The sequence below is a fragment of the Megascapheus bottae genome, chromosome 2 (genome assembly GCF_031878675.1).
Source record: "Megascapheus bottae isolate mThoBot1 chromosome 2, mThoBot2.hap1, whole genome shotgun sequence".
NCBI classification, from domain to species: domain Eukaryota; kingdom Metazoa; phylum Chordata; class Mammalia; order Rodentia; family Geomyidae; genus Megascapheus; species Megascapheus bottae.
Window position 1 is genome coordinate 85,314,630 of NC_143510.1, and position 122,551 is coordinate 85,437,180.

General features: G+C 41.5%; 2 protein-coding genes across 3 annotated transcripts in view; both read left to right on the top strand.

Annotated features, from left to right (window-relative positions):
* Nucleotides 1-4,395: 4,395 nt before the first annotated feature.
* Nucleotides 4,396-97,566, top strand: Polr3b (RNA polymerase III subunit B). 2 transcript variants are annotated; one of them, XM_090328563.1, is made up of 28 exons: nucleotides 4,396-4,612; nucleotides 7,536-7,568; nucleotides 9,679-9,735; nucleotides 9,820-9,884; nucleotides 10,705-10,780; nucleotides 15,064-15,164; nucleotides 15,510-15,601; nucleotides 16,897-17,014; nucleotides 19,103-19,211; nucleotides 27,325-27,447; nucleotides 31,784-31,903; nucleotides 32,990-33,124; nucleotides 41,917-42,078; nucleotides 47,134-47,334; nucleotides 49,106-49,268; nucleotides 50,499-50,652; nucleotides 54,281-54,355; nucleotides 55,227-55,325; nucleotides 57,767-57,894; nucleotides 67,354-67,563; nucleotides 70,151-70,309; nucleotides 71,536-71,653; nucleotides 75,016-75,158; nucleotides 87,091-87,194; nucleotides 87,972-88,138; nucleotides 91,678-91,791; nucleotides 93,099-93,272; nucleotides 96,746-97,566. In XM_090328563.1, exons 1-28 carry the CDS (start codon nucleotides 4,541-4,543, stop codon nucleotides 96,873-96,875), a joined length of 3,402 nt encoding a protein of 1,133 aa, XP_090184689.1. In that variant the 5' UTR covers nucleotides 4,396-4,540; the 3' UTR covers nucleotides 96,876-97,566. The 2 variants fall into 2 exon arrangements, with proteins under 2 accessions (XP_090184689.1, XP_090184690.1); XM_090328564.1 differs by lacking the exon at nucleotides 4,396-4,612 and adding an exon at nucleotides 4,951-5,203.
* Nucleotides 97,567-120,501: 22,935 nt separating this feature from the next.
* The window catches only part of Rfx4 (regulatory factor X4), a 129,692-nt gene continuing 127,642 nt past the window's right edge, over nucleotides 120,502-122,551 (top strand). Inside the window, exon 1 of the mRNA XM_090328565.1 lies at nucleotides 120,502-120,712. Within this exon, the coding sequence (XP_090184691.1) occupies nucleotides 120,670-120,712 (43 nt within the window). The 5' untranslated portion in view covers nucleotides 120,502-120,669. The remainder of the gene's footprint in view (nucleotides 120,713-122,551) is intronic.

The window sequence follows — 122,551 nt, forward strand, 5'->3', positions numbered from 1 at the left end:
ACATGCAAAAACTACTTTTTTATGACCAGCTTGTGCCCTCTTGTTCTCTAAGCATTAGGTTTTTTTATTTCTGAGATTTCTGTTTGCCTTTCAGATTTCAAGGGGAAGGAATATAGGGACTTTATATAAGGCTTTATTTATGAGAAAGAAAGGAAACATGGGAATCTACGCAGCTGAGCATACAGGTGTTCTGGAGAAGCTGTATAATTGCTTTTTTTTTTTTTTTGCCAGTCCTGGGCTTGAGCTCAGGTTCTGAGCACTGTCCTTGGACTTTCTCAAGGCTAGAGCTCTACCACTTGGGCCTCAGCACCACTTCCGGCTTTTTTCTATGTATGTGGTACTGAGGAATCGAACCCGGGTCTTCGTGCATGTTAGCCAAGCACTTTAACCACTAGGCCAAACTCCCGGCCCCTAGTTGCTTTTTGCTTTAAGGAATAATAGCCATTAAGTGCCTCCTATGTGATGCTAAGAAGTTTATATATGGAAAGAGAACTTCATATAAAGTTATATATTTATAAAGTATATGTAATACATTATACATACATATATATTCTCATAGAACCACTGTGGGCAGATTCTATCATTATTTCTGTGTGCAAAGAAGTTTCAAGAAGCTTAAAGAACTTGCCAAAGGCTGGGTACCAGTTATTCATGCCTAACTACTTTAAATGCTAAGATCTGAAATTTGCAGTTTGAAACCTGTCAGTCTCTTTATCGCCAAGTGACCATCAAAAAGCTGGAAGTGGAACTCATAGATTGTCAGCTTTGAGCAAAAAATGCTGAAGGACAGTGCCTGGGCCCGTCCTTATGTCCCGCTTTCATGGCTGTTGTTGGAGGATACCCAGCCTTGCTTTTGACAGGATAATAAGTCACATGACACAAAGCAAGACTTTTCAGAGAAAGGGCTGAAAGCATGGCAGGCAGCAGAAGGTTTTTGGACTGTTCATTCTTCCTCAGAATGCAGACTATTCCCTGATTAGAATATTTAGAAATTTTGGTTCCTCTCCTATTTGTGAGATGACAGACACCAAAGATTTCCCCTCTGTCCTCACCTTTTCACATTAAAGAATAGTTTTCCTCTAGCCCTTCTCATCTTTTAAAACAACATTTGTCCAGAAATCATTATCAGAATTCTTCCAGACTGAGTGCACCTGTTTTTTTGTTTGTTTTTGTTTTTGATTTTTTTTTTTCTTTTTTGCCAGTCCTGGGCTTGGGCTCAGGGCCTGAGCACTGTCCCTGGATTTTCTCAAGGCTAGGACTCTACCACTTGAGAAACAACACCACTTCTGGCTTTTTTGCTACATATGTGGTACCGAGGAATCGAACCCGGGTCTTCGTGCATGCTAGGCAAGCACTCTACCATTAGGCCAAACTCCCAGCCCGCACCTGGGTTTTAAGAAGAGACAATTCTGGTTTTCATTTCTTGATGCTGAGCCTCCCCAGAACACAGCATGAAGGCTGCAAATGGCACACGGGTACTGGATATTTCTCATGTCATCCTCAGATATGTCCTTCAACAAAAACCCAGTGTAGGAGTACTCTCTGTTGACTCTCTTCTGCCTCCCCACGCTGCTGGTGTGGTATTAAGATCAAGTGGTTAAAAGTATGGATCCTGGGGTCAAGTAATTATGGATATAAATTCCAACTTGGCCTGAGCAAATTTCTTAGCAGTGTGAATTGTCATCTCTCCACTGTCAAGTGGTGATAATCATTCTTATCCCCCAGGGGATGATCATTCAATTAGAGAATGCATTTAAGAATTAACACTCGGTGGGCGGGGAGCAAAGCCTAGTGGTAGTGCTTGCCTAGCATGCATGAAGCCCTGGGTTGGATTCCTCAGTACCACATATACAGAAAAAAGCTGGAAGTGGTGCTGTGGCTCAAGTGGCAGAGCACTAGCCTTGAGCAAAAAGTGTCCAAAGACAGTGCCCAGGGTCTGAGTTCAAGCCCCTGCACTGGAAAAAAAAAATGGTAACACTTGGCCAATGAAAACTCTCCCTAACTTTCTAGGGCCCAGCTCTTTTATCAATGTCCTCTGACTCTCCCACCTCTGTTTCATGGCATTGGTCAGTTTCTTATCTATGACAGTACATTTATGGAAGTGTTGGTAACTATTTTTCCTCTTAGTCCTCTATTCAAACCAACAATCTTTTTGTACTAATAATTCAGGAAAAGCATATAACAAATTGCAAGACTCACCTTGGCTGTACGTATGTGTATATGTATGTATATATGTATTTCTACAAGGGGTTTGAACTCAGGGATTTATGCATGTTGAACACCTGAGTTATACTTTCAAGCCAGTTTTTGGCTGGTTATTTTGAAGGTGGAGTCTCAAAAGACTTTAATGCCTGCCCTGGCTTTGAACTGTGATCCTCTGGATTTCATCCTTCCGACTTGCTAGGATTACAAGTGTAAGCCACTAATACCTTGCTCTCTCTGGCTTTTGGGCTTCAACAATCCAGCCTCCTAGGGAATCACAGAGGAAGCCATGGATTTAACCCAGAGTACAAGTGTAATGCAGGGAGGACTCAAGGAGCTGTGGTCACTGTGGTGTAGTGATCAATAGACATCACTCTGTAAATGTCAGCCAACTGCCACCATGCAGAACTTTTGGAACTGCTGCTAGCAGAGCTTCCTATTTTTCTAGGGAAAAAAAAAATTCAGAATATAACATCAAATTTATTATTACCCATTGCATTTTTGTCTTTCAAATTATGCAGCAATAATTTACCCCAAAAACTCTGAGTCAGAGCTAGGGAATACAAACAAAAATAAGACAGTTCCTGTTTTGGAGCTCTCAGTCTGAAGAGCTAAAACACAGGATTGTAGTGTTTGTGTGATAGACAACAGCAACAGTTACAGCTGGGAACTTGATAGAAATGCGAAGTTGTAGGCCCAGCCTGCCTAATCAGAGAGCTGAGATTGTTTGAACACGCTCCAGGATCCATGCTACCCTTGGATAGTCATCTAGATAATGGAAAGCTAAAAGGACGGTGCAGCCGTCCTTTTATTGGCTGCACCGAGAGCCAATACACACCTGAGCCGCATCTGTCCTCCTCTAACATTTATAAATCACTCATATTTCCCTCCAGGCTGGACTCTAAATACAGTACTCTTTAGTAATTCACAAGGGCCAAATAAAAGGATAGTTCATCTCTGTGAGTCAATTATAAGAACTTCAAGGGAAGAGGGTGGTTTGTCATTTTGTTTTTTTCTTTCTCCACCTATTTTCAGGTTTTCATCAGTTCAACACTAAGAATATAAGCAGTAAAGTCAAGCACCTAATTTTAAAATTAGACTAATGTGACATAAGGGCCACATATATACAGAAAAAAATTCAGAAAACGTATTAATGAATTGTCATAACTTCCTTTTTTTTTTAAGATAGGATTTTACTACATAATGTAGGCTGGCCTTAAACTTAAAATTCTCCTTCTTTCGCTGCTGGAGTGCTGGTTCTACAGGCATGGATCACCATGTGGCTTTTCATATTTTTTTTGTGCATAGTAAAATATACCTAAAATTCCCACTTTAGCCGTTAAAAATTGTGTATAGTTCAGCAGCATTGCTATTCAGGTTGTTTCATAAACATTACCGCTATCAATCTCCAGAACTTTTCTATAATTACAAGCTGAAATTCTAATAAATAATTGTTGGGATCATTTTTTTCCCCCATGAGATTTTATTTCTATTAACTTGCATGAACTCATTTTAAATTAGGGAGACCAATCCTTTATCTACTACCAACTTGTTTATTAAGTTGCATACCCAGGATTGGGCCTGATGAGTCATCCTTGAAATCCCAGTTTCTAGGGAAGTAGAGGTTGGGAGGATCTTGGTTTTAGGTCCTATACAGGCAAAAATAACCCAGGTAGGAGGGATTAGGAGTGTGTGTGTATAATATATATTAATATATATAAATATATATTTTATAGATATATAAAACCAAACCCTATTCAGGGTGATTTGCATCACAAAACTGAAAGTCTTTCATGGAATCATAAATCATATTTGTTTAGGATTCTGTGATCAAATCTCTTACGATCTCTGTGTTGCATCCTTGCAGTCCCCTCATCGATTCACTGTGGATAATAGTCCTACATTTTCTGCTACGACTTTAACACTGAAATAGTTCATCTCTAGAGTTGTGCAAATGCTGTTTGTACTTCTTTTGAAATCACTGTAAAAGTCAGAGCCCACGCCGTGCTGATCCTTCCTGGAGCTCGAACTGGCAAAGAAGGCAGTGTGGGGTTTGGGATCACCAGGACAAGGCCTCCGGCCCACACTAGGGGGCGCGGTTTCCGGGCTCCGCCTCCACCACATCCGGTTTCCACCTCAGGTTCCGGCTCGGGGTGGGGTTGGGGGGGCAGGCGGAACCTTTCTAACGCGTCTCCAAATCCACAAGTGCGGCGGGGACAGCTTAAGCCGCCGCGCCATCGCTCTGCAGGCGCGCTGCCGTTTGCTTGGGGCAGGCAAACCGAGCTTCGGGGCCCTGTCTTTCTCCCTTTGTGGTGACGTGGAACGACAGAGCGTCCCCATGGACGTCCTGGCGGAAGAGTTTGGGAACCTGACCCCAGAGCAGCTGGCGGCGCCGATCCCAACGGTGGAGGTAAGCGCTGTGAGGCGGAGAGGAGCGGAAGAGGCCGCCGGCCGCTGAAGGAGGCGTTGTCCGGAGAGTCGTGGGCCGTGGTGAGGGGCGGGGCGGCGGCCTCCACGCATGCGTGCGGCGGCCTCCGCGCATGCGTGTCTAGCCTGCGCGCCGGCGCCCGGCTCCTGCTCCGGCGTCCGCGTGCTGGTGGGGAGCGAGTCCGTACGAGCTGTCAGGTCGCTTCCCCGGCGGTGATGGCTCTTTCCGGCCTGATAGGGAAGGAGCCCCGAAGCACTTATTCAGAATTTCGCCGCCGTGTCTCCTGGAGAGGAAGCCCTTGTGACTTTGATGAGATTTTTTTTTTCCCGGAGATTTTAGCATAGCTGCCCCCACAGCGAACTTTGCGATTAGATGCGATCGTTTGATGTAGTTTGTGTTCTGGAAAGGAGCCGTGGGATGGAGAAATGGGAAAGTTGAACTGTCAAAAGAGATCAGATTTGGCGTAGAGGGAACTCTCATAAATAAAGACCATCAGATGCTTTCTGATGGAATTGAGAATAATACCGTAGGGTGAAACTAAGGAGGGAAAGGGTAACGGATAGGTGGATAAAGGTACTGATTACCAATTTTTTGTGTGTGTTTGTTAAACATCTGAAGAAGTCGTACTTTATCCCTGTGGGATACAAGGTGCTTTAGAAGGGTTGAAAGAAGAGTGATGGGACCGACGACTCTGGGATTATAAGAATCCTATTTTTGTCCGGCTCAGTGGTTTACACTGGGGAGATTGAGATCAAGACAACAGTGGTTTAAGAATAGTCTAGGCAAGCCGGGCGCGTTCTGTAATCCTAGCTACTCAGGAACCTGAGATCTGAGGATCAAGGTTCAACGCCAGCCCGGGCACAAAAGGACCTGAGACTCTTATCTCCAATTAACCTCTAGAAAACGGGAAGTGGGGCTTGGCTTGAGGGTAGGGGGCGTAGACTTGAGCTGAAGAGCTCAGGGACAGCTCCCAGGCCAAGTTCAAGCCCCGTGACCCACAAAAAAAAAAAAAATAGTCTGGGCAAAAAGTTATCTAGATTCCATTTTCAGCCTGTCATCCTAGCACCGCAGTGGGGGAAAGCATAGATGTCATTATCCAGGTCAGTCCTGGCAAAAAGCCAAACTGCAACCCAAAAGTAACTAAAGCAAAATGGACTAAAAGTCTGGCTCAAAGGATAGAACACCTGCCTAACAAGTAAAAGATTCAAGTTCAAACCCCAGATCTGCTGAAAAAACAAATGCACTTCATTATTGTTACTTTGCAGCTTATTGAGGTTGAGTCATACCTGAGCTGGCTTTGAATCTTGATCCTCAGATCTCAGCGCAAGGAGTTAGCATACAGATGTGAACCATCAGCACCAGACTTCAGTCTTTTGTGGCTTTTAGCTATTTTTTCAGGCAGGGTTTCATTTTTGCCTGATGCTATCTAGGATTACAGATGTGCATCTCCACAATGGGCCTAGATTCCAGTTTCTTGATTCTGGAAAAAAAAAAAGTTCCTTTTCCCCTTGAATCATATCACATCTTGCTTTTTAACTACATACAAATGGGAAACTTCATTTCTACTGCTCTCTCACCAGGAACAATTCCCATCTCTTTAACTTTACCTGTCTTACCTGGTGCCCGACTTGCCCCACTCCTATCTGTTCCGTTTCCTATAGTTAGATATCAGCTGAAACACACAAATATATTTATCTTACTCTGCTGGTTAAAAGTCCTCTGTTTCACCAGACACAGGTTGCTTATGCTTGTAATCTCAGCTACTTAAGAGGCTGAGATCTGAGGATGACAGTTTGAAGTCAGCCGGTGCAAGAAAGTCTGTGAGACACTCATTTCCAGTTAAGCACTAAAAAAGTTGGAAGTGGGGCCAGGAGTTTGGCCTAGCAGTAGAGTGCTTTCCTAGCATGCATGAAGACCCGGGTTTGATTCCTTGGTACAACATATATAGAAAAAAGCCAGAAGTGGTGCTGAGGCTCAAATGGTAGAGCTCTAGCCTTGAGAAAGTCCAAGGACAGTGCTCAGGCCCTGAGCTCAAGCCAGGACTGGCCAAAAAAAAAAAAAAAAAAAAAAGCTAGAAGTGGAGCTGTTGCTCAAGTGATAAGAGGTGCTACCCTTTGACACAAACGCTCAGGGACAGTGCCCAGGCCTTAGGAAGTATCATGAAGATATAATAAAATACAAGTAGCTGGGCATGAGTGGCTCATGCTTGTAATCCTAGCTACTCAGGAGGCTGAGCTCTAAGAATCACAGTTCAAAGCCAGCCTGGGCAAAAATGTCTTCGTGAGACTCATATCTCCAATTAACCACTCAAAACTTGGAAGTGGTGCTGTGGCACAAGTGGTAGAGTTCTAGCCTTGAGCACAGAGAGGCTCAGGGACCGCACCCAGGCCCCAAAACTGACACCAAAAAATAATTATACAATATAAAATGAACTATCAATATTTGTGATATTAAGATGTATATTTGTAAGCATGTACATCATGCATATTTACATATACTTTCCACTTCGAATTTATGAGTTATTCTTTTTTTGTGGGGGTGGTGCTGGTCCTAGGGCTTCAACTCAGACTCTGACTCTGAGCTTCTTTTCTTTTTCCTTCAAGGATGGCATGCTACCACTTGAACCATGCTCCACTTCCAGGTGGAGCTTCTTTTTTTTTTTTTTTTTTTTTTTCTGGCTAATTGGAACTAAGTGGCCCATTGACTTTCCTACCTGGGCTGGCTTTAAATCTTGATCCTCAGATCTCAGTCTCCTGAGTAATTAAGATTACAGGCATGTAATCCACTAGTGGCCAGCTCTTTTTGTTTTAATTACTTTCTTTGGTCACTATGATATAATCATTCTAAATACACTGAAATAATTTGTAAAGGTATTTTGCTAATGTTTTTATTATTTGATTCACAGGAAAAATGGAGGCTGCTTCCAGCATTTTTAAAGGTAATTGTTTATCATTTAATAACAGTTATTTTTTACAAGATAAAAGTCAGCAAGTAACATTTGACAATAAAAAGAAATCAAATGCTGATATATGTTAATAACATGAATGAATCTTATAGCCAAGAAAAAAATGAAACTTGAAATATGTGTAGAGTTTTGTTCGGTTCACTTGGGCATCCAGGCCACAGGGAGAAAAAGTGCTTGGAAATGCAGCTAGGAGCACTGATGGGTGTGAAAGTTATGTGAAGGATTTGGCTTTTGTCCTAACGGCTGTAAGGAGCTGAAGAAGTTTTAAGTGAGTGACTAGGGATAGAAGGAAGCAGTAGAGGGGATGAGTTTGATGAGAGTACACTGTGGAAATTTAACAATGACACCCCCATTTCCTGTGTAACTAATGTTTAAAACAACAACAACAACCAGACAAGTTGTGCTCCTGGCACTGTGGTTTGTATCTCTCTCTAATCCTAGCTACTGAGGAGGTAGAGACCAGGAGGGTGGAGGCCATCCCCATCAAAGAGTTAATGCGACACTATCTCAACAACAACAAAAATCTGGGTATTGTGGTGCCCTGGTGTATTCTCAACTCCACAGGAAGTTTAAGTTGGAGGACTGAGGTTCAGACCAGCCTAGGCAAAAGCAAGACTACCCAAAAAATAAGCCAGAAAAGGGCTGGGAGCATGGCTCAAGAAGTAGAGCACCTATCTGGCAAGCAAGTTGAAATTCAAGTATCCTTGCCTCTGCCCTCTAAGTTATAATTCTAAAGAAAGAATTGACTTTAATTTGAAATCATAGAATCAGGCAAAACCTCATCCTATATAATGTTGGGTGTTCTGATGATTCAAGCAAAGGAGCTGAGCTTTATAGGCAGAAATAGGTAGAAGAAAATAGTAAGAAGGAATTGAGAATTGGTCCAGTGACAGAGGACTTTTTGCTTGGCAGCCACTTAAACTAGTCCCCTTCTGACTGGTTGCTGTGGATTTCTTCCTGTGGCATGCCAATCGGTTTTATGTTGAGATTGATTTGGTGACACTTAGCACAAGTAACTGTGCTGTTTGGTCTAATCTGTGGGTGTGTAGTGCCAAGAGGCAAGTGATTAAACAGTAGCCTGTTTGCTTAACAAGAGGGAGAGGGAGAAACAGAGGGAGAGGGAGAGGGAGAAAGAGAGACAGAGGGGGGAGGGAGAGAGAGAGAGAGAGAGAGAGAGAGAGAGAGAGAGAGAGAGAGAGAGAGAGAGAGACAGACAGACAGACAGACAGACTGACTGACTGGTCAGGTGCTGCTGGCTCATGCCTGTAATCCTAACTACCCAGGGGGTTGAGATCTGAAGATTGTGGTTCAAAGCCAGCCCTGCACAAAAATCATGAGACTTTTATCTTTAATTAACCACCAGAAAACCAGAAGTGACACTATGGTTCAAAGTGGGTAGGGCACTAGCCTTTTGTTAAAGAGCTCAGAGACATTGCCCCGGCCCTGAGTTCAAGCCTCATAACTGACCAAAAAAAAAAAAAAAAAGTGGGGGGAAAGGGAGAAACTTTGTATAGGGTTGAAAAGTTGGTGCCCAATTTCTCCATCCAATCTATAAATTTAGTATTCTATGTGGAATCAGTGGTTAGATTCATATTCAGATTCTGGCATTGTGAATTACAAAGGCTAGAAAGTTTTGGGTAGGGTGTGCCTTGATAAGATGGTAGAGAAATGGAATGAGATTAATGAAAAATTAATGTGGAATTAATCCACATTAATGAAGCAGATCGCTGAATTTAAAAAATTCATGGTTGTTTTATCATATTTTGAGGAAAATCTCATTGTTTCTTTTGAATGAGTTGTATAATCTGTTACTTCCTTTTCTTTTTTTTTTTTTTTTTTTGTGGGTCATGGGGCTTGAACTTTGGGCCTGGCCGCTGTTCCTGACCTCTTCAGCTCAAGGCTACTACCCTACCCTTGAGCCACAGCTCCACTTCCCATTTTCTAGTGATTAATTGGAGATAGGAGTCTCAAGGCTTTGGCGGTGAACCATGATCCTCAGATCTCAGCCTCCTAAGTAACTAGGATTACAGCACCCAGCTTATTTTCTTGGTATAATCTGCTATGTACTTTGTGTTCGTTGTAGGTGAAAGGCCTCGTGAAACAGCATATAGACTCATTCAACTATTTTATTAACGTAGAGGTAAGCATCTCAGAAGTGGACATAGCTGAGAAATCATTGGAAGCCAGAGTCTCATTCCTAATGTTGTTCTTCCCCCCACTGCAGATAAAGAAGATAATGAAAGCTAATGAAAAGGTTACGAGTGATGCTGACCCAATGTGGTACTTAAAGTAAGAAACCAACTACCCTTCTATGCTGCTTGGTTATATAGAGCCCCTCCCTCTCTTCCCTTCCCCTTCCTCTCTCTTCCTTTCTTTTTCCTTCTTCTCCCCTCCACTTCTCTAACCAGTAAGTTTGCACTGATGCCATGCCATTAGCTACTCTGTCAACCTATCTTCACGTTTTCCCACCAGTGTCCTGTTTCTCATGCTCAGTGGGAACTATATTATGTCCTTTGCCTTCCTAGTGTCTGCAGTCTGTTGATGGTTGGTCTCTACTGCTCTCCATGACTTTTGACAGTTTTGAATCGTTTGACCCATGTTTGTAGAAGGCCCTTCAGTTTGAGTGTGATTGATGTTTGCTCGGGATTATACTTGGTTATGCATTTGAGGCAGAAATACCAGAGAGAGCAATTTTCACAGATTCTTATTGGGAATATGGATGTCAGTATCTTGTTTCTGATGATTTTAACTAGGGTCAGTTGGTCAAGGTGCTATCTTCCAGCTTTCTTTATTGTAACTATTTTCCCTTTTGTTGTTATTCTGTGTTTACAGAGATCCTTTGAAAGACCATCGTAGTTCTCCATTGACTTTACTGTACATCAGCAGCCTTACTGTGCTGGTTATTACTGTAGTGTACTACTAACTCTGTTTCCATCTGAGCTTCTGTGCTAATGAGGGGCTGTCCTTTGCTCTTATTTATCCTATCTTTATATCAATTTGGGCCACAAATATTTAATTTTATTGGTTATAATCTAGTCCTATCTTTCCATTGCTTGATTGTGTATTATCTGAGGAAGCATAATTGGTAATAAAATATTTTGCTCTTCAGATACCTTAATATCTACGTTGGGCTTCCTGATGTTGAAGAAAGCTTCAATGTAACAAGACCAGTGTCCCCTCATGAGGTAATTATCCTTTGCTTTAATGCAGATGATACTTTTTTTTTCAACCAGTCCTAGGCTTTCAGCTCAGGGCCTGAGCACTGTCCTTGGGCTTTCTCAAGGCTAGAGCTCTACCACTTGAGCCACAGCACTATTTCTGGCTTTTACTATGTTTATGTGGTATCGAGGAATCAAACCCGGGTCTTGTGCATGCTAGGCAAGCACTCTTACCACTAGGCCAAACTCCTGGCCCTGTAATAGTCCTGGGCCTTGAGTTCAGTGTCTGAGCACTGTCCTTGGACTTTCTCAAGGCTAGAGCTTTTTTTTTTTTTTTTTTTTTTTTTTTTTGCCAGTCCTGGGCTTGAGCTCAGGGCCTAAGCACTGTCCTTGGACTTTCTCAAGGCTAGAGCTCTACCACTTGAGCCTCAGCACCACTTCCAGCTTTTTTTTTTCTATGTATGTGGTACCAAGGAATCGAACCCGGGTCTTCGTGCATGCTAGGCAAGCACTCTACCACTAGGCCAAACTCCCGGCCCCTCAAGGCTAGAGCTTTATCACTTGGGTCTCAGCTCCACTTCTGGCTTTTTTCTATGTATGTGGTAACAAGCAATCGAACCTGGGTCTTTGTGTATGTTAGGAAAGCACTCTACCACTAGGCTAAACTCCCAGCCCTGTAATAGATATTTTAAAAGATTGTTTCAAAACAAATTTTAAAAATCTCTTCTGAAACAAAAGTAACCACAATAATAAGCATTAACATACAGGTTAGGAACTCCCTACCCCAAACTGAACGCAGTGATGGTGAGTGACCCAAGTCTCCACAAATGGGCGATATCTCAACATCTCAAACTCTTCTCACCCTGGCGTTTTGGAAGGAGATTCTCAACCTGGGCTGCAGGGAAGCAATTTGGCACTGTTTATTTTGTTATGTAATCAGAACTAGCATGGACTGTTTCTGTGGCCCTGTTTTTGTCCCATTTCCGAGCTCCTAGCAGTCTGGGCTAAGCTCCAAGCTGCCGGGCCTCACACAGTGTGCTTTCATTGAAGTCACTCACCCAGCACACTTCAAGGGTCAGCCAGGCATTGTGTTAGTCACAAGAGACCAAGGTCCAGGAGCTCTTCTTTATTTTTTATTTTATTTTATTTTTGTCAGTCCTGGGGACTGAACTCAGGGCCTGAGCACTCTCCTTGGGCTTTCTCAAGGCTAGTGCTCTACCACTTGGGCCACAGTACCATCCTACCTCTGGCTTTTCTGTGTATGTGGTACTGAAGAATTGAACCTGGGTCTTCATGCATGCTAGGCAAGCACTCTACCACTAGGCCAAACTCCCTGTCCCCCATCCCCAGGAGCTCTTTAATAGGAGAGATAGAAGAGAAGAAAATAGAAAAACAAGGTTTTAACAGAGCACAGATAAAGGATTACATGCCCACTTACTGGCTTCTAACTGTTCTTGGATTTCTCTTCACATTCTTCCATTTAACGTTCACCCTGGGAATTGATTCCAGAAAGAACATGGATTGTAGCTTCATCTGGTTTGTGTTCAAGCAAAACTAAAACAGTAATTAGGGATTGAAGCATGGGAGTCTTTACTAAAGAACAAGAGAGATGTTTGGTATTAGGGTTGTTGTATAAGCAAATTTCAATAGGCAGTAAGATCAAGAAACCAGACACTCTGTAGAAAAGCATTAGTATTATTTAGACATCAAATGTTTATTAAACATTTATTTTGTGACTCAGCATTGACAAAATAATAGATGCAGTATTCTTCCTGCTGAAATAACAGTGAGACAGTGGCCCTGGGGTGCAAACCTAAAGTGTCAGGATGGGGACCAGGTTCTGAGGAACCTGTGTAGCCATTCGGCTTCCCCATTCCATTTTGAGAGCCCCTTCCAGTTTTTCAACAATTAGGCAGTCAGCTGGCCATCTCCAAATTATCTTCCATATGATATCACTGAGTTCAGAGAAGGGAACAAAATATTTGAAGTAGTTTAGAAGTGTGGAAGCCACACTGGTCATAATTCTCTTTCTGATATTGATGAAAGCATGATTATATGGCTCTTGGAGAGCTAGGGAGAGTGAGAGCAGGTAGAGGCAGACCTAAGCCACAGCAGGGCTGAGGGAGGTAGGAACACACCCTGGGCTCTGCCGGCCCAGCACAACCCATCCTGTGGGAGGAGAGTGGGCAGTGAGGGGAGGGGAGGAGGGGGAAAATGACAGATGGAGTGGGTTCCCAGTTACATTTTGGTGTTTTCTTATGTTGTTGTTGTTATTTTTGGTGGCGTGAGAGTTTGAACCCAGGGTTTTGTACTTGCCTGCTAGGCCAGCTCACATACCACTTGAGCCACATCTCCAGCTTATTTTGTTTTTTGAATCATACCTGTGGAATTTTATTTACCTTTGGGCTAATTTTGTTAATGTTCTTTCTGTCATGGGCATTACATTAACTTTATCAATAATATTTATATACTATGTATGCCAGGCATGATTCTAAAACTGTATTTTTACTACTTTGGAAGTGGAGAACAGGAGGATCATAGTTTGAGGCCAGCTGGCACAAGAGTTAGCATGACCCTATCTCAGCAAATATACCAGCTTAGTTACATCATCTCAGCTATGTTACAGTCCGAGGCTAACCTTTGTGATAACTTGAGACTATCAAAAAAAAAAAAAAAATGAAAAGGAAGCCGACCATGGTGGCTCACACCTGTAACCCTAGCTACTCAGGAGGCTGAGATCTGAGGATCACGGTTCAAAACCAGCCCAGGCACCAAAGACCATGAGACTCTTACCTCCAATTAACCATTAGAAAGCTAGAAGTGGCGCTATGGCTCAAGGGGTAGGGCGGTAGCCTTGTGCTGAAGAGCTCAGGGATAGTGCCAGGCCCAGAGTTGTAGACTCATGGCTGACCAAAAAAAAAAAAAAAAAGACCAAAGAAAAGGGTGAGCAGCCTGGTTGAAGTGGTAAAGTGCCTGCCTACCAAGCCTTGAGTTGAGACCCCACTACCACCAAAAAAAAAAAAAATTAAAAAAAGGAAATTATACTTTGGCCAGGATTCTCACTCATGTTTCATATGTAAGAGGAGACTGAGATGCAGAAGAAGACTTTAACGTAAGTTACAGGATCAGAATTAGAATCTAGGCAATAGTCTACATTCTGTCATGCCACACTACTGTTGGTCCCCTTGATAATATACTCCACATAAATAATTTTTATTGCTCAGTATGTTGATTACTTTTGCATTGCTGTGACCAAGTACTTGAGTGAAACAACTTAAACAGAGAAATTATGGTGATTTTGGCTCACCATTTCAGAAGTTCCTGCCCATACTCTTTGGTCTCTTGATTCTGGGCCTGTGTTGAGGCAGAGCATCGTGGTGGTAGGAGTATGTGGAAGAGACTGCTCACCTCATGGCAAACAGGGAGCAGAGAGTGGAAGTTATTGGGCACCAGTTATAACCATCAAAAGCACTCTCACCCCCATCCTCAATCCTCCATGTAGGCCCTGTCTCCTAAAACTTTTACCTCTTCCCAAAATGTGTTCAATGCATAAGACTGTGGGGACTTTCCTATTCAGTTGTAGAAACAGTACTATGTCAAAATCTCAGGCACTCTGTAAGGGTAGAAGTTTAAATCTAACTGCCTTTAGTTCAGTTAAACCAGAGAGAGAATGTCGCACCATGGCCCTAAGTTGTATGATTGACGTTCAGAGAATTTCTGTTTGAACTTGCATGCCACCTGATGAGAGATTCGGATGTTGTTTCCTGGATCAGGCCTGGATCAGGTGACATCTGTCTTGTCATTGCCATGTCATGCTTTAGTTTGCTAAAGCATACATCATCAATTTTTAAAATACTGTAAAAGGCTCAGAAACAGTTTGAGTGATATGTTGAGTGATTTGTGATAGCCATTGATGAGGGGTTTTGTGATGATTTTGGCTTTAGTGTTCCTCTATACATTCATTGCTTTTACATTGCTACTAACTCTGGAATAACAAGCCCAGCCACACCAATTACTTTCCATGGATTCCCTTGGCATCTGCCTTACAACTAGGCAGCAGGCCGGGATGGAATCAGATCAGTGAGAAGGGAGTCAGTCCTGGTTTGTTCTACTTCCTGACTTGCTGGGCAAGGAATAGTGTGGGGCTTTCTGGGACAATATAGAGAAGGGAGGCTGATAACTTCCAGTTCCCAGCGGGATGCAAGAGCCACATTCAGCATGGAACATACTTCTACTAGGGTTAGTGATCCCAGGGATTAGGATCCTTTCCTTCTCAGAGGAGGAGCGTTCACCATCTGCTTCTGTTCCAGTGCCGTTTGAGGGACATGACATACTCTGCCCCCATTACCGTGGACATTGAGTACACCCGAGGCAGCCAGAGGATCATTCGAAACGCCCTACCCATAGGCAGGTGAGAAATGAAGCTTGCTTTGGAGCCAAAAGCCCTACCCTGATGTGATGCACCTTGAGCAAGTCGCCCTTGTTTTTATGCCTTATGTCTGTATCTGAACTCTGAGGGAAAAGATGCCCATCAGGGATTACTTGGTGGATCTGAGTGAGTCTTGTGAGGCACAGAGAGCAGTGTGTGTTGCAGAGGCGTCATTGCTCACTGTCTGTCCCTGAGAAGCATTGTGCCTTAGTAATCACTTGGTCCTGGGTCCTTCCCAAAGTTATTATCCCTGCCTTTCTTTACAAGCTGTGCAGAGATACAGATCCCCCCTCCCACAGCTTTGGCCACGGATTTTTTTTTTAACAGGATGCCCATTATGCTGCGAAGTTCCAACTGCGTTCTGACAGGGAAGACACCAGCAGAATTTGCAAAACTGAACGAATGTCCTTTAGACCCAGGTATGACATATCTTGGATTTACTCCTCATTTTTCCCCTTTTGCTTGGAGGTGGCTGTTTTCCTCAAAACAGTGCCTTTCTGCCTTCTGATGAACTTGCTGGATAAAATTGTTCACAAAACATCTGAAAATTAGGCTTCAACTTTATTCTGTTCATCTGGATTTCTTAATCTATGCCATTTCCTCTTTTGTGGACCTAAGATTTTTAATACCCCAAGTTCTGATTTTATTGCCATGGTTCCTCAGCCTTTTCTTTGTACCTTTGTTCAGTGGTTTTTGTTGATTTGCTTAAAATTCAAGAATAATCTTCCAAATATACTTGTCTAGGCTTGTCTGAAAAGATTCTAGTAGCTTACTCACTTTATGCTGGTTTTTTTTTTGTTGTTTTATTTTTTTTTATTTATTTTTATTTTTTTTTTTTGCCAGTTGGGGCTTGGACTCAGGGGCTGAGCACTCTCCGTGGGCTTTCTCAAGGCTAGAGCTCTACCACTTGAGCCTCAGCACCACTTCCGGCTTTTTTCCTATGTATGTGGTACCGAGGAATTGAACCTGGGTCTTCGTGCATGCTAGGCAAGCACTCTACCACTAGGCCAAACTCCTGGCCCCACTTTATGCTGTTTTAAATGCAGTGAATCAGGGAAATGGAATTCTGAGTTGGTTATTGTTAATTTTTTTTTTGTCATGAAACTTGAACTCTGGGCCTGGGCGCTGTCCCTAAGCTCTTCAGCTCAAGGCCTTACTGCCCTACCCCTTGAGCCAAAGCACCATTTCATCATGTGAGCTTTATTGAATAGGGGGTATTGTTTTGGAAACTATCTCAGACTACTGTTATCACCAGTTTGTTAGAAAACTTGGGGCAAATTTCAGTTTCTATTGGCAATCGTTAATTTCTGTTCTTTTTTTTCTAAATTTCATTTCTATTATAAGTAGTTGCACAAAGTACTCACCATTCAGCAAAGCATTTATGATTACAATTTGTCTTGATCAGTGTTACCCCTTTCATCACTCTCCCCCATTTTGCTCAACCTTCCCTCCTCAATTTTGTAGTTATATACTGAACTTTATGTTCTGAGGAGATCTGGACTTCCATATTTTTTTGTTCATGTGTCTGTCATGTGTGTATAGACCAATGAGATGAAGTCTGTGTGCTCACTCTATTTATCATTGGTTGACCATTCTCAGCCTGCTGTAGAGTGGTACTGGAGCCCCTTCAAGTGAAGTGGCAGCCTGAGCCATAGGCATGGGAGAGCCTGTGCTGGCTAAAGAAGAGGTGACTTTCCTTGTTTCCTCTGGGCAGGTGGTTACTTCATCGTGAAAGGAGTTGAAAAAGTGATTCTCATCCAGGAGCAGCTCTCTAAGAACAGGATCATTGTGGAGGCAGATAGAAAGGGGGCCGTTGGAGCATCCGTTACCAGGTATGGGAGGCAGAGAAGGGTTCATAGGAAGCCCATTGGCTTTCTTGGATGCACAGTCGGGCAGTATTCTTTTCAGTAACAGTGTGATTTTTAAAAAAAAATTATTTGCATCGGATGTTTGTATAAATGTGTAACTATTGAGTATTTGATTTTATTATTTTGTTGATGCTGGTATAGGGACATCATTTGAAAAGGTCACTAATTATTTTAATTAAGCTGGGCTTTTTTTTTTTTGCCAGTCCTGGGCTTGAGCTCAGGGACTGAGCTCTGTCCTTGGGATTTCTCAAGGCTAGAGCTCTACCACTTGAGCCTCTCAGCACCACTTCTGGCTTTTTCTGTGTATGTGGTACCGAGGAATCAACCTGGGTCTTCGTGAATGCTAGGCAGGCACTCTACCACTAGGCCAAACTCCCGGCCCCAGAGCTGGGCTTTTAATTATATCATTAACTATAGTATTGTTTTTTCCTTGTGACAGGATTTGACAATGTAGCTCCAGCTGATCTTGAAGTTTTCATCCTTTTGCTTTAGCTTCCTGGGTGCTAAAACTATAGACATGCACCCATCACATCCAGCTGCTTTAAAAAATTTGTAGGGAAAAAAATGCAAAAAACACCCCTAAGCTTTTCCTGCTCCCTCTCCTTCTGGCTGTTTACATGTATGTTCCTACATGCATTGAAATGGAGACTATGTTACATGTGATACTCAGTGAATCCTATCATGGATTGAACATCATGTTCTTAGCTTTTCACAGTTAACCTAATTATCTACAACAACTTCTTTTGAATACTTTTGTAACTTTTTCCCCTAGTTTATTTTTGTACATAACTTGAAATTTGGGGGTTGATGAGTTCTAGAATTAGACATATTGGGCATAGTCGTCTGTACAGTGCAGTTTTTCTTCTGACAGTGTATTAGGAACAGAATGTAGCCTCAACTCTCTCTCTGGTGGAGAAGCAGATAACAGCCCTGGCTAATTATTATTAAGCACATATGCAGAGCAGGTTGGGTCCTAGGTCCTTTATACATGTTTATTTCATCATCATCATCATCATCATCTCCATCTTCAAGATGAATAGTGCTGTCTACATTTGATGAATGAGCTCAGAATCACCTTGACTATGATAGGTAATCAGCCTTTGGATCCAAGTGTAAGAACTCTAGCATCCATGCCCTTCCCTTGTACACAATTTTGCAACCAATGAATCTGAATTCAGATTCTAAAGTTACAGTTTCTGGCTATGATACTGCATATAGGTACCTTAGTCTCTTTGAGTAGGTAACATGCATAGTATGTAGTCAGCAACCAGTGTGTATTACTATTGTGTTTAATACAGCCTTTCCATGCTCATTAATACATTAGGAATGTTAAAACAAATAGAGGTTATCAATTGAAGGAGATTCTTAGGTTACTTTTTTCTTAGCTTCACTTCAATTTATTAATCTTTAAACACATTTCTTCGTATAGTATTGCTTAGGCTGTTTTGAGGTTTTTCTCTTCAAGTAGACTATCTGTCACGAATATATACCCTATAGTTAGTCAGAGAAAGTCCCAGGTGGAATCAAAGTAGAATAGGTCAAAGGACACTGTCACTTATCTCCCACAAATTTCTACCATGATCTCAAAGTTAAAGAAATATTTGTAAGTTTGGAAATGTTTATTGAAGTGGCTACAGGCAGGAAAGAGGTTATATATCTTTTTGTCAGGTTTGTTGCTGTTTTTCTATTTTTGTTTTTGTTGGTCATGGGGCTTGAACTCAGGGTCTGGGCACCGTCCCTGAGCTTTTCACTCAAGGCTAGCACTCTACTACTTTGAACCACAGTGCCACTTCTGGTTTTCTGGAGATAAGATTTCTTAGACTTTCCTACTCAGCCTGACTTCCAACTGAGATCCTTCTTAATAGCTAGAACTACAAATGTGAACCACCAGTGTGGACAGTTAAGTATGTTTCAAAAATACATATCAGAAAGGCCTTTATTGATGGTTGTTGAATCTTACTGATTGATGATTGACTCTTAGTAATTAACAGCCATGATCCTGATGTGTTAATGAGTGAGGACACCATTTACCTAAGTTGTGTTTCCTTATAGCTCCACCCATGAAAAGAAAAGCAGAACCAACATGGCGGTGAAGCAAGGACGGTTCTATTTGAGGCACAACACATTATCTGAAGACATACCCATTGTGATCATATTTAAGGTAAGCTCATCTGAAAATTAAAATGCTTTCTCTGGTTTATTCCCATACATAATTAGAAATATGGAAAGTTATGAATAGAAAGTTCTGTGGCATAGATGTATTTTAGACTGATAGTTCATAAATCGTACTTTTTCTATCTTACGAAGTAGATACCCAGAAGTACAGGAAGATCTCCAATGATGAATAAGTCTCCAGTTTATGTTGCTAACCACATACTTCTACCAGAACTCCCTATCACTAGGTGATTGTGTATCTTTCAGGAGATAGTTTAAAATATACAAGAACATGGATAGTTCAGTTTTGAGTGATAACATCCATGCATACTCTTTTGTGCTTAGCTTTTTTACTTGTTTTGTCTGACACCTTGGGATACAGTGTTATATTAGCCAATGCACACTTAACTACATTTGTGTTTGTGTGTGTGTGTGTATGTGTGTGTGTGTGTGTGTGTGTGTGTGTGATAATAGGGTAGAAGCTAAGGCCTCACACTTGTAGGCATTTTTTCTACCCCTGGCTACACTCCCAGCCCCAGTGTATTCTTCTGGACAGGCTGTCCACTTGTGGGTGTTAACCAGCTCCCAGTTCTCCATGAACCTGCACATCTCTCTCTTGCCATTACAAAACGGCTGCAATGTCATGTCACACAGAAGGATGATTCCCAGCTGTCCTTACCCTTGTAGGTGAAGGGTCTGTATAACTCAGTTATTTTTCAGCTTGTCTGTGAATTAATGGCAAAGAACCCAACGGACACTTCCTGTAAAACATTTAAATGGTGTATTCTTCTCATTTCATCTGCCCTGAGCTGTCAGTACTTATGCATCCTATCAATAGTTACTTCATTAGTTATTAAGCAAAACAGAGGAAAAAGTCAGAGTTAGGTAGCACAGTTGATCCTCAGGGTTTACAAATCCCATATTTGTGAATTTGCTTCTTTGTTAAAATACATTTGTACCTCCAAAAGTAATACTTGTATAACTGGGATGATAGTTGTATACCACTATGCCTGACTCAAATAAATTTTGTATTTTAACATAGAAGCTTACATAAATTAAGGTTCTGTATTGATCAGTTAAGAAAAATGTGACTACAGGTTCACAGAAACCTACTACTGTATTTCTATTAGGAGTAATGATTCAGTATTTACTAATTATATGTAATTGAACTGAGTTAATGTAACTCCTATGAATAATGGTTTGGCTGCATGTTAGTACCAAGTGAGTCTTAGCGACTAGTTTAGAATATTTGAAGATGTACTGACTCTGTCAGATAATTTTAGAGATTCATAATTCATTCTCATTGGTCAACATTGTTTCTCTCTTGGGTTAAATGTTTCTATCTAGTAGTTTTTGTGATCATGGAAATAGTTTTAAGTTATACTGGGAAAACACATGGTTATAATCTCCAAAGGAGGAATGAAGAAGGGGATGAGGCTCTACCATGGAAGGTTTCACTGAGTGGCCAAGTGTAAGGGTCATGGAGGAAGTTAGGCTCTTTGAACTCAGGCTGAGAGTTGGAGTTAGGGAGTGTGGTGACGTGGTTCTAGGTATCCAGTGCATGTTGACTAGTCAAGTTAAGTTGGGAGACATCCAAATTCCAAATAAAACTGTGTGAAACATTTTGTTTCGTATACCTTACTGTATGTTTGAGTTCAATGTGAGGAAGCCATTTATTGAATTTCTTCCATGAAAGATTTTAACAGGTGCATTACATTGTGAGTCCAGAGGAAATTCTTAAAGACATGAGACATTTACTTCCTTTCTTGGAAGTTTGTATTTTCAAAGCACAGAAGAAATTGGGGATTTTCTTGAAGCAATTCCCACAGTGCACAAGTGCCTGTACATTTTCATAAGGAAAATTTTTCCTAAGGAATATTTTATCTAGCAGAGTTGAATTATATCTCCAACAGAGGGCAGTACATTCACAGGTATCTAAAAGGCATTTTTGTAAGTTTGGAACACTTGAGGATGAATAGTACTTCATTCTCTAGACTAGTAATTTTAATTGTCACGCCTTTATTTTATTTTATTTTGCCAGTCCTGGGGCTTGAACTCAGGGCCTGAGCAGGGTCCTTGGACTTTTTCAAGGCCAGAGCGCTACCACTTGAGCCACAGCATCATTTGTGGCTTTTTCTATGTACTTGGTATTGAGGAATGGAACCCAGGTCTTCGTGCATGCTAGGCAAGCACTCTACCACTAGGCCAGACTCCCAGTCAATTGTCATGCCTTTTTTCAGGCATTGTAATTATGCGTGATGAGATACACCTGTGCATAAAAATCTGAACAGTTTATTCTCTTTTATGAGGTTAACAAAGGTTTAATAAAAATTTCTTGTCATATTCATTTAATATTTATGTTGTGGTACTTATAATGTTTAAATAAAAACATAGCTGACTTGAGTCCTTAGGATAGGGCTATAAATTTACACTCTGAATGTTTATATAACCATTTAGGTGTGATTTCAAACTTTTCCCTTTAGTTATAAATGAGTCATTCTGTTGCATAAATTCAGAAAGCTGCTCTGAAATATAGCTACATTGTCAATATATTTTCCAGATCTTTTCCTTTTGATTTTTGTAACAAACTATTTTTTTTATATAACAGTGAATTTCAAATAGCTTTCTATGTATATAAATGGATGTCTGCTTCATTTTTAGTGAGTATTGGTTAGAAGTTGAGTGCTATGGTACAGCAATTATGTATCATTTATCTTACTTGTTTTCATTCCTGCACATACCTTAGGGTGCATGTCGTTACAATAAATGTTTGTATGAATTGATGGTTTTCTGTGACAGTTTAGTTCTGGGAGTGAACGTATATCTTTAAACAAAACAAAACAAAACCGGGTCCATGCTGCCAAGCTTTTTCCAGAAATGTATCTGTTAATCATCTGATAGTATATATAAATTAAAATTAGCATTTGAAAATTGGTTCAGATAAGTGGGCTAAATATTTTGGTCACGTACTGTCTGGATCTTCAGTTTCAGGATTCTGAGTATACTGATGGGAATTTGTTTGATACCTGTGGTTTAGACTTTTCCAGCTGGGGGCAGCAAAGACTATAGGCTAGTTTGGAGTCAACCAGATCTAGGTTAAAAATCAACTTCTCCACTCATTAGCTATGCCACCTAGGGCAGATTTCCTAATCTCTCTAAGTCCTGGGTAACTCATCTGGGAGAGCCTGGGGAAACCCCAGGAAGGATGTGGTGTGCTGCTCACTGGAATATGTAAAAGAGGAGTGCTTGAAAGGGGGCGCCGTTCTTCTTTCCTTCACTCTCCTCACCCACTTACTGTCAGAACTGGGGAAAATAAACTGGGATACTAGAAAAAGGCCCATCATTTCTCTTGTTGTGTTGTGTGGCACTTATACAGACCTTGACAGTCATTAGGACTTGATGGTTGTTGATTGTAACCAACAATTGGCCAAAAGTGACAGAATCAGCAGGGTTTCCAGACTCCATGCTGAGTCTGAGGATGACAGATAAAACCTTGGAGGCCTACATCTGCCTTATTTATGGACTTGAGTCACCACCGAGGCTCTCCTGCCCATGAATCTTCCCCCTTTCCTCCCGGTGTCCCCAGGCATTCAGCAGCTGCACTGTGGTGGCCTCTGTAGCTGCAAAGATTTGTGGAAAACACGACCCAATTTCAGTGGTACTGACATTGTTTCTTAGAAACCAACATATGGGGACACAGGAATGGAGGGAGGAAGGGTAACAGATGCAGTCATGGCGCTCAGTGTATACTATATAAAAAATGAACTATGCAGTTTGGGGCAGGGATGGGAGGAAAAGTGCAGGGGAAAGTGAAGGAGGGCGTGGTATTGTCCAAGAATTGTACTCATTACCTGACTTATAGAATTGTAACCCCTTTTTACAACTGCTTCATAACGATAAAGAAGACAACAACTTATATAAAAATTTCAATTAATTTATTTTTATTTTTGTGCTAGTACTGGGGCTTTTACTCAGAACCTGGGCACTGTCGGTTAGCTTTTTCACTCAAGGCTGATATCCTACTTCTTGAGCTACACCTATACTTCTGGCTTTTGGCTGGCTAATTGTAGATAAGAGTCTCACAGGCTTTCCTGCAGGCTGGCATCAAAGGGTGATCCTCAGGTCTAGAAGTACAGGCATGAGCCACCACTGCCTGGCTAAAGTTTATTTATTTATTTGTTTATTCTTGTGGGTCATGGGGCTTGAACTTGGCCTGGGCACTGTCCCTGAGCTCTTTAGCTCAAGGCTACCACCCTATCCTTGAGCCAAGCCCCACTTCCCATTTTTCTAGAGGCTTATTGGAGATAAGAGTCTCAGGTCCCAGCTGGCTTTGTACCTTGATCCTCAGATCTCAGCCTCCTAAGTAGCCAGGATTCTAGGCATGAGCCACCACACCCAGCTGCAGGTTTTTTAATTTTTAAAGAGGGCCTTACAGCTCTCATATTACCTGCTAGAATTGCTGTTATTAATAACTGGTAAATATTGCTTGAGAGAAAATTAGAGGTTTCCGAGTAGAGATACTTGAAAAAGTTATCTCTGTTGTGATCTCTATACAGTGTATTTCAACAGTCACCATTAGTATGCAACCATTCTGTCCTGTTCTTTAAAAGTCATACTGTGGATATCCAAGAAGACTGTGTGGCCATTTTTTAAAAAAAATGCTTCCTGCTAATTTTTTTGACAATTATTGCCCGAACATAATGCCCAAACATACTATCTATGTTTTTTCATAGGGCCATTAGATAGCATTTCATTAGACATATTAATGGGAAGGAGTTCCATATATCGCTAAGTTTTAAGATGTCTAAATTATGTCTGTAAAGTGAATGGTTGGGCATTTTATTTGTTTCCATAGCAATATGTCTTTTATCTGTAGCTGCAACTACTGAAGGCTAACCACCCAGAAAGTCATTGCAGTCTTTGGAGCTGGACCCCTTTTGATGGTAACTTAACTGAGTTATAGCTCCTGGGTTTCAGTGATTCCAGTAGAAAGAGTTCAACTCTTTTGCTGGAAAGCTTTGGCAATTATCATTCTTTCTGGACATATGGCGTCATTTAACATGTGCTTGGCGTGTCTTTTGTTTCACAACTTAGACATATTTGGAGGGCTTAATCAGTCCATTTAGATCCATTGTTGGCTATTTGAGAATGTTAGGCAAGTAAAAATATTTAGATTCAGCATCAGGACAACAAGAAGTGACAGCCCATATATCAAATAGGGAGCTTTAACACAAGTTGTTAGTTCTGACGTAGGCAGTCAAATTTGTTGTCTTTTTCACTTGAAGTTACTAAAACAAACATTGCCAAAATAATTTAGGTAGCCCTTACTCCATGAGACTTAGAGGTCAGCATGCCTGAAGAAAGGGGGTTCCTACAGAACATGACTGCCATGCCAACTCTGGCCTCATTTCCTCTGCTCCCCCTGCCCTTCTGTGCCATTTGGTTTGCCTGTTACCCATCCTTAGTGTCCGTCCCTCACAGGTGTCTGAATTTGGCTTTCACTTTTCTGGATTGGTGAAAAGTCCTATATCAAAAATTCTAGAGACATGTGATTGGGCTCCACTTCAAATTAGTTACTGGAGTCTTAGTTTTACTTTAGTCTTGGGTTTTTTTTTTTTTTTTGTATTTTGGTTTTCTTGAAGACCACATTTTTTTTTGTTTGTTTTTTTAATTTTGTAAGTCTTAGGACTAAACTCTGGGCCTGGACCTGGATGATATCCCTGAACTTTTTGCTTAAGGATAGCTCTGTATCACTTGAGCCACAGTACCACTTCCATCTTTTTCTGTGTAGTTTATTGGTGATGAGTCCTATGGCCTTACCTTCCTGAACTTATTTTCCTGTCCCAGCTGGCTTTGAAAGATCTGTTTTCTAAGTAGCTAGGATTATAGACGTGAGCCATCAGCTCCCAGCATGCTGTAGTATTTCTGACTGGCTATGTGCAGCCAAGGAGGAAGTGTGGGTGAAGGCTTTACATTTATGCAGTTACCATGAAAATAGTGCAGTGCAGTGTGCTCTTGCTAAGAATAACCTACTTTACATTTTATTTAAAACATTGGAACAGACCATTTTATTTTTTAGAGTTATTGTCCCTTCATCCATGAAAGGCTGACTTGATGAATTTATTTAATTTTTAAGTAGTACAATTTCTAGTATCCATTTTACTAACTTTCATTTAGAGGTAAAATAATCCTGCAAGGCATGCACTAGTAGGTAGCTCATATCTGTACTTGTAGCTACTCCAAAGATTGAAGTCTATAGGATCAAAGGGCAATGGCAGCTCTGGCAGAAAAAACCTGAGAAACTCCATTCCCAGACTAACTGGCAAAAAGCTGGGCTAGAGGCGTGACTCAGACAGTAAAGTGCCAGTCAAGCAAGCTAGACAAGTGAGTGCAAATCCTAAGTGCAAACTCTGGTACTATTAAATAAATACCAACTAACTAACTAAATACCAACTAATTGCAAAAGGTAGAATAGTACAAAATAACTTGTACCTGAGCATTACTTTGTAAACAAGTTATTTCAACCAATCTAATTGTATAGTTTGAAAGTAATTTCTTAAAAGACAGGTATGGTGGCATAAGCCTATTACCCCAAAATGCAGGAGACTGAGATAGAAAGATTGAAAGTTTGAAACCTGCTATAGAGCCTGGACTCACTAGCAAGACCCTTTCCTTCAAAAAAGAAAAGAAAAGAAAAAAAATTAAATACAAAATTTGATTTAAAAAATTGTTACCTTTGTTATCTGTGCATGTAAAAAATCATTGCCCAGGTTCTGTGGGTCCATATTTGGGGTTTGTATGGCTGGGAGCTTCTGGCTTGGTTTTCTTTTCTTTTTTTTTTTTTTTTTTTTTCTCCCAAAGTAACAGTGCTTTCATAATGGAGTTTCCAAAGTTGTACACATCGCTTCCCTTCTCTACAGAAGATGGTCACTAAAATCAGTCTCTGTCTTTTCAAGTGAGTGCCAAAGAATTTGTGAACACTTTTCAAACTACCACAAAGGTGGCCTGAAAAGGCCACACCATCAACTTGGCATCCTTCTAAGTCTGGAAACCTTTCAGTGAGTTTATCCAATGGGTCAAATGTGGACTCATACAACTTTGAACTGGAAAGGTTCTGGGCCTTCTGCCTCGCTACCCATGAGGCAGAAGAGGGTATGTCAAGGTACTAGGTAGCATTACATTGGGATGAGCACCTGCCCTTTCAATCATGCTCAGGGCAGTTCCTTTCCTGTTCTGCATTGAGCCTTGACTTCCTTCTACTGTCTCTGTCTCCTGTGGAGGAGACCTGAGGACAAGACAGTCAGAACTTGACAGTTACCCTTTGGTTCTGTCTTCCTTGGAACATGAAAGGAAGAACTGAATGCAAACATAACTTTCTCCTAACTTCTGAGGAGCAGATTATTACCATGCTGGTAGAGGTTTAGTGGGATTATGCTCTGTTTCTCTTCATGGCAGAGTTCCAGGCAAACTTGTGAAGGAGTGAGTTTTAGGACCATATGTCATCTACAAAGCCCTGCTCTGCTGCTTCCACCTTGAAACACTTAAGCGAGTTGCTTAAACTTGTTAAGTGTGTTCTTAATTTTTAAACATCTTTTTTAAAGCCCCACAGAAAGCCCTGATCTCTCTAGAATAGTGAGGTAAAACATCAGCTAGGAAAATTCTTTTTGCATGAATACCAACGATTTGACAAGCCCAGAAAAATTAATGTTGTGACAAAACTAATTGGGGTTCTGCTCATTTTCAGCACCGTGTGTTTTGATTCCATGCCCTTTGGCTCTTTTTTTCCTTATAAGTTTGCCTTTGTAATTGTGACTAGTCTTCCTCACTATCCCTCTGGCCTCCTTTCTTCACAATGAAACTCCTAGAATATGCAAAAATTTTAGAAGTAGTGCACATGCACAAAATGTTTAAGAATGTTTGTTTTCCCCCTAATGAAAATTTCTGTTTCAGGTTCTTCTGCAGCTTGGGCTGGTGCTGCCAATGCCAGATGGCACCGTTTCTGAGCGAAGAGTTAGCTTTTGCTTAGAAGTAATACCACAAACAATGCCAAATTAGCATAAGCAAATGTCAGTGAGTGAGCACAAAGCCAACACTCTTTCGGTCTTTTCTTCCCTCTCTAGGCCATGGGTGTTGAGAGTGACCAGGAAATTGTGCAGATGATTGGGACAGAGGAGCACGTGATGGCTGCCTTCGGGCCCAGTCTGGAGGAGTGCCAGAAAGCTCAGATTTTCACACAGATGCAGGTGTGTCTTTCCTTGGTGTCCTGGGCTCTGAATTGGAATTGAGCTTTCATGTGGCTCAGCGATAAGGTGTCAGGTGGCTTTTGGGGTGGTGGATTGGGGAGGGGTACTAGGGAGATGGGAGCCATTGGAGGAAGCTCCTTTGGCTCATTGATTTAGATTGGATGGGGAAAATTAGGAGCCTGTGGTGTCTAGTTTAGAAGAGGACTATATGGCCAAGAGGGTTCTGTTCCTATGTAAGGACAAAATCCTCAATTTAGAAAATTGGTAGCAGTTCCAGTGTCGAAGGTTGATTGGGGGAAGGAGTCATGCATTTTCTCTTGTCATCTTGTTTTTCTTCTTGTATTGGAGACCAAACACTTGGCCTGTATGTGCTCAGCTGGAACTCTACCACTGAGCTCTATCCTCTATCCCTAATGTCTCAAGGATTTTTTTCCAGCTGCTTTGGGCATCCAGTTGTTTGTGGCCTCTGCTCTGTTTCCTAAATGCCACTTACTTCAGGTAGCTAGAAAGGCCCAGGAATTATCCTACCGCCCTTCCTACCCTGCAGGTCTTCACTGACCTCCTCAGCTATTCCTGGACAGAATCTGGGAATTTTAGAAGACTAAAAGATGACAGTATTATTCAGGCACTGGTGGCTCATGCCTGCAATCCTAGCTACTCGTGAGGTGAGATCTGAGGATCATGGTTCAAAGCCATCCTGGGCACAAAAGAGTTCAAGACCCACAACCAAAAACAAAAAAAAAAATGACAGTATTTCATTATGCTAAACCATAAAAATAATTGTACTTCCCTTCCTACACGCGCAAACCTTAGCAGCCATCCTCAGGATGTCTAGTCCCAGCTCTGTAAAGTGTAAATCATCACAATGTTCATCATAGCCCTGCAGTGTGTAGAAATTCCCTACTGCACAGCCACAGTAGACAGTTCTTTTTTGTCTTTTTCACTCCTGGGCTTGGACTCAGGGCCTGAGCACTGTCCTTAGATTTTCTCAAGGCTAGAGCTCTACCACTTGAGCCTCAGCACCACTTCTGGCTTTTTTTCTATGTATGTGATACCAAGAAATCGAAGCCGGGTCTTTGTGCATCCTAGGCAAGCACTCTACCACGAGGCCAAACTCCTGGCCCTAGACAGTTCTGATTTGTTCATTTGTATGTACGCTGTCTGTTCTCTGGGTTCTTAGGACAAGATGGGACTTCCAGGCTGTATTTTTTTTTTCTTGTTACTCAGGAGATGTGTGGCAATATCATTCCCACTGGTATCTGTTGGTATGTGCTATAAAATCAAGGCGAGGTGTTGGTGTCTCACACCTGTAACTCAAAGCTACGTGGGAGGTTGAGAATAGGAGGATCACAGTTTGAAGCCTGCTCAGCCAGAAAAGTGTGCATATTGAGTGTAGTAGCGTGCATTTACCTGTCATCCTAAGTTAAATGTCAAGCTGAGATTTTTAAGGATTGGGAAAAGTCTGGGAAACTTCCATCCCAGCAGAGGGAAGCCGATTGCAGTGCCACACACCTATCATCCTAGCAATGATGAGAAGCTTCAAGTAGGTGGACTACAGTTCAGGTGCTCACAGAGACAGGAAAGCAGACTTTTACCTCAAAAATAATCCTGTTAGGGAGAGATTGGGAAAGAGTAAGTGAACAGAAGGCACTGTATAAAAGGAAATATACTCATTACCTGACTCAAGTAATTGTAATCCCTCTATACATCTCCTTTATAGTAACAATAAAGTAAATTTTTTAAAAATAACAATCAAAAAACGCAACTAGAGATATCACTCAGTGATACAGAACCTTCCTAAGCAAGCTTGAGACCCTAAGTTCAAAACTTAATGCCATTCAAAATAAAATAAGTTAATATTTTGTACACTAAATCACACATATAATATTATATGTAAGTACATAGAATTCTTTTATTATTTGTTATTAAAGAATTTATTAACATTGCTTTTTACATATTTCAAATGATGTATTTAACAAACAAGTATTTAAGAAGGGAATCTATATATACAATCACTGGCACTTAGATTTTAGAACATAATTAAAATTAGGCTGAGGCTTTGTATGTCATAGATACATATTAATCTTTGTAATAAAACATGTCTATAAAGTCAGATTTTTATGTCTATGTAGTTGTATTTATATTTCCATTACCATGTCCATAGCATTGGATACGCAAACATTGAGTCTTCGCTCTTGTACTGTTTGGATCTACTAGCCACATATTAAGGATACCATGTGCCTTTTTACCTTTGGTCTTGACTTCTCTCACTCAACATGATTCACTCTAGATTCATCCACTTCCCTGCAAATGTCATTATTTTATCTTGTCTGTTGGCTATGTAGAATTCCATTGTGTGTGTGTGTGTGTGTGTGTGTGTGTGTGTATGCGTGTATGCACCACATTTTTAGTACATAGAATTCTAAAGCACAGATAGGTTAAAATTGTATTTATCATGTTCTTCCTTTTTCTCTTTTTTTCTTGTCAGTAGTGGGTCTTGAACTTTGGGCTTGAGCACTGTCCCTAAGCTCTTCAGCTCAAGGCTAGCACTCTACCATTTGAGCCACAGGTTTTCTGATGGTTAATTGGAGATAAGAGTCTCATGGACTTTTGTGCCCAGTCTTTCCTGCCCAGGCTGGCTTTGAACAGTAATCCTCAGATCTCAGCCTCCTTTAGTATCTAGGATTAGGCGTTAGTCATCAATGCCCGGCTCCTCTTTTTTTCTTCAGTTAATTAATAGCTGACTTGTATTTGGGCAAAGAAAATTCTTGGGATTAGATTCTTTGGATAGATGTTGATCTTTACTAAAAGTGAAATAATAGGCATAAGTTTTTTTTATTACAAACTGAATTAATAACCCTACAGGAATCTAAGAACATGAAGAGAAATTATTAAGACCCAGTAAGTAGAAAATACAAAAAATCTACCCCATGGTAATTGCTTCTGTTTTGGGAGACTGTTCTTTTACACTTTGGAGTGCCCTGGATTTACCTTGTTGATATTCTAGTGGCTTTATAAGATCCATTATACGTCTTATTACAGAGATCATCATTACTGATCATATAATTTGAAGCATTGTGGAATTGTTTGGGTAACAGTGGTTTAGAAATTCATATATTAGGTTTGTTAAATAGGTACTCACAAAAGATATTTAGTTAATTGAATTAGATCAGGTCAGTGGAAAGATGGAAAGAAGATATAAGAAAGATAGACATAGCTGGGTGCTGGTGGCTCACATTTGAAACCCTAGCTACTCAGGAGGCTGAGATCTGAGGACCACAGTTCAAAGCCAGCCCGGGCACTAAAGTCCGTGAGACTCTTATTTCCAGTTAACCACTAGAAAACTGGAAGTGGCACTGTGGCTCAAGTGGTAGAGCACTATTCTTTAGCTGAAGAGCTCAGGGACAGCACTCAGGCCCAGAGTTTAAACCCCACGGCCCTCCTCCCCCACCCAAAAAAAAGATATATATTCTACTTCCCCAACAAGAAGTATAATTTTAAAGTGCTTTCTCTGTGCATGCTGGAGTAAGGCAGTTAATAAAAGGGAGCAGAGACACGAGAGGCTGTACTATGAGCATGTGCTCATTGAGGGAAACATGAATGTTCTGTGCTATTCTAAATCCGAATCTATCCAAGTGCCTTTTATTACGGAATTGCATGCATGAAATACAGTACTTAAGTGGACTGGTGAAAATGTATGGATTGGTTTTGTTTATTTAATCCTCCCTGTAGCTTGCCACCATTTCTTCTGTTCCCCAAGCCTTTGTTCTCTATTGCTTATATAGTATGGTTTGCATCATCATTGCCAAAACCTCTAGTTTATAGACAAGAAATTATTTATTGCCTGTCGGGGTAGAGGATAAGATTACAAGGTGTATCATCCTGCCTCCCTCATCAAAGATAGTTTCTGATGCCTCCTTTACACACTAAGCGACTGGGGCATCACTTGTTTTCTAGGAAAAGCTGACTTTCTGATATGTCAAAAGGGATTCCCTTCTCTCCCAAGTTCCTCCAGTTCTTCCTCAGAGAAAAATCTTTAGACATTTTTCCTAAAGAAACACACACACACACACACCACACACACACTTTTAAAATTCCTATAACATTCATATGTTAATCTTGTAGAAAGAAAACAATCTAAAGGGAACCAGACAAGGTGTTTTATGTCATTGGTTCATAGGAAATGTTGAGTCTTGACTATTCCTAGTATACTTTGTAACTGGCATCTTTATCTTTGGTGCTTACAGTGTGGACAGTGGACATTGTGTATGTGGGAAAGTACTTAACAAAAGATTACCAGTGATGTCATTCAAACATTATTGTCTGGTTTTTATAGGCACTAAAATATATAGGGAATAAAGTAAGAAGGCAGAGAATGTGGGGAGGTGGACCAAAGAAAACCAAAATAGAAGAAGCAAGAGAGCTCCTGGCTTCCACTATTCTGACCCATGTACCGGTAAGTGACACTTTTGCAAAAATGATTGTGGAACCATGAATTTCTGCTAAAGAATTGTGAATGATAGCCCTGTTGAAGTCTATTTTTAAAAAAGAATCTTAAAAAAAAGAGGACTATGCTTTCTCCCTGGAAGTAATTTTCCCTTAGCTACATATTATTTGTGTTTAGAATGTTAGTATAATCTTTCTAAGTATGAAGTTTACTCTGTCATGCTATTTTATTACTCTGTCATGTTATTTTATACTCATATGAAAGAGTACTGCCACTAGAAATTGTGGTCTTTAGCAGAGCTAAAGACGTGGCTTAAACAGCACCTGTATTACAAGTGCAAAGCACTGAGTTCAAGTGCCCCAGTACTTCCCCCACCAAAAAAATACCCAATTCACAGTACCTCTTCAATATCCTTTTTTTTTTTTTATTATGGTAAAATATGTGTAAGTTTAATGTTGTAAATACACATCTCTCTGACATTAAGTACATTCACATTTTTGGATAGCTGTTTCTACAATAGATATTTTTGAAAATGTTTATTGGATCAGTTCCTTGTGAGTTCTAAAATTTACACTGTTCAGACTTTATCCCTCATAAGGAAGATTCTGTCATCAGAACAAGCTGGATCACCTGTCCTGTCACCTATTTGTCAGTTATCTGTTACATGGCAGACAGTATTACAGCTTTGTTCCTGGTATCACTGCATAGTAACACTCCAAAAGCTCAGTGGCCAAACATGACTGTATATTATACTATAGTTTGCTGGGTTTAAACTAAAGTCAATAGGGATTCTCATTCCCCATCACATAGGAGATTGTAAGTACACAGCAGCTGAGGCAAGAGTCATCAGAAGACTCGGCCAAGGTGGCTTTCTCCATATCAGAGTGTAAGTCCAGAAAGGAAGTGAGAGTATGGGTGTCCTTAAGGGGTAGGCCTAGAATTGGCTTGGTCACACTCACCCAAGACTAATCCCAAGGCTGAGGAAGTGTACAAAAGGAAGGAATTTCAGTAGTTCCTTTGAAGGACAGCTACCACAGGTAGTAAGGAGCTAGTGCGTGTTGTCTCAAACTTTTTTTTATGATTTGTGAATTACAGGTTAAAGAATTTAATTTCCGAGCTAAATGTATTTATACTGCAGTGATGGTGCGCAGAGTAATCCTGGCTCAAGGTGATAACAAAGTTGATGACAGAGACTACTACGGTAACAAGCGATTGGAATTAGCAGGACAGGTGATTTAAATATTCTATTACAACCAATCTTACTTTTTTTTTCATCTATAAGAATTAGTTTAATATTCATTTCAGATTGTAAGAACAGACATTTTAATAAAATAGGGTTTGCAGATAGTTTGAAGTATATGTTATTTTTCACACATGTAGTAGACTTAAGAATTTCTTTAACTGTGAAAAATAATAATTCTTTAAATATGCTGATAGTATGTTATCTCTCTCTCTCTCTCTCTCTCTCTTTCTTTCTTTCTTTCTTTCTTTCTTTCTTTCTTTCTTTCTTTCTTTCTTTCTGCCCATCCTGAGGCTTAAACTCAGGACCTGGACACTGTCCTTGGATACTTTTTGCCCTGCTACTTGAACCACTTCTGGCTTTTTCTGAATATGTGGTACTGAGGAATTGAACCCAGGGCTTCATGCATGCTAGATGAGCACTCTACCACTAGGCTACATTCCCAGCCCTCAAATACTTTTTTTTTTACTTGTATAATTTCTTTTTTAAATTATTTATTTTTTATTATTGAGGTAATGTATTAGAGGGATTAGTTACATTCGCCAGATAGTAGGTGTGTTACTTCTCACACATTGATACCCCTTCATATGTTTTTGTCCCCATTTCCCTCGCCTCACCCCCTCCCAATCATCTTGTTTTCCCCCTTCCCTTTCATATTTCAAATAGACAAATAAACATACATACAATATACCAGGTAACAAAGTCAGATACAGTAACAATATGAGATTAGCCAAAGGGCAACAGAGGAAAAAAGAAATAACATCGTATATTAAGAACAACAATCACTCAAGACAAACCTATTGTTTCCATATCCTAGCGATCCTTTCATTTAGTCTCATCCTATATGACCTCTTGTATCTAGGTTTTTCGCTATTGTAATCCTCTGCTAGGAGAGTCCTAGATGTGTACCAATTATTACAAATGAGGGAAACCATTGAGCTTGTGTTCCTCTGGGTCTGGCTTGCTTCACTTAATATGATTTTTTCCAAGTCTTTCCATTTCCTTCCAAATGGGCCAGCCTTCAAATATCTTGGATTTTTTTTTCTTTTTAATTTTTTCCTGCTGCTCCTGGAACATAAACATTGGGCCTTAATATTGCCCCTGAGCTTCTTTTGCCCAAGGCAAGTGCTTTACCACTTGAGTCACAGTGTACTTTTGGCTTTTTTGAGTAGTTAGTTTATTAGAGGTAAGAGTCTCACAGACTTTCCTGCTGGCTTCTGTGATCCTCAGATCTTAGCCTCCTGTGTAGGTAAGATTATAGGCATGACCACTGGTGCTGGCTTAAATATCCTTTTTTGTACTATTCTTTCTCTTCTTTCCTTCTGATTCTAATTTTATTGTTAGACTCTTTGATACTTAAGAGTCTGCTAATTAAATTTTCTTCCCTTATGACTGGATGATTCTATCAATCTATTTTCATACAATTTATTCTTATATTCACCTGGTAATTATGTAGTCTATTATTTTATCTTTCAGTTCTAGACATTTCATTTGGTATTTTTTCATGACTTCTTTATCTCTGTTTATATTCCTTGTTCATCACAACTGTACTTTTATTTACATCTTTGAAATTTAGTAGCTGTTTGAAAAATCTTTGTCTGCTACTCTTATCATCTCAGTCACTTTGAGGCAGTCTTTTGATTAACTTTTTTCTTGAATATAGGTCATTTAAAAATTTTTTTGCATATTTATAAATTTGGATTCCATCTTGATAAAATCAAATTTTGGGATGTTAGGGGAAGGAGTCCCCTGGTTAGGATGATCAGAGTAGATCTCCAAAAACGTTGTATTTTAAATCAAGGCCTCCCATACTCAAAGTGGTAACCTGAATGAAGAAAAGGCAATCTCAGACAATGTGGGGAACCGATTTCCAGCAAGAATACAAGCAGAAGCACGGGACCCTGACCTTAGGAGGTGGAGCTGGAAATCTGTTACTAGTGGGGTGTGGTACCCCATGAACTGACATAGGATTAGCCGAAAGCTGGATTTAGCTAAAGCACTCTAGGCTAGCGATTTGGATTTAACTTTACAGTAGAGTAGAAAACCATTGATTTATGCTCATCAGGGAGTGACAGATCTGAGTTTAGTTTGAGAAGCTCTGATTAAGAGATGAGCAGGCCAAGAGGCAGTGGCACTGTTCCAGGTGAACAGGATGGTGGCTGTGATGATGCCACCACTTCTGAATTCCAGGCTAGAAGTTACTAGTGTCTAGACTATTGGAAGTTCTGTTGGGTTACATGTTGGCAGGTCAACTTTGACCACATTCAGATTGACTGTTGTGTTTCTGATATCCCCACCACTAACAATCCGAATCTTTGCTGAATTGTAATTGGGGGAAAAAAAATCATGTTGTTGAATTAGTCTACTAGAAAAGGAAGTTGATTGCTTAGAGGACTAAGGAATGGAGTAGGGAGGGTGGGAAAGGAGAGACTATCCTGTTGCTTAAGAAATTAGAATTAAAAAGAAGGCTCCCATGTGCCAGAAAACATAGCTTTATAAACAATGTAAAGACATAAAAGGTATTGTGTGAGCAAAAATGTGGGGAAACAATAGCTGCTAATTTCACATCCCCTGGGATGAAGAAGTATAAATGTGCTTCAGCTAGAGATAACAGAGTTGTCTCCACCGGTCCAGCCGGTTCACGGAGCTTTGCCTCAGTCTTGCTGCCACCAGAGGGTTGGCAGGCCAGCCGCCAGTAGAGGTGTTAGCAAAACCTACCGATTTCAGGCTTAATCTTTTCACCTACCTTTTCTTTTTCGGTAATGTGTTCATTATTTGCTGCACATTACTCTATTCTTTGTCTGCAGTTTTTTTTGTTGTTTCTAATGCAGCTTGCTTTGTATGGGTGAGATATGGAATGGCACCAAAATCCGGCACCTTGGAAAGCCTGGGATTTCCACCCTGTGACAAAAGAATGCCGTCTTGACTTCAGAGATTGCCTAATCCCAGCTGTTCTGATAATGTAATTAAGGCTGCCTAATGTCTTTAATTTTGCAACCAGTTTGTGTGAAAAGGAGAATTTGGCACTCTGAAGGCTTAAATACTAAATAGCAATCTCAAGACGCCTAATTAGAATTCTCTGACATTAAGCTAATTGGTGAAACTGTATTTCAGCAGCTTAACTTCTTTATTAATTTTTTTTGGCATTTTCATGGAAAATCAATTGATGAGCTGTCAGCAATTTTTTCCTTAAATATGATTTGCTCAGTAGTGGTCCTGTCCTTGCTCCTCAAACTAGCAGTGGATGGGTATTGAATATTATCATTGGCATTGATTTCTTTTAATCATTTTACTTTTGACCTAAATAGTAGGGCTTCTTGTGTGACTTGGCCTTTCAGTTTCTCACTGCTGTGGTAACTGGACAGCACTGTTTCTCTTAGCTTGAAATTTAGGAGTGGAGAATTTATTAATGAGGCAGTTTTTCTGTTGAGTATGTGCTTACTTTTTACTTGTTTAGTACCAAGGACATTTCCTTGTATTTGAATCCGAGGCTACAAACTCAACTGGGATCCAAAAAACAAAACACACATACACAAAAAAACCCAACTTTGTCATAATTTGAGACACAGTGCCTAAGTGTGAAGGACTAATTAAAACAGAGCTGAGCTTTTGTGGTGTAGGTTAAGGGCATTTGATTCTGCTCAGGATGCTTATTCAAGTTCCTTTTGCCAGTTTCCACAGGAAGTGGCTGAAATGGGCCTCTCATACCCTCTCCCCCTCTGCACCTGCTCCCATTCCCATGTTCTTTCTTGCCATGAGTGAAACTGCTGGGCTGACTAAGAAAGGATTAAGCTCTCAGGGAGGAAGTTTTCTTTTTAGACCACTTCTGACAGTCAACTCAAGTCCAAGTTCCGTCACTTTCCTATCTGCAAGTTGATTTTAGTAGAATAGTGGAGCATGTATCTAACTTAAGGGGGAAAAAAACCCCATAGAATCTAGTCCCACTTAGGAAATTCTTTTTTTTCAGAGCTAGCTAACGAAGACTCAGTTGGTTTGAATGCCTTCTTCATTCAGAGCCAAAAACTGCCTGTATATTAGAAACATTCAGGAATATCATCATAGGCTCGGAATTTGGTGATTTTTTTTTTTTTTTGCCAGTCCTGGGGCTTGAACTCAGGGTCTAAACACTGTCCTTGGGCTTTCCCAAGGCTAGGGATCTGCCACTTGAGCCACAGCACCACGTCTGGCTTTTTCTATTAGGTATATGGTACCGAGGAATCAAACCCAGGTCTTCATGCATGCTAGGCAAGCGCTTTAACCACCGGCCCAATTTGTTAGATTTTTTTAGCCTAAAGACTCTCACAGAATCTCAGCATTCCTCTGTAAGCCAATAGTTTAAAGATAGTGTTGCGAATTATTTTTTCAGTTAATTCAGATCACAAATACATTGAGCTCTTTTCTTCTTTACACAGAAAAAGAATGCTTTCAAAAGGAGGAAAAAGCAGATGCTGTTAGTCATGCAAGTGTTAGTATTAATTTATTATTGCCAACATATGCCTGCTCTTGTAGTAAACCTCCTGCTTAGTTTTTCCTTTGTGGACTTTCTGTTCAGATTGTCTGTTGCTGTGTCACATGCTTTCCCAGAATAGTAACTTAAAACAGAAAGTATTTTCTTAGCCCTTACCATTTTGTGGGTCAGGAATTCAGGCCTGACTTGGCTTTTTGGTTCTTTTGTTTCACATATGCTGTTAGAGGTCAGTTGCAGGTGTTCTGCAAGGAGATGGTTGGAAGGGCTGGAAGGCAAGGCTCCATGAGGAACCAGTCTGTCCAGTGTTGTGGGGCACCCCAAGTGTTTCCCATGCTTAGCACAGCAGTGGCATGACCAAATACCTGGATTTGAAAGCCATGGCCCTTATTCTTGCTCTGTGGTTTCAGTCACAGCTCCTGCCCAGATTTGAGAAGTGAGAGGACATGGGCCACTTCTCACATTGTATTTGTAGGCCAGAGATATAGGCAAAGTTTATATAGAGAACTTGAGGGTTCTCCCTTTGGTCCTTTCTACTTGGTGTGGCATTCCCCTACACTTTCTACCTACTTCCATCCAATAGCTCTGATCTTTTTCTTCTAGTTCTTCATCTTCAGGTTTTAGCTTATATGGCTTGGACTCTCCATAATATGTAGGAAGGCAGCTAGCTAGTGCCAGTCACCCCCAGTGTTTGCCGGCTCTGCCCAGACTTGGTTGGGAACTGCACACTCCACCATTTCTGGAAACAACTGTCTTTGACAGTTTTCACAACTTCCTCTCCTATCCCATTGACTTGGCTTCCATGACAGCACTGCTTTAAGTATGTCACTCTTGTTTAATAATATTTACATTTTATCACAAAATTGGAAGAAGTTCTGCATAAATGTAAGCTATGACGGGAACAAATAAAGTAAGGGCCCTTGTAGCCATTACCCAGCTTAAGAATTAGAGTATTATCATCATTCCCTTTACCTCTTACTCAGTCGTTTTCGCTTCCTCCTGCTGTTTTAAAAATTGTTTCCTTGATTTACTACATTAGTTAAGTTTTCATTTAAAAGTTTCAAATGGCAAATGCCATTAAGGAGAAAAATAATCTTTGAGCTGTATTGGTGTCCTTTCTTGCTTCTAAATTTCATGTAAACAAGAGTTTAATCTACATGCTAGATGATACTGAAGGTGCTTCTGTTTTATTCACTAGAATACTTCATAACACTTCACTATAATTCTTTATAGTATATAACACTTGATGGGGTTATATCCTGCTAGGAGGGGATGTTCAGTAATATGTACTTTTGTGTGCTGATGGAATTGGCCACTGAGCTAAGGTGCTTGGGTCCTGATTCATTCATTTCAAGTTCTCCATACATTTTTCACTTGATGATTATATTTAGCAGCTGAAGATGAGCATTTATTTTGTTAAGGATTTCAATGGGATGTGCAAAATAGTGATAATCTAGATATTCTAATACTTCCATAGTAATGAATGACCTGGAATTTAAAAAATAATTCTTATTATCTCTTTGGTTATCCTGAGATATAATTTATGTGGGAACTAATCCTTTTTTTCTTTTTCTTCTGAGTACTGCGGATTGAATTTACAGATACGCTAGGTGATCACTCTGCCAGGGAACTACATCCTCAGATTTTATGTGTTTTTATTTTTAATTTTTTTTGAGAATAATGTTAACATTTAGGGTTTCCGCCACAGATAAATAGTAAAAGAAAAAGAAAGAAAATTGTTGTTGTTTCCTTGAGAATCATTATAAATGGGATTTTTTTAAACATGTTTACTTAGAATTAGTTTTTGCAAATGAATAAATGGATAGATAAATCCTAAACTGTGTTTTCTGGCTTTTGATTGAGAATGCTCTTGAATTGCTAGATCTTTTTGGAGAGAATTGCGACTAAATAGTACTTCTACTGAGATTCTGATAAATTTCTCTCAATAATGCTTTACAGATACTTGATTTTTTCTCATTGGCCTTGTGTCTTGTATTCTTATTAAATTCATTTCTTGTTTCTAATAGAGTTCCTTTTAGGAAATTCCAAAAGGAATAGATAGACATGTTATCCTGAAGTAAATACAGTTTTGTGCCTTTTATTCCTTTTTCTTGCTGTCTCTCCTACAGTGTTTAATGAAAGTGAAAGTAGTAAGGATGGGCATTTTTCCCTGTTCCCTCAGTTTTTCAAAGGACAGCTTCTGGGGTGTCTGCCTCTTCCCTGTGGGCTCCAGCCCCTGTGGTGTATCAGAACAGGATCCTTGGCCCAAGTAGGTTTCCTGTTCCTCCCTCCAGGAAAAGATGGTTTTGCTCCCCACCTCTTCCCTCTGGCTTTGTAATGGAATTACTGGCCAAAGGGTTTGCTGGCCCTTTTCCAACCATACACTGTTGTTTCTTAGGAGCCTGCAGAACTTCGCTAGGAGGAGGGTTTTCTGACCCTTCGGCAGCCCCTTAAAGGTTTTGCTTGGTGTCTGAGAAAGTCCAGGAAGTAGATAAGAGTTTAGATTGCTTTTGTCCCTACAAAGGAGTCTTGCTTGCTCGGGTCTCTGCACTGCTCCAGCCTTGTATGAGCATTCTTCAGAAAAGGACTTGGGAGTCAGGGAAGACTCCCTTGTAGCTAGGCTCTCTTTATATACCTATCACAGCTTACCTTTAAGAAGTCCTTGGAGTTTTAATTCGTTTCTTCATTCATGGCATTTGTATCCTTGCTTCTTCTTGTCTAATTGTGCCTTCCTAAACCAAATATATTTAGTTGTGCTGAGAATCTTATGTGAAAGGAGTGATGTCATATAATTCACTTGTGTCTGATTTCTTTCACTCCGTATCATGTTGTTAAGATCTGGTGATGGCTTTGTGATTATTTTTGTTGTTGTTGTTCATTTCATTTGGTCATTAGTATCTCATTATGTGTGTACCAGTTGGCCAAAATATTGTTTATGTAGTTTATAGTTCTTAGCAGCTACAGATAATGCAAATTTCCATGGCAAACTGATTCTCTCTTTTTTTTAATTGGATTTTTTCATTTTTTATTGTAATTAATAAAAGGGTTACATAATATTTGCCAGATAGAAGGTGCATTAATTCACATACATTGATACCCTTTCACATGTCTTGGTACCCATTACCCTCCCCTCCACCCCCCCCACCTGTCTTGGTGGCAAACTGATTCTCTAATTCTCTAATGCCTCTTTCCTACCAGCAGTTCTGCCTTCTCTTCTCCTTTTATTGTTGTTGTTGTTGTTGTATCCTAGAGTTGGCTGGGATCAGCAAGTGTGTTTTACTAGTCTTCAGGGTACAACTACCTGCTAAAGACTGGTAGCCACTGGGAGATGCGTAGGAGAGGAGCCCCTGGCACATAAGGGATAGATAGACAATGCAAACTGGTTTCTAAGTGGTTGTACTACTCAGATGGCATCTTGGACTATTCCTTGGTAATTCCCTTTTTTATTGTTATTATAAAGGTAATGTACAATAAGGCTATAGTCGTAAAGTCAGGTAAAGAGTACATTTCTTGGGCCGAGAGTTTGGCCTAGTGGTTAAAGTGCTTGCCTAGCATGCATGAAGACCCGGGTTCGATTCCTTGGTACCACATACATAGAAAAAAGCTGGAAGTAGTGCTGAGGCTCAAGTGGTAGAGCTCTAGCCTTGAGAAAGTCCAAGGACAGTGCTCAGGCCCTGAGCTCAAGCCCAGGACTGGCCAAAAAAAAAAAAGAGTACATTTCTTTTTGGATAATCTCTTGGTTTTTCCCTCCCACCCCGACCCCAAATTTTATAGATTATTTTCAGCATAGTGTCTCATGAGTACCACTGCTGCATAGTTCCCTTTTACATTATTTTCACCATATTTTAATTTTTTCACCATATTTTAGTTATTAATTAGTTGTACAAAAGAGTTTCATTTTGATACCACATATGTATGTGTGCATATATATACACATACATGTACAGTGGTACCTTCATCAGATGCACCCCCTTATCACTCTCCCCTCTCTCTCTCCTTTTTTTCTTACTTTAGCATATTTATTTGTAAAACTAAAAATTAAGTTACTAGCCCGTAAAATGTGAAAATCTGATTTAAATGCTTTAATGCATCATCACATTTGCTGTTGGTCCCAGGACCCAGCACCCAGGTACAGTGAAAATACTACATACATTTATCAACCTGACTTTTTCCAATACATTTTCTTCAATTTGAAGTGTTTACTTTCTTGTTTTTATTTTTATTTGTTAAACAAAGCTGTAGTCAAGAGTAAGAGGTATCAAAATAATCTGTAAGGCCACTGGAAAGATCACATACTTTTTCTGTTTCGTTTTTCAGCTTTTATCTCTTCTTTTTGAAGATTTGTTCAAAAAATTTAACTCTGAGATGAAGAAGATTGCGGACCAGGTGATTCCTAAACAAAGAGCAGCCCAGTTTGATGTGGTGAAGCACATGCGCCAGGACCAGATCACCAATGGCATGGTGAACGCCATCTCCACCGTGAGTCCCCAGCCTCCCTTTTCAGAACTCTGTTCAGTGAAATGGAAATGGAAAAGATGTCAAGAATCCAGGTTGTTTTTTTAACTGTAAAACAGTATATACATACCGCAAATTTTCTACTATGAAAACCAGTAATTTTCCTATTATATTATTAGTTATGGTTATTAGCCTCTTACTGTGTCTAATTTTCAGACTAAATCTTTTTTCGTAGCTATGTAGTTTAGGCAAAACATGTAAGATGTACCAGGTACTCTGCTTTCTGTGGCTTCAGACATCCCCTGGGGGCCCTGGAAGGTATTTTCCATGGGAAAGGAAGGAAGGAGTACTGTACATTTTTCCTGCCAACTTTGCATTCCTGTTCTATGAAGCAATAAGACAATAACAACAGATAACTTGCATAGCTGGAAATACTTGTTTTGGTCTAACAGCTGTTAATAGCTATTCTTTTAAAAGGTACTTATCTCCATTTTTTCCCCCTGTAATAAAGTTGACATATTTCAGTCAGGCTTATTAATTGGCTACTTTTGTCCAAAAGAATACAAAAGTGTTTCATTTCACAGAAGGTTTCTGTTCTCCAAAGGCCTATCAGCTGTTCCTCCCTGAGCGATGAATTCACCCCTCACCAGCTGCTGTGTATTCAGGGCCCTGAGCTATTCATGAAAGTTTATCAGATAGGATTTTGCCTCTTTTTTAAAACATAGCAGCTATAGGTCTATCTGATGAAGTCTGGTTCACGTTTTATATGCCAGACACACAATTAGTTTTATGGATGGCACTTGCCCCAACAAAGAATAGTGTAGCCCACCATGTTGGTTCCCTAAACAATGAAGGGTAGTGTGGGCTTGCTTCCATGGTTGACTTCAGAGATTTACATAGGGTCTATGTGAGTAGCCCTTGCCATGACGGCAATGACCAAGCGGAAGACTGTTACATACATCAGCCTCCGGTGTCCCAGACTCAGCTGAAGAAAGATACCCCAGTATGTGAAAAAGCCTCCCCGAGAGCTTGAATGTGGCCTTTGCATACTGATTCATTCTCTTAAGGTCATAAGAGCTACTGTGGTAGGTCTTACCACCGAGGTAACACTGCTTTACCTTCCCAGTGCAACTGCTTAGACTAATCAGTGTGAGGCCTGTGGCTGGCATGTCCTTATCTGAAAGTGAGCAGGGAAAGAGCAACCCTTAAAGTTACTGCCATTGATAGAAAGGTTTCACCAAATTAGTTTTCTTTGAGGAGTAGTTTTAGACTCTCCATCTGTTTGTCTACTCTCCCCTTGGTAATATTCCTACAGAATACTAGAACAAATTCTCTGCTGATCGTGTTGGCTTCAGCTCCCACTTATTTCCTGTTTGCCAGCAGCTGTTGCCTTATTTTAGCTCTGTGCCCAGTATTTATTTACCTTATTTACCCTTACTCTCTGGGCAGAAGTCAGTTTCTGCAGTCATTCTCATTCCAAGGTTGAAAGGAGTTCAGTGAGCAATAGAAGAAGTTAATTTGTGGAAGACATGTGTTTGCTCTGTTTCTTTGCTTAGTGATGGATAAAATTTCTTCCTCCTACATTTTAGTTCTTTTCTGTGATGTGGAAGACTTAAGGTTCCCAAGTGACAGGTATTCAGTATAAGTGTAACACTGTCATTTCTGAGGGTGCTCACAGACACATTTCAGTACAAACGAATACTCTGATCTCTTTAAAACGATAGATTCATCTTTCCTACTGGAGTGATTTTAACGTTGGAATTTATGAATCTCCTACTAAAATGGAATGTATAATCTGGTTCTCTGAGCATTTTTCTCAGTAAAATACTCTTGGCCTTCAATTTCTTAAAGGAGACATGAGAACGCCTGCAGATGCAAATTTTTCTTTGAAATCAGAAAGAATTGATTTTTTTGTGTGTGTGGGAGTTGAACTCTGGGCCTGGGCACTGTCCCTGAGCTCTTTAGCTCGAGGCTACCACCCTGCCCCTGGAGCCACAGTCCCACTTCCCATTTTCTAGTAGTTAATTGGAGGTAAGAGTCTCACCTTTAGTGCCTGGGCTGGCTTTGAACCTTGATCAACTCAGATCTCAGCCTCCTGAGTAGCTAGGATTACAGGCATGAACCACCGGGCCTGGCCTAAGAATTTATTTATTTTTTACATTCTGTTTTCTACTTTTCTGTTTCAATGCATGTTACCTTCAATTAGTGTTTGGGGGAATATTTAATGTATACAACTAATACAACTGTAAAATGATATTATTTAAGGCCAGCATAATGTTCTGCATCTGCACTCTTCTTGGGAGGTGGAGATTGGGAATATCATTGTTTTGAGGTCAGCTCAAACAAAAAAGTTCAAGAGACACACAAAAAGTTGGTTGGCTGGCTTCCTGTCATACCAGCTACAGCAGGAAGTGTAAATAATATTATAGTTTTGACCAATCCAAGCAGAATGTCAGATCCCATCTCAAAAAAGGATAGAAGTATATGACTCAAATGGTAAAGTTCCTGCCTATCAGAGACAAAACCCAGTACTATTCCCCAAACATTAATATATTTTATGATTTTTTTTTTGGTCGGTCGTGGGACTTAAACTCTGGGCCTGGTTGTTGTCCCTGAGCTCTTTGACTCAAGGGGTAGGGTGGTAGCCTTCAAGGTCTACTCCTTGAGCCACAGTGCTACTTCTGGTTTTCTGGTGGTTAATTGGAGATAAGAGCCTCGAGGTCTTTTGTGCTGGGCTGGCTTTGAATTGTGATCTTCAGATCTCAGCCTCCTAAGTAGCTAGGATTTATAGGCGTGAGCCACCGTGCCTGGCATTATATGATATATTTATGAGAAAAGCCAAATTTAATGTTCAGGATTTATGTATATGACTTTAATACTGACATCAAGCTCAGAGAATATATGTTTTTTGTTGTTGTTGCTTTATTTCAGGGGGGCAGTATTAGGGTTTTAACTTGGAACCTTATGCTTTCCAGACTTGTGTTCTACCACCAGGTTATTGTTCCTGCTCCCCCACCTTTTTGTTGTTGAACTGGTTATTTTTAAGATAGGGTCTTGCTTCCTTCCCCAGAGTACTCTTGAACCAGGATCTGCCTATGGTAAATGTGTACAACTATGCTGTTTCTTTCTATGCAAGACTTTGCCAGACTCTTTTTAATTATTGAAAGATTTTAATCTTTATTTGTTTTTTATTTTTTTGCCAGTCCTGGGTGTTGAACTCCGGGCCTGAGCACTGTCTTTGGGCTTTCTCATGGCTACAGCTCTACCACTTGAGCCACAGCATCATTTCTGGCTTTTTCTATGTATATGTGGTATGGAGGAATCAAACCTGAGTCTTCATGCATGCTAGGCAAGCACTCTACCACTAGGCAAAACTCCCCGGCCCCTTTATTGAAAGATTTTAACACTGATTTTTATATCGTATTTCAAGTGTTATGTTTAACAAACAAGTATTCAAGAAGAGAATCTCTATATGTAATCACTGGCACATCTATTTTAGAACATAATTAAAATTAAGCTGAGAATTTGTATGTCATAGATATAGATGCATAGCTATATAATATAACATTATGTCTATAGAGTATATACCCCATCGTAGATTTTTATGTCTAGGTAGTTATATCTCCAAGACTGTGTCGATACCTTGGGTGCCCAAATACGAATCATTGTTCTTGCACTGTTTGGATCTAATATTTACATATGAAGGAGACCATGTGCCTTTTGTTCTTTGCTCAACATGATTTGCTCTAGTTTCATCCATTTCCCAGCAAATGCCATTATTTTATCTTGTTTGTCTGTTGTATACTAGACTCTTAAGATGGAGTCTTGTGAACTTTTCTGGGACCATGATTTTCCTAATCTCAGCCTCCCATAGAGTTTAGGAGATAGGTGTGTGCTCTTGAATGTTTCTGCTCAAGGTAGCTAGGATTATAGGCATGAGCCACCAGTTCCTTTTTTTTTTTTCTTTTTTTTTGCCAGTCCTGGGCTTGGGCTCAGGGGCTAAGCACTGTCCTTAGACTTTCTCAAGGCTAGAGCTCTACCACTTGAGCCTCAGCACCACTTCTGGCTTTTTTCTATGTATGTGGTACTGAGGAATTGAACCCGGGTCTTTGAGCAAGCTAGGCAAGCACTCTACCAAAAGGCCAAACTCCTGGCCACCAGTTCCCTTTTTGCACTGGCTATTTTTGAGATTAAGGTCTCACTTCCTGCTTGAGTGCATGCCTGGACTGTGGTCCACCTATTTTAGGCTTCCTGTTGTGCACACTGCTAGGCCTAGTTCTTAACGGAGAAGGAACCTCAAGAGTTTTTCTGCCCAGCTAGTCTTGAACCCAGGTTTCCCATTCTGAGCCTCCCCAGTCGGTAGAATTAATGGCATGAGCCACCAGTGCTAGTTTTTCTTAGTATGAATACACACACACACACACACACACACACACACACACACGCACGCACGCACAAAAAGTGCTACAAATTTAGTATGAGACCATGTCTGAAAAACAAACTAAAAAAGCAAAAGGACTCGAGTTTGTGGCTCCAATCATAAAAGTGTTTGGCTGGTATGCACAAGGCCCTGGGTACTGCAAAAAGAAAAAGAAACAAACCCATAGTTTATTCATTATCCCCCAGAGTCACTTTGTTGTGCTGTATTTGTCTCTAAGACTAACTTTGGAAGATATCCAAATAATAACACATCCCAATATTAGATTATCTTTTTGGATTTGGAACTAGTTTTACCTTCAGTGTGTTTGGAAAAGGCTAGTGTTTCCCTAGTTAGCTACTTGTCGACCTTGGGAATCGGGTTGAACTGACTTGTTCATTGTGGAATGAGTAACCCAGAAGATAACTGCTCTGGTACAAGCAGGGTGATGAATTGAAACATGCTGAGGTGATTTCCAAACATAGCTCTGATTCTGTATTTTCCTATAATATTTCAGCAAGTAACTCCTCAGAGTTATAATTTATTTGCTTAATGTATGTCATGGCTACAATTTTGTAATTAATCAGTTCCTGTGGTGAACATCTTAGGGTCAGACAGCAGATGAAAGGGTTAAGGGGTTTACATCTTTCATCTCTCTGCAGGGAAATTGGTCTTTAAAGAGATTTAAAATGGATCGCCAGGGTGTGACCCAGGTGCTGTCTCGTTTGTCCTATATATCTGCTCTGGGCATGATGACAAGAATCTCTTCCCAGTTCGAAAAAACAAGAAAAGTGAGTGGTCCTCGCTCTCTCCAGCCATCTCAGTGGGGAATGCTCTGTCCTTCCGACACACCTGAAGGAGAGGTAAAGTATCCAGCAAGTCTCTGTGGGGTCAGAGGTCATACCTCTTGGGGTATAAAACTCATCATGTTCTGCTTCTTCTCAGGCCCCCTCTACCATTTGATTAGCCATTTATCTAGCAAAAAACATAAATGTGACTTCTCAAGACTGCATCATTATCATTTTAAAACCAGAACCTGCAGAAGCATTTGATTCATATCTTATGAATGAGAGGCATCATCTACATTTTCTATGCTTATTTTAGTTTATCCCGAGAATGAAATCATGTAGTGAAAAAAGGATAAGAGTGTAGACAACTGGGTGACCCATCCATCATCTTTGGTGCTTAGTAACAGTGGTGCTTAGGGGACCTCATATATTTAGTTGTAGCCAACTAAGTACCTAAAGTCCAAGATGAAAGTAGTTAGTTATGACTTATATAGGAAGCAAAAACCCAGGATTTATCTAGATTTACTTCTGTAGCCACCATTACTCCCTGAGTGGCTCCTTCTCTTTCATGTAGTCATTCTTAGTGTCACTTGATTCTATTCCTACAAGCAAAGTGTCATCTTTGTATCTCAGCCTCCTAACCTAGAGCCTCATTCAGGGCAGAGGACCCATAAATATATGCTGAATGAATCAATAAGTGCATTTATGACAATTTGCAAAAGATGTAGGTCTCAAAGTATAGGGATTCATTACGACGTACCAGAGGTTAAAGTTTAGAAACCTACTGAAAGTTACAATTTTTATGAATTTTTTCTTAAATACATGGAAATTTTTGCTGAACTTACGCTGTTTTTTGTATAAGTTATACCCTCTGAAATGCTAAATTTCTTAGTGAATGCTTTGGTTTTCATCTACAAAGTAGCTACTTTGTGTATTATTATTATTATTATTTCAGAATGTTCTTTTTTTAAGGATAGAAGATGAAATTTCTTATATGTATTGAGTACTTTTTCTCATCTTAGTAGTCTGTCCTTAATATTTTTGTTTTAGCTTTTTAAAATTATATGCAAGTTTAGAAGTATCATTTCTTTTTCTTTGTGCAATAGTTTCAGACATACAAAGTATTGCAAAAACCATACAAAGATTTTTATAAGCTTTCACCGGGCTTTCCCAAATGTGACCATGTTACATAAGCTAGAGCACAGGCATGTCCTCAGGCGATGGGCGGTGCTGTGGTGCCTAGGCCCTGTTCAGATCCCCACCCTTGTCTCTCCCATGGCCTTTCTGATCCAGCATCACATACTGCTTGATCACTAGGTCTCTGTGACCCTAGAATGTCTTTTATTTTTGCTTCATCTTTCATGACCAAGAAACTTCAGGGTTCTGGCTAATTATTTTACAAACTGTCTCCCATTTCCAGCTAGAAGTTTTATGTTCTCATGTAGCCACATTTATCCATATCTTTCTCTACCATTTTCCCCATTATCGTCAAAATGATGATATTCCACTGTCTGCGAATAACAGTTTGCACAGTCTGTTAACATGTGTGGTCATCATTACTTGTGATTGCAAACAGTATTTCTGTGACTGAATCCATTTACATTCTTTCTTCTTACCTGAGGACACATTCCTTCTGAGTTAAAAGGTATAAAAGGTGTGTGTGTGTGTGTGTGTGTGTGTGTGTGTGTGTGTGTGTGTGTGTGTGAAGGCTTTCCTGTGAATTGCCTTGTATACTACTTCTTATTGCTACCAGCAAAGTGGAAAAGCTATTTTCAGACACATATTATACTTTGCATTATTAATATTTATTTTAGAAATCACCATCTTATAATATTTTTCTTTTTAGGCTTGTGGTTTGGTTAAAAACTTGGCCCTTATGACACACATCACAACTGACATGGAAGATGGACCTATTGTTAAGCTAGCCAGTAACCTGGGAGTAGAAGATGTAAATTTACTATGTGGGGAAGAACTTTCTTACCCAAATGTATTTCTTGTCTTCCTCAATGGTAAGTATCCTATAGAGATAAATTCATTCTAAAACAACCTGTTGGGAGTTGAGAGAAAATCTATTATTTCTTTCTATTTAAAACACAAACATACCAGGCCGGGAGTTTGGCCTAGTGGTAGAGTGCTTGCCTAGCATGCACGAAGACCCGGGTTCGATTCCTTGGTACCACATACATAGAAAAAAGCCGGAAGTGGTGCTGAGGCTCAAGTGGTAGAGCTCTAACCTTGAGAAAATCCAAAGACAGTGCTCAGACCTGAGCTGAAGCCCACAACTGGCAAAAAACACCAAAAAAAAAAAAACCCCACAAACATACCTTTAATTTTGGGCCCATTTAGATCATAACCCAAACGGTTATTCTAGTGGCTGCCAAGGAGAATAAAATTACACCTAGTATCTTTAAAAGCAAGTTAAATCGGTGAATCATTCTGCAGACAGGATCAGATCTCTCTAGAGTGCGGTGGCCATGCAGCCATGATGAGGGTATGTGAGCAGCTGTGGCCAGGAGCCCCTTCCAGTGGCTTATACTTCAGTTGCTTCTTTCATGACCTCTGCTGCCTTAAGGAGGGTGACATCAGTTTCCCCATCCTTTCTCTCTTCCATTTGATGTGCTTATCCCAGGCCACTTAGTTCATGTGTCTTAGTCCCCCCTCCCCTATTCCTCCCTGCCTATGGGCCACCAACCCTTTGTAGTGTGAGCTGGTTGGTAAGAAAGGGTCTGTGAACTGCTTGCCTTGCCTCGGGCTGACCAGAGTGGATGCTCACTCTGCGCTCTCACCCCACTTCTCTGTATCTCACTCTAGCCCTGAGAGGGAAAGCTCAGTTTGCTTAGCTCACAGATGGTAGATGGTAACCACTCAGCAGATAGTAGATGTGAGGCAAGGGTTGTCCTTACATACATCTACTCATGACATATATACAACTTACATGTGTGAGAGGACCAGGGTTCAAACCCCAAACTCATGCCCACAGTACTGTGCTGACAGCTGAGGAAAGCAAAGGTAACATTCCCAGAATTCCTTAGCCAGTGAGTAGTGGTAACACAGACCTCAGTCTGTCCTTACCATACCCCATGTCTCTTCCTATGAGCACACTGTTAATGTGTTCAAACAACCACTCAGTGCTCCATAGTGTTTTCAGTGTATGGATGAACCAGATTTTATCACCCAGGTTATTTGAAATCATATTACATCTATATCTATCTTACTTTGTCTCATTTCCTTTTGCTTAGGTAACATACTGGGTGTCATTCGGGACCATAAAAAGTTAGTGAATACCTTCCGACTGATGCGAAGAGCAGGATACATCAATGAATTTGTTTCCATCTCAACAAATCTTACAGACCGATGTGTTTATATTTCCTCCGATGGAGGGAGGCTGTGCAGGTATATAAAGATTGATGAGACAAAATTAATGGGAGGTCCAGAGGTTAGTAGAAAACAGAATCTGGCCTCAGGGTGCTGAATCCTATGGGAGAGGCAGAAATATTTACTAGTTAGTAGATGCTCAACTATGTTAGTAACTAATATTAGCCACTTTTATTTTAATGGTGTTCTATATGAGTGTTAACAGCATTCAACCCTATGATATGGGCTTATTTTCATTTAATAAGTGAAGAAAATGAGATTCCCTAAGTCTGCATTATATCCTCAGAGCTAGAGGGTGGCATTTGAAAGCCCATAGAACTCACTTGATTCTAACAATCATGATTATACCTACTATATTTTATGGCTATAGTATTTATTACTTGGGTATAGAGGGAAAAGAGAAAGGCAAGAATGAAAATGTGGAGGCATGAAGAAAAAAAGATTAGCATTAGACCCAACTGAAAAGTAGGTTACTTTTGTTCATTCAGCAAGCATTTATTAAGGACTTTATGCACAAGTTCTGTCCAACATCTTGAGATACAGAAACAAATATGACATAGTATCTACTCCTTTAGGGACATGTAGGGACTCTGTTAAACTTTTAAAACTGCCCCCTCATTTTACTATTTACTTTCTGCATCTTTATACCCACTCTAGTTACTTTTTTCTGTACCTGAACACATCCTCATTTTCTTTGATTCTTATCCTTCCTCCAGTAAATTCTTAATGTTTTCAGTAAAAACCAGCTTAAATTAACCAGAACTGGTTTCTCTGATGTTATACCTGGAAATTATATGTGTTTCAACTCCAACTTGCCACCTTGTGACCTAATGTATTGCATAAATTTCTGAGCCTTGCTTTTCTTTTTTTTTTAAATTTTTTTTAATTGTTGGGATAATGTATAGAGGGGTTACAGTTATATTCATCAGATAGTAGGTACATTACTTCTCACACATTGATACCTCCTCTCACGTTTTTGTTCCCATTTCCACCCCTCACCCCCTCCCAATCATCTTGTTTCCCCCCCTTCCCTTTCCTATTTCAAATAAACAAATAAACATATATACAATATACCAGCTAACAAAGTCAGATACAGTAACAATATGAGATTAACCATAGGGTAAAAAAAGAGAAGAGAAATAACATAGTACATTAAGAACAACAACACAAGATAAAGCTCTTGTTTCCATATCCTAAAGTTCCTTTCATTTAGTCTCATCCTATATGACCTTATGTACCTAGGTTTTGAGCCATTGTAATTCTCTGCTAGGAGAGTCATAGAAGTGTACTAATTATTACAAATGAAGGAAACCATTGAGCCTATCTATGTTCCTTTGGGTCTGGCTTGCTTCACTTAATATGAGTTTTTCCAAGTCTTTCCATTTCCTTGCAAATGGGGCGATGTCATTCTTTCTGATGGCAGCATAGAATTCCATTGTATATAAGTACCACATCTTCTTGATCCAATCATCTACTGAGGGGCAACTGGGTTGGTTCCATATCTTCGCTATGGTAAATAATGCTGCAGTGAACATCAAAGCTTAGTATGCCTTTGTTTCTGGATGTTTGGGTAAATGCCAAGGAGTGGGATTTCTGGTTCATAGGGGAGCTCTATGTTCAGTCTTTTGAGGAATCACCATACTGCTTTCCAGAGTACTTGAACAAGTTTACACTCCCTCCTGGCCACATCCCTGCCAGCATCTGTTATTAGATTTCTTGATCATGGCCATTCTAACTGGAGTGAGGTGGAATCTCAAAATGTGTCTATTAGCCATTCTTATTTCCTCTTTAGAGAAGTTTCTCTTTCAGTCTTTGGCCCACCTTTTAATGGGATAGTTGTTTCTTTGAAGATTTGTTTTGGAGAGATTCAATCCTTAAAGCTGTAGATATATTTTAGATCTGAGGCCCTTGTCTGTTGTATGGCTAGTGAAGATCTTCTCCTACTCTGTGGGTTTTCTATTTAATTTTGAGCCTTGGCTTTCTTAACTGTAAAAAATGTAAGTGATAAAGTCTACCTTTGATTGTCCTGAGAAGTGGCAGTGTATGGTATATACTTAGAGGGTACAGGCAAAGGAAGTGATTTTTTAAAATATAACTATCAACAAATGACCTAATTTGGGAACAGCAAAAGTAGTGACACATTCAAGATTATTCTTTTTTCAGGATTTGGGAACAGCAAAAGTAGTGACACATTCAAGATTATTCTTTTTTCAGGATTTGTCTCTTACTGTACCTTCAGTATAATAAGGCATATTCTAAAAGGAAACATTTTTTTTAGAGGTAATTTTGTAATCATCGACCATAGATTTGCCAGACTAGACCTTACTGAAGTGACAACACCTCCCCTTCCAGCTCCTGTTGCTGAGTTTGAGCTTGAACTATAGCAGCTCTTGAGTGGAGTGTACTGCCAACTTTCCTGTCCCTGTTAAAACCAGGCCCAGCTCTCACAGTGCTGTAGATATCCATGAAAAGCTACCTTGTTCATATTTAGTAACTTGGTGATTGTGCAGCTCTCTTTTTGGTGCTTAACAATGCTCAGTAGTCCTTGCAGGGTTCTTTGGGCTGCAGGGTAAGTGCACAAGTGTCTGCTGGCTGCTTCCTTCCCTCTGTAAGAGCTGCTTATCCAAATAGCAACAGCCCTTGACGTTTCCGTGCTGCATGTCATCCTTTGTGTGGGTGGTGAAGAGCTCAGAGGCAAATCACCACTGACAGTTACAGGTTAATCTGCAGAGTATTCGCTCTACCTTCCACCTGAAAATTGCTAGACATCACAAAGTAAGGAAACTGTTGTATGCAATCGTATACCACTCTCTTCAGTCAAGCGTCACTGTAACCTGTTAGTTTTTTAGCTGAGTGATGTTTATTCTAAATCAAACAACCCTCAACATCTAGCTGTTCCTCAGACGTGCTGTTGATTCTATTTTCCTCAGTGACAAGGCTTCTTTGCCCGCACACTTCTTAGGTACTTGTTTCCTGTATGGGATGCATTCCAGAATCCTCACTGGATGCCTGGAAATCACAGATTGTTCTGCATCGTATGCATGCTAAGGTAGTTGGGATCAGATAGCACAGGGCTATAAATGAGTAATGGCTGGTAACCTGTGTGGAGTGGGCTCACTAGACAACGGAGCCCCACATCCCAGGCAGGATGGAGAGGACGGAATTGTTTATTTCTGTAAATTTCCACTCCATATTTCTAAACTACTATTGACTTTGAGAAACTGAAATTATTAAAAGCAAAACCAGTGAAGCCAGTAAAAGGAGACGGCTGTATATCCCATGGAACCTCAGGAGATGCTTTTGAAAATGAATGACACCTTCACAGTTTTGTTTAAATACTATGTGAGTGCTTCATTTCTCTTCAGACTTTATTGGGTATCATCTTTGTGCTGTTTTTCATTTAAAACCAAATGTATCTACATGTGTATGAACATACATGCTCACATGAACACGGACTTATGGATGTGCATGAAAAACAGGTTAGGTCCCTACTTGATGCAAAAAGTACCCAGAATCCCCAAGAAATTAGGAATAAGTGTATTATCTCTGTCTTCTCTCATTCTGCTGTGGTAAGCATAAACAATCGGACATAATCCTTCTGAGTCATAACTATTACTTTGTTTTTGCTTTTTGTTTTCCATTCTAGGCCTTACATAATTGTTAAGAAACAGAAGCCAGCAGTCACTAATAAGCATATGGAAGAGTTGGCTCAGGGGTACAGGTAAACAGCCAAAAGTAAAAATTACCAATCCCCTTAAACATATGCATTGTTTTATTTTTACTTTTTGTTTTTCTGCCAGTCCTGGGGCTTGACTGCAGGGCCTGAGCACTATCCTTGGGCTTTTTTTCCTCAAGGCTAGCACTCGGCCACTTGAGCCACAGCACCATTTCTGGCTTTTTCTATGTATGTGGTACCGAGGAATTGAACCTGGGTCTTCATGCATGCTAGACAAGCACTCTACCTCTAGGCCAAACTCCCGGCCCAAACATACACATTCTTTAGTCAGCTTACAGTGTCATTATTTGATCTGTTCTTTTTAAGAAGAGTATGTTTTTGTCTTAGTTCCTTAATTCTTCTCCCCAAATATACCAGCATGTAAACATTCTTCTCCATGTGAAGTTGGTTGGCCATGCTGAAGTGTTTATTGTATTAGACCATGAGACTTACAGTATCTTGGTGTAATTTACTGCAGTATCAAATGTTTTTAGTAAGAAAAGAGCTCATAGCAATATATTGATGTGGATGTCTTGATTTTTCTTTATTTTATTGTTTTGTTGATATACTGGCCTTAAATGCTGGGCCCCAGTGCTTGCTAGGCAGGCATTCTATTACTTGAGCCACACCTTTAAGGCTGGCTTAAAGTAGTGGATTTTTTTAAACAGGGGAACAGATAGGTAAGAATCACAGACTTTATAAGACTTATTTCAGTGATGCGTGATCACACTATAGTCCAACAGTATGTTTCAAGTATATTAGTTGTTATTTTGGGAGACAAAGGTTCTTTGGGCCAAGACGAATGACGGTTTTTTGTGTGCATTGATACTGCAGTAAAGTCCTATTTAACAATGCCTCTTTACCAACATTTTCCCAGGAATTTTGAAGACTTCTTACATGAAAGTCTGGTTGAATATTTAGATGTGAATGAAGAAAATGACTGTAACATTGCACTGTATGAACACACAATTAATAAGTAAGTAGCAAAGCCTGTTGTACCTGTAGGAACTGTTTCCAATGGTTTCCTCAACTCTCCATTGATGTCCTTGCAGTAAGAACAGTTACAAATACAAGATAAGAATTGAAAATATCTCAAAGCTGCAAACAGGCCATCTGTGATTCAGTTATTTTTCCTGTTTGTAACACTAGCATATATTTTTAGGAGAAATTACTTCTCTGGTTTTAATATCTAATTATTGTAAAAAAAAATGGAATTGGACCAATGGAGAGGATCTTGTCGTGGGACATCTCAATTCTTGTTGGTGCAGGAATTACAACACAGTATGTTGTAATGATGTCTCTAAACTTATGTGCAATGTGGACTTGAAATGGTAATATGTTCATCATAATCCTTCTAGAACAGTGATGTTTTTAGAGCCATCTAGGGTCCATTTTCAGTTCACTGGAAGATATCTCTATACTTTGCATTATGGTATATATAAATAGTGCACCATTTACATGAGATTGGAATGTTTTCTGCTACAAGATGAAATTTGTCACTCTACATTATAAAATTTTTATTCCTTATAATTGTTGATCTCTGAACATAGACATAATGTGATCTTATATATGTTGCTGTCATGATGAAAAGGAAAAAAACAGATACTTCCCTTCATTTTTTTCAAATTACCTCAGTGTTTATATTTGAAAAAGTGGTTTTTATTTAACGGGAAAGTATCAACCTGGCCGGTATATAATAGAACAGTATACCTAAAACAAATGCTATTTTACTCTAGCCTATAAAATATAGTCTCAAGTTCTTGCTTTTTAAAAACAACAACAATAAAAGCTAGAACCTTTTCCTGCTAACAAAGACCTAGGTATCTAAGAGGATTGGGATTCTGCTAGGTCCTAAGGAAACTGATGTTCTTCCAGTAACTATGTCACTAAATTAGGGATATAATTCAATACATGTATTGGAAAAAAATAGATGGATAATTTCATAAACAGGAGATCTGTTATCAAGTACATTGTAATCAGATTTCCATGGAAGGTTGGGACCTGGATTCTTAGAAATCATTTCTCTACAGGTACTGAAATCCACATAAATTTATTAAGGTTCTACTTTATAAATGCTGGAATGAAGGAAGACTCACTAGAGACCACAGATCTGAAATGTATTGTCTATTTTCCCTAGAAGTAAACTGGCTCCTTTTTCCCATTAAATCCTCTCATTTGCTTTGTTAGATAGACCAAAACTATTTTCTGCAAAAATATGAAAGTAACCAAGATTCCAAAACCTGCCAGACCAATACCCATAGCAGAACTACCCAATAAAAATGTAGTACAAACCACAAGCATAAGTTCAGATTTCCTCATAGCTACATAAAAAAATGTAAAAATTAAAAGTAAGGTTAATTTTAATATTTTGTTTAGCCCAACCTATCCAAAATATTATCATATCAACATGAAATGAATAAAAACATAGAAATATTTTGCTCTTTTTTGAGGGACAGGGCTTCAGTCATGGGGCTTGAACTCAGGGCCCTTACCTCTGTCCCTAAGCTCTTCAGCTCAAGGCTATTGCTCTACCAATTGGAGCCATAGCACCACTTCGAGTTTTTTTATGGTTAATTGGAGATAAGAGTCTCACAAATTTTCCTGCTTGGGCCAGCTTTGAACCGTGATTCTCAGATCTCAGCCTCCGGAGTAGCTAGAATCACAAGCATGAGCCCCTAGTGCCCAGCTATTTGACGTTTTTCTTCTACTACTTATTTTCAAAATCCAGTAATACTCTCATGGCACATTTCATTTTGAAAGCCTAATTTCATTAGAAATAACTTAAATCTGATTTTATAAATTTATAGTTGAAAATATTCATAAATATAAATTGTTTCTATTGTAATTAATTGTTTATAATTTTTAATGTTATTTACATTTAGACTTTACTTTTAAATTGTAAAATAAATTAAAATTAAATAAAATTTAAAATTGAGCTCTTGAGTCACAGTAGCTCAGCAGCCACTGTCTAGTAGGTACCACATTGGTTCCTGTCAGTCCTCATCACTTTCTAGGGGAGTTATATTCTAACGTGACAAAATGTTATGTTGACATAAGTTGGGAGAGTGAGAAACACCAGGCTTCTCATCTGTGTGGAAATTGAATACTGCATTTCTGTGTTCCCTATAGTGATTTACATGCTACCTGTTAATAGTAGTACATATTATTTTAATAATGCTTCATTTTCTATAGAAAGCAGTTCTACAGTTTCCTTTCCCTTGTGTTTCTGTCAATAGTAAATTTTCTGTCACTGTTTTTTAAATTCTTGTGCTTTTTCATATTTATTTAAACATTTATTCTATCAGTTTTACTAGCATTAAAATTGTTTGTGCTCCTTGGAGACATAGACAGTAATATTTTTCATTCCTTTTAAGAAACTTGGTAGTTAAGATACCTGGTTTTTCGTTCACTTGTTAGAGATACCACCCACTTGGAGATTGAACCCTTTACTCTTCTTGGAGTCTGTGCTGGCCTGATCCCATACCCTCATCATAACCAGTCCCCAAGAAACACCTACCAGTGTGCTATGGGCAAACAAGCCATGGGTAAGATTTCGCTTTAAAATTTGATTCAGAATGCTTGGAGAAAGATGTCATGTCTTCACTTTTCATTCATTGGTGTTCCATGTTTGTATACAGTGATACCTGAGCATCCTCCAGCTCAGGGTCCCCCATAGCGTTCTTCAGTATTTGCAAGGCTCCACCCCATGAAGTGCTTAAACAGAAATGCAGAGCGCCTCCCTCCACTTAGCCAAAGAAAGAGACATAAATGTCACTGTATGATAAGGGAGTAAGAACAAAGTCCTTCCTAGCTATTGGAGGCTGAAATCTGAGGATCGAAGTTCAAAGCCAGCCCAGGTGACTCTTATCTCCAATTAACCACCAGGAAACAAGAAGAAAACCAGAAGTGGCACTGTGGCTGAAGGGATAGGGCTACTGCCTTCAGCTGAAGAGCTCAGGGACAATGACCAAGCCCAGGGGCAAGGGCCACAGCCTTGAGTTGAAGAGATCAGGGATAGCACCCAGGCCCAGAGTTCAAACCCCATGACCCACCAAAAAAAAAAAAAAAAGTAGTTCTATAAAATATAAGTGGTTAGCCAGGAGAGATGGAAGAAAGAAGAAAGACTCAGTGTGAAGGAAGAGGAGAAAACAGAGATCAGTCTGTATGTTGTACAGTAGAATATCCCATGGAGTTACCTGCCTGAGTATCACTGAACTTGTTTTATCCTTGTGGCTAGTAGTGTACCTCCTAAAACTTGTTATACCAACTTCTCAGTTCTTCTTTCTTCCTCCCTTCTGTTTCATCTTCTCTTTTACCTGTCAGTCAGTGCATTTATCTTTTCACCCATCTACTCATAACCTTTATTGAGCAAGACTGTCCATTAGACATCGGGATTGAACAAAAGAGAGGCGATGGCAGTTTCAGCAAGCATTTTTTGAGCAAGTCTCAGTGCTTTGGGCTACTGTATGTCATAGCCAGTATAGCCTTAGTGATGCAGAACAGAAGTATTGTAGACGGAGTTTTCTTTAAAGGTGATACAGAGGACTGGGAGTTTAGCCTAGTGGTAGAGTGTTTGCCTAGCATGCATGAAGACCCAGGTTCAATTCCTCAGTACCATGTACATAGAAAAAAGCCAGAAATGGTGCTGTGGCTCAAGTGGTAGAGTTCTAACCTTGAGAAAGCCCAAGGATAGTGTTCAGGCCCTGAGTTCAAGGCTCAGGACTGGCAAAATAAATAAAGAAATAAATAAATAAAATATGCAGAGAGAATTCTAGTCTGTTTCCAACTCCAAAGCAAATTTTGCTTATCTTAAATCACTTAAATCCTTGTAAGCTTAACACATTTTCTTTTCACTTCCGCCTGCAAAGTATGACCTGTCATGTCTAGTTTTAAGAGCCACTAGGAGCTTCATAGAGAAGTTGTGAGAAGGCAGAGGGGAAGGTTTTTGCCTTGCTTTTCGTTGACAAGCAGAGTACAGTTGGTCTACACCTGGTCAGAGCACCATGATGTTGAGAAGTCCTGCTTCTTCCCCTGGGGGGAGAGAGAGCATATGCATTTCTTCTCAAGTTTTTATGGTGCCCTTTGGCTAGCTAGAAGAAATTTTAAAAAGCATGTTGTCTTGCTACCATTTACCTGAATGATGTAAAGCTGTGACTGTTGGGAGTAATTCCCAGTGGGAAAAATCTCAGCCGCACTCATCAATTTCGTCTTTCCCATTCATCCTCAGCAGTGGCATGGGCCCATGTCCCGCTTGTGCTTCTCACTAACAGGCTGAGATATACAGTACTGAACCCTGCCCGTCCTGAAAAGGCTATCACTGCTATTGGCTTTACCAAAGCATTTTGTTTCCTGATGTGAATCCCAGCTGAAACAATGCACCTTTTGTGTAGAACCTTCAGCAGAATTAACAGAAGACTAATCGCTTCATCGCTAATGCCACTCTTGATGTGTTTGAAGATTAAAACAGAAGAGTTGCCATTGGCTTTACTTCGGGAAGCTTTTTCTTTTTTAAAAGAAATAAAATAAATAGGCGTAAAGGAAAGAAATTGCATATATATATATATATATACATATACATTATTTTTATTTTTATACCTCCCCATAGTATCAAATAAAACAACCTTTATTTTGTGGCTCTGAGTATCTAAAGTGTTGGGTTAGTTGCCACACACAGTTAAGCAGGATCAGTGTGTACAGAAAGCCAATTCAGTGTCTGTAGAGTTCTTTTGTAGTTTTCTGTGTGAAGGTTTTTTTCCTCGTTTTGTTGTGAGTGTCATTTGCAATTCATTGTCTGTGTTTTCTGAGGTTGGTGTATTCAGCTGCTGTGACCCTGGGTCCTGCACATTTAGCTCCTTGGATACAATCCTCTGACGTTACTGCTGACGCTCACGAGACAAAAGCCACTGAATATCTTAAGTAATAAAAACTGCCTTTGTGACTGTTGGTTATTATAAAACACCTGACTGGAAAGAAAAGCGTAGAGGAAACTACATTTAAAGTTGGCACATGGCATGCTGGAATAGCTTCCTGAGCATTGAGCAATGCTGTATGAAAAATCACTAAGGGAAAAGGATTGTGGAGAGAGAAGACCCAGCACAGAGACCCAGGTCTGTAAAGTGGAACTAGCTCTTGTTAGTCGGACCATTTTAACTCCATGCTGCCCTGATGGCCAACACCTAAATCACCCAGTCCCATTTTAAGTAAGTACCATCACTGAAGACTAGTTAATCTCACAGCCTCAGGGTAGATTTCCTAAGGTCATGTTTTAGTTTCTGCTGGCTGTCTTGTTGAAATGTGCAGTAAATTCACAAAATTGTATTGGTTCACTAAGTATTCCAGCCAGCGAGGAGAATTTGCTGTGTGCCGATCCTCACCCCTTCAGTACCAGCCAGCCAGCCCTAGAGAATGAAGCAGTAAGTCATTTCTGTCACTACAAAGAACCAAGACAGTACAAACCACAGACACTGAAAGCCTTACCTCATACAGAAGAGATTGGTAATCCAACATAAAACACCAGCAGGGGAGGTTTTTAAAATCTTACACACTGTAAGCTATTAATGAAGTTCGAATTTTCACACAGCCTCTCTTTGTGCTACTGAGAACCCCCTCTTTGATGCATGTGGCTCTGTGTGTAGTGACATAGCTCAGCCAGTAGTCAGGTAGATACCTGGTCATGGCAAGGTCTCCAGGTCATGGGCTATGTGCTGGGTCTGCATTGTGTGGACATCAGTGGCCCCAAGGGTAAGTTCATGCAAGTCATGCTTTCATATCCTGCTTCTTTTATTAGCTGCAGACCTCTGGGGAAAAGGATTGCTCAGTCACTATCAGTTAATGAATATGCATTACAGCAGTCTGCCAGCCCCCACCACAGTTTCCCCAGCCCTTCCCCCTTCAACTCCAAGTTGCTAGAACTTGTTTGGGAGACTTTGTTTTGTTTTTCTTAACTCAGGCACTAGTGATACCACAGTTCCTGTCTTCAGTAGACTCTGTTCCTAAGCAGATAGCTTTTTTCTTGTGCTCTTTAAAGTAGAATGAGAGGAAGTGAGCTGTGGCTCAAAGTGGTAGAGCTCTAGCCTTGAGCTAGACAGTGCTTAGATCCTTGAGTTCAAGCACTGTGTCTGACTCCCTCCCCCACCCCTCGCCAAAAAAAAAAAAGGCAACATGTGAGGTACTGGAAATAGGAAATTGAGAGATTCAAAGCCTATAGTACACAGATTTCTTTCTTTCCATATCTCATCTCCACTTTCTAGTCAATCCTTTGGGAGTAAAAAAGGGAAAAAAGTATTAACCAAACTATCCATGGCAGTCTTTTTTAGAATCCTGCTATTCACTGAGCTATTTTAGGTATATACTTCTGTGATATTTCATAAGACTAGAATGATTTCAATGAATTCTTAATGAAAGTAAACTGAAGGTTGATTGGAGGTAGAGTGGGTAATATTACAAAGTATACCTGTACTCTCAATATTGTTAGTATCTGTCATAGTAAGTGTGGCCACTTACTAAATACCTTAATTTTTCTGGAGGGACAGGGTACAAGGCCAGGGATAACGCGGACTGAACTCAGGGCCTCACATATGCCAAATATGGGCTCTACCCCTGAGCTATATCCTCAGGCCCTGAATTCTTGGATCTATTTCTTCTTTCAATTACAATAATAATCCTGTGAGAAATACATTTTTTTTTCTGTTAAGGAAGCTGAATCTCAGTTTGGTTGAATAACAGAAAAGGTTACAAATGTCTTTGACAAAATGTCATCTATAACTTATTAAAATTGTTATCAGCTAAAATTAACTTCATCCTCACTCTTTCCCAACTTCATGGATTATAGTCAGACTGCCTTCCTTGCTAGACTATACATTACTAGCTCATTGAAGATAGGATTGGTCCTATTTGTTACTTATCATTGTTACTTATCATTTGTTCCTTATCAGTGGGCTAGCGTAGTGCCTTCTTAGAAAGTAGTATGATAAGTACTTGATGAAAATTTCAAAATTAGAGAATGAATTTCTGAATGTATTAAAAACCTGAAGAGACTAGGAACAGATTTTCTACAAGAATTAGGAACCAAAGAGTAAGTTGTAGTAATTATACAACCTGAGTTTGAATTACTGTCAACCTATAGTAATAATGACAGTATAATACCAATAAAAGGGAAGACATCTAGGTGAACAGACAGAAGTAGGAGGCAAAGGGTTAGAGATGTAGCAATTCAGTGATAGTGTACCTGCTTAGCATCAAAAGACCTGAATTTGATCCTCACGCCAAAAAAAAGAGAAAAAGGTCCAGAAAAGACCCACCATCCACATATTTATGAGTAATTGTTTTTCATTGAAAGTGTCACAATTCATTGATGAAGGAAAGTCTTCAAAAGGGTGAAATCTTTAAACTTAGCGCAGTGGTTCATGCAATCCTAGCTACTCAGGAGACTGAGATCTGAGGATCAAGGTTCAAAGCCAGCCCAGGCACAAAAGGATCTGAGACTTATCTCCAGTTAACCTCTAGAAAACGGAAAGTGGGCTTAGCACAAGGTAGGGCAGTAGCCTTGAGCTGAAGAGCTCAGGGACAGCACCCAGGCCGAGTTCAAACCCCATGGCCCACAAAAAAAAATAAAAGGAGAAATCTTTGTAATTTTTGTATATTTGTATTGGGAAAAAGATGAATGTCAACTTTTACCTCAGGCCAAATTACAGTTAGCACAACACAAAATGGATTATACCTCTAAATATAAAAAGCTAAAGTCATAAAATTTGGAAAGGTTAGTGAAAATTTTTGATTCCAGTTAAGCTAAAATTTCTTAGCTAGCACACAAAAGGTAGTAATTGTAAAAAGGAAAGATTAGTATAACAAAGAATGCATCAACAATAAGACAATTCAGGTAAGAGAAGTAGAAAGCAAAGCCAAAATGGTCCCCTTCTCGAAGTAATGTGAGTGGCCAGTAAGCACGCCAGATGGGTCAGCAGTATTCGTCTTCAGTAAACGCAAACTAGACTTAACCTGCGGGATACTATTATACACCAACTGGAATGACTAAACTGAAAAGACTGATGTACTGGGTGTCAGTGAGGATGCAAAGCTGCCAAAGAGCTAAAAATGGTATATTCATACAATAGAAGAATGAACTTCGATGTATACCTGTGGATAAATCTCAGAATTATTATGCTAAGTGAAAGAAGCAACTCGGGAGTTTATATATCACTTAACCTACATACAATTCTACAAAATACAAACTGATCTACAATGATAAAAGATCCATTGTTCACTGGGCCAGGGACAAGTGGGGAGATCTTTTAGAATTATCAGCATAGTCTGATTTTGGTTATAACGATAGTGTCACAGGTGAATAAGTGTGTATGTATGCGGGGCACGTCGCATCAGGGAAATGGAAAACTATGCTGTGGAAAAAGAGGCCTAACTCGTGGCCCAGTGCTCATTTCCTGGTTTTGGGACTGCACCTGGCTGAGATGGTGCTGGTCGCCTGGTTGGAAGGCATGGCTGTGGTTTGTGATGTAAAGTAAGGCTACCTCTGGGATAGGCCCCAACCCTTCTGCCCTCTCTTGGACAGCACTTCTTTGCCTACCTCCCCCTGCCCTGCCCACCTTTGTGCTGATAGGCTCCTGCATCCTATGTTAGCTGAATGGACTTTCTCAATATGAGTTCCTGCCTTGATGGGTCTCCCTGACGTGTCTGTCCTCTGGCAAGGGAGAGCTGGGTGCGGGTGGTCAGTCGGCCCTCTCTTTTCTCATCCTGGTCGGGGCGTGGTCTCTCTATCCCTCCTGCAGGTCGGGAGGGACCGAGGACTAAAAACCCAGACATTCGTGTACACTCATCAGTTTGTATGCTTGCATTTTTTTTTTAAATAATACTAGTACTTGAACTCAGAGCTTTACCATTGCTAAGCAGGTACTCTACCACTGGAGCCACTTTTCCAGTCAATTCATGTTAAACAGAGGAAATTTTATTGGTTATGGATTAAGTGAAGGAAGAAAAAAGAAGGAGAGAGGAAATTAGAAGTGGAGGAAAGAAGGAAAGAGAACACATACAACTTGTTTTAAGTATACCTGTTCCAGGTTGTTTGAGCCTTAATAACTTGTCATCCCACCTTAAATAAAAGTACGTCTTCACTATTTTAACCTATATTGCTTTGCTAATTTGTGACTTAGAAAATACAGCTTTGTAAGAAAGAATATGTCCAGTAGTAGAAAAATAAATCTTCAGTGACTCTAGGTACAGAAAATGGGACAGTAGATATCCTCATTAGTTTTTTTAGAGCATTACCTAATGCACTTTCTAAGGAACCTGAAAGTAGTAACAAGGGTTTCCTACTTAAAGCATGCTTCACACAGGCAAGTATTAGTTCATTTCTTGGGACATTTTCTCAAAAAAATGCAAAATAGCTAGTTAGCTATTCATTCTTACTTTTTAATAAAAAGTAAGAGGGAGTCTGATGGCATGTTAAAGTTCTGTAACTTAGAAATGTTAGTTTCATGAGTCATGTTTTCATGTACACACTTACTGTGCTGCTTTGAAAGCATATACATGTATGTTCCCACAAGACAAGTTCTTTAAAGACTCTTTATAGAAAATGTTCTGATGAGATAATAAACCCAAGCATGTGCTGAACAGTTTTATTCTTCCCCATTCAGTGGCCAGCTGTAATGCCCAAGAACGATGTTGTGGGCTTGACAGCACAATTTATAGCAGGATCCAGGCTCTTTGGCCATTGTTTAGAGGTGCAGCCATTTCTGCTTCCCTGCTGCATAATAATGCTTGTCTCAAGTTTTAGAAGACATGTTTGGCAGCCTGGTGGGACATTGCCCGAACCCTAGTCTCAAGCTGGGTAAAGTACACAATTGCAGCTGAAATCGCAACATAAATTTTAAGTGATTTCATGGAAAAGGACAAACTTGTTGTCAGTGAACTTTACTATGATCTGAGCAGCAGTAGGCTTGTTTCTGAAACAGTAAGTGATCTATTGTCAGGTATCCTGTCCCATTTATTAGTTGGCAGTAAAGTAACATAAATTAGTTGGCGCTTATACTGCAGACTCAACAAAAAGTTCTTGAAGTTCAGTGTGCCTATTGTTTTTCAACTAAATCTTGATAAATGTTCTAGAGATTCAATCACAAATGCATAGTTATACAAAGTATAATGAGATTCTTCAGTGTAGTTAATTTGACATTTATTGAGCATTATGAGATTGCACTGAACTAGGTGAATTTCTCTGGTATATAATACAGATTCTGTTACTGTTTTCAAGAGTAACGCTAGGGTGTATCATTATTTTTGCTGCTTGAACAGTTGATTTTGAATCCTAAATTGAAATGGACATTAGTTTGATAATATAAATACAGGAGAAGTTCAAAGAAATGGATGTAGAATGGTTTTGTTGTTGCTGTTGTTATTATTGTTGAAGTCAAGGCCTCATGTTCTCACTGGGCTTCCCTGCTTATGGCTGGCACTCTGCTACTTCATCCCTACCTCTAGCCCAGGTTGTTTGGCTTTGTTTTGCAAAATTGGAGATGGAGTCTTGTGGACTTTTCTTCCCTGGTTGGCTTCAAACTACATTCCTTCTGGTCTCAGCCTCCTGAGGAGCCAGGATTGGAGACTTGAACGTGGGTATATCTGCTTGCAACTCCATGATCTGGCACATCAGCACCTTAGAGTTTGTATGTGTAGCTGTCACTATAGAGGCTTTGGGACAAGATGGACTATCCTCCTAACATTAACATCTGTTCTTAACTCTTCAGCCCTTCATGGGGAAAAGACAACCAGAAGCTCAGAGGCTGAGTGGTCTCTGCACAACCTTAGCAACAGGGCGGGCCTGTGTTTCCCAGTTTCTAAGTTTCTGTGTGCAAGCTGGAAAAAAACACAAGCCTTTTATTGAGGCAAGCAGTGAATCCCAGGATGTTTATAAAGGGACAAGAAAGGGTTAACATTTTGTTCAGTTTGCAGTGATCTTGTAATACCTCTCAGAGAACCAATCAGATAGTTCACCAAGTAAGGAAGAATCCATTTCTGTTGGACTGTATCTGGCTTCCCTAGTGAAGGGACCCGAACTTTGTCCATTTACCTGTTTGGTACGGAGCAGGTATCTACCAACTACATAATAAATGACTGTTTAACCAAATGCACAATCCCTATTTCTTCATTCTCTTCTCTCTTTTTCACTTACAACTTCTTATGATTGTTGCTTTTTCTTTATGAAGCATATATGTCATCCTATGTTGACCCCTTGTCTTTGGATAAAACCAAACCAACTACCAGGTTGGTGGTTTATGAGATTAGCCAATGATTAAAATTCTGCAAATATGTAAAAAATGTCAAAAAAATTTAGATTGGTGTAACTGATTAGTTTTTCTTCTTTGTAGAATTTTAAACATTAATGAGAAAAATTGCTTTTAAAAGTTAGTAGTCATGGGGCCGGGAGTTTGGCCTAGTGGTTAAAGTGCTTGCCTAGCATGCACGAAGACCCGGGTTCGATTCCTCGGTACCACATACATAGAAAAAAGCCAGAAGTGGTGCTGAGGCTCAAGTGGTAGAGCTCTAGCCTTGAGAAAGTCCAAGGACAGTGCTCAGGCCCTGTGCTCAAGCCCAGGACTGGCAAAAAAAAAAAAAAGTTAGTAGTCACTAGGCACTGGTGATTCATGCCTGTAACCCCAAGTATTCAAGGGACTGAGATCAGAAGATTTCAGTTTGAAGCCAGCCTGGGCTGGAAAGTCCATTAAGACTTATCTCCAATAAATGACTCAGAAAAAGCCAGAAGTGATGCTGTGGTGTGTGTGGTGGAGCACTAGCCTTTAACACAAGAAGGTCCTGAGTTGAAGCCCCAGGACAGTCACGCACACACACACACGCACACACGCACGCACGCACGCACGCACGCACATCAGTAGTCACCATGCAGTTATTTCATTTGAAATGTTAGACTTGAAGATTAATTATTAATGATTTTGCTTAACACAGTTTTTGTTTTGGTTTTGTTTTATTTACTGTCAATGAAGGTACCATTGGATACAACCAGCGAAATAGAATTGATACTCTCATGTATCTACTAGCATATCCACAAAAACCCATGGTCAAAACGAAAACCATTGAGTTGATAGAGTTTGAGAAATTGCCAGCTGGACAGAACGCAACAGTCGCTGTGATGAGTTACAGTGGCTATGATATTGAGGATGCACTTGTTTTAAACAAAGCCTCCTTGGACAGAGGTAAGCACATTTTCAGGGTTCTGTTATCAAGTTGGGTTTTTTGTTTGTTTTTGTGTTTTTTTTTTTTTGCAGAATTAGAGTAGATGACGAATGTAAAACCAGCTTATTATCAAAACAACAGTATCAGTTTCAGGGATTTGAATTTTTATAATATGTAAACAAGATAGTTACATTCTTGGTAAAAGCTTTTTTGTTTAATGTTTTACTTAGAAATGCTGAATGTACTGCTATAATATGCTCAAATCAGTGACTTGAGTTAGTTTTTCAAAGAGAAAAAAACCCCATGAATTTATTTTCCAGCAAGAGTTACAATAATGAGGTTTATGAATATGTTACTAGATAGCTAGTATATCTAGTATAACTAGCTATTTAGTAATATATTCATAACTAGTATATCTGGCTATCTAGTAACATATCTAGATATACTAGCTATTGAGTAATATTCAAGAGTAAACCTGTGTGAGAGCAGGGTAGCATTGTCCAGAATGGAAAACGTTATCATTTACTGTGTATCGTAGCCCAACAGTCTATTAGTCTGTTCTTTTTTTAACTGACTGAAAAAGTTAAAATTGTAGATATCTAGCATGTCCTTGAGTTCTTGTCTTTCTGATAGTTAACTTGTGCAGGCCAGCCCTTCGTGGTGTGCTCACCTGATCCGCAGGCTGGCTTCTCTATTCATAATCTCTGTCTCTTCTTTTTTCCCCTCCCTGGCAGGCCCACTTCGTCTTCCCCTTTCCTCTTGGTAGTTGCTAGGCAGCCATGATAGTACTCGTAGCCATGTGTCATTGGCATTAATGTTGGCTGCACTTAATTTATGCCCCTTTTTTTTTCTTCCAAATGACAACGGCTATGCTTTAAAACTAGTTGTTTTCCTTTCTGATTAACTGGTAATGTTTATGTGGAAATCTGAAGACGCTGATGTCTGTCAGAAACTCCGCAACCCCGTTTAATGATCTGAGTTTACTGGCCCCAGCTTTTAAGCTACCACTGTTTTAAAAAAAAAAAAAAAAAGGTTCCTTTGTACTCAGAAGATTGTTCTTGATTTCATGTAGTTTGAATTCACCCACACTCCAACATGTTGCTGGCTGTTGTATGACATTTCAAGACTCTGGACCCCTGAGCTGGGTTTATTATGGCCATATGTAGTAACCTTGATGATGAAGACTTACTTAGAGACATACAAATGTCCTCATCCGTGATCCAGCCACAGATCCTCATCCCACAGTCACCTTCAAGTTTTAAAAATCATGGGAGATAACTCCAATTTTATTTGATAAATCTACTTTTGTGTAATTGATTTTTCAGAGCTCTCAGAGTTCTCAAAGATTTCTAATTTGGATGGAAAATCCTAAGTGAAAGATTTCACAGCTTTTGACTTTATTAGCAAAGCTGGCATTTCATCCTGAGATGTTTTGCTGATAAATGGAACTCTGACCTGGCTAGATGGAATCTAGCTCAATAAAAATCTGAAAGAAAATAGAGGGAAAATGGTAGCTCCTTGGAGTAATTCTGTAGCTGATGGTGTTGGTTTAAGAGATTCACTAGTTGAGATTTCACATCAGGTTTTTTCTGTCCATTTTTCTTTTCCTTTATTTTTTTAAATGCTGTTATACCATTCAATGGACAAATGCAATTTAAGATTGTAATTACACTAATCTTTAGGGAAGAAGTAAACTATCTCTCCCATTGAAATAGTTCTCTTGTCTTCTTTTCCTTCTCTCTGGAAAAGAAATATTGTTTACGAATTTGCTTGCTTATTTGACATTTACCCATAAATGCCAAAATCAGAGTGAAAGGAAAACTGTCTAGGGAAGCTTAGCAGAAGTCAGTCACCAAGAAGTTGTATACTAAGGATCCTAGCTCAAAAGTTGGTGAACTTGGTTCTATTTTAAAGTCTGCTGCCCACTTATTGAGTCACCTAGGCTGCTTTATTTCTCTAGACCTCACTCAGTATGCCTGTGAAAAAAGAGGGGTTTGCTCAGTGCTGGTGACTCATGCCTGTAATCCTAACTACTCAGGAGGCTGAGATCTGATGATCATGGTTCAAACCCAGCCAAGGCAGTAAAGTCTATGAAACTCATCTCTAATTAATCACCAGAAAACAGATGGTACTATGACTCAAAGTTGTAGAGTGTTAGCCTTAAGCAAAAGAGCTCAGGGACAGCACCCAGGCCCAGAATTCAAGCCCTACAACCAAGCAAACAAAAAAAAAAGAAAAGAAAGAGAAAAAGAGGGTTTACCAGTGCTTCTTTAAGGTACTTTGTGATTCTAGTCCGGTGGTGTGTCAGTCACTTTACCTTCCTCTAACATGACCATCTGTAGATTCCATGTTGGAAGATAGCTGGATGATTGATGTTCGTTTGATAGTTGGTAGGCGAGGAACCCTGGCCCCTTTTCTAAAAACAGATTATCTGATTGATACTAGTTTGTGTCAATCCCAGATTATTCAGGGCTAAAACAGTCTAGGGATTTGGGCGGGGCGGTGGGGGGAGTGAGATGGGGTAGATGGTTGAATAGCACAAATCTCACAGCATTTTTTATTTCATAATTAGGTTTTTCAGACTTACCCATTTTTGTTTCATTTTAGGGTTTGGGCGTTGTCTTGTATATAAAAATGCTAAATGTACATTGAAACGATACACCAATCAGACTTTTGATAAAGTGATGGGGCCCATGTTAGATGCTGCTACAAGGAAACCTATCTGGCGACATGAAATTTTAGATGCGGACGGCATTTGTTCTCCAGGTAAAAGTTTAAAAAAAAAACTGCAATGCATACTTTTTGAAAGTTTCTCAGCAATATCTCTGAATATCTCTACCAATATGGTTTTTCTTCAGTGAGTTTAGTTCCACTGTTTTCCCTTACATTGTGTTTTTACTTAGCAGTAGCAGTACTAGTCAGACTTTAAGGAAATGTTTAGAATAGGATTTTATACCTGAACTCACATGAGTGTTTCTTAATTTATGTCTTCTGAAGACTGATTTTAGAATTCTCTTTCCCTACAAAGTATGACTCTATTATAATTGCAGTATTGTAATGAATTTATTGAGAGCCCTGCCCTTAAGGGCTTTACAGAAGAGTGAAATAGTCTGGGGGACTGACATGTATCACACACAAACATGTCACATTTAAACCAACTTAAGTACTCATATAGGAAGCTACAAGGATGTTTTAGGCAAGATTTGACTTTGATAGGAAATTCAGAGTGGCCTTTTGCAAGTGAATGAGATGAAATCTAAAGGATGGTTCCAAGTTGGGTACTGAAAAGAAGAAATAAGTATGTTCTAGGCAGAACACATCCTACAGCTGGCTAGCCGGTGGGCCTGAGAACAGGCCAGCATGATGAGAAGAAGAGAGTACAAGCAAGTGTGAGAGCATGAGTGGCTGGAGAGCAGAAATGAGGGAGAGCACAATGGGACCAGAAATGACAAGTCTTATAACCGTGCCTGTTTTCACTATGATTCCTTTAGCAGTGATAGAACCAGGTTTGTGCTTTGACATTTTCCTTGAGACTACAGCATGGAGAAAGTCTGAGAAGGGTACCAGAAGAGAGGAGAGATGAACAAAGTGCTTGCAGATCAGAAAGCATGTACATAGTTTGTCAGTGGGTTGCTTCAGTGATGATGACCATTGTCAGTGGTCAGAGATGCATGGAGCTGTGGTGGTTCCCCAAGGAACACAGTATATGTCCCCCCCCCCACTCTGTCTGCTGGAGAATCTCTCTCACTTTTCATATAGGTCACTGTGACTTGGAGAATAAGTGCTAGGACATTATTCTAAGTAGGTGATCTTTGAGCTTACTATGAGGAGATGCAAACTTGATACTAGTTGAAGTCCAAACCTATTCTAACATCCCAAGAAATGTATAAAATTGCCTTTGACAGTTCATTTATGTATAGAGTAATGATCAAGCAATCTTCATATTCTGTACAGATGATATTGATATATTCAACACTGTTTCCTTTCCTTAGGTGAGAAGGTAGAAAACAAGCAAGTGCTTGTAAACAAATCCATGCCCACAGTGACCCAGATTCCTCTGGAAGGAAGCAACGTGCCACAGCAGCCACAGTACAAAGATGTGCCCATAACGTAGGTATTGTTGTGTCTCGGTAAGAAATAGGAAGGAGGGGCCGGGAGTTTGGCCTAGTGGTAGAGTGCTTGCCTAGCATGCACGAAGACCCGGGTTCGATTCCTCGGTACCACATACATAGAAAAAAAAAGCTGGAAGTGGTGCTGAGGCTCAAGTGGTAGAGTGCTAAGCCTTGAGAAAGTCCAAGGACAGTGCTCAGGCCCTGAGCCCAAGCCCAGGACTGGCAAAAAAGAAAAAAAAAAGAAATAGGAAGGTTAGGAAATAACAGAGATCAGAGACAGTATAAAACAGATCCTGGTAGGTGGAAATGCTAGAAGTAGCACTTGCAGGCACTGTTACTTGTCATGGAAACAGCACCCCATAAAAGGTAAGATCAGGCTTAATGATCATCTGGACCTCATGACCTGAAATGAGGGGCGCAGCAGATAGGCAGGAGCGCTAAGTGGGAGACAGCAAGGAAACAATCCAAAGAAGACTTGCAGGTGAAGGCAGCTGTGCTGCGAGGATGAGGAGCAAGGAATTCATTCTGTAGGGAGTGATCCAGTCAGGTTTGTGTCACAGATAAGAATGAAGCAGTGATCGCAGTGTAGCATCTCTAGTGTCTGATCTGATTCTAGGACTGGCTATATCGTAGGTTTTTCTCACACGATTAAAGCATTTAAGTGCTGTCTGTTTTGTCATGTGTGCATTGAGAGAGATAGACTTGTTACTCTCAAAGTTTCCTCTCAGTCCTAAAATATGAAACTACATGAGCCAGTGCCAGTTGATGATGTACACACTGCTTAGGAGAGAAAGCAAGGGTTCGGAGCCAAGCCCCGCAGGCTAGGAAATGGGGAGTGGTAGCACAGGAAGACAGGATTCCCGAGCTGACAAGGCAGGTTTCATAAGCCCCCCTCCACACTCCGTAGTTCTGGCTGCTTTGTGCCAGGCTCTGTGTGCATGTTCCAGGGTTACAGAGCACATAAGCCACCAGCCTCGCCTGCAGAAAGTCACCATCTAGTTGACAAAGACTTGTACACAAAATTGCTCATAGTTGGTTGCTCCTTTGAGAACTCACTATATCAGTGATTGTTCTGCGCATCCTCACCCATGAGCTATGTTCTCCTTGTAGCTTCTTAGAAAGATGAGACAAGGTGAGGTTAAGTACCTTCCCAAGATCTCGGCTATATGTGGCAGAGGCAGGATTTGAACTCAACACAGTCTGGCAGCAGAACCCTCTTTGAGTGACTGCTCCAACTATAGCAGTATGTGGAAGGAGCTTTGTGTTCCTCTCTGGGGATGAGAGCACAAGGAAGAGAACAGGCAGGTCACTTGGGGGAGGGCCCCAGTGTCATCGCAGCCCACAGGTATACGTGATGGCTCTCTTCTTTCTGTAGGGAGAATCTGTTTTTCTATTTAAAACTGGTCCCTCTTTCTCTTGGTTCCTTAATTTTCTTTACTTTCAGAGAGCATATTCTGTCATTTTGTCTTCTGTCTTTTCTTATTTTCAGTCTGTTTTTTTTTAATTTCCTCTTCACAAGCCTGAAAATGTGCTCGTATATTTCTCATGATAGGAAAATAATTTGTCTCTGAACTTCCAGTTCCTTTCTAGCCACCATTCTGTCCCTCTTCCTTTCATGGGTCATTATTTCTTCTTCACCTTTCCACTCATTCCCTGCCCACAAAAGCAGACTCTACCTCTTTACACCATTGAGCAGCTCTGGAAGGGGTTACCATCTTCTCATTCACAGAATGTCTTCTAAACACTCCCACTATGCCAGGAACTAGTCCAGGTACATGGGATGGGACAGTTAAAGCCAGCAGCAGTCCCTGCTTGTGAGCTCACAACCCAGTGCAGGAAGACTACGTAGTGAACAGATAAACCCAGAGTTGGTCAGAATTGCTCTTCTCAGTGGATTCTCAGTCCCAGTCTTTTAGACTGAGAATTTGGCTCTTTGTCTAGAGTCTGGCATAATGTCAGATGACTATATGGATTATGAATGATCTTTCTGGGTATTTGGTTTTTGGCACCACCTCACCTAATCCTCCTGCTGTTTCAGTTGTCCATTCTTAGCTTCCCCTTCTGCCTGGCTGGTGGTGGTTGTGTCCAGGCCATGAGCTCCTATACCTTGTCTGGATGCCCCCTGCCACTTGCTGAGATCCAAGTTCTCAGATCCTCCGGGCATCCCATCCATACATGCATTTGGGCTTGTGAGGAATGCCCAGCCTAGCCTAGACTAGAACCATCATTGTCCCCAGCCCCAAACAGCCTCTCCTCCTGAGTCCTCTTCTCAGGTACCACCTTTTTAGCTAATTACCACCGAGGAAATAAACCTCTCACTTGCCATGCATATTACCTTGGCAACTTCTATAGGTCTATCTCCCTTCTCCTCCCTCTAGTTAAGTTCTGACCACCCCTCCTGCCCTGACAGTGATCCTCACTGTTCACTCACCCCCTCAGATACAACCTCTCCACCCCTCTCAGGCACTGTTAACTCACTCTGATTTTTCTAAATGATACATCTCACCACATCACTCTCTTGGCGGGATGGGGCGGGGGGGGGGGGAGGGGGGCGTGTGCAACACTGAGTCATAGTGCTGCCTGTGAAAGGTAGACTACCAGAGACTGCCCATAATCCATGGCCCTTGCACATCTCCAGTGTGCCTCTTGCCTTTGCCCTGCACACCATGTCCATGGCTCCAGGAAACCATCTCTAACTCTAAAACAGAAACAGGCATTGGGCATTCACTCAGGTTCCTTCTTTTGCTGGACTCTCACCTCAAGGGTCACCTCCTTTATGGCAGTGCTTGACAGCCCACTCCTTCCTGCCACCATTGTCCCGGTTCCTAGCATTTCACTGATGTCTCCTGTTCTCCATACCACTGAAGCTGGGACCATCCATACCCTTCTTCCTTATTGCACGAGAGCTCCTTTTGTGCAGCAGCTGTTCCCCCAATGTCTGTATGCCCTGAGTCTGCAGGGGTCAAACTCTTAAATACTTATGCAATGTCAGATGTATGAAAAACAGATCAGAGGCAAAGTGTGGGGGGAAAATAATGATGGTAAAGCTGAATTATGTTAAAGGACCATTAGCAAAGTGGTGCAGAACTTGGAGTTGAGCCTGCTCAAATCCCAGCTCTACCTGTGAGGCCAGTGCCTGAGCCCAAGTCACCTGCCTTTCTTAGCATCTATTTCTCTTAACTGTAGGAAGGAGAAACAACATGGAATGGTTGTAGCAATGAAGTTACATGGCTGTATCTGCTTCAGTGAGTGCATAGGATGGTTAAAGGGGGTTCGTATGAGTATTTCTAATACTGATATTGGTGATAAGTTCACCAGGGGCAGTTTGAAAACTGTTTATTGGCTTTCTGTTCACTTTAGATACAAAGGGGCAACAGATTCCTACATTGAAAAAGTGATGATCTCTTCCAATGCTGAAGATGCTTTTCTCATCAAAATGCTTCTGAGGCAGACGAGGCGGCCAGAGATTGGAGACAAATTCAGCAGTCGTCATGGGCAAAAAGGTAATCCTGTTTAAAAAAACTGAGAATGTTTTCCCCATTAAGGAAAAAGTATTATGGTAAAAAAAATATTACATTATATTGATTACTGTTTTCTCAGGTTAACCTGTTTGTATTTTACATTTGATAGCATATTCTCTATCCCCAAATATAAATACCTGCTAGATAATGTATCTCTAGATGTTCATGTGACACCAATAGCAATATTCTTTATTTTCTTCGTATGAAAGCTCCATTTTAAAACTACAGTATGTTCTTTGGGATCATAGTATCATAGGCTATCAGCTCTAGAAGTCACTCTATTTAACAGCTGAAGCTCAGGGTGTGTACTTTTAGTGGCTGATCGGGGTGCCCGGTGAGTGGTTGCTGACCTGGCATGAGGACCAGGTCTCCCAAACCCTGTGCAGTGGCCCATGTCTGCCATCTGCTTCACTATGAGCCTCTCGTTCCATTGACAGTTTCTATCCAAGTTTCCATTTGTAGTTTTTATCTTCAACAAATAGAGCTCGCTATCACCATTGATGCATTTCTAGTAGGATCTTGTTTAATCACTGTATGTACATGGAGTTTAGGAGTGGCAAGACCCTAAGTACTTCCTTGATAACAGTTGCATACCTGAATGGACGAGTGAGTAAACTGAAGTTACATCACAGCAGGAATCTCTCCTGTCTGGCTAACATGAGTGCTGTGTGAACCACGTCAGCAGAGCTGTGCTGTTTTTGGGAAACCCCAGTCAGCAGCCTCTGGGTGAAAGGTCCGGAAGTCTTTCTACCAGTGATGGTTTTTCTACTGTTAATGTGGTAGGGATAGTGCTCATTAACAGAAGTACTTTCTCATTTATAATGATCTGAAACAGCAGATTTTAGAGATTTGCTTATTTGGGGTGGGGGTTGTAGAGGGGCTCTGACGTGTACATCTCTACAAAACTGGAGGAAGTCCCCCTGGGAGTGGCTGACCTTTCACTTATAGTGAGGAGTTTGTCTTGCACATTTTCCCATTCCAGATGGCTTTTAATCCAAAAGTAAAACCTTCTGGTTAACCCACATTCCCCCGATAGTCACCCTCTCTTACAGCTTCATGGGTTTTATTGAAAAGATGGGGGAGGGGTATAGGGAGGAGATGACAAGCAAACAAAATTAGCAGTGTAGGCTTTTAACAGAATGATGAAAGAGATGATGTGAAACTCAACATGAAATTTACTTCTTTTATTTATTTTTTTTTTGTGGGTCCTGGGGCTTGAACTTGGCCTGAGCACTGTCCTTGAACTACAGGCTTACCCTTGAGCCAAGCCCCACTTCCTATTTTCTATAGCTTAATTAGAGATAAGAATCTCAGGTCCTTTTGTGCCCAGGCTGGCTTTGAACCTTGATCCTCAGATCTCAGCCTCTTGAGTAGCAAGGATTACAGTTGTGAGCCCAGCTTTTTTTAAATTCCTTACAGATACTAAGTGTACATGATTTTAAACAGCTATTTTTTCCCCTTAAATAAATGTAATGTTTAGGAGCAGGGGTACAGGTGAGTGGCAGAGTACTTACCTAACATTTGTTAGACCTTGGGCTCAATCAGGTAGGGAGAGGGAAATGAGGACAAAAACATGAGAAGGGGTATCAATGTTTGAGAAATAATGCACCTACTACCTGACCAATGTAACTGTAACCCCTCTATACATTATCCTGACAATTAAAGAAAAAAAGAATTAGAAAAGATGAAAGAAGTTGTACTAGAAAAAAAATCCAATGTTGAGCTAGGTATGGTGTCTCACTCCTATAGTCCCAGGTAGATGACAGAGAGAGATAGAAGGATCCAAGTTTAAGACTCAACATAAGCAAAAAAGCACAAGACCCTATCTGATAAATTGCTAAAGCAATAAAGGCTAGGGATGTGGAAAGCCTTTAGACTAGGAAAAAGTATAACAAAGAAGTCTGGAGCTCTGCTAGGAGTCTATTTTGTCCCTTTAAGCCTTGGCCTCCCTGTCTTTAAATGAAGGTGCTCCCAGGGGGTTGATACTGGCAAGTGTGCAGCAGGGACTGCAAGGCCTAGTACCCAGACAGCAGGGAGAAACAGTCGGCTTACCACTGGGTCCATCCAGTTCTTTTCGTATAGCCAAAGACTAGAGGCTTTGAAAAAGATGTGAAAGAAAAAGGATGGTAATAGAGAGAAAGCAATCAGTGTAACTGGCTGGCTGACTCAAAGGAGAGAAGAGAGGACACATAGGACACATAGTCTATGACATTAAGACAGGCAAAGATGGCGCCCAAGCTCAAAGCCACTTATGTCTCTGTAATTTGAGATTGATATTGTAAGACCTCGACCCTCCATCTTTTCATTCTGAGTTTTCTCTGTGTACCACAAACTAGTATCAATATTGAAAACCCAAGAGTAAACAAGACTGACACTCTCCTGTAGAGTTTATGACCTTTTGGGGAGAAACAGGAAAGGGTAAGACAGAAAATATGAACACATTACTACCTTAGTATGTGAAAGATGCTATAAGAGTGTCTAGTTTGAAGTTGAGCATTGTATTTTAGATCCATGTTTAGAAGCAGTCTCTGGAAGTGGCATTGAGTTAAGACCTGAAGGATAAAAAGGGGTAGCCTGCCAAGCAAAAAATCTGTGAGAATTAAGTTCTGGGCAGAAAGCACCTTTAGGACAAAAGGGCTGAGGCACGAGTGAGCTTAACATGAAGGGGCAAAATGAGTAGCTGGCCAGGAATAGGCCTGAGGAGCAGCATGGGGTAGTTTGTGAGTAGAGAAATGGGATGGGACTCTTCATACAGGGCTCCTTGGACAAACTGAAAGGAGCCTGTGTGTTATTGTAAGCATAGAGGGGACCAGGACTGTTGGATGGTGAGTGTAAGTTAAGAAATGTCAAGCTATCACAGCACTATAAGAACTCAGCCTGGCAAGGAAGGGAAAGGAAGAACACAGGATGAACAAAGATGGTGGCCTTGGACTAGGTGGAACAGTGGTGAGAAGTGAGTAGGTTCTCAATAGAACATGCCAGTGGCTCAGTCATTGGGAGAGGACAGACAGGAGTTGAGGTATAATTCTGTGGCCTGAGCACTTTGGTAGTACTGTTCACCACGCTGAAGAAAAACAGGTGTTAGATGTGATAAAGGCAAGAGAAGAGAGTGCTGGAAGGAAGTATAGGGGCAGGGATTACAGCTGGTCCATCTAGAACCTCCCTGTGCAGTGAACATAGCTCACAAAAGGAGCCACATATTTATCCAACTCTTAGTTCTAGCCCAAAGAGGAACTGTATCAGGCCTGAAAGAATCTTATTGGTCAGTAAAATGAACTGGAAACAGTGGTATGCATCACTTGTAATTGCCGTGAAGTGAGCTTTGAATATTTCAATGTAGGGAGCTTTCCAGGTAATAGATGTCATGTTATGATTTCTGCTATGCTTGACTTCTGTTTTGGTCCAAAGATATTTCCAAGTAATAAAAATAGTTGTGGGTATGCCAGTCCTAGGACTTGAACTCCCAATCTAGGCACTCTCTCTGAACTTTTTCGCTCACAGCTAGCACTCTACCATATGAGTCATAGTTCTACTTCTGTCTTTTTAGCAGTTAATTCGTGTATTTTTTTTCGCATCCATATTGGCTGTCAAAGTTGTTGTTCTTGATATTTAGAAAATGACAAAGCCGTATAGAATCCTAACTGAAGTTGTCTTTGACAAAGCTGTTGTTAGTGCTTCTTTTTGTACATGCATAAGGTATAGATTGCATTTTGTACCTATTGCTCTTTAAAATAGCCTCTCCAACCATTAGAGGAGACTTGAAAAATGCAGTTTCACAGACTGAGAGTCCATCCTGCTCAAGCCCGATTACTTCAAAGTTGTAGGATAATTAGTAGCTAAACGAAACAAATGTGCAAAGGAAGCTGAACAGCAGTGGCTATATGCTGTAGGCGATGAAAGAGTTTCTGAAGAAGATGGACGAGGATGGAATGAGGCGGTAAACTGGAACAAGGGAATCCATACCATTGCAGTTGACAAGCCATAATAGCAGCGTGCGGTCAGCAAGAACTGAATGCAGTTGGTCACAGAAGGCCAACTTCAGAAGGGAATGCATTTTCTCAGTTGCTGTATACCCCTGACAGGCCCAATGGTGTACCTAGCACCCTTTACCTTCAGAAATTGAGGAAGACTGAGCCCACAGAGCCGCATGCTAAGGAAGGAAAAAGAATTTCCATGAAGACAGGGTCACAACCTAAAAAGAGCCCCAGAATCAGTAGTAGGCTGGGTTTATTCACAGAGCAGTGTGTGAGGGAATTTCAGTACAATCTTGTTTGGTCTTTGTGAGCTCAGTTACATATCTTATCAGTCATCTCCCATCAAAAGAGCCTTTGCAGGAGGGGACAAATTAGTAAAGATCAGACTATTCAGTAATGACCTATGCAAAAATTTTGTAAATGTTTACAAAGGAAAGTCTGCTCTAGGTTGGTTTTGTGTTCACCGGGGAGAATTAAAGAAATCTCAGCTTTCCAGGCCTTCCGGCCCTGTGGAACCAAGGGAGCTGTGACTTGGTGATGATGTGGTGCTCCGTGGGCATGTAGGGAAGAACCCAAGTCGGCAGTGTCCTTCTAGCTTTCCTCTTCTGCTCTATCCTGATCGTCTGTAGGTAGGGTTGAAATTATAAAACCAGACATTGGCGTATATTATGAAAGGAATTGTGTGAATTTAGACTTTCTATTAAAACCAAAATAACATCTCAGTCTCTTGCACTTTGGTGTAAAATCTACCTGGGCAAGTATTTTTGCTCCGAGCTTTGTTTTCTCTAATACTTAGTGTAGTGATACATGCAGAAGAGTTCCTGGTCCAGTTTTGTGCTGTTTTCTGTTTGGCGTTGTGTTGTTTTCTTCTTTGTTTTCTAATTCTCTAGCAATATTAGCCTAAGTGCTCTCCAGGTTAAGTTTCATTTCAGTATTCCAGCAAACTTAAAAAATTCTATTTCCAGCTATCCCCTTACTTGAGCTGCCTCTCACAGGGAGGGAGGGAACAGTGGACTCCCTTTGATGTGGAAAGAAAAAAAGCAATATATCACTTTCCTGGAAGAGCATTTCTCAGTCTCTCATGTGAAAAAGGATTAGCACCTCCAACAAAGGTCCCGTGGATCACAGAATTGGGCAGCAATACCACACAGTATTCCTAAGGGGAAGAAAAACTGTATTTGAGCAAGAGTGTTTGTCCTGGCAAACAGAAGCCTTTTAATAACAGCAAATCAGAGAGAGTGGAATACACTCCTCCATGTCTAACTCCAGATCCTCAAGGCCAGACAGCTAGTCGAAATGAATTAAAGTCAATGTTTGTTTTAAAACAGAAGTTCTAGGCTTATCAGAAGGCAGTATTCAATTAGTGGTTATGGTATCTATAATATCTAGATGTGGATGAAATGTTTTGACCTCTGTTATTCAAAAATAATTGCATTTTAAGATCACTTGCCTCTGGTTTTTATTAACAAAAGTTATTCAGCAACCTACTAGATTAATTTATTAACATTTGACTTTCATATTCTTAGGAGAAGAGAAAACATGCTCTGCCTGTCCTGAACATTAGCAAGTCCTTATATAGCACTCTAAATTTTTTTTTTTTTTAAAGCTAAGGGAAGTTAGGAAACAAGTTTGCTCCTGGGGCTGGGGATTTGGCCTAGTGGTAGAGTGCTTGCCTAGCATGCACGAAAATCCTGGTTCGATTCCTTGGTACCACATACATAGAAAAGTCGGGAGTGGTGCTGTGGCTCAAGTAGTAGAGCTCTAGCCTTGAGGAATGCCCAAGGACAGTGCTCAGGCCTTGAGTTCAAGCCCCAGGACTAGCAAAAAAGAAAGTTTGTTCTTATGCACCAAAAAAAAAAAAAAGTTTGAGAAGAAAGTTGGTTAAACAAGATCTGACTAAAAGTTAGTTTTGCCAGGCCCTCATTTGTTATGTTTTATTTTTCTTTATTATTTTCTAAAATTGAAAGAAGATCCTGACTGAAACCAATAAGAATAACACCTAATAGTTATATGGTACTTGAGACCCATCTCAAATCCTGGCAAGTGAGGCCTTTGCATGATCCTGCTTGAATGCAAGCTTGTAAGTAGGAGAGGAGAGGGGTCATTGGCTAGCTGTGAGCCCTAAAATGAGGTGTGTGATAGACAAGATGCAGTCCAAAAAGAAATTTTAACAGCTCTTCAGTATTAGAAATCAGGATTCTTTTGCCCTTGTAGGCACCTGATTGTAAGAAGATTTTTATTTCAGCTGCTACTTATGAAAAAATTTAGGTCTTTGGTAGCTGGCCTGTAATCCTCTGACCTTTCAGTAAATATCCAACTAAAGCTTTGAAATTGGGTATTTTAGTGTTTTATGACCCAGAATAAAAATCTCCAGTTCTGTTTCCAAATAGTATAGCCTCAACACATTTTATTAAGCTCTTGACACATTTAGCTGTGTGTATTTTGTGACGTTCCTATGGTTATTGTTTTACAATAGCTGCTTCCAGAAGCATTGTAAGGGTTTCAATTAATCAGTCCCTTTGTGCGCTTCAGACTATGCAAATTTATCACATCAAACCGTCCAACTGCTCCTGGGAAAGCCGTGTAAAAACCTATTGTCTTGTAGCACCTCCTCTCACTTAGAGTGATGTTTTAATAAGAAAGCTAATCAAGTTTTCTTCTGCATTATTTATCTGTTAACATGTAAGGAAGAGCCGAATTAAAACTGTGTCAACCGGGATGTGGCAAGCAATGTGATAGATCTGGACAGGACTCAACAGTTTTTGTTGCCTCTTCCCATTGGGAAGGTGGAGGTATGGAGAAGAAAAGAAGGTTGATTTGGTAACTGCAAAGGGGGACAAGAAGAAAGGAGTAACCACCTGTGTTAGCCTCTCCACTTTAAAAAAAAAAATTGTTATTCAGAAATGTGTGCTTGTGAAGGCCCATGAGAGACTTGGAAAGCTGCTGCTTTGGCCCCTCCCCTGTTTAGTGCTATATCCCGCAAGAAGCTGTTTCCCCTCTGGAGACCCACAGACCGCCCTGGGTCGCTCTAAAGTTATTAGGAGACAGCATCTTGATAATGTTAAATGACCCAAACGACCCAGAGAAAAGTGAGAGTTTCAGCCTCCTGAGCCAAAATGAAAGCAACCCCTCCTGGCCCTCTATTCATTAAGTTGGTCTCCTTTGCTCTGCTAGTTTGCTCCCTGCTGGGAGTAATTAGGATTCTTATATAATAATAATTCCTCGTGTTTAGATGCAGCCTTTCTCTAAGGACCTCTCAGACATTAGCTCATCTGCTCTTTTAACACAATTGCCTCATGAAGTAGGTGCTAATTATTCCCATTATGAGGACCAAACTACTAAGGCTTGCCCCAGCTCCCCCTCCCCACCTCCATGCCTCCAGGTAACACAACTGCAGAGAAGCTTATTAAAGCCACCTGATTGCTTACTGGCCTACCCTCCAGGCATCTGAGGTGCCAGGAGGGATGAGCTCCATAGATGACATTTCCCTACATGGTCAAACCTCATTTAACATTGGGCCAGCCCTTCCTTCACAGAACAACATCCCTCTCACACTGTGACTACAGTGAAAAGCCAGAGCATCATTTCACTCCTCAGCACAGTGTTGGCCCGTAGGATAGATTGGCTTGTCTAATAGATGAATCTGAGCAGGTGAGTTATAAAGCGTGTTATTCTGAAGTCCTCCCCTTCCACCAGCCCCACCCCTGCTCTGTACCACATAGAGCCCTTGCAGGTGTCAAGTGGTAGTTTGCAGTGCCCACTGGGATTCCTCTGCATTGAACTACTTTCCCCTATTTGAACTTTAGGCCCCGCCCCTTTTACTCTCTTTACCTTTTCAGAACTTCCTACACCACACAGAAAGCCATTTGCTAACCAGTGCTCAATACATCGAAGTCCCAGCAGGAATAACTCTTAAGTTAATGTCATTACCTGCTGTCCTGTCCAGACATAGTTAAAGGATGCTTTGACTTTTTTCTTTATGTTCTTTTATCTTTCTACTTAAGGTAGTTCACTATATAGATCCCATACACTAAAATTACCTTTTTCTTTCTTTCTTCCTGTCTTTCTTTCTCTATTTCTTTCTTTCTTTCTTTTTTATTTTTTATTTTTTGTCAGTTGTGGGACTTAAACTCTGGGCCTGGGTGTTGGCCCTGGGCTTTTCAGCTCAAGGTTACTGCCCTAACCCTTGAGCCATAGCGCCACTTCCGGTTTCCTGGTGGTTAATTGGAGAAAAGAATCTCATGGACTTTAGTGCCCTGGTTGGCTTTGAACTTTGATCCTCACATCTCAGCCTCCAGAGTAGCTAGGATTATGTGTGTGGGCCACCACACCCAGCTAAAATTACTATTTTCTGAAGTAAAAAAAAAATTAACTTTTGAACAAGTCAGTTGCTGTTTATGATTAGAGACAGTTTTTAAGAAAACCAAATAATTCATAGGGTCAACTGGACTTTTTCCGGAGGAGAGTCATTCTTACCATAATTTCTGTGTTGCTGTGTGAAGCCATGAAAACAGGAATGGGAACCTGAATTATGACATGGAAACAAGTAGATCAGCTCCCTCCTGAGGTTTCTTTGCACTCCCTCAATTCTCCCTTAACATTAAGATGGATATTGACTGAGCAGTGTTCTATTGATAGGACTAGTGCCCTCTAACTTTCCCAGATTCCCTTTTTCCTTATTGATTTGCAGTAGTTGAAAGTTCTGTGGTACAGTCTGTGGTCTGATTCCCAGTTGGTATGCAAGTGCTGTCCGTGTGCTGGTCGTGTTGAGCTGGTGTGTTTGCATTTTACTGCCAGGAGGCTGTGCTATAAACAATGGGATTGGGATACCAGCATGAATCAGGGGATGAAATTTTATTTTAAAATCTGAAATGCTGTGTAAGCATTTAAGTTATGGGTTGTAATTGTTTCCCAACAGCTTTCATTAGCTATGGTTTATTTACAGCTCACCCTCGTCGCAGGGGTGCAGGGCAGTATTAACACACAAGCTACTGCATGTCATTTACATTTTTAGGACAGTAGTAAAGGAAATTGACCATCGATTTCCAGAGATCTTAGCACAGGAGTGGATTGCATGCTTCAGTGTCTAAAAAAAAAAAAAAGTTTTAATTTTTCATTAGAAAATAAGCAACTCTCCCACTTTATGGACTTGCATACTTCTGAAACAGAAATACCAAAAGAAGAAAGATGAAGAAGTCTGATTCTAAGATTGAGAATTCTTTTACTCTTAATGAATTCAGTCAAATGCAAACTTTAAAAAAAATCATCTGTCTAATTTGAGATTCGAGATCGTCAAATTCTGTCTAAATATTTTGTTTTAACTTCTAAGCTCATTATGGCCTCTTTGTGTTAACTTGTATTAAAATCTGTCAGCTATGACTGGTCTCATAAGCACAGTCAGCGGACCAGAATAAGTTAATTATTTACTTGTGTCGCCAGTGCTCTTCATCTAATGAAATGCACAGCTGTGTTAGATCTGCGGTTGGATGTGTAGCTCCCATTGTTCCACAAGTCAGCAGAGGGTAGAAGCCGCAATGATGGAGAGCCCTCAGTTCTTTCTGCTGTTCTGGCTTTCTGTGTCGATTTCATGGATCTTTTATCATTCACTTTCACACAAAACAAACAACACAGGGCTGTCTGCTATGGGAACCATCTTGGCATATAAAAGGGTTTTCACAGCCTAAAGTAATTTTAAGTTAGCGAAGATTTAATTTTTGGCTTACAGGTGCCCTTGGTTCAGATACAGCCAAAGCCATTCCTAAAATAGAATGAAAAAAAAATATGAAAGCTACTTATGTATTTTTTTACAACATGTCAGAAAGGGCAGATAAGAAAACAACTCCCCAGAAAGAAAGCTCTGTACTAAATATTAATCAGATTTCAAGGAAAGTTATTAGACTCTGATTTTAAGGGAATATACAATTCTTTCATTTTTAATAACATAATGAAGTTGAATTGGCTTTATTAAGTGTCCACTAAAACTAAAAGACAGACCGCCAATCATTTGTCCCCTCAGCCTCCCCCAGTCTGAGTCCAAGTGTCCCGCTTGCTGGGTGAGCTTTCAGAGCTCCTGTCCTCACTCTCACCGTCTCTTGGAGGCCGGACTGGCAGTGCCTCCTGAGCCAACGTTGTCACCCTGTGAGTGCTGCAGAAGGGGTGCTGCGTTTTCTTTTTCAGGGATATAATTGATTCCTCCATCTCCTTACCAGCCATAGTTGCATTGTTGCTGGATATCGTAAGATTGCTGATTTTCAACATTGTGTTCACTACTAAACAATGTTGTTGTCTGTATACCTAGATTTACAGTTAGATATCTTTCAAAGAAGATTTCTCAGAAGCTTTTGGGTTTTGACAGATAATTTCTATGTGGATCAGATAGGGAAGAGGAAAAGGTCACATATTGGGCTTAATTGAAATTCTAACACTGTAGCTGAATTCGAAATAAAGTGGTCGGAGTAATAGTTACTGTCTTCCCATAGGAAAGCACAAGTTCATACAAAAAACAAAATCATTCTGACCAAAAAGCTAATTAAAATAACTACATGTTCTAGAATTCAGCTCCACAAACCCAATTACCATCTTGTTGGCAGAAGTCAGAATATTAATAATAACTAATATTCAATTACCAATGGCATTCTTTCCCTTTAGACTCTAGCTCCTTAAGACTAAAACAAATCATGGAGATTTCATTTAAAGTAGTACGAGCAGTTGAGAAAGTAGCTCCTTCGCAGAGCAGTTGCTTGGTGTTGCACCACAGTAATAGTACTAGTAATAACCATAATCATAATTATAATAAAGTAATATGAGCTATTACACAGTCATACAGTGGATATTTCAACTACTCATAACTTCATACATAGGGAAAACGAATTTTCTCTTACTACCATAAAAAAAAACATTATTTTTCTTAGTATAGTGCCATTAAACACAGTTTTCCAGCTCTGAATTATATAGATTGTGGTTAAAAGTCCTAATTGTACCCTTCAATTTTTCTAAGTGGGGGGACATAAAAACCCAGAAGAAAAAACTACTTACTAACAAAATCTCCTATAACTTAGAGTAAATTTAAGAGCATATTGGTATTGTGGGTAGATTTGGTAGGTTTTGTTTTATTCTGTTTCCATTCTTAAAATTCTATTTCTAATTCTGGGCTTCCCACGTAGGATTTACCATTTTCTTGCTCATATTTATGAGTTCCTTAGGACAGTGTAGGTTTTCAAATTGTTGCCAGAAAATCCCTAGCAAGAATCAGCCAAGTAAATTGTACTGTACAGCCAACAGGTAGACCACTTCTTGTCATTTTGTTTGTTTTTTTGTTTTGCCAGCCCTGGGCTTGGGTTCGGGGCCACTGTCCTTGGGCTTTCTCAAGGCTCTACCACTTGAGCCTCAAAACCATTTCCGGCTTTTTTCTATGTATGTGGTACCAAGGAATCGAACACGGGTCTTCGTGTATGCTAGGCAAGCACTCTACCACTAGGCCAAACTCCTGGCCCCTTGTCTTTTTTTAAAAAAAAAAACTACGTTTTGCACATACCCTCTTATTCAGTCAGACCTGTGTTTGGTGGTCATAGGATTTGAATGCTTCTATTTGGGTACTGAACTAGAAGAATATGAAATTGCTGCCAACCTAAAGCTGGGGAGCATTGACAGGACTGTGGGCCAGGACAGTCCCTTCTCTTGGTGGCTCAGAAGAGTGAACAAGCAACCTAACATTGTGTCTCAGGCCAGTGGGGCAGTCCACAGGCTGCACTGCTTTTGAGCTGATTGTCTAGTAGAATAACTGTTGGAAATTGCTTTTGTTACTGTTGATAGAGACCAGGGGAAGGTTTTAGAATGGTAGAAATAGAGATAACAGCAGGGAGATTCCAATTAAATACTGTATTCTTCCTTCCTGCTCATTTGCTGTTTGCTGTTCGTGCATGAAATCTTGTCTCCCCCAGGTGTTTGTGGCTTGATTGTCCCCCAGGAAGACATGCCATTTTGTGATTCTGGCATCTGTCCGGACATCATAATGAACCCACACGGCTTCCCATCGAGAATGACGGTCAGTTACCTTGGGGCTTTTCAGAAACACTGCTTTGAAGGAGGAAAGAAGGCAGTTTAGTTTCAGTGAGTGGAGGCAGTAGGAACTACCTTTGACAGCTTTCTCCCCACTGGTCATTCTGGACCACTATCTTCTACAGGGGTGGTAGGGCAAGGGTGTATTCAGTCTTCTGAGTAGTGTGTGTGACCTTTGATACAAGCAGCCTCATGGGTGGAACCTATAGTCTCCCTTTCATTGGGTACCCTCTGTCATCCTGGCCCCACACTGGACCAGCTGTGTGGCCTTGGGCAAGCTGCTTAACTTCCACACTTTAGTTCCTTCATCTAGATCCTGAGAAAATAATACTAAAATCAGATCACATGTATCAAGCTACTTCATCAGAACCTTTCACATAGCATGAGATAATAAATATTGCTGCTTGCCGGATGTGGTGGCTTATACCTATAATCCTGACTACTCAGGAGGCTGAGATCTGAGGATCATGGTTCAAGCCAGTCTGGGCACTAAAGTCCTGGAGACTTTCATCTCCAATTAACTACCAGAAAACAGGAAGTGGTGCTGTGGCTCAAGATGTAGCGTGATAGCCTTGAGCTGAAGAACTCAAAGACTGCGCCCAGGCCCCGAGTTCAAGCCCCATGACTGACTAAATAAATAAAATATTGCTGCTGTTAATTTATCCGCTACTATTCTCAGTCATGGTAGCCGAGAAATAAGCAAAGAGAATGTCTGTACCATGTACCATGGAGAGGGACTTACTGAATTGTTCCCATCCCCCAGGTGGGAAAGCTGATCGAGCTGTTGGCCGGCAAGGCAGGCGTGTTAGACGGCAGGTTCCATTACGGCACTGCATTTGGAGGAAGTAAAGTGAAGGATGTATGCGAGGACCTCGTTCGCCATGGCTATAACTACCTAGGGAAAGACTATGTCACGTCAGGCATCACAGGGTAAGTGCTGAAGGAAAGAATGGCTTGGTTAGGACAGGAGATAAGAGCCCTATAGAAGCGTGAAGCTTAAAGGTGTGAATGTTCACAACTCTGCTTTAAGCCCTAAGAAGTAAAGCATTGATGTTTTAAGAATTCTGATCCAGGAAAATCTAGGTTTACAAAACTGATAAATTGAGGAAGGCTAGTTGTATTGTCAAGACTACAGTTTAAAAATTAGGGAAAATTTGATTTCACATGGACCTACTATGGATTGCTAGTTGAACATCATAGATATGGTTTCCTTAACTATTGAATTTCCTTTGCTTCTCAATGGCCGCACCTATCTTGACTACCTAATCTAAGATGGTTTTATTAACTATCTGGTTCCTTTGCAATGCCTTATGAATGTTAGACAGGTGATTTTCATCCCAGCCCAATGACTACTTCATTCAAAACTCCAACCTAGCTGGGCGCTGGTGGCTCAGGCTTATCATTCTAGCTAATCAAGAGGCTGAGATCTGAGGATCAGGATTTGAAGGCAGCTTGGGCAGGAAAGTTCATGAGACTCTTATCACCAGTTAATAATAGAAAGGGGCGGGTGTGGCGAGGAGGACAAAGAGAAAAGGCCAGAAGACACTGTGGCTTGAGTGGGTAGAGTGCTAGCATTTAGCAGAAGGAGCCCAGGGACAGTGCCTATGCCCAGAGTTCAAGACCCAGGACTGGCAAAAAAAAAAAAAAACAACAGCAAAACCATCTCCCTAGTACTTTGCTCTTTGGGCTCTATTGTTATCCATAGCAACCATTGTTATCCAATGTACCAAAAATAATTTCTCTCCTGAGCTAGCAAGACTGCTCTGCTGGTTTACTGTTCTATTCTACTGCGTAGCATCGGGTCTATCACTTAGCCGGTGCTCCAGAAATGTAGAGTGAAGACACCTAGGCAAATCAAACAAGTACTGTAAAGACAAGGGAGGGGTTAGAAGAGGGTGGTAGTTGAGACATGAGAAGTGTTTAATGCAGAGAAGAGTTAGTTTAACACTTTATCAGGTAAGTGCCAACAACTGGAAGAGGCCAACCCCGCCACCATGCTCGGTGGTGGCTGCCATCAAGGCCTGCAATGAGACTGGTGACGGGAAAGATCTGAGTCAAACAGGCCACTGAAAGGAGTCTCCCATGTTCCCCAGTGAGACTCAGAGATCCTTGCAGTGGTGGCAATGATAAGCTTTTAAAATGTGGCTCACACACTGAGGTTTAAAACCCCAAAGCAGTTGCTTAATTTAAGACATACACCATGGACTTTGGGCTGGCTACATGTGAGTCCTGGCGTTTGCTCTGCTGTTCCCGAGTTGTAAGCTGCTAGAGCACAGTGAGGCTGGGCTGGCAACATGTGGTAAGAGAAGAGATGCCCCAGTGCCCAAGTCTATATCTGTTAGAACATGGAGCTATCCAGACGAACAACGTGGATTGCTCTAGGTGCATCTCATTTCAAAAAATGGTTCAGTAAAAAATAGCTAAGGGTGTGTTTCAGAAAACACTATTGATTTTCTCCCCCATGAAACAATGCAGTTGTTGGTCAAAGTATGCGAAACCACAGGGTGCCATCGGTGGAGCTTCCCGGAGATGACTGTTCTGAGCGATTGGAGCGGGTTGTATCCTGCCGTCATGATGACCACAGGGTGTCGAGCCAACTGTGATATGTGTGGCTGAACATAGTGTATCTGCTCCACACTGCCCCCCGCAGCCCATGCCCAGAATTTCCTGTTCTTTGCCATTTATCTCCTTGGCAAAGTTTGAGAAAGTCCAGTTTAGCCTGTTGGCCCCAAATTCCATACAAACCTTGTCGACCTGTCCATGCACCGCTCTCACCCTTGTTCATCCTTGAGCATAGATAGATTGGAGCAGACACTGTGCGGCTTTCCTCAGGGAAGATGGGAAAGCATTAAGTCAGTTAAATAACCTGAAAACTGCCATGTTCTTGAGTTGCTAGTCCTTCACCTAGTTGAACTAGAAAGATGCTTGGGCCGACCACCCTATTGTAAAACCAACAAACAGAGATAGGATAGGAAGTATCTGTGTGACAGGCTGGGCTGGGGCACAGTGAGGGGTCTCATTCCCCCAGCATGGCCCTCCACTCTGCTGTCCATGGGAAGAGCTTAGTGACTGCAGAAGCCTTCACTGGTGCTGATGTGTGAGCCAGGGGACCCACTGGGCACCTTTCACTCTTCTATCTGACATTATGCTGCAGCTCCAAGTGAACTTGTCGCAAGGCCAGCCAGGGTAGTGGGGGGTGGGAGGGAGTCCAAGGTCACGCTGCATTGCTCGCCAGTTCTTGAGTAACCTTCCTTCATCTTCTACTAGAGCCAGTGTTCCCAGCCTGGGTTATTACGGGGACATACTGGAAGGTGGTCCTTCTCTTTTGAGGAAGGACACTCTAAGGCCTTTAAAAAGATTCGTAAAAACATTCATCAGGGGCCGGGAGTTTGGCCTAGTGGTTAAAGTGCTTGCCTAGCATGCGCAAAGACCCGGGTTCGATTCCGTGGTACCACATACATACAAAAAAGCTGGAAGTGTGCTGAGGCTCAAGTGGTAGAGCTCTAGCCTTGAGAAAGTCCAAGGACAGTGCTCAGGCCCTGAGCTCAAGCCCAGAACTGGCAAAAAAAAAAAAACATTCATCATCTGATTGTGCTAGCTCCAGCCTAGAGGAAAAAAGATTATTCTCACAAAGCATCTCCAGAGTCGCTGTCTTTAGCACACTTTTTACTAAGCATTAGTTGTATAACTGGCAGGATTGGTGACAGAGGAGATGGCTAATTTTTGCAGGGCTTATTTGTGGGAAGACAGGCTCAAATCATTAACTAATCAGCATATACAATAGCAAAAGGTATAAGCACCCTGAAGGGCCTGGTGGAGGCAGTGCTAGGGAGGAGGATTTATTTAGGACAAATCAACTGCTTTCAGGGAACAGTTATCTAAGGAATACACGGTTGATGGAGCCATGCAAGTGCCTAGTAGAAGAATGTTCTAGGCCCCCCAAAAATGCAGGGCCCTAAGGGGTTGAGGTTCACTACATTTGAGAAATAATGAAAAAAGCCAATTCCAAAGCATTATTAGCCAAGTAGGAATCAGAAATCTAAAGTGAACAGGAATTAGATTGTGTGTTGTCTTATGACCTTGAAAATATGAATTCTGACTGAAAAATCATTGGGACTTTGGGGCAGAACATGAGCTGTTGTGAGTAGTATTTTCGAAAGACTCACGCTGGCTTGTTAGGGGAGAACAGATTGTCTAAAGATGGTAGTAGAAGCAAGGAGATCCAATTATAAGATTGTTTTATAGTGATCAAGATAAGGGATCACTTATATACAACTATACAACCTGTGTGAGGTTTTATTTCTTTGTGAAACTGTTATCTATATGGTACTTTTACTTATACTACACTGAAAATTCTTCTGATCCAGTAAACAAGTATGAACCTGCTATCTAATATGCTCTCGGTCCTAGAAAAGGATGTCTTTATTTGCCCACGCTTCTTTGGCCCCTAACACTGACTTTTCTTCCAGTGAGCCCTTAGAAGCATACATCTACTTCGGGCCTGTGTACTACCAGAAACTGAAGCACATGGTGCTAGATAAAATGCATGCTCGGGCCCGGGGACCACGAGCCGTCCTTACCAGGTAAGAGGAGGTAGTCAGGCCTCCCTGCACTGCTCAGGTGCTGGCAGTGAAGGTACCAGTGCCCACAAACCCACCACAGCCACTGCAAGATGCATATCAAGAAACATACCCAACAATGTTTGTTTTCCTGAAGTGTCAAAATTTAGGGTGTTGGGCATTTCAGAAAACATCATAATTTGACCAACATGAAAAAAAAAACAATAGCCAGTTAAGAATAATATAGTGTATATTTGTATGTTACTATGGAATATTTCACAGCCATGAAGGGAAATGAAATGTCATTTTCAGGAAAATAGATGGAAGACATCAAATTAAGCAAGACAAGTGAAGTTCAAAAAAAGAAGACAATTGTATGCTTGCACTCATGTGGAAGCACGGTCATAACTCTGTACATATGTATATGTGCGTATATGCATAATTAGGTATATGGATAAACACAGCTTGAATCTAAGGGATTGCTTAGGAGGAGAAGGGCATTGAAAAAGAAAGAGTGCAGTGGCTCACATCTGTAATCCTAGCTACTCAGGAGGCTGAGATCTTGAGGATCAAGGTTCAAAGCCAGACCCGGCACTAAAGACCATATGACTCTTATCTCCAATTAACCACCAGAAAACCAGAAGTGGCACTGCGGCTCAAGGAGTAGGATAGTAGCCTTGAGCTGAAGGGTTGGGCTATGAAAGAGGATGGATTTGGGCACCATGCTGTGAAAACTGTTAAAAAGTTTTCTGGGGAGACTGATAGGGGTGAGATTGATTGGAATATAAGCATTATTTATTAATGTTATTGATTACATTATGTATTAGATTTGTACTGTGAGTAAATATATCAGCATACTAGTATAGAGTAAGCATATTATAAATACACACACACACACACAGAGTCCTGGAGTCCTGGCAGAAAATACTGGGGACCAGGTTGCTTCCAGAGTCTGTTCTGCTTCATTTTCCTGCTTTTGAATAATAGAATACTGAGACATCTCCAAAAGATACTTAAAGACATTATTCCCTGATATCAATGATTGTGACAGGAATAGTAATGTTAGCATTGGTGCTTTCTGGTTCTATATGAATCTATTCTTACTTCCTGTCTGTAATATTATAGTTGTATTATTTAACAAACACCTCCAGTGTGGCACATTTTTTCTTTTTCAGAGCTCTTTGGCTCAGATGTTCCCAGCAAGGAATGGGCCATGCAGCAAGCTCAGAGTTACTATGAGTGCTTTGGCTTCAGCTGAGCCCCGTGCCTCTCTGTGCTCAGCCTCTCTGTTCAGCATAAGAATAACATTTGTCTAATAACTTGTTTCAAAGGCAACCCACTGAGGGGCGATCTCGTGATGGCGGCCTGCGTCTGGGAGAAATGGAACGTGACTGTTTAATCGGCTACGGAGCTAGTATGCTTTTGTTGGAGAGACTAATGATTTCAAGTGATGCCTTTGAAGTTGATGTCTGTGGACAGTGTGGACTTCTGGGATATTCTGGCTGGTAAGTCAACACCGTCTCTCATGCTACGTCATACCATGTCCCTCATAAGTCACAACTCAAGGACTTCTTCCACCTCTGTGGTCACACTCCCATGGTCTCCATGTGATCGCTAATGTTGCCCCCATCTCTGTGATCAGGAATCCTTTAAGTTCACGCTCTGCTTTCTACACTATTGGAGTTTTAGTTCCCACGAAGTACAAACTCTTTCCTACTTTTTAATATTTCAGTTTCCTTGTAGAACACTGTGTAGCATAAGAATCCTAGCAGATAATATTGCTAGATGTTAGAATTGTAGCTTTTTAAAGAAACTCTGGGAAAAATAAACTTGAAAAATTCTCGTTAGTGGTTTTAGACCCAAAGAGCCAAACATTGCCCTACATCCTACAGAAAATGGTAAGGAGCTAGGACCGTGACCGGATGCTCTGATCTCTTGTCTGCACTGCACTCTGCTGTGGCAAGCTGCTTCACACGTGGACTACATAGTCCATGAGAGCCATGGTTGTCTTAGTCATTCATGGGCCATCAATGAATACCTGCTGAGTGCCAGGCACTGCCTGGACCCCAGTACAGTGGTGCACAAGACAGACAAAGTGCGCTGCCACAGCACTTCTAGATCGTTCTGGTTGCATGCTGTTTCTTCAGCCCGTGTTTCTCCAGCCTAGCATCTGGTTGGTACTTCATGAAGAAGTAGTTGCTAAGCTGGGCACCAGTGACTAACACCTTTCATTTTAGTTACTCAAGGTTGAGATGTGAGGATCACAGTTCAGTGCCAGCTTGGCCAGACAGATCCACAGGATTCTTATCTCTCCAGTTAAGCTCAAGTAGTGGAGTACCATTGGAAAACAAAAAGCTGAGTGAGAATATGAGGTCCTGAGTTCAAGCCCCAGACTTAGTGTTTTATGGGGTTCTTTTCAATGTCATTGCTAACTGATTCCCTACCATTGTTGGCTTGTAGTTTATCGTTTCTATAGTGAGCTCGGCATGCAAAAGCCGACTTAATTGGATCATGCTCTTTGTTTTTTATTTGTGTAATTACCTTTTGCTAGGTCTATTTATGATCTAGAGCCCTGAAATCCCTCTGCAGACCTCTTGTCTGCAGTGACGCCTTGTTCCTGCTCATTCTTCTAACAGAGGCAGAGTCTTACAGGTCTAAGGTACTGAGGGGAAGAGAGGTAACCAAAGCCCTCTCACCTGCCCTGCCCGGAGCCTCTTCATCATGGAGGGGCCTTACCCACTTACCTGGGCAGTGTGAGCCCAGGTGAGCCATCATTGGTAGGGTTGAAGAGTGCATGGGCTACTGTCCCCCTACTGAGTCCTTTAGGGCCTCCTTCCAGACAGTTGAACCTCTGCCATCCTAAGCTGCCAGTTTCTTGGTTGGATAAAACAAATGAGGAATCAGAACTAGTGTCTCCTCAGAATACAGTCCATCCTTGCTAACTAAAGGACAAATCCTTTTAGCTCATTATTTTATGATTCTGGAGCAGAAGAGTTGATGAGTCCCATCTGTAAAGAAATGGTTTCATTTTAGACGCCAATAAAAGAGGTAGCCACTTGCAGTTGGTTCTTTTCATAAACTCGCAGAGATGGGCGACATTCTTCTGAGAAAAAGCCTGGCTCTGTCTTCTATCAATGAGATGGGGGTTTGTTTCAGTCCTGAGATGTCCATTCATCTTTTGAAATGCATATTGAGCTTGCTTTTCATAGTCTGAGCTGTGTAACTAGAGAGAGAAAAAAACAGTAAAGGAAAAAAAGAAATAGTATAATAGAAAGATGGCCTGGAACCTGCTTCTATGCTTCCACCATCAAATTTGGCACCAGGAATTTTAAGTAATTTTCTTAAGGGTTATGGTGCAGAAAGGTCACTTCACTAAAAATAGAGGCTATGAAACTTCCAAAACAGTTCCATTTTCTCCTTCCCCTCCATTGAAAGAAAAAGAAAACAGTAAACCAGATTGCACCAAACTTGGGCCTTTGGTCTGCTCCCCTCTCCCACTGCATTGTCAGGTACAGACATAAGCAGGAAGATGTATACATCAGCAGTATTCTGTTCAGTTCCTGGCTCTCTTGCTCGGACTCTGTCTTACATACAGATCATCTGATGGCCAGGTCTAGTTCAATGTATATTGTATGTACATTCTTTGAAAATGACTTGATCAGGTTATACATTTGGGGGATTTTTACTGCAATTAGGCAGACCATAATGTGTTCTGTCTGATTTTGAGTGGCCTGCTTGTACCCTGTTGCCAACAGAGAAACATCCTAATCCATTCTGTAGTCTGGCTGCTTGCTCATGTGCTGCGTTCTGGCTGTGCCGCATAATGATGCTGTCATTTTCCCCATCATTACCTGGTGGTGTGTGAGGCAGGGTGGGAGGACAACGAACACAGGCCTTCCACGGAAGATGGACATTGTCCTATAATGATCCACACAATGGAGGCTGGCTAATTAGAGCCGTTCAGAGGCTGGGAGCCGGCCTTCGTGGGCGACTCACACATTAGCAAGGCATTGCTATGGGGAGGTTTACAGTAAGACTGTTGTTCCTTGGTGGACATAAAGGGCAGAAGTCACAAAAGAGAACTCCTATTAAGATAATTAGCTCATAGAGGACGTTTCACTGGACAGTTATTTCTCATGTATGGCCACAGTCTTCTGCTTGTGCTGCCTTTGTCCTAAAACATTAGTTTACTGTACTATCAGGGTCAAGTTTCTTCCTTGTGTCTAATATATATTGTGTTTAGTTGAAATGTAAGGTGTCTATGCTATATATGTGTGTGTGTGTGTGTGTGTGTGTATACATGTATGTATATTAATATATTTTATATATGAGTATAAATATGTGTATATCTACATGCATACATAGTTACTTATGTACCTGAGCTTAATGTAGAGATGAACAATGCATGCACCCATTTCTTAGCCTTCACAAGGATAGCTTTACTGTACATACAGTAGCTTCCAATATTAAGAAATAACCAAGACTGAAGAGCTGGATTGGATTCCACTCTTCTGTTCAAAAGTCTTGTTTTTCCTATCAGACTTTAAATATCTCAGGGACAGAATCTGAATTGCAATTGTAAAGCATCTTGCTTAGAATAATCAAGTATAGGGTGATTGAGCCAGTTGAATACTTTTTCAACAACAAAAAAGTCTAACTCCCAGTACTGCTCTGATGGGTCTTATCTCTAGAGCCATTTGAAAACAGTATATAGGCAAATGTTTTTACATTTTTAAAGAGAAAGACCTAGAACTAGTAACCGGTTTAAGTTGCATGCTTTTTGAAACTAAAGCGTGAGCTTTGTCGTATTTTTTATTTTGCTTCTTGTATTTTCTGGGCACATGTATGTATTACTAATGTATGCGAACACTTAGGAATAGAAAGATAAATGCTATGAAGGACTTGGTAGAACAGAGCCTCATGCAGGCCTTCACCTCTGAGTTGCTGTCCCTCTGATGGGTGCTGACTTGGCTTTCAGGTGCCACTACTGCAAGTCATCGTGCCACGTGTCTTCCCTCCGCATCCCCTATGCCTGCAAGCTGCTCTTCCAAGAACTGCAGTCCATGAACATTATTCCCAGGCTCAAACTGGCCAAGTACAATGAGTGAGTGAGGAAGGACTGCAGTTATTAAAAAGACAGCAAGTGCCAGTCTGACGCAGAGCAAAGCAGAAGAGCTGCAGACTCTCCCCCTGTGAACAACTTCAGAGATCATTTTCTTTCCCAGAAGCAAAAACCAACGAAATGGATAGAGAAACTTTGTGTGTTCTGAAGACTTGACTATTCAGCCTTGATCAGTGATCCTGAAGGCTTGGGAGCCCTTCTAACACCGTGGACTACAGTGAGGTCTGACGTAGCCTAAGGGATGCATTTTATTTATGTTCTGATACCAAGAGACTTGCTCATTACAAAGACCTTGCTCTTGAAGCAGAGTGTTTGGGTTTCAGTCCTCCATGCTATCTTCTGGTGACCACAACTCCAAATTTCCATGAGACGGGAGGGTGTGAAGACTTACTTGAATTGGTGGTATGGGCTTGGTGGGGTGCCTTATCCTGAGCAGCTTGGAGTCTGCAAGAAGTCTGTTAAGTGGCCCTGAAGTGATTGCATTCTCTTCTGGCACTGCGTCCCTACCTGTTCTCCCAACAATTCAGCCTTACCCTTGCACACCTAAACTTTGTCATTTTAATCCTGGTGAAATATAATAAATATATTTCTACCTCGTTAAGTAAGAATGTCATCTTACCGACTATTACAGCTATTGTAAACCTCCCTGATCATACTTAGAGATAACCTTTATTAAATACCTAGATATCATTGTCATTTTTTTTCTTCCATTCCTTTCAGGATGTCATCTGTCCATCCTCCTTTTTAACCTGACAACCTTCCGTACCCATTTCTGCTTTACTCTTAACTGCTCTGCTCTGCAACCAGGTAAATACTTGTATGAAGGATTGTTTATGAAATAAGTCAGAGCAGCCTGGAGTAATAGTCAAGGGCTACATTCCAGCTTGTCCCATTGAAAATGTTCCACAGAATATTCATGGTTGTTCACATCAACAAGAATCACACTCCAGTATCAAAATAGGGCTAAGGACACTTGTACAACCTTATTAGTCATCGCAAGCTAATGCACATTGAATTTGAGGACTCAGCCTCACCGCATTTCTTTCACAATAAAGGTATAGAAGTCAGAGAGACTTCACTAAAGATCTGCCGGGAGTGGGGAGGGCATGCCTTAAACAGACTTCACTCTAGAGGCTTCATGGGTAGTGCAATGACAGACCATTTTGAGCACCTCCCTCTACCGTGCCAGTCATTGCTTCCTTTAGTTTAGCTTTAAAAGAATTCTCAAAACTCTAAAGGATGGTATGTGAAGACTGTGTTCCTGATTGTACCTGTGTCACACTGTGCTTTGTGGCTACCTGGCGATGCAGTGGCTCTGCAGTGTGTGACATCTGGAAGAAGTGGCAGTGTGCTGCTGGGCTTGCACAAGGACACAAGCATTGTCATTGAGTACTATGCACTGGACTGAGGGTAAGAATAGAGCAAAACCAGGGCTCCACTACAGAAGATGCCAAGATGTCAGCTTGAGGCCATCTTGAGCTCCAGGACTTAGGAGCATCCAGAGCCCACTGACGACCTGCTCTCGGGTTCTCATGTACGAGGACTTCCTGATTACAGCTGAGGAACTGGGCCGTTCAGGAACGACGGGCACTACTAGTAAGGGGCCATCTAGGCCGGACTTCATGATCTGCCTTCTTACTGAGGAAGATTTGTTTATAATTCTATTTCTCAATCACTCAAAGTGTCATCTAAAGAAATATTCATTTTTTCCCTTTCTTTTTTCCTATTTTTTTTTCTAGTACTGAGCGTAGAACCCAGGGCCTTATGCATGTAGGCAGCGTCTATAACTCAACACTACATCCCCAGCCCTATGTTTCTATAAATAAATGGGTTTTTAAGAAAATCCATTCCAGACCATTCTGATCTCTCCTTAAAAAAATACTATTTCATAAGACTTGGAAAGTGTGGTATCCACATCTGGTGAAACTGCTCTCAGGTTGGTATTTTAAAAATTAACAAATACAACATTTGGATAGCTGTGTGTATGTGTATAGGTATATGTCTTTGGGGCAGTGCTAGGGTTTAAACTCGGGGCCTCTTGTTCAGCTTGTGTGTTCATCTGGCCCTCTACCACTTGAATCATACCTCCAGCCTTAGTTTTTCTGGTTATAATCAAGATGTAGTCTAGTAGTATTCTTTTCAGCCTAGACTGGCCTCAAATGGCAATCTTCCAAATCTCAGCATCCTCAGTTGTTAGAAATATAGTTGAATACCACAAGGTCCAGTGCTTTCTGAGAAATATTTCAAGAAAAAGAAGCTGAAGGGGACAGGTTGTAACCTACTGTCAGAATGCCTTCCTCGCAAACCTGAGGCCCACCTTCTATCCCCGTCATCATACACACACATACACACACACATAGACGCACAGCAGTATTGGTAAATTAGTTTTTTTCTGTTTTGGGCAGTAGTAGGTAGTGTTATTGTTTAGTGATTATGAGTTCCTTGTTTTAAAAACTCCACTAGATTCCATTTTAGCAATGATGAGAAACACTGTATAAGCCACCCAAAAAGCACTTCTTAACCAAACTTTTTGCCAGTGTGGAAGTGACATCAGCTGAGGCTAAAACCTGCTAAGAGACTGACATGGCATGTTCCCTGGCAGAATTCAAGCTTGGAAAACCAAACAAGGGTACAGAGGCCAAAATCCCAAACACAAAGGTGAGCTCACCTCCATTTTCCATGGCTTGTCAGCTCAGTCTGCTGTGGCAGAATACCACAGGCAGGATGAGTCAGATGACTGAAATGTGTTTCTCCACAGCTGTGGAGGGCGGCTCTCGTGGGACACCTACCTGTACTTCCTCACAGTTTCATCCTGGGTGTGTGCCCCACAGAGGTGTGTATGTAAGTGATGTCTCTAGGGTCCTGGTAAGAATTTTATAAACTGAGTGTTGATGACCTAATTTGTTCATTTTATGAAAACTCACTAAGTGATATACGTAGAATATTTCACTTTTTTGAATGTGTTTTAAAAAAAAAATCTACTAGATGACTAGGTGGCTAAAAACAGTCTAACCTGAGCTCAGTCTCTGCTTTATAGACATGTTGCCTCAAATACAACATACAAAGATAGTATTATGCTTTTGCCAGTCCTGAGGCTGTATTCAGGGCGTGAGCATTGTCGTTGAGCTTTCGGAAGGCTAGAGCTCTGCCACTTAAGCCACAGTACCACTTCTGGCTTGTTCTGTGTATGTGGTACCAAGGAATCCAACCCAGGTCTTCATGTATGCTAGGCGAACTCCCAGCCCCCAAGATAGTATTTTTTGTTCTTTCAGTTTTCTCATCTTTAAAACTGTTGTACCACTCCTAGGGCTCTTTTTAAGGTGAAATATAAAGCATGAATGGCTTAGTATAGCACCTCTCACAAAACAGGCCTTGACAGCTGTCTGCTGTGCCTTCACTGTAATCACTAACCTCACGTCCTGGCTAGCACTGTGGGGAGAGCCCCTCCCCCTAGCCCTCACTATAGAGCTTCCTCAGCCAGTGTGAGGACAGGCCAACCCAAGTTCCTTTGGAAGAAGAAATTTGGCAACAGTGCTGGGCTAAGCATAGAAGCCATGGGTGTTGCAAACATTGTTTGGGAAAGCTGCCCTGTTCAACAGTGACATGGAGGAAGGACAGTGGTGGAGTTCCAGAATCGTTGTTCCCTGGAACAACTATTTCCAAGGACATCAAAGCCAGGCCTGTTGACTGGCCAGGAGTCCCAGCATAGCTTCCTGTGGCCCATAGAATGAATTCTTAAAATGCTTCCATGTGCGGACTGTCAAGTAAGGAGGGGGGGGGGGGGGGGGGGTGTGTGTGTGTGTGTGTGTGTGTGTGTGTGTGTGTGTGTGTGTGTGTGTGTGTGTGTGTGTGTGTGTGTGTGTGTGTGTGTGTGTGTGTGTGTGTGTGTGTGTGTGTGTGTGTGTGTGTGTGTGTGTGTGTGTGTTTTCAAGCCCTTGATTGGGTTGATTGGGTGCTACCTAATGGGATAGTTTTCAACTGATCTGGAGCAGCCAACACCTTTATTTGCAGTAACAAGTCACAGGAGAGCCAACACATCAGAGCTGGTGGCCGGGCCTCGCTATAGCTCTTCAAGTAGGCCAGAGGCCAGTTTCTGAGACCTGTAAATAATTCCACTGTGAAATGGATGGTCAGAAAAGGGACTGTAAAAATAGCACCTATTTACCATCCTTATACATATATACTCCATATGTGTCTTGAAAACTGTATTTCACTTGTTGACAGTCAGATTTTACTACACTAACCCACACTACCCAAAGGTAGGTGGGAAATTAAAACCATACTTTAAAGAGGGGGCATTAAATTCAGATGGAGTGAGTAGCAGTCTCAAAGTATATATTGTCCTTTATCAACACCAAACTAAAGCCACCTATCTGATTTTAGACATGGGTTCCAGAGGCAATTAAGATCTTTGACTTATCAAAATTGTGAGCCGGGTGCCACAGCAGAGTATTTCAGAAGGATGTGCAACATTTTCATTCACAAGTCTCATTTCTCACACTGGTGTCAAAGGAAGGAAAGTGTTTTTCAACTCCAGCTAATATTTGTCATTCATGCCCAATAAATTTTATATCTGGTTTACTCCCAACCATCCCCACGAATGGTGGCAGGGAGGGGCAAGAAGCCATTGAACAGTAGGTCCCAACACTTGCATTGGATTCAGTGGTAAAGTTGGCACTCACACCTTACTAAACTTGTGGTGGTTTGGGTGAACTCATCATACTCTGAATTAGTCACTCCTGTAAAAACATTATTTGGGAAGGGAGAAACTGATACTAACCCTCTTTCATTCAGTACTGATGACATTAAGAAATAATGACATTTAGCTTAACTTATCTGAAATGATTGTAGGCCAGATGGTACTCAAAGTGTGGTCCCCAGAACCAGCAACCCAAACCTGTAGTGATGGAGAACTCATGTGGTTCCAATGAAGGCTAAAAAAATGAGATCTAGGATTATAAGCTGTGAGAAGTTTGCATCCCACTTTTTCTTAGAGTCCAACCTTGGAACCATCAAGGAGAACTAGCTCTACTTTTCTTTGTCTTATGCTAGACATACCTTCCCATTAAGCAGCATACTCTATTGCCTAGGGACACTTCCCAGCCTGTCCCACTCCTGCTCTGCCAGTGGAGACCCGTAGGCTGTTGGCAGGTGTATCTGATTTATTTAGGGACTGCTCTTCTCCAGCAACCCAGATGGGACTTCTCCCTTGAATCAACTGGTTTCTGATTCTCCAGTCCCAAGTTTCCACTTTGTCCTTCTTCACCTTCCTTTCCCCTCTCTGCTAGAGTTGCATTCAATTCTCACAAAGCCAATATACACCACCTTTCAGAAGGACTGCTCTTAAAGACATAGTTTCTGTCCCCATCCCTGACCGAGTCCTGGGTGAACTGTGATAGCACCCCTTCTCCAAAAGCACGGCTCAGCAGAGGTAGCAGGTTCTGTGCGGTTTCTCTGGGCCACAGGTGGAGTTTGGTGATGGAGTTTTCAACCATTCCAATTTGCTGAGCCTCCAAGGTTGGGGATCCTCAGTGTGGCTTACCTTAGAGCCATTGTCCTAAAAGTGAGTGTGGGTAGTAGTGTTGTCAGCCTAAGGGAGAGAGCCTGGCCACTCAGTCCTCTCCATACCCTCCTTACCTGTCTTGTCTACCCTTACAGGTTTATAGCAAAGTAAGACTAGGTCTTACCCGCTAGGGTTGTGGAACAGGTGAATTAGTTAATCCAAGTAAGTAGAGCATTCAGATTATTGATTGCCTCTGCCAAACAATGCAGATTAGCTCCTTTTCGTCGCTTTCTATATGGAAGCAGCTCAACCAAAGTACCAGGGACCTTCTGAGTTGCTGTCCACTTAGATGTCTGCTGCAGTTATGGGATGTCTAACTACATCCCTAGTCTGTACTCACTAGAAGCCAGTTTCATCTCTTTCATTGAGACCATCAGAAATGTCCCAGGCATTGACAAATATCCCCTAAAGTACAAAAATCCCTCTAGTTTAAACCACCATTCTAGACAATGCATATAAAAGTGCTTTATATTACAAAGCAATTGAGAACAATTTCAAAATATACTTGGGTGGATTTGAGCACAAGAACCTGATAAATGATCAGCTAGTAGATAACTCCGTAACTGATAACAAGTGCTAACAGCTCAGCACCCCTGCTTTTGCTTTAATGGTTCATTTGTAATGACATCTGCTAAACCATGTTGGTTACACATGGATCATTATGTTAAGTAAATTGCAATTTATTGTACAATGTACCTTTGTTTATCTGATGATAATGATATAGACATAAAATAGTTATTCAGTTTTCCCTTAACTTCATTTTATTCTGGATCTGGCCAATTTGTTGTTGCCAAAGACGTGGCATGGTTGTCTTCTTTTACCAGTTAGCCTCCAGTTTTGCATCTGCCTTCCCATGGCTACGTTTGTTCAGCTTCCTGTCTACCCCAAGGCCAGAAGCCTCACCTTCCCCTGAAAGGGCCCTATGGGAATAAATAAGGTCACAGACTCTGTGAGACAGTCTATCATTGCTGTGTGGGAAAATACCTGGCCTAAACAAATTAACCCATGTAAGCACTCATTTTGGCTCATGATGTAAGTTTCAGTCCATTAGGGAGGACATGGTTGAGTAACTCACATCATGGTTGACAGGAAGCAGAGTGAGTAGAGCACGCCTGTATTTGTGAGCTCTCTCCTCTTTTTCCCTCTGTTCCATCCGGGCTTCAAGCCTGTGGAGTATGACTATCACCTTCAGGGTGTGACCTCCTCCTTTTAGTTAACCCTCTTCCCTCAGGCTGCCTGCGTATTTCCTGGTTATTTTCTGGCCTCCAAGACCTTCCTTTAGAATCTGAACAGAAGCCTCCACCTGGTAACACATTCAGTGTGCCAAAAAAAAAAAAAAGAAAAAAAACAGCAGGAGGTGATAATGTCAAAATCAGTTGCTAGCTGGAGAAGTACCTGGGCTCTCTTGGCCCAAGGCTGCAGTGTCCTCTGAGGGCCTACGTGACTAAATTTGAGGATACACTGCCTCAGTATCCCTTGAAAGCAGATCTCTCTTCTCAAAGCAGTTTTTCTAATGAGTTAACATCTTTACACTCTAAAAACCTGTATTGGATACAGGATGGACAAAATCTGGGATTGTCTGAAGGTATCTTTTATTGTCTATTTAGTTTTGTTTTTCTTTTTGCCAATCCTGGGACTTGAACTCAGGGCCAGGGCACTGTCTCTGAGCTAGTACTCTACCACTTGAGCCACAACTCGACTTCTGCCTTTTTCTGTTTATGTGGTACTGAGGAATCAGACACAGGGCTTCATGCATGCTAGGCAAGCACTCTACCACTAAGCCACATTCCTAGCACAACCAGTTTCTTTATAATGACTCAAATCCCTTCAGCAGCCACTTTCCTTGTCCCCAACTTTATACTGTTTCTTTTCTGAGCAAATTGAGTTACTTTTTTTTTTTAACAATTCCACCCTTCTTTTGTTCACATGAGTCACTGTAAAAGCTTATAACCATCATCTCCAAATTTTTCCAAATGCCTCCTGCAAACCAGTTGCAAAGACTTCTGAACCAAACTGTCCAGTGATGGCAGCCATAACCCCACTTCTTGGTTACCAGTTTTCTGTGCTGGCTTTTTGTCTCTGTAACAAAATCCCTGACATAAACAACTTAAATGGAAGGTTTCCATTCCTCACGGTGGGAAAGGGCATGGTGGAACAGAGAAACTCCCTCCTTTTTTCCACTTTTATTCCACCCAAGTTCTCAGCTTATGGGATGGTGGCTCACATATACAGGGCAGATCTTTCCAGCTTAGTTAAAAATCTTGTCTGGAAATGGTCTCACAGACAAACCCAAAGATATGCTTTACTAATCCCCAATAAACTTCTCAATCCAATCAAGTTGATAATGAGGATTAACTGTCATGGTGTCCTAGGAGAACCCTCTTCCAAGTAACCTGATTTGTACTTTAAGATGTCAATCCTGGGGCTGTGTTCCCAGAGAAGAAATCACAGCGTCTTTGTGAGTTACTAGAAGTATTCCTTCCCCGTGGCTGTGCATCTCCCATGTTCCACAGAGATCTCCAATCTGTCCAGACTGGAAATGGATACACGACAGTCCAGAAAATGAACCAACAGGCCATGGGTAACTTATTGCCTGCTGTGTCTGTAGGGAGAGTTGTTCTAATTATCTTATTCTGTGTCAGATGTTACAAAAATCTAGGAGTAAATATTTGCGGAGATGATGAGACAAGCATAGTTCTGACAGCACAGATGTTATAGACCTTTTCTTTTAAATAAAGCCAGGGATGACAGATATGCATATGTTTTGGTCCCTCTCGGAGTCCCCTTGATATTTCCTGATTGCCCATAAGTCAAATGTGTTAACTCTGAGTTTTGCAGCTCCTCAGATCTACAACACCAGGCTGGAGTTCAGGGGGAGGGGGAGCAAGTGCATACTATGCTTAGTAATTGGACTACCTGTCCTCAAGTCCCAGCCATTCGCACCTTCTAGTTTGTATGATCATGGGCAAATTATTTTGCATCCATTTCCCAAGTTCTCAGTACACTCATCCCTAAAAATGAAATAACATTAGTATTTATTCATAGGGCTAGTGAAGTCAATTGATTGAGCCAAATAGTAGGTGGTCAACAAATATTAGCTATCACTAGGTTTGATTGCACATTATTTCCTTAGGAAAGTTATTCACCACCTTTTTTTTGCCAGTCTTGGGCTTGAACTCAGGGCCTGACCACTGTCCTTAGGCTTTCTCAAGGCTAGCTCTCTACCACTTGAGCCACAACACCACTTCCTGCTTTTTTTTCTGTGTATGTGGTCTGAGGAATCAAACCCAGGGCTTTGTACATGCAAGGCAAACACTTTACCACTAGGCCAGTTCACCATCTTTCTATAATAGCATTTCTTCTCTTTTTAAATTAAGTTCAATTTAGCTATATGGTAGATTATTTTTCTTTTTTCATATAATCCCTGGATGGTGATATTTAAAGTTTTCTAAATTTTCATTTTTACCAATTCTTTCTTCTGTCATCTTCATTCTATTCTTGGGCCAATTTGGTACATGTTTTATTTGTTATTATGTTTCTCAACTCTAGTATTTCTATCAAAAATACTCTGTATTCTATTTATTGGCTGTAACTTTTACTCTGTATGCATGTGTGTGTGTGTGTGTGTGTGTGTGTGTGTGTGTGTGTGTGTGTGTGCTAGTCATGGGACTCAATCTCAGTGCCTGGTGCTGTCCCAAAGCTATGCTCAAAGCTGGAATCCAACCACTTGAGCCATAACTCCACTTCTGGTTTCCTGATGGCTAATTGGAGAAAAGAATCTCATAGACTTTCCTGCCCAGGCTGGTTTTGAACCATAATCCTCATATCTCAGTCTTCTGATTACATTAGGATTACAGGGGCAATGCATCAGCATCCAGCTCTATCTCACTGACTTTTTGGACCATTGTTCAAATAAATGCTTTAATATCCATATCTAATCATTCTATATCTCCATCATCTTCAGCTTGGTATACATTGAGTATTTTTTCCCTTCCCAAATATGTAAATATCTTAGGTTCTTTGTATTCCTGGAATATTTGAATGTTATATTAGGATTCTTGTTTTATAAAACCATATATAGAATATTAGTCAAAGAACTAAAAAAGAAATTTAAGATGTGCATATGGTACTGTTGGTCTTCCCTAGCATCCTTGCTGCATATTGTCAGATTTCACATGATGCATATATACACATGCATCTGTGTATGTGTATGTATGTGTGCATGTGTTTGGATATGTGCATGGAACATAGCATTAATGTCCCCCATACAAGAATCTGGTGACCTGTGAAAGAAAGAATTTGTGTATGAAGGAATCTTTGGCTTATGTGCAAAGGAAAAAGTCTCCCCTGGAAAAAAGCAGACCTTACACATTTAGCAGACCCTTGTGTCCACAGAAACAGTCACTGGCAATTAGGCAACTGCAGCAAGATCAGAGGCAAGAGCCAGTACAGGGCACAGGAAGATCACCGCCTTCTATCTCTGAGTTATGGGCGGCCAAGGTTGCCCCCCCTGTGTCCAATCTGCTCTGAGCTTTTCCTGCTGTGGACAGAGGCCCTGGGGACTCTTACACACCCCAGTTTTCATGCAGCGTACTGATCCCTTTTTCACATGAATGAAAAACTCCTTTGATTTTCAATCCTCACGTCTGTTTTATGTAATACTTAACTTATGTGCCAGAATTGTTCTGCACCTTAAAGGGGGTCTTGCACTGGGTTATTAAAATCAGCCCTTCGGTGAAGAGTCGCTTTGCCCACTTACAGGATACCCATCCTGCCTTTCTTAATGGTGCTCATCTCGTTAAACCTGGATTAGGGAGCCAAGGACCAAGCAGACCAGCAGCTGGAACTCTGCCAGAGCCTATGGATCAGTTTGGTCCAGCCACAAAAGAGCCTTTAAAGAAATATTATGATTTGCTGATCAGCTGATCTGGCATCCTTACAGCCTTCCAGCCCTGCTTCTCTTTGAGATCCAGTGCTTCATAGTGTCCGTTCCAGTTAAAACTATGTTAAGCCACTAGCAACGTTGACTCTGTGGTTCTACTTTGCTTGTTCAGTTGATCCAATGAGTTTTTTCACTATTCATGGATTTCCATCTCCAGGGAGATCTGTGGAGGAATTAAACTATTTATTTCTTCAAACAGCCAGCATTCTTTTATGTTAAAAAAAATGATATCTCTAAAGAATAATGCCATTTAATTGGGACATAAAATACAATTCAGGAATATTTTGGGAAACCGCAGCTTTAATAAGTTCAGCACATCCTAGAAATATTTGGTGCAAAAAATCAACACTAAGATTTATAAGGTTTCCTGGGCATTGAAGAAAAATGAAGAATGTTGAGGCTTCCATGAACAAAATCGCAATCACAATTGTTTTGTTGCATGCTTGTAACCCCTACAACTCCTGAGGTCTGAGCTGAAGGGCCTTCAGTTTAAGACCAGTCTAGGCTCTATCATGAGACCCTGTCAAGAAGGAAGGAGGAAACTACCCATGCGGGAAGATGAACTTGATTTTCAGAAGATGCAGAGTATCCTTTACCTCACTGCTACATCACCACAGGAAGAAAGATGAGCAGTATCTATAAACTTCTCAGAAAAATAAAAAGTTCCACACCTTCCTTCTTCCAAATATAAAAACCAAAAAGTAAAAGACATGGAGAGCATATAGTCCAATAAATGCTTACTAATGAAACCATACAATCCCACCTAGCTACCACAGGCAATCTGCAGTAAAAAGAGAGTAAGGATAATGATTGTTTTTAATATAGGACTGAGTAATTTATGTAGATAATTAGAAATCATATGAATATAAACCGTGATTACTTAGAAATAACATAATTAGTAAATATCTGGAAAAAAGTATACGGTAATTTTTGCTCTTTTTCTTTTTTCTTACCTTTTTGTCTCCTTTTCCTCCTTCCTCTCTTCTTCCCTCCCTCCTCCATCCTCCTTCCTTTCCTTTCTCCTTTTCTTCCTCCCTCCTTCCCTCTCTCCCTCCCTTCTTTCCTTCCTTCTTTCTTTCCTCCTTCCCTCCCTTCCTCACTCCCTCCCTTCCTTCTTTCCTTCCTTCCCTCCCTCCCTCCTTCCTTCCTTCCTGCCTTCCTTCCTTCCTTCCGTCCGTCCTTCTTTCATCCCTTCCTTCCTCCTTTCTTTCCTCCCTCCCTTCCTTCTTGCCTGCCTGCCTGCCTTCTGAGTATAGAATTAAACCCAGGATTTAGGATTTACCCATGCCAGGCAAGTACTCTACCACGGAGTACTTATACCCCAAACTATATATCTTGAGTACAAAGGATATGCAAATTAGTGGTAGAGGTTTCCCTACCAAGGTATAGGCCTTGGGTTCAATCCCCAGTACTACAAAACAAACAAGCAAAAACCAGAGAAACCAAGTCATAGGTTAAAAAGGGTATTTAATGTATAAAAGGAGATATGATAAATTAATCTTACAATTAATAAAAATAGTGATAGAAGAAAGACAGAAAGATGTGGGCAGATGTAGGTGCATTGTAATTTGTATTATGGTCAATACTTTGAGGAAAACAGAAATATATAAAATTAGACTACTAGTCTATTAAAATAAATTATGAGCACTAAACTGTTCATGTAAATACAAACTAAAAATCTTCCAAAATCATCAGAAAATGCATGCATAGAATAAAATTCAGAAAACACAAATTACATAATAATTTCTAGAAGGAATAAGGTAGTATAACAAAATTTAAAAATGAACACTAATCTATCTGTTACAATCATTAAATTCAAATGGAAAAAACAAACTTTTTTGCCCATACCCAGGCTCAAATTCAGGGCCTCACATTTTTTTACCTTTTTTGCTCATGGCAGGTATGCTACCCCTTAAGTCATGGCTCCAGCTCAATTTTTGCCAGGTTAATTAGAGATGGAGTCTCATGGACTTTTCTGCTCTGGCTAGCTTCATCTCAATCCTCAGATCTCAGCCTCATGATTAGTTAGGATTATAAGCCTAAGCCACTGGTCATTGGCTGAAAAGCATTTTAAAAATAAAGTTTCCAGCCTGTTTCAGTTCAGTCTTGTAGTAGGGAGCAAACCCAAAATTTAGTATCCTACAAAGTCTAGGACATAAATACAAGGCAATGTTTTCTAGGAAATATAAACAGAAAGAAAGCAAAAGTAATCACTTAATAAAATTCAAGGTAAAAACGTCAGATGGAGTAAATAAAGGTCTTTTAGAGTGTAATTAAGACCTTACATTCACGTTTATTCATACACCAAATGCAGTACCATTCAAATTCATGAAAACACAAAGCAATGAAAAGAAGAAGAAATAGAAGTAGGAGATTTCATCTCTCTAAACAGATATAGTTTGCCAAGTAATATGGAAGCTGATAGAGGCTCAAATAAAATAATTTGGGGGAACTTAATGCATTGGGTTTTACACAACCAAATTAGGAATTTGATTACTAATTCTCTTCTCATGGACCCTATATAATAACCAATTCCACAGTCAAATTGAAGGAAAACTAAAAAGCAATGCTGAAACTAGAAAACAGAAAACAAAAACCACCACAGTCATTTAATCAGAGGAAATCAAAACAAACTACAAAACATTTGGGATATGACAAAATTAAGAAAACATTTCCAATTTAAATGAGCTAACACTAAAGTAATACAGAGAAAAAAATCCATGCCCCAAGCATTCATGTTTATGAATATATGAAATAAATAAACACATAATCTTACTTAAATATTAAAAAGAACAAAGGACTAAACATAGTGTGAACAGAAGGTAAAGCTAAAGTAAAGCAAGAATTTAATACATAAAAAGTTAAAGAGCTCTAATAAATGAAAGGGATTTGTTAAAACAAAAAACTAATCAAGGGAAAGAGAAGAACCACAATAAAGAAGTATGAAAATCTGAATAAACAAAAAGTTATTTAGTAAACTAAATAATTGTATGAGTCTTACTTATTCCGTATTTTTTAATGGGATAAGATGATTTTCCAAGAACTATGTGTGCCTAATAGTTACTGTAGAAAAAGGGGTTGGGGAGAGAAATCTAAATAAATTAATAGGTAGGAAAAAAACAGTTACAAAGTTTCAGCTAGCTCTTCCACAAAAAAAAAAAAAAAGCCCCACAGTTTAGTGGCTTTAGAAACTTGAACAATTTTTTTTTTCCTGAAACATTGAAAAATACAGCTCCGAAAAAGCCATGCAGAAAGATGTGGAGCGTTAAACCCAGGGTAGAGATTTGGAGAGACATTAACTTTTCCGTGTAAAAGCTAGCCCCCGTGAAGGGGCTTCCCTCATTTCTCAGGAGCTGTACAAAGCACTAGCTTGACCGAGGTCCAATTATTTGAAACTAAACTACAATGAGGGCCTGAAAACCAGAACAATCATGGATCAGGAGTCTTGGAGGGATCTTACCAGTAGTGACTGGGCAGAAGGCATGAGAGATGGTTGGAGAGAGGAGAGGACCTGTCGTCCTTCAGAAAAATTTGAGCAATAGGGAACTCCTATTCCTGAAGGGTACTCTGGTCACAGGCCCTGCCATCCCTGGCCAGGAACAAGTTCCATCAACTGAGAGCTGTTGGAATAGCATTCAGCTTTCAAGGCCTGCCTTACTGTGTATGTGTGTTGGCTACTAGGTAGGTCAAAGGGCTTTAACCCCAAATCTTCAAAATCACATGAGATTCACAGACTTCCCCCCACAGGAGAGCAAGCTGCTAGACAGGGTCTGAAAGCTTTGAGGTTCACTTCTGGAAATTGAATTCTAGGCAGTGTTCACTGCTCAAAGGAACTGAGCACTTAGAGTCTAGGACCTCTGAATCATGTGACTTCTACAACCTCCCCCTCCACAAGAGGTAAAATGTCAGAGTCTGTAAGCCTTGAGATTGGTAGGCAGAGAGTCTAGGTCCCTCAGTTCTCCCACAGCTACTACATAGCTCTGGGCTGTTTACTCCCCCTACTCTCTAGTCACTCTTAGGCATGGACAAACTGCTGCCCTTGGGGACAAACTCAGGGACTTGGAGAATAAATAAGAATCTTCCTGGCCCACAGGATATACCTCCCTACAACCAGAAGTAGCTCTTAGAACAAAGTGGGGAAGCTTCCATAGTGACAGCAACACAGAAGCAGACTACAGAACCATTTACAAGAGCTAGTTTTTATCCATCTATCCAATTCTGGAGGTCAAGTCCAGTGCCCTCAGAATGTTGGGAAATTCTTGGAGGAGCCCTACTCTCCTAGTCCAGTAGTGATTATCCTTCCTGAACATTGAGTGTTAATCAACTGAAAGACTTCAACCAATGTCTTGGACTCAGATGCAATGAATCCCTTATAGAAACGCAAGATGTATGGAAGGAAAAAAAAACAAATGACCCCTTCAAAACTCAACAACTCCATAGTAATAAGTACTAATGATGTAGATGAAATCTTTAAAAATATTTTAAAAAATTTTTTTTTCATTAGAAGCTGGACCCTGGTAGCTCATGCCCGTAATCCTAGCTACTCAGGAGGCTGAGATCTAAGAGTCATGATTCAAAGCCACCTGAGGCAGAAAGTCTGTGAGACTCTTTCCTCCAATTAACCACACAAAACCCACAAATGGAGCTGTGGTTCAAAGTGGTAAAACACCAGCTTTGAGCACAAAATCTCAGGGACAGGCCCTGAATTGAAGCCCCATGACTAATAGAAAAATAATCATAACTAGAATAGCTAATGATAGAGAACCCAAATAAATGAAATTCAAGAAAACTCAAGAAGTTGAAGTAAATAAAGAGACAATGCAAAACATGAAATAGGAATGATATAAAGATGTAGAAATTTTGAGAAATTCTGGAAATGAAAAGCTCAACAAATCAAAATTTTAAAGCTCGGTTAAAATCTGTTCAGTAGACTGGAGCAAACTGAAGACAAAATGTCAAAGTTTACTGACAAACTTGCAAGACCTGTTACACATCATTAAAAGACCAAACTTACAATTATTGGGCACAGAAGAAGAAAAGATGCAAGCTAAAGGCATAGAAAATATTTTCAATAAAATATCAGAAAACTTCAAATCCTGAGAAAGAGGTGGTTGTCCTGGCTTTTGAGATTCTGAACAAATAAGATTTAAAAAAATCTTCCCAGACCACATTACAGTTAAAACAATAAGTACAGAAAAGAAGAAAAGCTGTAAGAAAATAAACGTACAAGCTGAAAGCTACAAGGAGAAAAGTGTCAAGACAACTGTAAAGGAAAATCCATTAGGATACTAGCAGATTTCTCAACAGAAACACCAAAGACGAGTAGGGCATGAAACTATATATTACAAGTCCTGAAAGGAAATAACTATTAACCTAAATTACTGTACCCAGTAAAGCTATCCTTCATTATTAAGGAAAGGATAAAAATCTTTGGGGATGGTGGCAGGACAAGATGACAAATTAAAAGCATTTGCTCTGTGAATGAGAAGAATCCATTGACCCAAAATATAGCAGCAAACTCTGAGGAAGATAAGAAGGGGAGACAGGAAAACAGGAAGTTTCTGGGCTCTCAAGAAATCACAAAGAAGCAATCAGGATAGAAAAAAATAGCAGCAAGGAGTTAGGAACCAGCATCTGTATTCCCAGCTGAAGGAGAGGAACTGAGAAGTCCGCAGGTAAGAATCAGATGATTTCTCGCCCTAAAGAATGACAGCAGTCGGAAAAACTACCTGAGAAATTTATTACTACAAGCCCAGAGACTTGGAAGGTGGAGACAGGTCTTCTCAGAGAGACTGGACTGCAACTGGGATGAGAACAGAGATGTTCTGTGTCTTCCCTTCCCTCCCCCCCCCACCATGTTCTAGGAAGTGAAAGAGTGAAAGAGAGGCTTCATTTTAAGAAGAATTTTCTAGGGCCAGGAGTTTAGCCTAGTGCTAGGGTGCTTGCCTAGCATGCATGAAAGCCCGGATTTGATTCCTTGGCACCATATGCATAGAAAGAAAAAGCTATGACTTTGGGTATATGTAAATGAATTACATGCTTTTAAAACACAAATGAAAAGAAGCTAAGTGAAACAAATGAATCCATTTCTAATTTCAGTCTTTGGGCTCAGTAGTAGTCCCTCATATCCTTATGATGAGAACAAGTTGGATAAATTGAATAGCAATGAATGTTTGGGAACTGCAAATATTCAGAAGCAGGAGGAACCAGAGAGTCAGGATCTGTGGACCAGGATACCTGGAGCAGAAATCACTGGAACCATGAACTGACAGAAATATTTAAATCATCATTTTCATGAGTTTCCAAAGAGTGACACTCTTAGAGACCTCAGCATTCAGGAGACTCCAAGTTTTTTCATACTTTACTTCCAGTAACCCTATCAGGTTCTAGGAAGACCTCAGAAAGATTGTTTTGTGTTTCTAGTCCAGGAGGGTGGACATAGCATCTACTTGGCTTTGAAAAAAAAGGAAACCCCTTATGAAAATTACAGTCCAGAGACACTGACCCATTGAAAAGATTTAACTAGAAAATTATAGAAAACTCCCCCTCTCCCATACTGCAATAATGGATTACCACTAAAGCAACTGCAAGACATGTACTATATAAGAGGAACACTGAATTCAAATGGGAAAAACAAAGAATTGAAGTGTAGATGAAGCTCTGACATCTATAGCTATGGCAAACAGTAAACAAGGTCTAACACTATCCCAAATTAATGTAACTTCCCACAGTAAACTCTGTTTTTACTTATCCACTGTAACATATCCAGCTGTCAACAACATTACAAAGCATCCTTAAAGGGACACTGTAGAGAATAATGGAAGAACTGAATAATCAAAGATCAATTCTCCAAGAAGACATAATAAATAAAAAGAATTGATGACCTAATCTACATGGAAGAATTTTTCCCAGTTTGAAACAATTACTACATTGAACAGTTTGAGCAAAATATTCCCTGATGACAAAAGAAACTATAAGAAAAAGAACTTAAGCTGTTTTGAGTAGCCTTATTTTGTAGTAATATTGATATTTCTCTTCTGAAACTATCACACACACAACTATAAAAAAAACACTGTCTTAATCAGTTAGTGACTTACAGCCAAGTGCAAGAGATAGCTATAGAAACCAATAATCATTGAAGTAAGATAATAGGGATGTGAACAATATTTAACTTTTTGTGATAAAGCCATGAAAAACTTCTCAGAAACAGCAACAAATAACCCATAGATGAATTTCATGGATCACTGTGCAAGGATAGAAAGCAGGGAAGTGATTGGAATACAGGCAAATCATGCCATAGGCTCAAGAGCCAACTTACAGACAGAATGATTTTGTACCCAAAATAACAGTGGATTGAAGCATATCAAAGTTATTAAATTTTATCACGTCATACTACTACCACAGTACAGCGCTCAATGAGGGTTATCTTCAAGGGAATCTGGAGAACAAAATTATTATTTTGGAAGCTTTCATGTAGATGGAGAGAGCCATTCATTTCTCTTGCCTTTACAACATGAATTCTACCTCAAGGCAGTTAAAAAGTTGACGGAAAACCTTATTATTTAGAAATCCTGATAAAACATGCATAAGGGATGACATAAACAAATATTACTATTTTTGCCGTGAGAAAAAAATAATAGCACTAAGCAATGATCATCATGAGTGTTTAAAAAAAAAAAACACTAAGTAGCCTGGGACCAGTGGCTCATGCCTGTGATTCTAGCAACTCAGGAAGTTGAGATCTGAGGATCAAGATTTGAAGCCAGCCCAGGAAGAAAGTCCATGAGACTCTTGGCTCCAAGTAAACCAGAAAACTGGAAGTGGTGCTGTGGCTCAAAGTGGTAGGGTGCTAGCCTTGAGCAAAGAAGCTCAAGGATAGTGCCCAGAGCCTAAATTCTAGTCCCAAGACTGACAAAAAGAACAACAAAAAAATAAAACTAAAAACCCACTAGGTGAAGAGCATTTAATGGAGACCTTTATAAGAGTAGACCTTCAATAGACACATGAAGAGAACATAAACATCTCTGGCCATCAAAGAAATGCAAATCAAAATAACATTGAGGGGCCAGGAGTTTAGTCTAGTGGTAGAGTGCTTGCCTAGCATGCACGAAGATCTGGGTTCGATTCCTCGGTACCACATACATAGAAGAAGGCCAGAAATGGTGCTGTGGCTCAAGTGGTAGAGCTCTGGCCTTGAGAAAGCCCAAGGACAGTGCCCAGGCCCTGATTTCAAGGCCCAGACTGGCAAAGCAACAACAAAAACAACATTGAGATTTTACCTCATCCCAATTAGAATGGTTCTTATCAAGAAAACTAACAGATGTAAGCTGGGGTAAGGCCAGTAGGGAATGCTTGGAATGTAAACTCATTCAACCACTCTGAAAAGCTGTGTGGAGTTTCCTCAAAAGACTAAACACAAAGCTTCCTTACTCAACCCTTCCACTCCCAGGCATTTATCCAGTTGACCACAAACCAGGTCACGCTAAAGCCAACAGCACAACCATATTTATTGCAATATTGTTTACCATAGCTAAGACACGGAATCAACACAGGTTGTTGATCCCCTCAGTGGATGAATGGATCAAGAAACACACACACAGTGGAATTATATGCTCCATCAGAAAAAATGACATTGCCCCATTCATAAGGAAATGGAAAGACTTGGGAAAAAACTATATTAAATGAAGTAACCCATACCCAAAGAAACACAGGTTGCACAATATACCTCATCTGTAATCATTAGAATGTGCCTATAAATTTGTAAGCAAACCCAATGGATAGTCAGTGACAAAAAAAAAACAAATTACTTATTCTTAGGAGAGGATGACAAGGGCTCAATAGGTATATGCAAACACTCACACAAAATGATGCTTATTGAAATGAACTCCAAGAAGAGGAAACTAGATTTTTTTAAAAAATTTTTATATTGTGTGGTGTTTTACCCCGTTTTTCCTCCTTTGTTACTGTTTTTGATTACTGTACCTTTTGGATATAAGTTTATCTTATTTGGGGAAGGAGAGGAGGAAGCACAGAAAGTGTGGGACAAAGGGTAAATTCAGCAGTGACACTGACTAGACACTATGTTGGAAATGAATTATACAATTTGGTGGGGAAGGGAGTCAGGAAAGAAAAAAACTGGGAGAAAATGAATGACAGGATGACACTGTTCAAAAAGAAATGTACTCAATACCTGACTTACTAGCTGTAACCCCTCTGTATATCACTTTACAATTAAAAAAACAGTAACCTAACAATGGGCCAGGTTGATAACACAAACCCTTAATACAGCTGAGTGCCACTGAATGATTCCAGGTGTGACAGTAACACATCATTTGCTTTCACATGGTCAAAGCAAGTCACAAAGCCAAATCCAACAACAGTGCAAAGGAGGTGTGTGAGCTGTGCCCTGACGGGAAGGGAGAAATCCAGGAAAGGGGGGAAGGGAGCAAATGTTTAATGGAAATTCTGTAACAAAGATTCTGTAAGCACACTTTTTGCTCCTGAACCTAATTCTTCCTCTATTCAAACCTAATGCTCATGTCTGTACCCAGAAGATGGCTGAAGGTGAACTGAAAGTGCAGGTCTTTCTGTGGCATGTCTATGACATGTAGTAAGTCCTCCTTCTTTGCCCTTGATAATGTCTTTGCAGTGGACATACAAGAGGGAGTGGCCTTACACATTCCTCTTCAAAGAAGCTTCGGGGCCACCTCATATATGTTTCATGTCTTCCTTGAACTCTCTCAAGGATCAAAGAAGATAGCTGCACTGATTCTCTAGTGATAGTAAAACTCTTACTATCTTAAAGTAGACACATTCAAATATCAGGATACCCCTGTCTTCCATTTTGTGATGGTAAGACTGTTATGCACAGGTTTTGATTTCATGCTCCCAGGCCTGCAGATTCTTAGGGAAGCAGGGAGCTCTTCAGGTTGCAGGGCCGGTTCCCCTTGTCTCTCTGTATCTCACTTTAGACACCAGTGGCCGCTTGAAATTGGCTCAAGTCAAGGATGGAAGAATCCAAGACTCAGAGCCTGTGAGCATGATAAAGTCCTGTGGACTTCAGGATCCAGTCACTAGACACCTAGCGTGTTTTCTCCTTTGCCTTTGCCTCTGTCCTGACCAGCTAAGCCCCTTGTGCGGTTCATTCAACTTTTGGCTTGGTTATCACTTTTCCAGGAAGCCTGCTATGGTTCCAGCCTCCCAGCCTATCACCCCCCCACAGACACTACTGCCTCTCAGGGTCTTCCTGTGATCTGGTAGAGGACTTGTTACGCTGTGAACTTGTAGAGGACTATTCGGAGCAGGGTCAAACCCCAGTCATGTTCCTTTCAAGACATGAACAAGAATGATATGTATTTATGCTAACTGAGATCATGTGAAGGAAAACATCAGCACAGTCAATACATAATGGTAATTGGTAGCGATTACTGTGATGTGAGGAGTAAATCTAAGCACTTGGTGTTCAAGTTTGAAACTCTCTTCCACCATTCTCCCCCATCCCTCCCAATCCTACCCCCGCTCCTCAAGTGAACACACTCTTATGACCAGCTCCTAGACAGTATTGTTTTTAATCTCTTTCTTTTGCAGCGAGATACAGCATTATTTTTTAACTCTATCATCTTTCCACCCAACAATCCCCCCCCCCCAATCCATCATAGTACTTAATGGGCATGCTATATAATCTAATTGTGTCAAGCATATTGTCTAGCTCCCCATGCTTCAACATAAGCTCAGATAACCTGGGACTCCTCTGGAAGTAGTGGGGTAGGAAGGAATCAGCAGCATCTGGTTGGGGCGGGGGGTGAGGTGGCTCTTCTCCCTGCATCCCTGAAACCACTGCTCTAGTAGCCACAACCCTTCCTCTAGATTCTTCGTACCACCCTGCCCCTTGCTGGAAGTTGTCTTAATGGTAATACCAGCGCGAACCATCCTGCCCCACACGCCCTGGAGACCACCCCTGCCCCACAGCATCAATGCAGGGCTTTTCAAGACACTTGGGACGGGGTGGAGGTGATCACCTTTAAACTCTAGGGCCACAACTAAAGCTGTCACAGGAGCTCCCTGGTCAAACTGGGGGAGGGGCTGGCACCAGTCCCCGCCCTCCTGGGGGTCACAGCTCAGGTGAGGCGGCCGGGGCCACTCAGACCTCTGCCTTCGGAGCCCCGCAGTCTCGGCCGCCTCGCGCACCACCAGGGCGCGCGCGGATGGGCGCCATCGCCTTTGGCTACCGCAGCTTTTCCCGGTCCTTCTGTCTTAGCCGAGCCTCCTGGCGGCCGAGGACGGGCTGGGGCTGCTCGCGGCGCACCGGGAGGTGAAAGTTCCTGCGGAAACCGCCGCGCTTCCGAGCCGCGGGGCAGGGAGGTGGGGAGATGCGGAGCAGAAAGCGTGCCTCGTAGCAGGGACCGGGTCCCCGTCCACTCACGACCTCTTAATCTCCCGCCAAACCTTGACATCCGGGCACCTGTACCCCATTCCACAGACCGGGGTGGGGTGGGGGAGGCCGGGGTCCCGGAGGCTGAGGTGGTTTTCCCGAGCGGGGGTGGGAGCCCTGCCGTCCGTCCGCCCCGCCAGCTCGGGTTCCGCCCGCGTTTCGCGCCTTCCTGGCGCGCGGTGACCCCGGCTCGGCACGTGCTGCCCCCCACCCCCCGGGGCCCCTGGGCAGTGCGGGCGGGCGTGGAGGCCGGGGGATCGCGGGGAGCTGGGCCGGCTCGGGGTCCCGGGGAGGCGCGCCCCGCGGCCCCGCCCCGCGCGCCCCGGCCGGCCGGCGCTGCCTCTGTCCATGGTCAAAGCACTCGGGGTAAATCCGCCTTTCTCTTCCGCCCGCCGAGCGCATTCATATTCTAATCACAGCGCGGCCGGCCCGCGAACGGCCACTTCATCGCGGCCCGCGGGGGACGCGGCCCGCCCCCCCCCACTCTAAACCCCGCCGAGCCGGGCGGGGCGGGGGGGGGCCTGGGAAAACGGCGTCCCCGGCCCGGACGCCGCGGCTTCTCACCAACTTCGAGGGAGGCTGGCGGTGGTGGGGCCGGGAGGGGCGACGGGAGCCGCGCGAGGCGGGAGGAGGGGGCGGCGGGGCGCAGACAGACGGACGGACCTGGGGACGGGAAGAGGGGAGGGTGGGGTGGGGGTCAGAGAGACCCAGGGGGCTGGAGACAGAAGAGGAGCCGAGTTCCCGGGGGAGACAAAGAGACCAAGTGGTGGCGGGGGCCGCGCAGGGCCGAAACGGAGGCGGACGGAGACCCGGAGCGCCGGGGACGGCCCGACGGCCCCGGGACCAGGGCCCGTCCGGCGAGGATCAAAAGGGAGAGGGGAGGACGGGGACGCACGGCCAGCCCTTCACCCTCCCTCCCCGCCAAGTGGCCTGCGAGCCCCCCCCACCCTCCACCGCCCCACGCGTGTCCGCGGAGCCGCGTGGGAGGCCCGCGCCCCGCCCCGTCTGCATTCCCGGGGACCCCCCCATCCCCAACTCTAACCCGCCACAAACATGGGAAGTGGGCCCAAGAGGAGAGAGAGGGGGCAGGAAGGGAGTGGGGCCCACTCGTGGCCGCGCAGAAGTCTCCCAGGGCTCTGGTCTTCCCGGTGCACCCCCCCCCTTCCTGGCAGCTCGCGGAGCCGGGGGGGGGGGGGCGGGGGGGAAGGGCCGGGAGGGGGAGGGGGCAGATCTAAGCCAATTTTGATTTGGCCTGTAATGAGTGCCGGGCGCAGGCTGGAGAAGGCCTCTGGAACTTTAAATAAGAAAAACGTTGCTAATGCTATAATAGAAGGGGGAAGTCGGAGGGCTGGGATTGCGTCGCTCCGAGCCCCCCTTTTCGGAGGCGGCTTTTCTTATTCAAAACAGGCCCACAATGGGCTTCACAGCGCGCCTCGCCACGGCCCCATCTGACGAGCGGCCATTCATCAGGCCGGCTGGCCTATCAATGACATGGCTCCCGTCGGGGCTCCTATAAAATGATGCTTTTTCCCATGAAACATCCGCAAACATTTTGACGGGTTCGGCTTTGCCCGGCTGGATTACCGAGTGTCCCCTCGCTCGCGGCCTCGCCCCCCCCCCCCCCCGCCCCGAGCGCTCTGCTTCTCTCCTTTTCTTCTTTCTCTTTTCTTTCCTTGCTCTTTCTCTCCCTTTCCTCCTTTATCCTTTTGCATTCGCACCCTGCACCCCCTCCCCTTGCTCCTTCTTTCCTTCCTCGCTCCCTTCCTCCCTGGGCATCTCTAGCACAGGGGATCCCCAAACATCAGGACTTTTTGGGGGGCGCCTGTGCTGTCCATGGGAAGAGCATGCATTGTGGGTTACTGGAGGAACCCGACATGGATTCCACAGGTTAGTCCTACTGGCGTGGGGTGGGGTGAGGGAGGGGGGACTGTGGGAGTCCTGGGGAGGTGGGGGGCGGACAGGGGAGACCGGGAACTTTTAGAAAGAGTTGGGAGAAAACTTCAGACGGTCAACTTGACAGTGGTGCCCCCCGGGAATAACGGGGAGGGGAGAGTGCCCAAGTTTGCCATCCCGCACCAAGTTGTGTAAGTGAATTCCTGGAGGTGCGTGTGGGTGTGCGCGCGCGCGTGTGTAAACGTGTGTGTGTGTGTGTGTGTGTGTGTGTGTGTGTGTGTGGTGCGCACGCCGAGGACACGGAGTTACGTAAAGATGCGCTGGCAAGGGGCGAGCAGGCGACGGCATTTTTTTTTTTAAAGAAACTTTGTGAACCGACCTCCCCCTCCCCCATTCTCCCGTCTCCTCCTCCTCCCCCTCCTCCTCCCCCTGGGTTCGGGGGACCCCGGAATAACGGTGCGCTCTGGGGACTGGTGGCAAAGGGCCGGGAAGCCAAGCGGAACGCTCCAAAGGCGAGGGGGAGGGTGACGGCCTCGCACAATGCCGGGAGGTGGGGACCGGGGCTCGGGCTGCTGGAGACGCGCAGCTGGAGGGAGAGGCGGCGGCGAGGCCGGTGGTCCGGGGGAAACCCGCCTGCTCCGGAGGTGGGAGCCGGGAGTGCAGGGCTGTCCGAGGCGGGCGGTCCACCGCCTTCTGGCTGGGCAAGGGGCGCGCAGAGGCCCGCTGCACTTGGCGGGGCGGGGAGGCCCGGCGTGGAGGGCCAGAAACGGCACCAGTCGGGATGGCTGCCGCTGGTGGACGTCAAGTTTGGGGATCCCAGATGTTCCTCACGGAGGAAAAGAGAGCAAGAATCTCTTACAACGAAAATGCCGGGCGTCTCCAGCGGACTGTGTGTCAACCCTTCTCAAGAGCCGCCGCCCCTGTAGCTCTGAGTAACACTCTCTACTCTCCTTCTAGACACAAGTTCTAAGTTCACCCCCTCGGCTAGCCGCCGTCTTCCACCCCTGCTGCGCTACAGCTGGGGGGGGGGTCCTCAGGGGCGTGGAGTCGGGCAGGGAGGAGGCCTGGGCATGGCTGCGCCAGCGAAGCAACAAGTGCCTTCCGGAATGAGCGATTCCCGGGCGCGCAGGCCCTCCTCCTCGAATGAATGAACGCCACGGGCGAACCTCTCCTCCTTCCCTCCGTCCTTGGGCCGACTGGAAAAGGATGAATCCATAGGGTCTGGGGTCTTTCCTCTATCCCTGTTGTCAGGTCTCTCCTGGCCTTTGCCGCAGCCTTAGTGATCCTCTGACTGCCAGATAGCTTCGGGTTTTTAGGGTACTTGTCTTTGATCCAGAGTCAGGAACCTCTTAGTGGACCCTCCCCTGAGTGGGTGTGAACCCCCCAAAAGCCCTTCCTATGTGAGATGACAAACGAAGGCAAGAAGAGGCGTTGCCTGCTCTGCAGACTCTCCTGGGCTCTCCTCGAGGGAAGGAAAGCTCGTGCTCAGAGAGGGGGGAAAAAAGAGACCCTTTCCATATTAAAAAAAAAAAAATCTCAAATGCTCATCCAATGCACTCCCGAGCACTCCAACATTAAAAGCCAGTATCTTTAACAAAGCAAAACTTGTCTTTGCAGAATTTGTCCTTAAGTATTTGCAAAGGGCCCATACAGCGCTTGGGGGTTTCCTTGTACCCTAAATCTACTATATTTCCACTATGGCTGTTAAGTGGCCTCTCTACCCCGAATCCCCTTGATCTTTAGATGGATTGCTTGGGTGGGGGGTGGTGGATAGATCTCATTTTCTCTCCTGGATTTAGCTGGTGTTCCTGCAGTGACCCGACACCTGCAACT

Bases quoted from the DNA above. Each gene is read 5' to 3' on its own strand.
- Polr3b (XM_090328563.1), top strand. From the start codon at position 4,541: ATGGACGTCCTGGCGGAAGAGTTTGGGAACCTGACCCCAGAGCAGCTG. The intron at 19,212-27,324 runs GTAAGCTCATCT...TTCCCTCTCTAG, and splicing joins CCATTGTGATCATATTTAAG to GCCATGGGTGTTGAGAGTGA. The intron at 27,448-31,783 runs GTGTGTCTTTCC...TGGTTTTTATAG, and splicing joins AGATTTTCACACAGATGCAG to GCACTAAAATATATAGGGAA.